The sequence below is a fragment of the Tubulanus polymorphus genome, chromosome 2 (genome assembly GCF_964204645.1).
Source record: "Tubulanus polymorphus chromosome 2, tnTubPoly1.2, whole genome shotgun sequence".
Taxonomy (NCBI): domain Eukaryota; kingdom Metazoa; phylum Nemertea; class Palaeonemertea; order Tubulaniformes; family Tubulanidae; genus Tubulanus; species Tubulanus polymorphus.
The window spans coordinates 15,734,790-15,878,968 of NC_134026.1; the positions used below are offsets into that span (position 1 = coordinate 15,734,790).

Here is a 144,179-nt window from a genome sequence, read left to right on the forward strand (position 1 = left end):
GTTTGTCTTTCTTTTTACTACTGACTTTAAGTTTCATTTATATTTATACTCACTATTGTTGTTTATAATCACCCCTTAGTTTGCTTCCCTTTAATCTATTTTAGCGTGTAACTGTTTCTACGTTAATTTTCCTTTAGTTTGTATCATCTCTGATTACTTGAATTAGTCTCTTTGTCTCTGGATTGTATATATATCTCATAATTTCTGTAGTATCTCATTATTCCTGAAGATGACTATTAGGATATAGTCGAAACGTTGAAATAAACTACTATCTCGAAGTTTCATCTTCGGACTTTTTATTATCATTGTGGGATTCTCTCCTCATCCTTATAATATTTAATTGCGCGTCAGATATAATATAAATGTGCATTTTGTAATTTAAACCTCCTTTTTTCTTTTTCATGAATAATTGTATCCCATCTCTAGTGTTCCGTAGTTTTTTTCCCAGAACCATGTAATAAGTTATCTTCAGTTGTTCTAAAATCTAACCATAATGCATATTCATTACCGATATAATAATCTATTTGATTAATATTACAATCTTCAGATGATTTTACTTTTTCATTCATAAATTGTTTTCTAATTTCTGGCCACTGATCTATCATTCTCATTCCTTGACAGAATATTTTATTTGCTATACCTTCGATAGTTATTTCTACTTTTGATATTTCCGGATTATAATAATTAACAACATTTATTGCACCATTAGACTATGTAGCAATGGTAAAAAATATTAATATACCTTTAATAGATCTTCTTGGGAAGTTAATATTCTCATTGATTATTTCATCATTTGCATTAATAGTTACAATTTTAAATTTTTCGATATAATCATATAATAATGAAAATCCTTGATTATATTGAGTTTGAATTGTGCTAGCAATATTTTCATCAGTTACTGTATCATATTCAAAACATATATTCGATAATTTATAACCCATACTTTTAACAACGCTTGACAATAAAATTTCATTAACAGGAGCAAATGTTATTTCATATATAATATCTTCTTGTATAACATATTTATATAAAGGCGCATTATTATTTATCAATTCAAAGTCTAATGGAATTTTATATTTACTACCATAAATCTTTTTTTATCAAATTATCTGTAGCATTAGTTACTACTGCATTATTAGCTTCTGATCTTAATTTATTTTGGTTTTCTGATTGGATGCCTTGAAATATCATATCATTTCTATTTTCTTTTGTTAACCATAAATCTTTGTAATGCATAAATAAATTATAATCATCTAATGAGAAAACTGTTTCTGGTCCAATCTTTATAGATAATTTTTTAATCAAATATCTCCCAACATTATCTATAACATAATTATTATTATTGCCAGTTACATTTATATCAGCCGATAAATGAATACTATTTGGAACATAAAAAGTATTTGTATTTAATCTCGGGATTCTAACATATAAAGTTTGATTGGGACTAATATTTGAAGGATTATGAGTAATTATATGATGAGATCTCTCTGCTTTAATAGCATTAGATATTCTAGAACTCTTAGAAGGATTGATATAACTCCCACTCATTTATTTCAGAGAAAAAAAATAATTATTTATTTTTTATCATATTAACTAATCCAAAAATAATAGCACTTACAACTGTAATAAAGAATAAAATAATATGTTCAGCAGCAAAGTTAAGAATATTCCCAGCAGATTTTAAAACAAAACCAACAATTGACGCTATAACTCCGGGTAATGCTGCAGCAGATTATTTAGATAGTTCCCATAGATATTTTGCTAATTTTTCTAAAACTATCTTTATCTTTATACTGTATAGAATTATTATGACTTGGGGGTTTATCTGGTTTATTAGGAGTAGGTGTAGATTTTTATGAATTTTATATAGCTAAACCTATTGTTGTAAATATCATAGTTACCGCTGTTAGAATTGAGAGAATTGTTATACCTTCTAACTTAAACAATTTATTCTATCTTTTAATGATATTTCAGAATTTGGTTTTATCAACAAATATTTAAAAATAACTTTTAATCTATTAATATTATAATCATATGATTTTGATAATAATTTAATTTCTTCTTTCTGTAATTCTATGTTATATTCTAAATCCTCTTTTCCTTTTTTTAAATTCAATTTCTTCAATTACTTTATTATCTCTTTTTATCAGTTCTATTTTTTTCTAAAGTTCTTATTTTAAAATCTCTTATACTTTTATCATGCGCAAATTTGTCAGCTTTATTTCATATACTAATAATTTCTCGAATTGCTTTATCAGAAAATATATTTAAATCTTCTAATTGTTGATCTGTTGCATCTATTAATCCTTTCGGTAAAAGTTTTTCAATTCGAACTTTATTTGATTTAAGTTTACTAGTTTTGGAAGTTATATTCTGTTCAGAGGTTGTTTCTGTTTCTAAATTATTATTGATTATTTCAAATAATTCATTAATTCTTTGTTTAAATACTCTTTTATTTTGATTTATTTCTGTGTCGGTAACATTTTCTATTTCATTACTATTACTTATTCTTTTAATTCTAGATGGTTCTAAATAACTCAAAGTTGATTCTGCTAATATTTTTTTTTGATTCTTATAAGTGATATTAATATAATAATCATCTTTCAAATGATAATAATATTCACCATCTAAAGATTTTAATTCTCTTACTTAATATCTGGCACCTCTATCATTTATATTATATCCAGATCTTTCAAATATAGGTTTGAAATTATAATATATTCATTATATTCTAAATTTTGTTTTACTAAATCTGGATTTTCATTTTCAGCATTTATTCTCGATCTAGTTTTTTTAAAATCAAACTCGTCTGTTGAAGGGGCTTTAGAACCACTACAGTATCTGCTAAATTAGAATTATATGCTGGTCCATCATCATTATCAATATTAGTTTCATTGAAATCAGGTTGCGGTTCATCAGGTATAAATCCTTCATTATTATTTCCCATTTCTCCCATTTCATAAGCTTCTCCACCTTCTACATCCGTTTATATCTTATAAAAATTAGAATTTAAAATATAATATTCCTCCTATTACAATTCCTATACAAGTTATGGCTAATTTAGTATTTTCATGGGATTTATTATCATTATTATTTTTAATTATATCATGTTGGATAATATCAGTTTTATATATTCTAAAGTATTGTAATCTTTTATTTTAGAATCATAAAACAATTTAATAATCTTAGTTTAAGTTTCTGTTGATTGTATATGTTTTTTAATTTTTTCACCTTCCATTAATTAATAAATTGGGTCCTATACAATAATTTAATCTTACATGAGATTTATCTAAATAATTTTGGTACCTGACTATATTTTCTGGAATCGATCTATTTTTATCATTATGAATTGAATCTTCAAATAATACTTTAAATTGTTTTTGTGTATCAAATGATGTATTTAAATTTCCAATTATTGGGGATCTTGTTTCAACCTGTGATCCTAATATACATATCAAATAAGTTCTAATTGATTGATTTATTCTTTGTATACCTGATTTAGTAAAACCTTCACTATTATCTAAAATTAAATAAACCCAACCATTATTGTTTTCTTGTTTTAAATGATCATAAAATTTCGGTAATTTATTAAAATTTAATGTTTCTAAATCCTTAGTTTCTATTTTACCAAAACCTAAATTAATTATTATAGATATTGTAATAACTATTAGATGGTATGGGAAGTGCACAATATTGTAAAATATTTTCAGGACAAGGAATTGATCTTATTGTTCCAATTTTTGTTCTAAAATCAGAATTATTTAGGATACTATTCATATTACCCGAATAGATGAACATACATCTTTAACATATTCATTTTTTAATTCATCATAGAATTGTTCTTTTAATAATTCAGTTATATTGAAATCATTATGCGATTTATAAAAACTATATGGAATTGCTCCTTTATATCTCATTAATTGAAAATCATCATTATTTGGATAGTGCTGTTTTAATATTTTTAATTCATCATCAACTAATGATTTTGATAAATTATCTAATGAACTACTTAAAAATCTATATGAGTCTATAAATCTTAGACACCCAAATTGGAAAGATATATGTGTTTTAGCTAACATTTTGAATTTATAAGTTGTTATTTAATCTTTTGATCTATTTGAATTTAATCTTTCTATTTCATTATTGATTTCTTCTATTTTATGACATAGCTGTTTGATAAATAAATGAGCATCATACCCCGATAAATTATGAAATATAACTGCAACAAAATTAATTTACTTAGCTTGTAAGTTACAATTCTCATGTGCTGCACCTCTAAACTTTCCATTCAAATGATCATGGTCTCTAACTTTTTTATCTTTATAATTAAATAGTAATTCACAATATTAACATTTATCTGAAAACTCAAATTCTTCTTTATCTTCTTCTGTCATTATAATTTCTTTATTTTTATTTAACAATTTATTAAATTTTATTTCATATTCAATTAATAAGTCACAAAAATGATTGATAACATTTTCATTTCTATAATGATAATATTCACTTTCAATTAGTTCTGGATAATCAGATTTTATATATAATCCAAAAGCTGCAGCACTTTGATGAATCTTTTTAATAGTATTTGTTATTAGAGGATCTGAATAATCAATTACATCATTTTCATTAGAATTTAATTTCTTTCTTTTATGATATATTTCTTTTCTATCTTGATCAGTTAATTCCTTATTTAGTGATTCAAAATCACCATATATATTATAAATGGTACTATATTCTTGTAATCATATTTTTGGAATTCTAATACTTTATCCTTTTCATTTGGTAAAACTATTTTACAATAATCATGATTATCACATAATTGTTTATGATTTAATAATGTACTTTCGTTGCTGAATCTATGTAAACATTTTCTACATAGATATATTTTATTGTGGTTATTTTCTGTTCTAAAAAATAAATCGATTTGTTTAATCCACATATAATGATTTATAATATAATATATCTATAACACCATTTGAATCATAAACTTTTGATAGGTATAAAGGCTCTAATGTAAAATGTTCAATTTAATTGCCTTTTGTTTTTGGTAATTTGATTAAATCGAATACATTTATTTTTACATTATTATCTCTTTCTATTTTTGGAATATCTTTAATTCTAACTGGATAATTATCTATCTTATAATTATTTTCAAATTGTTAATCTAAAACTATGTGTTATATCTTCTGTTGGATGTAAGCAACTAATTATTGACCATAGAAAACATTTATCATCAGAATTTTGTACATTTATAACAGCATTAGTTTTAAATGGTAATTTGATATAACTTGATCCATTTATATTACCATCTTTATAATATGATAAATTATTTTCATCTATTGGTTTTGATTTAGTTAACGTATTATATTTTGTGTTATAAACATGTAAAGTCATAAATATTATTTCATCAAATATTAAACCAGATCCTTCAGAATATTTCTCTTCCATTTTATTTTTTATTTCATTATAACATATATCTAATCTATCATCTATATGCTGTTTAGATATAATATGTTGTGAATGGGAATTTATATTATATATTGGTTTATCTTCAGATTTTAAAAATTTAACTTTAGCCGATATACTAATCTTAGGATATTCTACGTCTGTAATCATTTTTATAATATTGTTCATATTTTCTAAATGTTTTTTATTTTCTTCTAATGTTTTGCCTTTATGAAATTTGAATTCAATAGCAGCTGGTCCAATATCACTTTTGAATGCTTCGGTTATTTCTATTTATTTTTTATTATCTAATGAATGAAAATAATTTCTAACATCTTCCATTTATGTTTAATTTATTTCTTATTCTTTTAATTGTCTTCTGTTTCTTATCATTATCAAAATAATCTTCACCTAAAATATCATTATTCATATTTCTAATATGACTTTTAGATTTTAAATGTTGTTCATAATATCTTTTTTCACTGAATGATTGATTACATGTATCACATTTGTATGTTTCTTTTTCATTCTTCAATTCCTCTAATTTATTTTCTAATATATCATCTTTATATTCTAAGTTTAATTTATTTTCTAAATGTGTTTTAGTTTTATTATGTCTTGCTTTTTGAGATTTATCTATATTAGCTTTACATGTTGAACAGTAGTACTTCTTATTTGCTTCCATTTTAATATCAAATTTTTTTTTTAAATTGATTTTAGAAGTTGTTCATATTCATATATATATGAATATCTTAAGAGTAATAGGGATATTAGGGGTTCATAACAAAGGTCGAAAAATAAATTCGAGTGTGCGAGTGTTTTTCGACCCTTCGACCTTTGGTATGAACCCCTATTATCCCTATTACTCGCATCGAGACCCTTCATTGAGGCATCTACTCGTAAGACTGTTTCCTTATGCGGATCAAAGTAAGCTAGGCTCGTTGAGCTGCAAATCGCTTCCTTGATCTTGTTCGTGGCTTGTAATCCACTCGAACTTTGAGTCTTTTTTTAGCAGCTCCCTCAAGGCGGATGTCTGGGCGGACATATTGGCAACGAATGGGCCCATATATGTGACCATGCCAAGAAAGGATTGCAGCTGTTGTACGTCGGTGGGCGACTTCGTGGATTTTATGGCCTTGACCTTTCCTGGGTCTGGGGTTGCACCGTTCTCATCAAAAATGACACCAAAAATATCGATGCTGTCCCTGCCGATATTGCATTTGTCCTAATTGAAAACGAGACCTTCCATGCGTGCGACCTTCATCAGAGTCAGCAGGCTTTTGTCATGCTCTTGCCTGGTTTTCTTAGGACTACGACGACATCTGCGATGCCTTCACATCCGTCGCATCTCTCGAGGATCTGATCCATTCTATGCTGAAAGACATCTTGTGACATCCGTAAGCCGAAGGGCATCCGTTTAAAATTATATCTCCCGAAAGGGCTGTTGAAACTGGACTGCTCATCCATCTTTACGGGCCAGTATCCGTGTTTAGCATCCAGTTTGGAAAAGTATTTGCTCCCTGCCAGTCTAGGCTTGATCTCCTCAATCGTTGGGGTCATATGATGACATCTCTTGACTGCACGGTTGAGGTCCTTCGTGTCAAGGCATATTCGTAACTTCCCATTGGATTTTCTACTGTATGCAAGGGAATTGACCCAATCTGTGGGTTCAGTAACTGAGGTTATGATGTCACTCTGCTCCATGGAGTCTAAGGCATGCTTTATCTCGTCCCTGAGTAGGATTGGCTCTCACCTCGGAGGGTGTATAGTGGGTTGTATGCGCTCATCTAGGACGATGTGATATTCTCCCTTGAATTCTCTGATTCATTCGAACCAGTCCGGAAATAGGACTTTTAGGTCATGCTTCGCCGATGGCCTGTCCATGGGGACTGTCGTCTTCTCGGCCTGACCGCTTGTTGGGGTCAGTGTTGTTTCCTGAATCTCACAGTGCAATGTTACTAGCCGCAATTCTCTGCTCGTCGGTAGCCCTATTATGACTCAGTCACATGGAATATTGTCTTACAGACGTTTCGTCCATACGTACACTCAATCTCGCATATTCTGTGTTGTCCGATCTCTGCTCCACCGTACGCTGTTAATTTTGTGTTACTGTGTTTTGTTACTCCCGGCAACGGGTATCCATCTGGTGACACATTTGTGGGAAACATGTTCCTGTACAGGCGGAGTGGTAGCAGGTTGCCTTGCCGCCAGCGTTGCATTTCACTTTCTACCGATGTCAATATTGACAGTCGCAAAAATTTCGTCTCTACCGTCTTTTGTGCTGACTGTATCAAGGGCCAGTGTCTCGAACTTCAAGGATTCGATCTCTTCATCACTTCGTCATAGGGTTTTACTTCTGACACCATGTAATGGTTTCCTCCACGTTATGATGAACACAAGAAAACGCTGTCTTGATATTATTATCAACTGATATATTTGTGTCTACGTGTCATGTCTACGTGTCGTGTGGTTGCAGCATAAGAGAGCGAAAAAGAAGCTGTACTACATAATATGACACAATAAATATAGGTTACAATAGATGATCCTAATGGGATGACATGAGACAGCTAATGGGAGTGTGCTAATGGGATATGTTACACACGCGGTACTGGAAATGTGCCACCTACGATACCGGAGTTAAAAATAATATCATAATGCTGCAGTACCTCACTTGGATAATGTAATATTTTCTTTAATAATTATTCAACCTACTCAAATGATCCTTTTTATTTTTCACATACGTTAGGGAGGAGCACAAAACAGATTCCTACGTCATGCATACAAAAGGTAGGACATCTAAACTTTTGTCATCTTTGCGTCCCGGACCAACATTACCACCAGGAAGCTTTTTTCAACGCGATTCGCACGTTCGCAGTTCGCAGGCACTGGCGCCAAGTATAATTCTTGGCCGATTTTTGTTGGAGAAAATGGGTATGCAAATACTTACCATTATTACAGTAAAAGACAGAAATTGCTCAACACTCGAAGGCGATATCGATCTTATAAAAAATAATGAGTCGCATCGATCATCTCCGCCTTTAGGTATTGAGACTTATGCTGGAAGTGATGGTTTGATTTGAAGGGTTAAGCTTAAGTTCGACCAGTGAACAAGTGTGTTCATCTTGAATGTATCACTTAGACTTAGTATTTACCGATATCTTGAACATTAATGGAGCTGTTTTACCTATCCGAATATTTGGCTTTCATACTATTATATACTTGTCAAGGTGTTTAACAGTGCAGAGAAATGTTGACGCCACATTTCGGCCTTTACCTATATAGATCGTTTTGTATAGTTCTATCATTTCGAAGTTTATAATTCCATTTACCTTTTCAATCAAAAATTGTGCTGCCACCATCATTCTTGTAATTAACCGGCTTAATTATGTCATTTTGTGGTAGCCATATTGGAACAAAGTTGGTTTTGGTTGGTGCAATATCTTGTAAAAAAGCTCAATTGTTATGTTAGTTTAATCCAAATTAATTCGTATATTTTAACAGTTGCTCATTAGAAATCAGTTATCTGTATACTGTATGACAAATTTGTTGAGGTTAAATTGAGGAACCATGAATAGTTAGTAAGTGTCCTCAAACACTTGCAAGGGTGGACTTAGGGGATGGAACGGGTGGACTGGTCCAACCCTTCAAAAAGTCTGAAAAAAATTTTTGCAAAGAAAATTTAGAAAAAAAATCCAAATAGGTCCCAATAAGGACAAGAAAAGCCCCTCTGATTGTCCTAAATGTTCTGTGGGAGTGCCACCAGAACCCCCCCACCAATTTTTCGCTTGCAGCCCTCGCATTGCCAAATTTGCCCTTTCAAATTAAGTTCCCATGCGAATTTCAAGGTCCACACCTTTCAAGAATCCTAGATCCGCACTTTCTAACACAAGTTTTGACAGATCGATGACACATTCTCAAATAAAGGACCATGGGATCAACTGACTACATTTTCCTCTTGATATTAAGTCTTGGATTTGCAATTTATAAACAGCTGATAATGATGAAATCATGGTGCACTGTGTAGTATGTTCAACTTCGATGATATGCATAGTAATGGGTTTTCCCTCTGACTCACTAGCACGTGCTCAATCAATACTATGTTCTTAATGCATGTTCTTGGTGTCACTAGTGTCGTAGTGTTGATTTTGCCGGAGTCGACATATAACTCCGACTTCCCTGCTGCAGTCATTTTATAGGTCTGGCAAGTGGCGCCACCAAATGGAGTTTGCATCCTTGGAGACCAGTAGCGTCAGTCGTCTTCATAGTAATATGGAATGAAGAACGTTTGTTAATAAACTGTGGCATAATATTCAAATCTATGCGTTGATTGCTCTGCAGGCTCGAACGAGGATTCCTTTTACTTCCTGGCTTGAGGAAAAGACTCGGAGCAGAAAGTTGCGGCAGCATCCTGCTGAACCGGAACGTAGATGAGGAGTTGAGTGCAGAATTTGTTTCGTCGGCTCTCCCTATTATTGATTAGAGGATAATTTCGAAATAATATCAATTTCAACACCTATTTCCCTCCTAATGCCAAAATATCTGCTGTGTATATCCAGTGGTTACAATCTGTGCCACTAAGAGCTCTCTCAGGACCATTCTATAAGGATCAATGCAGTTGATACGAAAATAACATATTACGATTGTACACCTTTGTGATATATATGTTACTTTGCAACTAGTATCATTTCAGGAGCATTACTTCACAGCAGACTAACAAATAAAGAAAATACTAAGATATAAAACGTAGTGTACAAACTATCGTTTAATTCGTAAAGTATAGTTCATTATTAAGAATGTTGATAAGGATAACTTAATGATGAAATATTAGTGTAACAAACATTGATACGCTTTTTCAACACCATCATTAAGTGGCCTATCAGGCATATCAGGTAAAAAATAAACATACCTTCTTTCTCATTCCCAAGTCTTCTGAGATAGAATAATGGTAAAATCATAAAAATAAAATCCTGACAGCCAGATCTAGGGTTAGTTATCACATTTTCAATGTTTCAATTAAAAGACATTAATTCTTTTCGTAACGTGGTACACGTTCCCCGGTGACTTTCGTACTGCTACTTCAGCTACGTTGTACAAACAGTCATTTCAAAATACATTTAGTGGATCAATATTGATTAATATATTTCTCTAATTGTGCAAACTACCTTGCTACACTGAAACGGCCATATTTTTTTTTATTTTTAATGCAAAGGAAATTTACCATCGAATTCTCAGATTATCATCAAAACATACTTCAGAATCGAAAAGCCGATTTTGTTTAGCAATTGGTCGGATATCCGAATTTTATTTGACATTTTTCTTAAGAACTATTTAGATTATTAGGTCACGTGATGCACATAATAAGAATAAAAATTAATTATTTATCACCAAAATGTTTAGCCACTACGTTGCCCTCTGTGGGTACAGTACCCCTTTCATAACACTTACGGTATCATTATACACTGGGTTTTAGTATAATCACCACAAATTTCGATTTCTGTCTCAGTACAGTGGGTGGGTATATGGCCAGTACTGAAAGGGTTAAGTAACGGAAAATGTGGCTATATTTGTACTAAGTTCTTCATGCGTCGATAACTGTAACTGTAGGAAAAGAAGCAATTGAAAGTAAAGGTTGACTACGGTTATCCTTCTAGACCATCAGATCCACTAACCTTTGGTTACAACAGTGTTAATTAAAAGCAGGCCAGCCTGATGAGAAGATTTACACTTTGAATAGAAATAAAAAAGACAAAAAATAAAACCTGTCTGCCTGTTCACATTTTGAACCTAAAATCTAGTCAAAACATGAGGAACCTGGTATCTTTTTGCCATACCTTCTTATTCCAAAAGTGTCTACAGAACATCAACATTTATGACAAATATTCTGTACCTACAATACCAACGATATGTGATATTTATGCATATATGACTTAAGGCTTATTTTAGGCCTTATTTTTATTAGTTGGAGTATGGATTTTTTTTTGGGGGGGGGGGTAAGTGGAGGGGCAAGGGGGGAAAAATTATTTTAATTGACAACCCAGTGCCAGGATCTTGACGGGCAAAGGACAAAAAAATAAGAAATAAAATTCTTTATTTTTGTCATGTTTTTGCATTAATTTTCTGAAAGATTAGAAATAAAAAAATAATTTTCTTACATTTCAAGCGCCTATTGATTTTCCTATATAAAGGATTGTTTGAAAGAAATTAAGTTATTAAAGAAATAATTTAAACAGAATATTCTATAGGCCTATAGGTGGCATTGAAGACAGATGTCTAAGTAAAAAGAGAGATATATATCTAATAAAGGACCATGGGTCCAGTAGGATCAACTGAGTACGTTTAAGTTTTGAGCACAAAAATCAATTTTTTCTTGGATTTACAATGACGTATAAACTGCTGATAAAGACGAAATCATCATGGTGCACTGTGAAGTAAGTAACTTAGTTGATATACGTGGTAATGGGTTTCCCTATGAGTCACAAGTACGTGGTAGAACAGTTCTCTATAATGATGTCACTGGGAAAGCCTTTCTAGAGGGATTTCCAAGTGATGCCCTTCTGAAGGGCTTTCCCTGTGACGTCATAAAACTAGGTCAAGCATCGATTCGTAGAATGGGAAAAGATTCATTGAAATTTTGCACATTTTCTCCCAGAACTTCCAAGGGCTTCCTAGGGCTGATGGATCCATCTATTTTCTATTTTCCACCTATTGGCAAAATATCAGCTGTGTATATCCAGTGGTTACAATTTGTGCCACCAAGAGCTAACAGAAAGTTACTCTCAGGACCATTCTATAAGGATCAACGCAGTTGATCCTAAAAACTCTTTATTTGTAGTTTCAAACACAAGAAATCATTTTCAGAAATCAGACACATTTTAATTTTTTTCCAAGCCGGACAACAGGCAGACCGTCTTCCAGGCAGACCATACAATCTCAATTTTTACCACCTCCTCCTCGCCACATATCATTGACGGAACCTGCGATATCGGAAGATGAAGTGAAAGCTTCGCTAATCGCCGTTCGGTCTCACAAGAACCCTTTTTGGTTATTAACAAAAAGGACGCCGCTGGCGGAGTAGGCGGCGCCATCTTGACTGTTGTAATAAGTACCGAGAACTACCAACATGAAACATACGCAAACTGTTATTTTTCTATAATGTAACTTCTTTTGTACAACGGCTGCCAAGAAAATAAACTTTTATTTCTTTTTAATAGCAAGTTCGTTTTAAACGGGCGGGCGCAGAAATAAGAAATTTGTTTTTTCATCTTATGATATCTTTTTGGTGATGGCCCTTATTCAAGAAATTAAGATATCATTCAAAAATTGGAAAGGCTGTTAACTGCCGTTTTTGAATTGTCAAAAGTCAAAAAAGTCAACAATGGAAGTATAAAACTAAAATATTTAAAAAAAGCAGGGATAAGTGGAGAATAATGCGCAGGTTAAAATTCAAATCATCTTTTATATCCTTAAATCATCAATTGATTTTATTTATTCATGGATTAAGTCATTTTTATGAAACTGGGCATGAACATATACTGCATTTACTTAAAATGGCAACTTAAAAAGGCATATTTTAGCTTAGAAAGAATATATTTGAATGGACATGCGGCAGCTGAATCTACATAATTCTTACTCCAATTTATACTCCAATGCAAATGGTGGTCCACCAGAGTCTACGAGACAGATGGCTATTAATATCAGTACCTTTGTCGATCATATCAATTCAATATTTGCAGAACCTATTTTAAGAGTGAAAATATAAAATGATAGTTAAAATGTAAATATAATACAAATAATGATGATAATAATAGAGTGAATAACAATAGGGAATAAAAGACCCTTATTACAGGCATCTTAACAAAAATAACAATTATATAAATTATAAACCTGTAAGGGATTCATAATATTTGAAGTATATTCACTTAAAATACGTAGACAAAATGCAGCAAGTCAAGCGTACATTACAACAAAAATCTTTTTAAGGTTTGGCAACCTAAAACTAGGGGTCCGGGGACGACATGCCCACTTTGGAAGTGGTTTCAAATGCTCAACAATTTAACAATATTCAATGCCCCTGGTGACCATATACAAAAACCAATGACCTTGAAACTCACCACAATCATAGAACATGTCAGCAGCTACGATTTTGTAATCGATTATGACAACAAAATACGCCTCGTTATCTATTTAATATGGAAATACTAAGTTATTCAACTATTCAACGCCCCCTGGCGACCATATTCTAAACCCAATGACCTTGATACTCACCACAATCATAGAACATGTCATGAGCTACAACTTTGCAATTGTCCATGGTAACAAAATATGGCTAGGTATCAGTATGATAAGGAAATACTAAGTTATTCTACTATTCAACACCCCTGGTGACCATATTGAATAACCTATGACCTTGAAACTCACCACAATCATCGACTCATATCTCATGAGCTACACCTTTGCAATCGATTGTGGTAACAAAACATGGGTAGGTAAAAATATATAATATAGAAATACAAAATCATTGTATTATTCAATGCCCCCTGGTGGCCATATATACGAAAACCAATGACCTTGAAACTCACCACAATCATAGAACACGTTATGCGCTGCAACTTTCCAATTGATTGTGGTAACAAAATATGGTTAGGTATCAATATAATGTGGAAAAACTTTTTTCAACCCACAAATGAGTACACCACCTACTGATGACACCACGATGGTTGCCAGTTGCATTATAATTGGCTGATCAAAAATACCTGTCTGAGGTATTAAAGATCTCTTTCCATAGAATATCCACCAAAAATTTCAATGAAAAATGGCACACCAGTAAGCAGCTACAGGACACAGAATTCGGGCCAAAATTGACATTTGTGGGCACAAAAAAGGCCATCTTGAGTCTTATCAACCCAATTTTCTTATGCTGATGGGCCCTTGGGGATTCAAATATATACGAAATATATACGAAAGATCAAGGTAATTGATCGAAAATTTCCCTTCAAAAATGTGTAAAAGGTGCTGATCTTGGCCAACAACAATTCTGCCAGTCGGTCATCCTGATGCTGACAGGGGCCAGCTTTTGGGCTGAAGATGTGTCTAGGGTAGATACATGTGTAACCCAAATATCAAGACATTACAGAAGTGTCTTTAAATCTTCCCAAGAAACTGGATTCCGTCTGGATTCCGAAAAGTCCCAAGTGGGCTAAAAACAGTAGCTCTGAAAGTGTTTTATACAGTCAATTCCTTTTACTTCCCTCGTCCAGTCAAATCTTTTACTTTAATTGGAAGGGGACTGGTAGATTTAACTAACTAGTGGTCCTGTGACACCGACACCATGCCCATCACTTGGAGAAATGCTTAACAATCTGAAAATTTCAATATTTGTTTAAGTTTCTTAAACTTAGTTTCAATTTCTTTACTTGAAATTTAAAACTTGACCTTTAAATTTAGTAAAAATGAGATAAACAACCTTATCAATTACTATCGTATCTGGTAAGTTAGTCAAAAGAGTTGTACCTTTTGAATCAATGTCCTTAAACTATTCACATTATAAATACATTTTTTCCATGAGAATATGGATTTCTCTCCCTCCCAGTCTGTTGTTATGTTTCTATGAACAGAGTCGGCACTTATGTGAAGCTAAAAATCCGGATTTTGAAAATTTTTGAAATTAGAACGCCAGGAGATGCGTTCTGGCGCGATACGCGTTATAGGCCTCACTTTCTTTACCGGAAGTGTGTATCAATTTTCACGTCTGTCAATTACAATCCAATGAAAATCTGTCGCTTCAAACTTTCAGTAAGCATTTTCTCAAAGGTTATACACTCACTCACTCCAAGATATGTCAATAATGTGTATAGATCATTTTTCCAAATAGCGATTGGTTCCTTCAAATACACCTCATATATAAACCAGAGCCAAAAACAAACGAAGCGTCACTCGATTTCGATCGTCACGTCATCTTGGTTTAATCGTGTTCTGCGGGGTTGTTGCCACCATGTGGCAGCACAATACGGCTTTTTCGAACCCTACGGAGCCGTTACGTTTTGATGTTTAGGGTCAAATCCCGAATTGATTCTATTTTTTTCGCAATGTTTTCTTTTTTGGTTATTTGACTTCTCCCGAAAATCCGGAAATGAAATTGGATTTTTTTTAAATCCGGAATTCTGGAGAAGTGGCAACTCTGTATGAAATATTATTCCGTACAAACATATTGCTCTTTAAAGGAGCAATACATAATATAGGATATACTTTTGGGCAGGAGCAAGGAGGCAGCCTTTAATGCAAATTCTATGCCTATCGATAGGTTTGAAAAAATCCTGGGCGTATTACATGTCATGGTGCAGACAATAGGCCGATGAAAGAATTTAAATGAGCCTGGTCATGACTGGCATCATAAAGCCTGTCCTGATCATTGTAAATAAAATTTTCCTAGAAAGTGCAGAATTTGAGAAAAGTTTCTACTTTGAATAGGAAATTGTTCTTTGCAAGGATCTCTGTAGTTTGAAAATTAACAATGATAAAAAAAGTGGCGCTGGAAATGCAGCGAGCACAGCCGCTAAATTAACTGAAATTTACTGGCAATAATTCAATGACTGTTTTATTCTTTGAAATTCGCCATGGAAACCACATGTACAAAATCAGCAATTGGCCATGGCATTCGAAAATTGTTCAAAATGCACCTGAAAAAGCCTAACATATGGAGCTATAATATGGGGGCTCCAAAAATCGAAGTATTCATATCACTAATCAGTTAATGATTTGCAATGAAATTGGATTCCAGTGCCATGCCCACTTGGGAAGTGGTTTGAAATGCTCAACAAACTGAAAATTCCCATACTCAACACCCCTGGTGAACATATTAAGATAGCAATGACCTTGAAACTCATCACATTCATAGACCATGTTCACATTCATAGACCATGTCACTAGATATAGCTACAATTTAGCACTTCATTGTGGTTACAAAATATGCGTAGAGTCCATAACAATATGAAAATACTAAGTTATGCAGCTATTAAACGTGACCTTTGAACTCACCACAATAATAGAAAATGTCACTAGCTATAATTAGCAATTGATTGTGGTTACGAAATATGCCTAGCGACCAATACAATATACAAATACCAAGTTATTCAGCTATTCAACGCCCCCTGGTGACCATATACAACAATTGGTGACCCCGAAACTCTTCACAAGCAGAAAACATGTCATGAGCTACAATTTTGCAATATTTTGTGGTAGCAAAATATGTATAGGTACCAAAAGTATATGAGAAGAAACAAAATTCTTAATATGGACTTTCCTAAATATACATGATGGTGTATGTTTAATCCTGTATCAAAATTAAACATCAGTAAATATGGAGTTAAACCCTTTTGCTACGTATGACGTTTTAGAAACGTCATATGAGTAACACCTGCTGTGCGTATGAAGTAATGAAAAGTCATTTACCTATCGACTATTGCATGAATGCGCATGAGAGCAAACATTATAAAGTCTATCCCAGTCGATATGATCGTGGTATTTCACTCTCAAAGAGCCAGTATCAATATCAATTTAATTGATACTGACAGCTGTAAGTGGTCAAACTGACCATGAGCATCACTGGCTCGCAGGCCCCAGCTGCTTGTTACTATGGTTACAAGCAAGAGTGAATAAAGAGCAAAACTTTTCCAAACTTACCCGAAGAATATGAAGAAATAACCAATGAAAATCAGTTATGAAGTCTTGTTGCATTCAAGAGTGAATATTTTCAAAGGCTACTGAAGTCAACATTTACATTACTAAGTGTCTGAACTAATTTCCAAGTTGAAACATATATGATATTTAGAGGGATTTTCAAGCAAAATAACGGGACACGACTCGTGAGAGATATTTATACGCCGATCAAATCTATGTTTGACACATGATCATTCTTAAAATGACATTAAAAATTCAAGAATGGATAAGAATAAGATAATATTGGTTTTTTTAAATATGGACTCGTATGGAGGAGTATGGCTTTATCCCTTCATGAATGACCATGCAGTTGATGGGATATTATGCACCCATGAATTCAGTAGTCGCCTGACCTCAGTTAAATGTAGAGTTGAGTGGTAGAAACCACAGGGATCCAGATGTGTAGTGATAACAACTGATACACCGCGATCATATCCCATGGTTCCTACAGTTATATGAATTCAAAATTCCAAAGTATTTCCCAAGTATTTCATGGGTGAGTTTTCAATTTTCCCAAATGGAAATCATCAGATATCGTCATGCTACAGTGAACATTTAAGCGGTGACTGGTTGATAAATAGGATTTTCAAGGGGAATTGCTGAAAAAAGTTGCCTTTGGCAAATGCAATATGTGAAATGTAATGAATTTCCAGATATTTCCCTGATTTGAGGAAAATTTTTCAAATTCCCAAATATTTCCAAACTGGGAATTATAATTTCAAAATTCCCAAGTTTTTCCCAATTTCCCTGTTCTGTGGGAACCATGATATCCACTGGGATAGACTTTAGAAATGCATGCGAGACTGTTTAGAGCTATTTTATTTCCTTTATAAATGGCAGATGGCGTCTGTGGCTGGTAGTTGTTGCTGTCTTGTATGGCCTCCTTGTTTTTCAGTAAATAGATTTTAGTTTGTTCTACACTGCATGACCCCCCTTCCCCAACACAGACCTCACACAGTGGTTGGAGGGTCAGTATCGGTGAACACATAAGTTATACTCAAATTACATCACATTCATCCAAATGGTGACATTCATTGTAAATGAATGGAAGAACAACGCCCACCCTTCCCCCTACTTAATCCAGCCCCATGGACAATGTGAAGGCTTTTTGACGAAAAATTGTTCTGGTATTCATGTTAAAATATCATACTCTTTGATAAGAATGTGAATAATCACAAAATATTGATACAGTAGATCTGGTGTAAATTGCCTAAATTCCAAGGTCTCGATATTTTCAGTTCATTTTCCTATCAGAATCTGTCTCGAAGTCGGACTCTAAAAGTCGGAAAGTCAGCTAAAATATACGTCCCGAAAGTTTCAAAACAATGAATTTTTCAATCGCTAAGTCAGTCAGCTAATTTCAGTTCTTTTTAAAATGATTGTTATTTGCACACAGCATCTATTATTAATCTTTTTTTCTTTCGACGCACACATGTTAAGCACATGCATACAATTACAGTGCAGTCAACTCCACCTAATCCGGATCCCATTAACCCTTTCGTTACGTGGTACATGGTCACCAGTGACTTTCGTAACACAGCTTCGCTATGTGGTACACGGTCAGCAGTGACTCACATTTTCATAGTGGATATTCATAATACCAATGCGCCATCTATCGCATAGTATAGTATTTCAGCTATTTTGTACAAACAGCCGCAGATCGGTATTTATCAATATGTCTAATAATATTTAATTTTGCGAACTACCTTGCTGCACTAAAACAGCCATAATTTTTCATCCATGGGAATTTTACCATTAAATTCTCAGATAATCATCAGTACATACTGCAGAATAGAAAAGCAGACATTGTATAGCAATTGGTGATGCACATATTAGTATAAAAATAAATTTCTTTATCACCAAAATGTTTGGCCACTATGTTGCCCTCTGTGGGTACAGAACCCTTTTCATGACACTTACAGTATTTTTATACCAGAGGTTGTAGTAAAATAACCGAAAATTTCTAGTACAGTGGGTGGGTATATGGCCAGTACTGAAAGAGTTAATCCGGATTGCTAATTATTCAGTGGTTTTCTCAAAGTCCCGTTTTTTCTTGTTCAAATCCTTGATAAATATTTCAGTTAATCCGTATTTTCAATTTATCCGTACAAACATTCTGGTCCATTCATGCATAATCAATGGTTGCCTTGTTTCTTTATCCGTATTGCAAAAAAGGTTGAAATTATACTACTTTGAGGCCTAGTTCTTATCTAAAACTTCGTTTTGCTAACTTTTTATTCTTTGGGAATTCCCCATTTCTCCAACCAATCATTATACCAATTATACCAACCAATCATTCTGTCAGGCCTACGCGCATGCGTAGATCCTACATATGTAGATTTTATTTTTCATTTTAAAGCTGTTAGCATTCGTCTGAGCAGGCAGCTTTATAAACCAGAGTTTTCATTTGAGTTTTTCCATCATTAATGAAACTGGAATTTTATTTTAAATCCTGATGACTTTAGTTACTACGGAGCCCAAGATGAAAAAGATCCTTTCTTCGTTTGAACATCTTTTCTGTCAAACAAATGTTTTTCGTTCGAACCAAAAACATTTTGTTCGCAGAACAAAATTGATTTCGTTCGAACAAACCTTTTTTTCAATTCATTGGAACGAAATTGTTTTTGCTCATAATTTCTTTGTCAGAACAAAAAGTTTTTCTATCGTACAAAGAGTATATTGCTCGATCGAACAGAATTGTTTTCATTCGAACTAAATTTTCTTTCGGGAACATAAGATTTTCATTCGAACAAGTATGTTGTTCGATTGAAGTGGAACTGAATAGTCTTTTCATAGTAAGGGGTAATCTTCATTCGAACATGTTCTACCATGTTTCTGATCATGTACGGAACACAGCTTGTTAAGGTCGTTTCTGAAATTCACTGGTCCTGTATATTTTGGATTATTCTGTATATCATGTGATAGTGAAGAGAATGCGACTTAGGATACTACCTTGCGTTACTCCACTGGTTATAGATCTTATTTCCTCCAAGATGAAACAGTTCCGTTGATTTCCTTTCTAAAGACATTATAGTGTTTTTGCTTATTTCAATGTAACAATCTGTTTCAATAATAAAATGCTTGGCTGAATGTAGTGTAATATAGTATAGTGCATAGGCCATATCTACCTTCCCTACAAAGCATAGTGTATTTATGGAAATTCATTTTGTTATCACATATGAGACTTTCTTCCTTTGGTACAAAATAACTTCCGAGCAAGGCTTAGTTTCTCTTTGGAACTTTCAAATCCTTCAATGCGGTTATAAAATCTCTAACCCCATTGAATTTCATCAGAATGTGTTGCTTATTTATTGATTTAGTTATTTATTTTTTGTTGGAACTACTTTTTATTTCAGAAGAATGCATGCGCTGTCACCTATATTCAGCCGTATATTCATGCTTTGTACACTCTCTGCTATGTGGTGAATTGATCTGTGCATATATGTGAAAGGCGCGCTTTGCGTGTGGCCTAGTTAAGTTTTCCAGGAAACTACAAGGGGCAGTCAATTTTGGAAATTGTTCAATTTACAAAAATAAATTGTTTTTCAAACTTCATACCATTTCGGTGTTCAGTATAACCTCTCTATAGTGAATGCGTGGAGTTCCGGAAAAATGTTCACTATAGAGGTGTTCACTAAATGCAAGTAGCACATATCTGTGCAGGGGCGTAGCCACCTAAAATTCAATGGTGCGACAATCCGGAGCGCACATCCAAACGAGCGTCGAAGGTGCGATGTCTAGAAGGGGGGCTTGGGGGCCCTCCCCCAAGTAAATTTTGAACATTAAATTGTCTGTGAGATGCGTTCTGATGGCTATGAGAGCTCATATTTGAATAACTTTTCTGTAGATAACATAATGCCTCAAGGTTATCTTTGGTCTAGGGACAGATCTTGATGTTTCACCATCCCAGAGCGGTTTCTGAGTCCTGCTGAACTGGAAGGGAAACTATATCATAGCACAAAACGGGGGACCTGGGGGCACTCCCCCAGAAAATTTTGATTTTTCAAGGCTCTGAGATGCCATCTTTAAGCATATTTTGGGCATAAAATCTATCCCCCTTGAAGTTAATTATTTTAGTTTAGATTCATTTAGACCATTTTCTATACTACTTCCAGAATACTTGCCCGGAATAAAACATTCATGTTAGTAAAGAGCCTGTCAAAATCACGAACTAGAAAAATAGAAGGGCAAACCTGAGTACCCCTCGATACAAGTGGTAGGCTGGATCTGCCCTTGACCATTTATTGATGAATACGTAAACTAATGTTAGCTTATTGTACATCAATACCGGTACTCTTCGATTTTCTCGGTTTCCATGTGTCGGCACTTGAGCAGAGTTTTTTTTGGTCAAATCCCTTATTTTTGTCCATTTTTCATGAACAAAAAACACCTACAGGATAAGTGAAATATAACCAGAAGAATACCGGTTTGAGTCGCTCTGAAGTAATATGAAATAGTCTTCTGAATTCGGCAACTTTGATACTGTGAGATCATGTGCATGGTCCAGATATGATACCGTAAACACTATATACAAAACTCGCTGGAGTCACTGGGTTGGATGTGGCCCAAAACACTGAAAATCTCAAGTGCTTAACCAACTCCTCCGTATTAGCACCACTGACATCTTCAAAAGAACTTGATACCCCCCCGATGTAAATACAGAATAACGTTTATACGTTTATTATGACGTTTTAGCATAATGGGTTTTTCAATTATTGTGTGACATATGTCGCAGTTGTCGCACCGGTGGCTACGCCCCTGCTGTGTCATGCCACCTACCTTCAGTTTGATTAACTACTCCCTGAGCTATTCACTCAGAAAAATTTATCAATACATAGCTAATTCTAAATGATCAAAGATTAGTGATTACTTAATTTAGCTTAAATTGAAATTTTGTAAATCCTCCCGATTTAAGAAAATTTAGTCAATGCATTGCATTTCTACTTCAATATGATCCAAGGATTATTATCATGATTCAGATAAACAAACATTCAGATTAAAGTATTCATTGAACGATAACAACTGTTCATTCATAATCATAGTCGCCAATTAACCTAATTAGTACTGCCTAAGGACTTTTCAAGACAATTAGCCATTGAATGCCCATGAGTTATATTCATATGGTATATGAAGAACACCTGTACTGATAACAAACAAATATTTAATAGCAAATGTTTACTGTCTAGACATTCTGGGATTGGACCATTGTTCACTACAGAGGGGTAAAATGCTCATTTGGTACCAGAATGTGTTCACTATAGAGAGGTTTTCACGAAATGGAGGTTCTGTTTACTTGAAAATTAGTAGGGAAAATTTGGTTCCGGCCAAAAAGTGTTCACTAAATAGAGGTGTTCACTAAATATAGGTGTTTACTAAGAGAGGTTTACTGTACTTATGAAATCATTCAGCATCCAAGGTTCACACCACGAACGGGGAAAATGTCTATTTGAACCATTAGGGGGAAACCCTGTACCATGTGTATTCATGATGAATCATCATTATGCAGTTGTGTGTGATTACTACGGAGTCTCATAAAAATTTTTGATTCAACAAAGAGTAGACATGTTAGGCTTTTTTAATTACTTTGAGCATGGATCCTCTGAAATTCTGCCAAAAACCTCATGCTGGAGATAGGTATACGTTACCATTCATAATTTGAAGAAAACAACAAATTGTTTTCTTTTGTATTTGCTGTTCTTATTTTTGATCTAATTATCTGCAAAAAGTCAAAGAGGTTCAATTTTGGTACTGTATTAAACATACATCATCATATAAATTTAGGAAAGTCCATATTAAAGATTGTGTTTCTTGCTCATAATGGTATAGTTCACATGATAGCCAATGAAACTGTATATAGGCAGTGTTCTCTGTGTTTGCTGCTTCAATGAATGAATGAAGTTCATGTGACAGGCACTATACTCCACGGCAAAGACCACATGAGATAACATTAGAAAGCACTTAAAATGGCTCCAAAATCCTCAAAACTTCCTCCTTTGGGCTACACGCCTGATCTGAATCGGCCTGTGTTTACACGAGGCGGGATGCAGCTACTTATCTGGCTGTGTGTAAACAGCACTGCTGTCTCGAGTCTACTACAGAGCTGCCAACCCCTGAAAATTGTTTTGAGGGACAGTGATCCCCATTTTTGGGACAGCCATCAATTTTCAGGGACATCCAAAAATTTTAGCATCTCAGCTTTTTAACTTAAAATCAAGCACTTATCTTGTGCCCTGGTGAGGAGAGCTACATCATGAATGAATGCTTCTTAAAATTCAAGGACAGGAAATCTAACTCAATGCGTGGGAAAGTTACTTACTGACTGCTAGCTTCAGTGTTCACTTGCCATATTAACCCATTCCTGAGTACCATCTGCTAGCGCCACAATGTTCACTTTCCATATTATATCATACCGAGAACAATGACTGCTAGTGCCTAAGTGAACACTTGCCTTAAATTATATACATTCGCGATGTATACCGATTACTTAGTCGTGTACTAATGAAAAATAATTTTATTGTAAACTTGAAATTAATAAAATCCACAACATTTTCCGTGACAACAGTTAATTGTTTAAAATCCGTGATATTTAATGCTTCCCGGGACAGCAGGACAAACAATGAAATTCTGTGACTGTCCCCCAAAATGCGGGATGGTTGGCAGCTCTGCAACTACATGTATTAACTCATTGTGGGTATTTCCCGACAGTACTGCATCTTCAAATGGAGTAGTTTGCGTATAAACAAACGTATGTGATACCAGCTGGCATTACTGTTAATTTTCCATGAAGAAAATACCTCTCTCAGTGCTTTCTAGATTACATAAAATCCCGGCTAGCGACTGATAAACCCTGCAGGGACAACCCTACCGATCCTCTCCCAGTCAGTGTAAACCACGAACTGCGCAGTTTCTATGAACTACCTACCAATGTATCAGTGCGCAAGCAAATGTGATGATAGCGATGGGGATAACACTTCCTTGCCGGGAAAAACCAATGTTTACAATTCACTGACAGGTAGGCCCTCAAAACTTTCCATAATTCATTATGATTTTGGGAACCTAAAAACAACAGGCTATAATAGTCGTAGCTAGGTTCATGGATACAGGCAAATGACGGACATTTTTTCATCGGATTATCAGTTCTATATGATACAGCATTTTGGGACTATATCAATGGCAGTAGAGATATTACGGGTGTTGTTTGGTGAATGGCAGGATTTTTAATAGACGATGCCTATATGGTCTTTGACCATAAAAAATTCTTTCTACAGATGAGGACTGGTTACACTAAGATGACTACTGACGTCATCACGCTGGACTGATCAAAGAATATGTCTGATATTATTAAGAGCCCTTCTCAAAGAATAATCATCACAAATTTCAATTATAAATGGCCAACCATTTGGGAGCTACAGGTCTAGAAATTCAGGGCAAAAATAACCTTCTTTGGCACAAAAAAGGCCATGTGTTTGATCTACCCGATTTTTGTAAAGCTGTGCACACCATTTGGAGACACAAACATATGTGAAAGATCAAGATAATTGATCAAAGCGTTTTCAAAATTTCCCTAGAAAACTTAACAAATGTATACTAAGTGCTGTTTTGGGGAATAACAGTGGCTGCCAGTCAACCATCATTATTATGATTGGGCAGAAGATGTATCTAGGTTAGATATGCGTATAGACCAAAAATCAAGACACTCCATTGAAGCATCTTCAGAACTTTCCAAAATAACTGATTCCAGCTGTGGAAAGTGAACGCAATAGCCTGCTTAGTCTCAAGTGGGCTAGATAAGTACTACATTAATCTAATTCTCCAAGGCCAGGGAAAGCGGCTGGCTTGCGGCACGTTCCACTTGAGCTCATTGGATTATTTTGCATCTGTCGTTGGAAATCAGTTTGTTGATGACAATATGGTCTTTACGAATATGTTAAAAAACGTAACATGTGTTTTACAGAATATCTACAGTCCTTGATGCTTCCATAGGTGGCCACCAGTCATTTATCTTGAATCTGATTGGGCCAGTTATTGAGATGTAGGTATGTCTAGGGTAAATACATAAAAAACCAAATATCAAGAGAACTCATTTTCCAAACTTACCAAAATAAATGGATTCCATCTGCTTAAGGTTATGCAAATGAATGAAGAATGAAAAGACAGAAGTAAAGCGAAAACAATAGCCCGCTGGGACTTAAGAAGTTCCAAATGGGCTGAAAATGAAATGCAAAATAACTGATACTGGCAAAATAGTCATACAAAATTCCTAGTAAATCCACCACCTAGTTATTTGAATATTTTATCACCCAGGAAGAGATTGATGATTTGAGATGAAACTAAGTATTTCTCTAACAGCTATATATCAGATGGCACCTTTCAAATTTGTAAAACCTAATAACCATCAGTTATCAGTACAAATCAACTAACTTCTGGAAATAATTTGACACTTCATAAGTGGAATAAAAGCATAATTAAGTGAAAATGAATTTTGTCTAATGGAAACAATTCAAAATGAACAAAATATGTGTGCACTTTTGAAAGTATAAGGCAACACCATATAACACGTCATCTGTGGCATTAGGCAAAATAACAGGAGTCTGGTTACTTTTGGCTATTAAGACTCCAGATAACAAAAAATTTCAAGCACATGTACATTAAAGACACTGTATGAATAACTAGTAATAGCTCACTAGTCCTCTTTATTATCCCATATGGCTCCATGACTATGAATGTTTTGAGAAGAGAAATAAAAATCAGCTAATGAAGCTTTTCAAATCAATCACTCACATCTAATGTGGAGTCACTGCACTGAATAACTTGGTGGTCATACACCAAAATGTCTTTTTTTCAGAATCCAATGTATCCAAATTTCCATTGTGTAATAGTCAACCTAGGATTTCGACGCTTTTGTTTATGTACTGTAAGTTTATATGCTACGTTACTTCTGTTTTCTGTTCATTCCACCTGATGATGGCTGTTAGTCAACAGCCGAAACGTTGTGGTTTCGTTTCAATAAATTATTTCATATAAAATTGGAATTGTGAGACTTCTTCGATTATCTACAGTGTACACGGATTAGAGTGTTACATTTGATTACTAGATCATAGATAACAAAGTCAAAAAGTCAAGAAAATGTCACTGAACAGATCCGGTTGGCCAGATTTTATTTTCATTTTATGCCAATTGATATTGCTTCATTATTCATTAATTAAAGGACCTGGCTGGCTATGAGAAACAAGGTACCTTTTTGAGCCTCAATCAGTCACCTTCACTTGCCATATGAGACTGATGACTCATACACCGAATGGGATGGACAGCCACTAGATACACAAAACTATAATAACCCTAACACATTGCGATGGGTAACAACAAAGTGTAAATAACTGAATGAAGCGATTCCAATATTTTGCATGATGAATATAATGGTATCATCATATGATATATGGTAACATACTTCATGATCTATAAATTCATGCATATCTCAAGGGAATTGGTTGTTTCATTCAAATTGCACTTGAAAGTGTAGATAAAATGTCCCAAAGTTTTCTAAAAAACTAACACTATTAAAGTGTCAAAAGAATTTTACAGAAGATTCTGTACTGACATGAGGCTCTTCTTCTTCACTGTCATTCGTAACCATATAGTGATTAATGATTCTCTCCGCTTCACGCTGCCCACTCAATAACGCACCATGTGTAGTAGAATAGAAAGATGTATGAGTTGCTTCCCCAGCAAATAATAGAAGTGGCTGTAAGATAAAGAGAAAATTTCAAAGTAATGAATGACATTCAAACAAACAATGATCGCATCAAATTATTACAAAAACTATAGAGTAAACTGAACGCGTTTGACACTCGTTAGGGATGAATATCCGTTTCAGAATCACACGTTTCGCTACACGCTTATGAGTGCAACGAAACTTCTAACGCTCCCATTAGACGTTTATAATGTAACTGCATGTATTTTACCATGTAGTCATCCAAATACAAGAAGTTGCACTCGAAAAGAAGGGAGCTGCTATTACTACATATGTGCATTTGATGTACGCGCGCCAGACGTGTTGAATTTGAACTGAGGTAGTAACTAGTTGATTCGCGTTTCTATTTCGCTTTATCAAAAACCAAAACGCAACGATCTCCAACGATCGCCGGACGCGTTATGAGTTATGTTACTTCTAGGCTGTATTGTAAGGCCCATAATCAAGCAGCTGATAAGTTATGATATCCAAGTGTTCGAAGATGTTTAAAGATCTGAATTTTCAGCTTTCCACTGAAAACAAGTTTTAATGACCAAAATACAAAGTATCACAGAAAGAACTCAATATACGATTGCACACATTACTTGGTGACATTGACAAGAGAAGAAATGAACAGGGACAAGAGCTGATAATGGAAACCTAGGTTTTCATTGAGAAAAGAATTGATGCTTGAAGGCCAATTCAACAATGTGGCATTGTGGTGTTGGAAGGAAAAATTATATTTTTTCGCTAATGCGAACTTTAATAAAATGACTTCAATTAATGATGATAAAACAAGTATTCCAGTCGTGTAAATATCAGACTCATCTCTAAAAAAATTCGATGCTGTCAGTGAATCAGCCATGTGGCGAACACAGAAGTAAAATTCCGCATTTTGAAACCACATTTTTTCATTTGAAACCACATTTCACAATAAATCGTTATATCATACGCCTTGAATATCAGTATTCGCGCTAGAAATGATGAATATCAACCTAATCAATCGTGCCGCCATTTTGTTTGTGAAATAAGGCGCACCAGCTGATCCACCTCGTTTGATGTTATGACGTAATGATGAATGTCAAAACCAGGTCAACACAAATTTTATAGAACCAAGATTTTGAGGGGTTTCGAAATCGGTTTGAAAGCCCATAACTACCGAAACCAAGCCTCGGATGTTGGCGATGTAAAGTTCTTCCGACGCAAATAGCATTGAATTTTCACATGTGTTATTTTGGACAATTAAAGATGCTGCATTAAAAAACATGCTCAAATAAATCCAATTTTTGAAACTTTTTGGTAAATTTAAAAAAAAAATGAAACCCATGGCTTTCTACTTTGCAGGGTTCATAGCCTCCAGGCCCAACTTAATTCAAGTACTTTCAAGGACCTATTTCAGCAAAATTCAAGTACTATTTTCTGAAAAATACCATATAAACACTAGTATTTAAGGCGAATTTATTGCAATGAAAATTCCTTTATTGCAGAAATTTAAAAGAAGTACAAACGCAAATCATCATAAAGAAACATCCACGCGTAGCAGAGCACTTGATAACTTTGGAATCTTTCAGCTTTATTTTAAGAAAGATTTACTACATGTATCAGAAATAAATAACTTTAAAACAAGAAATCTGTGAGCCTTTCAACGGAACTACAGGTAGACCTCGCCATCAAAAAGCCATACTATCGAATGCAAAAATAACAAAATTATACAAAATTAAATTACAGCTCATCGACCTATTTACAATCGATTAATTTGCTCCTTTTGAGTTTCGATGGCTGAAATTACATCGGCCAACTCATGTGACTTGTCTTTAGCCAAATTTCTCATGGTCACAGATTTTAAAATGAGCTCACGAGTTTCACTTTGTTTGCGAGATTTCACCTAGCTTCTGTTGAAATTGGTCTGCGTTGAATCCAACTTTTGTATGATTCATGCACCAACCAGGCGTCAGAGAAATGGCACTTTCCCATACTGGCCTATCTAATTTTGAATCCAACAAATTTCGATGACCGGCTTAAACGTCTAAATGATAACAGCTTAACGCTTAATCATGATCAGCTCGGGATACCCTGACATAAAAAATCACTTTTCGATAGTAAATGCTCCAAAGATCGTCAAAATCAAGAACGGTCTTTATATTAATTTGAGGTCATTATCTACTACCAATAATCTATTAAGAATTATTTTTAAGTATTTTGTTTGTTTATTTCATCACAACGGCATTTGTATATACGCGGCGCGCGGTAGCGGTAGTGCCGCCACGTGTCTACTAATAGATTTGTATACGCATTGTCAGCAGTGAGCCACGTGCCTAATACATTTGTACTGTATATATACACAAGTCAGCAGTGTATACGAGTCTATAGCACGCTGACAGTACAGAGTCACAGCACTCTCACACGTGGTTGGCAGTGCGCAATAACGAAATATAATTTTGCATAATCCGTTCAATTCGCCCATTAATAGTGAAATTAGAGGCTAATGAAATTGTGTTTGAGTGTGCTAAAAATAGCTTCGAGCATAGTGTATTCAGCATACGAATGATCATCGATCGGCCAGACCTTTGACATAGGCTCGCGATAAAAATTGCTTCAAAAGGCGGAACTCCTCCAAACGACGGAAAATTACCATCCCTGAGTTAATTTTGAACCATTTCCAAACTTTTAAGAAACTATTTCATCAACATTCTAAATTCTAATTGGTATACGAGCGTAGCCTAACACAAATCAATATTTCATTTCATCATGGCAACCTTGAACTCTTTAACATCGTCAGAAAGTGTATTCTGTGTATAAGTTGACCTACATTTTTTGGACATGATTTTTGGTCTCAAAAACTCGCCTTATCCACCGGAAAATACGGTAGTGCAAAGTAAGAAATTCATCATCTAACAAGCAGGCAATTTTGAAAAGTAGCAAAATATTGAAGTTAAATCCTAGATTGGATGCTGAAGGAATTTTACGGGTTGATGGATGATTGCAATTTGCCAACGAAATAGCTTCGAGCGTAGTGTAATGAGCATACGAATGATTAATGATCGAAACTTGCTGTCCCATAATTCTAGCTTGAAGTAACCACGTCACCCGACTAGTAATCGAAAGGTAGGACAATGAAGGACACCACGCCATCGAAGAAAATCACCTGCTGAATAATATCAGAGCCAGATTCTTGATACCTAGTTGCAGAGAAGCAGTCAAGGGTTACAAGCACAAATGCTTTGGCTGTAAAAGGCGACGATCAAAAGCTTCCGAACAGATTATGGCACCACTGCCAAATTATCATTTAGATATACCACTGTGGACTACGAAGGGCCATTCATAACTAAACAAGGAAGAGGGCGCTTTAGGCTAAAGAGATATCTTTGTTTATTTACATGTCTGTCGTTGAGAGCTGTACATCTAGAAATAGCTTCTGATATGGAAACAGACACCTTTCTACCAGCGTTCTTTCGATTTTGTCATCGTCACGACAAGCCTGAATTAGTGATATCTGACAACGGTACGAATTTTGTCGGCGCTGATAGGGAATTAAGAGAATTATTTGATCGTCTACAAAAAACGAAAATTATCGACACAGCTGCGACAAAAGGCATCGAATGGAAATTCAACGCTCCACAGGCCCCACACTTAAGTGGAGTTTTTGAGTCGATGGTGAAAGCAGCAAAGCAAGCTATAAAATCTGTGTTGACCAATGCCTAGATAACAGTTGAAGAATTACTAACCGCCACGACATGTGCAGAAGGAATTCTGAATTCTCGGCCATTACCAGAACTTAAAGCCAATTCAGATAACATAAATGTTCTAACTCCGAATCATTTCATAATTGGTCAGTGTGGGGGTCAAATTTCCCCTGTATTTCCAATCTGTAGTAAATAATCCGAGAGATGGAGAAGCGTTAAAGAACTAGTTTTACATTTTTGGCGCCGTTGGCAAACGATGTAGTTATTATCGATGGCGATTTGTCACGTAGAAATTGGCTCTAGGTCTTGTTACAGAAGTATATATCGGGAAAGATGGTAATATACGCGTCGCTCAGGTGAAGGTCAACGGTAAATTGTAAAAACGATCAATCAGTAGACTATACCCATGGTTCCCACACTTCCTTGTTAATAAAATTCCCACATTTTTCCCAAATCATTTCTCATTACTCCCAAATGCAAATGTCAGGAGATCCTAGGTGGACTCGGCATTTTGCAATTGACGTTATGCAGGGAGAGCTAGATCTTCAGTGTGCTATTCACCAAAACAGGATTTCCTCCATGACCTGGGGCAAGTCCTTCTTGTTACCTTTGTTGTAGAAAAAAGTTAACAATGAGGTAGGTCGGACAGCAAGATTTTAAAGAAACTTTCATGGAAAAGAATTCAAAAACAGCCTATTGGAATTCTGATCTATCATGTACTTGACTAGAGAATAGATTTATGATTATCATTTTTTATTACAAAAAATAGAAAAACCAAAATTGAATTAATTTTTGCTCATTCCAGCTGATGTAGTCTTACAGACTTTGCATTTAGCAAAACTTTTGTCAGCTTGATCTTCTTGCAATCAGTCCTTGAAATCATCGATTGTTTGCCATGTCAGCTGAAACGTGCAAGGCATTGTCGCTGAAATTAGAAAAAATATGGAACAATGTTGAGCAAATGTATGAGAATGCGATCCACTGGATACAGTCTACTCTCAAAGTTGCAGAGAACCCACATGATAAATAAATGGGGAGCACCATAACAAATCCAATTAAAACTAACCAAATGACCTAGAAAGGGCAATGTGATTAATTATAACTAGTTTGAAAGAGTTCACAGACTGATCATAAAAGCCAACTGCTAGCTGTACCAAAATCTGGGCCTGGGCTAGTCTGACGGATGGCCAAGTGGAACAGCGAAAAGATTTAGCCGCCTGTTATCCATTCTGAAACTGTATAAAACATATAATCTAAGAAAGCAAGAATTCAACTATTTTGAAATGAACTATACTTTTAATTGAGAAGAAAGGCAGCTGAGACACAAATTTGCAAGATCGATTTCAACAGGTTTTCAAAAATGCGATTTACACAGTTATGTTTCAATATCATTAGTAAAAATGAAATGACAATTATGGGCCACCGTACTTTGCGGTTAATTCAATATTTTACCGCCAAACCATCAACATGTGTTATTTGTGTCAAGCACCTCCACTGAATATTTAGGCAGAAAAAATATATAATTTCCCTGGAAATATTGGGTTTGAGCAATGCCTAAGTGTCTGCAACTAGCTGGTTTCAAATAAGCTGGGCCCTGCCTAATTGGTGTCGAGAAATGTTACCAGTGACAACAATAAAAAAATGAAACTAAATTGTAGGCCAGGAATTTTCTTGTTTGGAATATTAATACACATGTTAATATGGACGCAGCATGTATATCAGTTATCAGTTATATCAGCATGTATATCAGTGTGAAGACGTAGTCTATATCTTCACACAAAAAATCAATACTGTGCCATTCATTCATCATTACACTCGCAGTACAGGGATTGTATTCACAGGCGCACGACGATGTTTCTTATGAACGAACGCATTTTTGAAAATGCCTACAAGTGGAGAGAAGTGCTTGATTGAAACTTCAATCTTTCATCATAATATTACTATTGGAATGTAAATAAATTTGATCATCTATTTTGAATGAGAAGATTGTATTTACCACTAACTTGACGCTGTTTTCCTTCTATTTTCACCTGGATATCTTTCAACTTCTCTCGCCGATGAACAGACACGCACACAGTACAGAGGTGAACAAAAGCACGTGGAACATCGTTAGTTCAAGCCGCAAAACATATACTCGTGAAAATACAAACCCTGGCTGGAATCGGTCTCTTGGAATCATTGAATATCTTTTCATTTTTAAACGACTGGCCATTTTTCCCAACTTTTCCCTAATTTGGTGGGATTTTAAAAAATTCCCTTTTATTTCCCAACCGGGAAATCTGATTAGAAAATTCCCAAGTTTTTCCTGTTTTCCCGGTAGTGTATGAACCATGTATACCAACTGGTAGAAGCTTAATAGTATGTGTTCGGTTGGTAGTGGCTTGAGTCCAGTTTACCGCACTCAGGAAAAGAATAGTAAGACTCTCCTTCCCTCCACTGGTCTTGGGGTCACAGTTTAGGCAACCGGGAGTAACCCCTGTAGCCTACCATATGTATGGGTTACTACAGTGCTGGCCTGGCGACCAGGGTGAAGAAAGTTAATGGTTGTGCTGGCCCGGCGACCGGGGCGAAGTGGATCTCTACTCGAACTATAATTTATAATTAATGAAATTCATTATATTACAAGGTTAAAGGCCTTTTTATGAACCAGCAAAATCGAAATAGATTAGCTATTTAGATTATATAGCCGATTAGTGTCAATTAGCATAACCGGGTATGTTGGTTGATAAAAACGCCAGGTAGAAATTATTCAATTATGGCCTACTCAGCAGCGACTTCTACCGAGAACACCATATCGGTTGGATTAGATAATCGGCATACTTGCTCGCCGAGCGAGTATGCTGAGTATGCTAATCGATTATGATAACCAATGTTCATAAAAATGACGGATTATGACATAATCCATGCTCATAAAAACATTTTGCATACTCGAATATACTAATCGAGTGTTCATAAAAAGGCCTTAAGTTGAGTTAAATTTAGTTTAGGCGTTAAAGGACATTTTAGTTCCAAGATATATAATTTAGTAGTTAATTTAGTAGTTTCTATCGTGCTCAGCTTAAATTTCAATGTAATGTACTTGTTTATTCTTTTTCTGATTTAGCGCTCGTAAATCATTGAAGTAAGTGTAATCAAGTTAGCTTTCATTTTGTTTACTATGCATCTCGTTGCAAATTTATTTCATAGTAAACAATTACTTGCGATAGATGCATTTTAGGCAGCTAGTGCAGAAATACAGATAATGTGTTAGTTCATGAATGACTCACTGCTGATTTTACATTCATATATTAGTAGTACAATGTACTTATAGACATAGTAGTACATTTGCTTAATAATTTATTATCATATAGATCGGATACTTTATTTAATACCCTTCTTTAAATTTGTCCATTGCCAGTTATTACAGCAATTTTCATTAATTAGATTGATTTAATTTCTGATATTCCCTCTGGATATATCAGGGAGGGAGGTGTTCCCAAGATTATTCACATATTTTGCACATTACGGCTCTGCGGCCTTCTGACCCATATAGTTTTTCTTGTTAGTCACGTGTTATAAAAAGAGTCATCATCGTAGCATCGGACAAAACACATCGTTTTCTTTCGTTATTTGTCTTTTGTATCTAATTCAATCCTATCGGATAGGATATCGTTGTGGTGGACAATCGCCCCCACACAACACCATAGCTTAATTTTCTTTTATCCAAATTCGAACTATGGACAAACAGATGAACAGATGGACACATATAGGCCTAGAATGCATATGACCAGTCCCTTATCCATATCACATCGCATAATTTTCTTTGAACAACGTCATTCATTTTATTCTGTGGACATTCGAACTGGAAAACCAATATGTCAGGACATTTGATGAATGAAAGCACCGATTACCTTGCCACTTGAAGTACAAATAGGTTCCTGCAAAGCTTCAATATCATCTATGCTAGATCCAACAGGTATATATGTATAAGCCCCACGGGAATAAGGATGATGGTACCAAGCAGTTCTGGAATAGAAAATATTTTTTAAATTGAGACACCCTACAGTTATAGATCAAGTGTAGTGTATTCATCAAAATTGTAATTATGATCTCATTCAATTGATAACCAACCCATATACCAATAATAAATGTTATTCTTTCAATTAAAACTGAACTTGAATAAATACACACGTTTGAAAAATGAATTACAGGTGCGCAAATTTTCTGAACACGCAGCATCGACTATTTGCTATACATATGACGTCAAACGAGCTATAAAGTGAATACAATGTGCACTGTTCACACATAGCAGTTTTAGTTTTATTGATTTTTTCCTACTCGATGCCAACTGAATTCATGATTAAGCATTGGTACCAGTGGTATTATCATTATTTACATCAGAACTGTAATTCAAATATAATCAAAATATGACACAATTCTCTTACCTTCAATCGGCACAGTAGCGCCGACAAAGTAAACACAACTACTAAGACGCTCATTAGTGTTTCCTATGCCTCTAAAGAGACATACCCAATGCTGATGAATTTTCTACCCAATAAAGCCGGTCATATAAGACAAATGGGGATAACTAGGTTCCAAATTCCATGAATATTAACCCTTTCAGCTCTGGCCATATAGCAACACACTGTACTGAGACAGAAATCGAAATTGTTGGTGATTTTACTAGAACCCCTGGTATAAAGATACCGTTAGTGTTATGAAAGGTGTAGTGCACCCACAGAGGGCAAACATTTTGGTGATTAAAAAAAATTAAGTTTTATACTAATCAAGTGCGTCACGTAACCTAATAGAGCATAACCTAGCATAAGTTTATTCATACTGTTATAAATTCATACTGTTATATTTTTATAGAAATTTATTGTATGAAATTAAGGACCATGATGGTCTATTTCAATAACTTAAACTTAAACTTATAAAAAGCAGTTCCTTTTAAACATTCTATGATAATATTTGTTTTGTTCGCGGATATCAATACCACGAAAATTCAACAGGGCTTATTTATTTATTGTACCGGTACACATTTTTTTATATTGTATTGAATTGGTCCGGTCCATTAGGCCACATCGGCGGTCATACAAGTTAGCGTCAGAAGGTGTCAGCGTCGGTGTTATCTAGTTGTCGCCGATATCAAACGGTCTCAAGTGCAGTTTGTACATCACATACATTACAAATTGGAGGTCCCTTGTACATCACATCGTGACGGAGCAGCGTTGGTGATGTCATAGAAGAAGACAGTCAGTTGAAAATACCTACCCACTGCACCGATAAAAATTGTCAGCAGCAGTGACAGTAAGGGGGAGTGATGGTACCGTCGCAATTATGTTTTATAATGGTTATTAGATGTCAATTTCATATGTGAATTGTAGTCCCCATCTGATCTCATGACTCGCCAGACAGATTTGTCACTCCTCTACTAGGCCTTCCCTCCTGCACAGTTAACCCTATAGGCCTAGGCCTAACTTGTGTATTGGTTATTTCACGGAGATGCCATCTTGAATCGGTCGAGCACCTTGGGCCTTATACGGTTTTTGTATCTAGTCGACTACTTGTCGGAACTGATAATAACCGAATGCGCTTAAACTGCCAATAGGGAATGGTAAAAACACTGTATCTTCGTTATTCTCGATGTTATTTCGACAAAAACTTGGCACATTAGTACTTTGCACGTAGTAACACATGTGGGTCAACATATTCATGTTGTGAGTTGATTTCAGGTGAAATCTTTGCACACATTCCTTGTACGACATTCTATCCAGAAAGGCAGAAACCCGTTACCGCTGGTTGCAGCTATATTAAGGGTTTCTGACACTTTTGCAGAGACCTTATTGTAATTGTACTGATTATCATTAGGGTTTCTGCTGCCTTCGCAGAAACCGTATAGTAATTGAACTGCTTATTAGGGTTTTCTGACTTTCGTCGAAAACCCTCTTGTAATTCTGTTGATTATTATAATTATTTACATATTTTCCACTATTTTTCATGACATAAAATTCATCTTCTCTCGCATTCGACAACTAACAGCTACTAAGCAGAATGTAGAATATCACTGATAGAAATATCACGCTCCGAATCTGCACGTGGATTCTATGTATATACTGTACATCATATTTTAAACTTCAAATTGCTTACTGCAAGGCAACACCGGTTGTTTTGTACGCGGATATTAATATTACATATATTCAATAGGTTTTTATCTATTATTGTTTATCTATTATTTATTTATTGTATGCATTTTTATATTGAATTGAATTGGTCCGGTCCATTAGGCCGTAGATATTCCACTTATGTTCCGCATTTGTAGTCTTCAGCTTTCTGATTAGCGTCAGAAAATATCAGCGTTGTGTTACCTTGTTGTCACCTATATTAACAGGCTTTAAGTCAGTTGTAAATACCTACCCACTGCACCGATAAAGACGATTGCATTATAGCAGCAGTGATAGTAAGTGATGGTATCCTTCGTGATTTTATTTTTACGATAGTTATTGGACGTCAAATTCATTGAATTGGAATGAAGTTTCCATTTCGACTTGTCACTCATTGGCCTTCTTTCCTCCTGCATAGTTAGCGCTGTTAGTTCGGATTGTTTATTTCACGGAGATGCCATTCTGAATCTGTTGATTCCCAACAGCGCCTTAACTGTTTTTGAATGCCTACCCCACCCGGAATTCTGTTCTGACTCAAATTAGACTAATAAGATATACGTAGATTCAAATACGATAGCCAAATTATGCTGTCATTGTAAAATTTTTTCGCTCACTTGTGCACTGTTCCCTAAATTAAAGCATGCTTGCTTGCAGGAGTTAAATCGCCTCCTGCCGAAGCTCACACCAACACAAACCCTGCTGCAGACCTTATTGCTGTATTACTCCGGTCTAAGATTTCCTGGGTGGACATGTTGCCACTATAGCCTTTATCTAGTGAATCAGATGTTTAGTATTGATAGAGCGAACCTGCCAGCGAAAAACAACGCATCTGATGTGATTGGCTTAATACATAGACAGGTAGCTTCTCAGCGGCAAACTGTCCACTAAAGAAATCTTGGGAAGTGTAATAATAGACTAATGAAGGGTCTGCGGCCAGGCTTTGTTTAGGCGTGAGCTTCAGCAGGAGGCAATAAAACCCGGGCAAGCCAGGATGTTCAAGACAATTCAAATTTAAATAAAAAATACCTTTATTGCTCCTTCATGACTTTAAACATTGTTGAACAATAAAAAATGAGATATAAATGATAAATATGAAATATAGCTGCAAAGCAGCGATAACGGGTTTTCTGCACAGTCTTTGAATCCTGTTCAATGGTTAACACAGTTTTATAAGAGGAAGCTCGACAAACAGTCAATTAGACCTTCTTGAAACCATGGACAACTGGACTTAAGTGTCCCGGCAAAAAATTTGGTTGAGCGAAAACAATTTTTTCGAACGAATGTTTGAATGAAAACAATTCTGTTCGATTGAACAAAATACTTAATACTTTTGGTTCGGAGAAAAAACTTTTTACAATATACTTGTTCGAACGAAAAACTTAATGTTCTGACAAGAAAATTCTGTTCAAATTTAAACGATTCTGTTAGATCGGACGATTGTTCGAACGAAAAAACCTTTTGTTTCAACAGAAAAGTTTGTTCAACTTTGTTCTAACGATTTTTTCAAATTGGTTCAATCGAACAGAATATTATTGCTTCGAACGAAATAAATTTTGTTCCGTAGAAACAATTTACAAGCGAAAGGTCTTTTCAACGAGAAAAAAGATATTTCTGGGGCTCCGCAGTAACTCAAAGCCGGACGTAGGTTGGCCTTGTGACGCGATGCGATCCTCGCGTTGCATCGCAAGTTTCGGTGCAAATCAGTTGCGATACGATTGTCAGCGACTGTGTGCGACTAGTTTCTGCCAGTCGCAAGAGCACGTAGGTCGGTTGTGACAGTCGTGTCGCATTGCAGAAAGTAGAACACGTGCGACTCCTTGTCACTGGCGTTGCTGACAGTCACAACCTGTCGCAAGGGAGCGTAGGTCGATGAGTCGTTGCGACACAATCATCGCTGGCGGTCACAGTGAGTCACAAGCCATCGCAAGGCCGACCCACCCCCAGCTTAAGTCATAGGAATTAAAGAAATACCAGTTTCATTTATGACGAAAAGTCTGGCTTATAAAGCTGTCTGCTCAGACGAAATTTTCAAAAAAATCTTCATTTTTGTCAATAAAATTGATAATTGTGATTGATCGTTACAAGTCAGAACCAGTAAGTCACTAATTAACATGCACTTTAAAAAATCTGATTCCTCCTTAACAGTGAACTTAGCTTTAACCTAGTAAAGGCTACAAGCCTATGTAGGCCTATGTATATGCGTAGGCCTAACATCCGGACAGATTGGTCGTGGGCCTATTGAATAACAACCCTCCTAAATGTCGAAAATTTTGTTTTGAAGTTCAATCCAATGAGTCCGTTAATAAACGCAACAATTATACTGTGTTTGTTTGAGACAGTAAAGCTCAATACCGGTAGGCCTAAAGCCACGTAAAACTCGATAAACACTTCAAGCGACAAAGCGAACGATCTCCTTTCCCCCACAGCGAACGCTTACTCCAAATTTCAAGTGTGACTCCAGCATACGGAAGGGAGTGTTATATACTTGTATTTAGTAAATAACTTGTGCATTTGACAATGATCGGTATGTACTGTAGGAAATTTAGAGTATTGATGGTATTGATATAGAGGTTGAAGCCCGCGGCCGAATAAAGAAATATATTATTTTATTTTGATACCTCGTCGACATAACAGCTTTTCTCCGCTATATCTCTTCGGCGTGTTTACTTTAGGCCTACGACTCCCCGGTACACTCATGATTTATCTTAGTAAATACACGGTTAATTTGGTAAAGAAAAATAGGTATTGCTAAATTAACTGCTTAACGCCCGCAGCCAAATCACTGGTAGTAATAAATTAATTTGTACTCGATTTGATTCTCAGCCCCGGAACGACGATGTAGTGACACACGTCGATTTGTCGATGTTTACGGCTCGACAGTGCTTTTAAAATCTAAAGTAGTAAATTTCCTGTGTATCAGTAATATAATTTGATGAGGAAAATGGGTTACTGTTAAAATTAGTTTTTAAAAACCGCGACAGAATGTGCAATCTTTCGGTAATAAATTTGTTAATTTATGCTTGAATTGATAATCGATGTGACAAGAAACGTGCGGTAGATTTCGGAAAGACGACTTAGAAAAACATGTCGGCTCTTTGAATGGGGCTCAATTTTCGATGTTTACGGCCCGACAGTGCTTTTGTAATGTTGATTCTTCAAAATTTGCATGGAGTATTTGTAGATCGAACTGAGCTGAATGATATCAGACGGATTGTATCGGCAACAGCGGTAATGTAAAAAAGCCTATGTACTTTTGACAAAAAATGTGTGGAAAAAAATAATAATAATAATTTGACATGATAATTAAACTTCTGATACCCTATTTAGAATTACAAAGTATTTCCTGTTCCTATCACTTGCGCAGTATCACAAATTAAGCCTGTGTTCTTCGACGGATTCAATATGGTGTCTCTATGGGCAACAATCCCCACCAAAAAGATGATGTTTTGTTTCACGTAGCAAAATAAGACAATTCCATGCCTCAAAGACCTTTTCGTACCACGGCTCATGCGCCCAAATGTCGGTAGATGTGCCACGAATGTTTAAATTGTCATCCTGGTTACCCAGAAATAATTCTTTCAGCGTTATCATTTTAGCTGTTTCGCCCGCAGTTTCGGCGTTTCGACTACCAGTTTGTGCGATCTTCTTAAAATGACGGATATTTGGGAAACCCGGAAATAGTTTGCCTTTTAACTGCTGGGAGATCATTGTTTTCTATCGGCCACAGCAGGTCTCAGAGCGCACGCATAGCGGAAGTAAACAAACACACGTGTCTGCTGTGGTGGATAGAAAACATGAGGTGGTGTCGATTTTCTATCCACCAGAGCAGGATCGTTCAATGTTGAGATGGATAGGAATTTGATTTCCTTTCGATTATTTAACCGTCCAGAGCAGGAACTAATGCAGCCGGTTGGTTTTCGTTCCACAAACATATTCCAATTATTTCAAGATTATTTTTTGTGCGTATTAACAGGCAAAACTCATTTATTTTCTTTTGAAGGATTTTAAGCCGTCCGTTCGTTCGTCCATTGGTAGACGGAATCCAGTTATTTTGGAAAGTTTTAAAGACGCTTCAATGAAATGTCTTGATATTTGGGTTACACATGTATCTACCCTACACACATCTTCAGGCCAAAAACTGGCCCTGTCAGTATCAAGATGGCCGACTGGCAGCCATTGTTGTTCACCAAAATCAGCACTTTTTACACATTTTTGAAGTTTTAGAGGGAAATTATGAAGATGCTTTGATCAATTACCTTGAACTTTGATATATATTTGATTCCCCTAAGGGCCAATCAGTATAATAAAAATAAGGTCGATCAAACTCAAGATGGCCGCCCTATGACCTTTTTTGTACCCAATTTTGGCCGAATTCTGAGTCTTGTAGCTTCCTACTGGTTTGCTATTTTTCATTGCAATTTGTAGTGGCTATTCTATGGAAATGGATCTTTAATACCTGAGACAGGTATTTTTGATCAGCCAATTATCACGCGATTGGCGACCATCTTGGTGTACTCAGCACTCATTAGGTGGAAAAAAGTTTTTCCACATTATATTGATACTAAGCATATTTTGTGACCACAATCAATTGAAAAGTTGTAGCTCATACCATGATCTATGATTGTGGTGAGTTTCAAGGTTGTTGGTGTTTGTACATGGCCACCAAGGGGCATTGAATTGTGTAATAACTTAGCATTTACTAATTATATTGGTACCTAGGCATATTTTGTTACCATGATCAATTGCAAAGTAGCTCATGACATGTTCTATGATTGAAGTGAGTTTCAAGGTCATTGGGTTTTGCATATGGTCACCAGGGGGCTTTGAATAGAAGAATAACTGTATTATTTCCATATTATATTGGTATCTTGGCATATTCTATATTTTGTTATCACAATCAATAACAGAATTGTAGCTGCTGACATGTTCTATAGTTGTGGTCAGTTTCAAGGTCATTTGTCTTTGTATTTGGTCACCAGGGGGCGTTTATTTCTGGGCATGACTTCATGGCGCAGATTTGTCTTTATCACAGCTTTATTACTATGTCTAACTAAACACAGTCTTTTTGGCTGGGATTGTCACCAATACTCTCCATATGATTGTGCGACAAAACTATGTTCAGCCACTGATCTACGCTAGTACATCCTCAGGCACCGATGCCAACCTTATGGCATCAAGACTCGCCACGGTACGAAACCCTGCCACATAAAACCGAATGCTGGCTTACATAATGGCATCATGAATCCATTTATAGTTCTTCCGTGAAATCTACCTCAGCACTTATACAATGAGCAATCTGATTGGTGCCGCTAGTTTTCGTGCAGCAAAGCTGCGCATGTACCTGCGCATCCGGTCTACTGTGGCAGGGGTTCGTGTTGTGGCTGAGTAAAGCGATGCCATCAGGTTCGAATCCCTGCCGAGGGAGGATGATGGTAGTAGGAATGCAGTAACAGCTCAGAAAACCCGTCATCGCTGCTTTGCAGCTATATTTAGGGTTTTCGGTTACTTCACAGAAAACTCTATTGAGATTCGCAAGTTTCTTATTATTATTATTTTATGTCACTTTTTTCACTAAAAGAACATAGGCTTTGTTACCTTGCCACTGTTGCCGATACAATCCGTATGATATCCTTCAGCTCACTTCCATCTACAAATACTCCTTGCGTATTTTGATAAATCAACGTAACAAAAGCACTGTCTGGCCGTAAACATCAAAAATTGTGTCCCATTCAATGAGGCGACATGTTTTTCTGAGTCATCATCCGAAATCCACAGGATGTTGCTCATCACTTCGATTATCAATTCAAGTGTAAACAAACATATTTATTGCCGCAAGACTTCACAGTCAGCCGCAGTTTTCAAACAGTAATTTCTAACTCATACCCATTTTCCTCATCAAATCATATTACCGATACACAGGAAATTTAGTGCTCTAGATTTTAAAAGCACTGTCGAGCCGTAAACATCGACGAATCGAAGTGTGTCTCTTCATCGTCATTCCGGGGATCAGATGTGAATTTCTTCCTCATCATGACAATGAAATAAGGTACAAATAAATGTATTACTACCAGTGATATGGCCACGGGCTTCAAACAGTTAGTTTAACAATACCTAATTTTCTTTACCAAATTTACCATGCATTTACTAGGATAAATCATTAGAGTTCCGGTGAGTCGTAGGCCTAAACTAAACATGCTGAAGAGATGTAGCGGAGAAAAGCGGGCTTCAACCCAATCAATGCTCTATATTTCCTACAGTACATACCGATCATTGTCAAATACACAAGGTATTTACTAAATACAAGTATAAAACATACTCTTATCCGTACGCTGGACTCATGCTTGATATTCGGAGTAGGTGTTCGCCGCAGGGGAAAGGAGATCGTTCGCTGTGTCGCATGAAGTGTTTATCGAGTTGTACGCGACCTTTGGGCCTACCGGTACTAAGCTTTACTGTCTCAAACAAACGCAGTATAATTCCTGCGTTTATTAACGGACTCATTGCATTGAACTTCAAAACAAAATGGAAATAAAAATCCGGCAACATTGCTATGATTTACAAAAGATTTCTTTCTTCATAATCGGAAAATGAAATCGATTTTACGAATTGAATACGGTACCCCAGAGACCTATCCCTGTTGAATAAGGTGTAGGATTACGATGGTAAGGAAGGTTGAAATTCAATGGCCTAAGACCAATCTGTACGGATGCTAGGCCTACGCATATGCATAGGCCTACATAGGTAAGTAGCCTCTACTAGATTAAAGCTAAGTTCCCTGTTAAGGAGGAATCATATTATTTAGAAGGCATGTATTAGTTATTAACTGGTTCTGACTTCCAATGATCAATGTATCAACGATATTTTATTGGCAAAAATGAAGATTTTCATTGAAATTGCATTTTGTCGACCTTCCTTTTATAAAACTGTGTTGACTATTGAAAATGATTTTAAGACTATGCAGAAAACCCATTATCGCTGCTTTGCAGCTATATCTATTATTATCCTATATATTTTTCACCTTTTCACACTGGATCTTACTGAAAACTAGGGGTCCAGGGACGCCATGCCCACTTGGGAAGTGGTTTCAAATGCTCAACAATCTAACAATTTCAACATTCAACGCCCCCTGGTGACCATTTACAAAAACCAATGACCTTGAAACTCACCACAATCATAGAACATGTCAGCAGCTACGATTTTGTAATTGATTGTGATAACAAAATATGCCTCGTTACCAATTCAATATGGAAATACTAAGTCATTCTACTATTCAACGCCACCTGGTGACCATATTCAAAACCCAATGACTCGAAACTCACCACACTCATAGAACATGTCATGAACTACAACTTTGCAATTGATCATGGTAACAAAATATGCCTAGGTACCAATATAATAAGGAAATACTAAGTTATTCTACTATTCAACGCCCCCTGGTGACTATATAGAAAAACTTATGTCCTTCAAACTCGCAACAATCATAGATGATGTCATGAGCTACAACTTTCCAATTGATTGTGGTTACAAAATATGCATAGGTAAGAATATAATAAAGAAATGCTAAGATATTGTATTATTCAACGCCCCCTGGTGGCCATATATGAAATCCAATTACCTTGAAACTCACCACAATCATAGAACACGTTATGAGCTACAACTTTCTAATTGATTGTGGTACCAAAATACGCTTAGGTATCAATATAATGTGGAAAAACTTTTTCCCACTTACGAATGAGTACTGGTGACACCAAGATGGCCGCCAATTGCGTCATAATTGGCTGATGGAAAATACCTGTCTCAGGTATAAAACATCCCTTTCCAAAGAATACCCATCACAAATTGTAATGAGAAATGGCAAACCAGTAGGAAGCTACAGGACTCAGAATTCGGGCCAAAATTAACATTTTTGGGCACTAAAAAGGTCATAGTACGGCCATCTTGAGTCCGACCGACCCAATTTTTGATATGCTGATGGGCCCTGGAGGGATTCACATATAACCGAAAGATCAAGGTAATTGATCAAAGTGTCTTCAAAATTTCCCTCAAAAAGTTCAAAAACGTGTAAAAAGTGCTGATTTTGGCGAACAACAATGGCTGCCAGTCGGCCATCTTGATTCTGACAGGGCCAGTTTTTGGGCTGAAGATGTGTCTAGGGTAGATACATGTGTAACCCAAATATCAAGACGTTACCTTGAAGCGTAACGGACGGACGGATGAACGGACGGACGACGGACGAAAAGTGAACGCAATAGCCCGCTGGGACTAAAGTCCCAAGTGGGCTAAAAACATAGTGCAGTTTGAGTAGATAATGTGATACAGGCATTACTGGTTATTTCTACAGAGAAAATCGCTCACTCGCACTGTCAAGAAATAAAATCTGGGCTAGTGGTGAATCCGCATTAGAGACAATAATCTACCGATTCTTTCCCAGCAGTATAAACCAGTAGCGCAGTTCCTTATCAACTACTTTTGAATGTATCAGTGCACGAGCACCTGCGAGGATAGTGATGGGGATAACGATTCATTGCTGAATAAAACAGATAGAAACGATTCACTGGCATGTAATTCATTGTGTCACTGCTGACAAAAATTCACAGCAAATCACTGCCAATGATAAGTCAAATTCACTGCCAATGTGCTACCTAGTAAAGACATGATACCAAAAGACTACGGATAGAGCCAAAAACATCAAACACCTGCTGAAGAACCAAAAAGCACCAACTAGGTATATCAATACTTCATATTAATAATTAATATGAATTAATATTTTAATTCATTTATTAAATATGAACTGCTTCTCATCATAAGACTTAAAAAGCCTATTAAAATCTAAAGGCCCATCTACACTACAAACTAATGCCTTATTATCTGTCTACACTATTGACAAAATACCGCATTAACGATACCGCCTTATCTAACGACGGTATCGCCACCCATGTTACGATAAACCGCCTTATAATAATGCGGCATTAAGCGTAGTTTAGAGGCGATGCCGCATTAGAATAAGTCAGTAATTGTATATATCTTGTTTCAAGCCAAAGGTCGGGAGGTCGGGTGAGTAGAAAAACAAATTCAAGTCGGTGCAAGATGTCGCCCCGGTGTTTTACTAAATAAAGTAAATTTTGATTTGAATTTACCAACATCCGGTTGGCCGTCCGGAATCTTCGTTTTGCTTTCTATTTTTATCAATAAAAGCTTTGTAACGACTATGTGCAGAGCCAAAACTTGATATGAGTTCAGTATTAATTTCAACATTCCTTACACCATCAACACTTTTCACATAATCACAAATGAATTGCAAAGCACGGTATGACAGTTCAGATAAGTTATCTTCCTCAATTTGGCGGTTAACAGAAAAGCCTAGTTCAACAGCAGCTTGGCCATGACATAAGTTATAAGATAACATAAGTAAGTTATTCACTACCGGCTACAAATTACTAAAGTCACCAGAACCCATCTCATAATACAGACAATCAAGTCTGTCCTTTTTCCAATCAAAATCCATTATATTGTGGTACTTTCATATCTACAAATTTTTCAAATTCATTTCTCAAATCATTGCAATCTTTATCGGAAACAATTCTACAGTGATTTAGTGATGCAAGCATTATTTTGAATTTTGATTTACAAATGTCTGGATGGGTAGCTAGGTATACAGGGTCTAAACACTTCATATTTTGCACTACAGATCTCACTCGCATTCTTAAGTCCATTGCCATTCTTTCTGAAATCTTCTTCAAAGCAAGTAATTCTTTCAGTTTTTTCTCTGCAATGTGCCCTACATCTATAACAGTATGGATACGTTAATTGTTAGAGCTCTCAACATCAATTGCCAAAAGCATTGACAGATTATCAGAGTCTTTCATTAGATCACCTTAAATAAACCCTTTTCATTAAACTTCTTAATATAACTAGGGGTCCAGGGACACCATGCCCACTTGGGAAGTGGTTTCAAATGCTCAACAATCTAACAATTCAATATTCATTGCCCCCTGGTGATCATATACAAAAACCAATGACCTTGAAACTCATCACAATCATAGAACATGTCAGCAGCTATGATTTTGTAATTGATTGTGATCACAAAATATGCCTCGTTGCCAATTTAATATGGAAATACTAAGTTATTCTACAATCCAATGCCCCCTGGTGACCATATTAAATAAATTGCCCATGGGCAGTGTGGTTTACCTTGAAAGCTAGAGCTAAAAACAAACTTTTCACCTTTGGGCTTTTTTACATGGAAACAATATCGCAAAAAAATCATCTACGTTGTGCACGGGAAATTTGTCAGCGTAGATTTCAAGAATTATTCTAAAATTTTAACTTCGTCCAGAGCGTCATCTCTGTGTTAAAATTGAAACAGTACATTGAATATGTGCGCGCTTTTACGTCATCAGCTTTAATACAGTCACTATTAGAATGAATGGCAGCTTATTGGAACACTGCCAGTTTCTTGGAAACTTAAACTAGGCCACATGTCAAGGCATGTTTTCACACGATGCACACTAGAATTCAAACGTAGGTAGCTCATAGTCGGTCGGCCGTTTTTATCAAAAATAAAATTTATTTCAATGAATCCCAGAAAAAAGTTTTCACTCGGTACCTCTGAAGTCGGGTTGGTCGGGTTACGACAAACAGACGATTATTTTGGGATGGCCTAAAATTCATATGATGTCACATATCAGAGGGTGGCTTACCGTATTTTCCAGCCAATAAGCCGACTCGGCCAATAAGCCGAGGGCAGTTTTTTAGCCTAAAATACATGGATTTCATAAAGCTTGGCCCAATAAGCCGAGGCCCTTCATCAGAGATTTTAATTCACTGATTTGTCAATTAGTTCGTCTTAATTGACGATTTAAGAGGCTGACAGTAGCGCCCGCCGATGTGTAAGAGTGCTGTGTATACTATCATCGCCGAGTGACTGTGCTATATATAGACTCACTCAGCTGATTACTATACACACAGCCATACACGCAGTACGCGGCTCACTGCTGATTTGCATATATACTAATGTATGAACTGACACGTGGTAGTACGATGAACTCGCGCGTTATATAAATGTATACCATTGCCGCTGTGCGGTGATGGAACAATCAAAGTAAAAATAAAATCGTTCAAAATAGATTACAATTGGTAGTAAATAATGACCTCAAATAAATATCGACCACTTTTCTTGATTTTGACGATCATTGAGAGCATTAGAGTGGCATAGATCAGGAAGTGATTTTTTATGTCAGATCGTATCCGCCCAATAAGCCGATCACGATATTTTGGGTAAAAATCTGAGGCTAGAAAATCGGCTTATTGGCCGGAAAATACGGTAATATTGGGTCTTGGAAACCTCTTCCAATGTTGGCCACGGAAGCTAAAATACCGGTACAGAAGAAATCGGCTATTAGATCGTTTTAAATCCTGGAATTTACCACTGCAATATTCAGACCTCGACAGACCTTATAGTTTGCTGCTTAGTATTTTCAGGTCACAAGAAATAACAATTTGATTACAAATTCTATCGAACAGGAAACACAGTGCTCATCTTCTGCTACGATTATTCAGCCTATTTTCAAGTCAAACGTTCACGCGTTACAGCATCACCGGTAGTGTACTGAACGAGCTTGTGTGTGTGTGGTGTAGCACTCCGCGTGCATGTGGAGGCCTAGTGTAAGTGAATATCGCTTACACCTCAATGTCAATCAAAACAATCACCGGGTATTAAAATGAAACAATACCTATGGCAGATGAGTGAAATAATTACATCCTCACCAGCAATGAGCATTTGAAATCGGCACGTATACGGCACCTAGTACAATGAAACGTACGCCATTCTATAGCTTTCCCATAATTATTTTAGTAGCGCCGGAATTCCCTGTATATCCCAAAAACAGCCTCCCATTCGCTCGTAGAGACGACGCCCCCCAATCGAGGTCATTACAATTTTATACGCTAGAGCTAAGAATTTTCCCGCCAAAAACAGTTTTTCGTAGAATTTTAACTCAGTTGACCATGTCATCAACGAAGGTTCGCCATGTCTTCAATAGCATCGATTATACGTCGTTTAAGCTGAGAACCAATGAAACAAATGCTCACATAAAAAATCGTACCGTGATTTTACATGAATTGGCTCAATGCCAACATCATATCGCTGACAAAGGTAAACCAAAAACCCAATAACCTTGTAACTCAACACAATCATAGAACATGTCATGAACTACAACTTTGCAATTGATCATGGTAACAAAATATGCCTAGGTACCAATATAATAAGGAAATACTAAGTTAGTCTACCATTCAACGCCCCCTGGTGACCATATAGAATAACTTATTTCCTTAAAACTCACCACAATCATAGACGATGTTATGAGCTACAACTTTGCAATTGATTGTGGTAACAAAATATGTATTGGTACAAATATAATATAGAAATACTAAGATATTGCATTATTCAACGCCCCCTGGTGGCCATACACAAAAACCAATGAACTTGAAACTCACCACAATCATAGAACACGTTATAAGCTGTCTTTTATACCTGTCTCAGGTATAAAACATCCCTTTCCAAAGAATACCCATCAGCAATTGCAATGAGAAATGGCAAACCAGTAGGAAGCTACAGAACTCAGAATTCGGGCCAACATTGACACTTTTGGGCACTTAAAAGGTCCTACGACGACCATCTTGAGTCCGATCGACCCAATTTTTTTCAAATATACACGAAAGATCAAGGTAATTGATCAAGGTGTGTTCAAAATTTCCCTCAAAAACTTCCAAAAATAACTGGATTCCGTCTACGGACAGACGGACGGACGGGCAAACGGACGAAAAGTGAACTCAATGGCCCGCTGGGACTAAAGTCCCAAGTGGGCTAATAAAGAACTGAGATGCCATAAAATGCATGAGAGGTCAATCACTTGAAAATTCAACTAGAAAGCTATTAATAAGAATGCATAAAAACGTGGAATCGCAACATAGGATCATGGATACAGGCAAATGAAGCTTTATCAGCATTTATCTATCGGAGTATCATATTATGATACAGCGTTATGACCATATATCCAAGGCAGTAGAAATACTACAAGTGTTGTTCGTTTAATGGCAGGATTTTTACTAGCAACGATGCTTACATGGTCTTCCACCATAAAAATCATTTCATCTGGGAACCATGGCATTTAAATTCACTCCATTTAATTAGTATTAGGCTCAGTCTACAGCTGGCCTAAAAACTAGCTGGAAACTTCAGTCCGAAAGAACTTTTACTAACTCCAATTCAAGGTCAATAGTTCAGGGAAAGACTGCTTATAACAAGTCAAAATTCTTCATGCCATTCAGACGAGTATTTAACTTACTTAGTGACTTTCACAGGGAGTGGAATATCAGATCTTTTGAGGAATTTCCGTAGCGCTTCAACGCAAGCACGTCCCACCTCTTCTTCTGACAATGATTCCATGTACATTGCTTCTTTACCAGAAAGCCAACCTGAAAATGGAAAGAACAATTTGGTAAAATTGTGATGATCTTAGAAACTGGAAGCAACCTTTCTATGATGAATATCTGCAGTGAAGCCATAACACAAATCACAATTGAACTAGGGGTCTCCGGGTACGCATGCCATGGCCACTTGCAATGTTGTTGGTAAGAACAATACACTACGCAGACCCACATTCAGGGATGAAAATAAGGCGTTGAAAAATGCTGTAATATTAGAAGTAAAATTATTAGGCAAACTATTGCTGGCCACTAAAATTTTCAAATTTATAGGGGTTATTGAGATGTGAGGCCCATTTTCCAGCGATGATCCATGACAAAATAAGACTGGTACCCGGGGATCGTTTGTTGTTTATGTTTTGAGCCAATGAAAAGCCAAATCTCCAGGACATGTTCATACTTCAATACACTTGTCAATAAATAAACTAGAGTCCAAAGAGAAGCCCCTATCTACAATTATCCTATGTATCACTCAAAACAAGTGAACGGTGCCTGATAAAACAATGACTTACTTTTTTGAGCCATAGGCTATGCTTTTCATCACGAATTTAAATGAAAATTGTCCAACCATTTGGAAGCTACAGGTATCGAAATTCATGGCAAAAATGACCTTTCTGGGAACAAGAAAAAGGTCACATGAAGGCTATTTTGTGTTTTTTAAAACTGATATTTTTGCATTCAGATTTTTGCAAAAAGCTCATGTTAATGTATGAGCCCTTTTTCAAAATTCAGCTTCCTAGGATTTGGAGAATGAATAATACTTCAGTGGATGATTTGTATGAATACATGCTCAGTTGCAGTCAAAGGGCAATTCCTCTGTAAACCACGTCTTTTAAATTCACTCCATTCGTATAGTAATAGGCTCAGCCTACTGCTATGTGCGATAAGTGCTACCGGTATATAAAACTACCATTCGCAGATATAAAGGGAGAAGGGAATTCTGTGAAAATTTCCAGTTACATCGTAATGTTTGGTATATTTTCATGAAAATTTCTTCCATTCGGAAAACGCCTGAATTCGGCGGCGCCTATTAGGCTAAACAAAAGTTCTATCTGGTTTCTCCTAGTTATTTGGATCAGTTGTAGCTAATTAGCTAGAAAATGTACAGTATAAAAGACGTGTATCTATACTAGGCGGAGCTACACCAGGGTATCACAGGGGATGCCACCTACATAGCTGCAGCTGCAGCTGCAGAGCTGGCGGTAATGTGGCCGCAAGCCATGAATTTCAGGAAACCAAAGCGTCATGACAAAATGCAAGCAAACCGCACATTTACTACACGATGCCCATGCGATGACGTGATCACTGCGGACAAGCCGCTTCCACGAAGCGAACGACGATTCATTACATCCTAAACAATACTTAAACACCTGTTCGGTGTTTTCTATATGCGAATAAGTATTGCATAAAATTCATAATAAGGCCTAGTACAATCTAGCTTCCAAATTCATATGCGAAATATTTTCAAATCAATATTTCTATTCATACATTATAGATTTAGAATACAAGTTTCGGCAAAGGAAAATGTGTTACTAAACGGTCTACCGACAGCACTCCGTAGAAGGTGCCTGTAGCTCTGATTGGTTGTTAATGAGGAATCTCTCGTCAAAATGTCATAAATGTAGGTCATCAAATGACATCTATGCCATGAAACCGACGATTGGAAGATCAGTGGGAAAAATCTGCCGTAAAAAAAATTTTTTTTGGCATAAATCTCAAATGAATCGATAACTACGATCTTGGTTCTTTGCATGCGGCTGGGCGCTCATTACATGAACCGTTTGTCCTCATAAAAATCAACACCATTATTGGCATCAAATTTTGTGTCAAGAAAGAGCGGATGCACTCACTCAAAGGTAACGGCATCTGTAAACCAAAAACTAATCCTGCATTAAGGTTCGATGAACAAACCTATGGCTGTGTCTCAATTCCCAGGACCTGACATAAAAGGATCTCTTGGCACCATATAATCCAACGGTTACAGGGCACAAATTTAATTAGCTAGAAAATAGACCAACCAAAAGGAACGCCCTAACTTATAATAAAGCCTAGTAGTACAATCAAGCTTCCAAACTCATTCTTAAAATCAAAGTAAGCCTTTCATCCCCAGATTAGAGTAGTTCTGTTCGGATGGCAACGTACATCACAACGAAACAATGGATTTAAGCAGTCAAAACATATGTTGCATCTTCCACGTGCCATAGAAATAAGATGATCGGTGTAGGTGGCTCCATCCGTACTGATGGCTGGCTTACTCTGTAAGTCATTTATGGCAGGTGCCATTTGGCTAAAGCAATCTGGCTATTATGTCAGTACAGGGTACCTTTTTGGACGGGAATACAGAATGGTATGCGAATTTGAAGCCGTTGTTCATCGAAATCGGTGAAGAAATTTATGTTGCACTTAACATGTCCAAATCAGCAAAAACTGGCTGCATAGCATTTTTGGTCCAGGTGATTTTCAGCCATAAATTTGTGTTTAAAGACAAATAATTCATGAACTATTCATTGGAAGTCAGCAGGATTAGGTTAGCCATGGAAGATAGGGAGGAATAACGATAGCGTAGTTAAACACATAAGATTACAATTGGCCAAAATGGCCATCAGTCAGCCATTTGGGATTCTTTTGTAAAATATACATGACAGGTGTGCAACGACATACCATGCTCAATATGTGCTGTAAGTTTACACACGCACAAACAGCAGATAATTTGTAGTAGCCGTGTTAACCGAGATGAGTAGTACTATAGGCCTATAAGTTAACTATTTATTTGACGCAGAAGCTTTTTCAGCGCTGCTAAGACGTACGCCTAAAACGATTTACAATCTAAAGTTGACGAATGTCCAATTGCAACTCGCAAACTAGGCCACAGATCAACATGGAATTGTCAATAATGTAAAATATACTTATTACCTTTCTTTGGAAGTTTATTTTAACGGTTAATTTTCAGTATTCCATGCCAATCCTAATAAGCAGTTTAGACTTGTTTTAGGTCTAAAATGGATTAGACGCTTGTCTTATTGCAAGGGCCAGCAAGATGGGAAGAGGAAAATCGATATACATATTGACTTTCAAACCTTCAAAGGAGCAATCAAAATCAAACGGCAACTCTGTTTCAATAATCATATTTATCATCAGATAATAATATACATATATTAAAAGATAGGATAGGAGCTAGGCCTAATCATATCAGAAGTTTGTCTTAGAATATTTATAGACCTAGTTGAAACGTGTTTTTCTAAAAAATCGATAATTCCTGCTTCAATGAGTCATTCTGTGGGTTAAATTTGTCCAAATACACGGCCCAGCTCATAGACTAGTCAATCCCAGGCTAATAATTTACACAATTCAATCGTGTTTTCATAAGTAGCACAGACAGCGACTGGAGCTGGCAGGAACAAATACCTCAGATAAATATTTTCCCTTGGTCTTATTGATTTGAGTGCGGAATAGAATTTTTTCTGAAATTTGCTCAATAAAACAAAATTGAAAAGATTTGCTGTTTTACCTTGTTCAATAAAGAAACATTGATTTCTTGCAGAATAAAATTTGATTGAATTCGCAGTTTGAGCACATGGCTAATTAGCATATCAAGGTCATCCATCCGATTTGAGAAAAAGCTATTTTTCCCGGAGCACAATTGTCAATGTTATTTTCTGTCGTGCAAATAAAGATATTCCTCCCAAAAACCAAATCAACTAAAGATTTTCACACAAATCGATATTGAAATACAATTTCAGATCTTAGAATAAAACCCGGAAGTAAAACGGTAGACGATACCGCGGGTTCACGTGAACACATGCTGATCTCTGCGGCTAAGATAATCATAGAGGAGTCTTTGCTTTCTGATTGGCTTTTTAAAACAGATATTTTTGCGATCAGAATTTCGCAAAAAAGCTCATATAAACTTTTACGAGGCCCTCTTTCAAAATTCAACTTCATAGGGGTTGGAGAATTGATAATGCTCTAATGAATGATTTGTATGAATATATGCTCAGTTGCACAGTCAATGAGCCTTAGCTCTGCAAACCATGTCATATAAATTCGCTCCATTTGTTCAGCTTACGGCTGGCCTAAAAATGTGTAAAAAGTGCTGAATTTGGCGAACAACAATGGCAGCCAGTCGGCCATCTTGAATCTGAGAGGGCCAGTTTTTGGGCTGAAGAAGTGTCTGGGGTAGATACATGTATAAACCTGATATCAAGACATTACCTTGAAGTGTCTTCAAAACTTCCCAAAATAACTGGATTCCGTCTACGGACGGACAACGGATGAAAAGTTAATGCAATAGCCCCCTGGGACTAAAGTCCCACGAGGGCTGAAAAAAGAGTTTTATAATTTGACAATTCCTGAAGATGATATTTTATTAAGCACACTCATATGAATAACACTCACCAACTAGAACATTGTCGTGGACAACTTCAAATGAATAGATTTTTCTATACCATGTGTGCTTCATATCGCCATCGGGAACTTGTGAGCGATCCCAAAGCAGCTGAATCATTCGCAAATCAGAGTCTATAATAGGTGATTTGAATTCTAATATAATTTTGTCCACAACGCCAAATTCCAATCTTTGAATGGCTAAGATTTTATTGGGTGGAAGTGAAGGAGCAAATAATCTCTGTGAGTTATCTTTGAGGCAACCTAGGGATATAGATACTATCACATGGTCTGCATAAAACTTTTCACCATTCATACATTCTGCACATACTTGTTCTTTTTCCCAGAAAATTGTTCGAACCGGATGATTAAGTAAAACGTTTTCAGATGGAATAGATTCTTTGAGAACATCTATAACTCTCTCAAATCCTGGAGGAATTGTATAATGAATACCTGGCAGCTCCTCATAACTTCCAATTTCAGCTAATGACAAATCTTGAAGATCATGACATCCACTTATACATGTTTCCAAGGATTTTCTCTGTTCATAAAGTAATTCTCTATGCTTTTTCTCAGTACCTTTATATCGTTTAAATAGTGGTAGCATATGAGAGTCAAGGAATTCACCTACAGATTCATTTTCATGAGGCGCCGGCTCACCATTGTTAAAGAAGTCCTCACACTTTTGCATAAGTTTACCATATTCCCAATCTATTTCCTTAACTATAGTTTGATTGATAATTTCTCCATCTTCAGTTAATGGCAATATTCGATTTCGGAGATTACATCGCTGACGTAGTTGTAAGAGATCATGTTCATCTGCTATACGATATATAGGATTATTCTCAACGCCATGAATCCAGTTCGCACCCAATTCCACTTTTTCAATTGCCAAATCTAAAAAAGAAGAAATTTCATTTCTTAAATTATTTGTGAAAGAATATCAAGGTTGCCAGGACAAGGTCAAAATCATTTCATCCCTCAAGATCTAAAAGCATATGGCAGATTTCATTTTAATGTGTGCCACCCTGTGAGATAAAAATCTTCAATCTCTTTAATGCATTAAATTTATTGGTGTATGCTAAAGATCTATTAATCCTCTTTTGATTAAAACATGTTTCATGATAAGTTATGGCTGTTTTCACACAGAATTATTTATTTCAGTTAGACAGTAGTAGAGTCCAATTATCTGGCGTATGATCTTTGACAGGGCTTCTGTCCGAAAATGAACCTCACACAATAAGATTTTTCACTGCATATGGAAAGAATTATCATATACTACGTGAAAATAATAATCATTTTTGACACTCCATTGCCTGAAAACAGCAGCAGATGACTAAAGTAACGAACCTCAGGTGACGGATTATCAACCAAAATAAGTTGAAACTAGAAAGAAACTTTTTAATAGAACGACGACGGAGAATAGAAATAAAAACTCAAACTCAGGGTGAAGATGAGTTAGGTTGGTTGGTATGGCTTACATACTGTCGTGTTTTTCAAACATGTTTGCAAACAGGGGCGGATTTAGACCGTGTCGACCGTGTGGCCCAACACGGTCGGAATTTTAAAGTGCCTTTTTATTTTTTCTCTGTATCAAAATATGCCGTTGTAACCACCTGAGATAAACAATAGATATTTTTCCTAAATATATAGGCTAACCCATATGTTTCTTCGCTAAATGCCTCTCAGAGATGCTCAGAAAGCTCTAAAATGATAGTAAAATTTTTTTTTAAAGTTGTCCTTCATGGCAGCCATATCGGTGGAATTATCAAGTGCGAAAGTAAATTTCTGATAGACTTTATCTGTGGAACTACCCCATTATAGCCCCAATTTTCAAGTCACACGTTATTTCAAGTGTGTAGAACGCTTACAATAAATTTAAGATGTCCACCATGGCTGCCATATATTGGAAGAGCGAAAAGACTAATTTTTGATGTTTCATCCATGAGTCAACCTAATTACACAAACTAAGTTTTTAAAGAAATCGCACATCATTTGATGTGTGTAGAGCGCTAACAAGAAATTCAAGATTACCACTGTGGCAGAAATATTTGAATAGCAAGAAAGCTTATTTTCAAAATGAATGGATAGAAAATAGATGGATAGTAGAGAGTTAGATCTACTGGTTCAGTGAGATTTATATTTCTGTTATAATTGAACATTACATTTACATGCTGTTACCAATTGGGTCTGATAGAAGCAAGATTTTTTTACATTTGCTGTCTGAAAAGGGGAAAAGTAATAACAATCAACATACAATAAGAGTTTCCTGACCGTCCAGAGAAAATCTGTATAATTATTCTGATTTTCCCAGAAAACCCTAATCATTAATTTTTGGAAACAGAAAAAAAATTGATTGCACTCACCCTCAAGACCAACTGGACGTTCCAATTCTTGCCCTTGAACATCAATAGTCCATATTCTGCCTCCAGTTCTGCTAGTTGCTTCCAAAATTTTCACGTCAGTGCAACCTTGCCTTATTAATAAGTCTGCAGCTGCCAGCCCAGCGATACCTCCCCCAATGATAATTACTTTTGGAGAAAAGTCAGTTGCCATGACAGGAATGCTACTGAACTGTCGCTTACAGTTCTTATGATCTCTAAAATGGATAAAAAGAAATAAGATTAAATGAACTAGGGTCCAGGGACACCATGCCCACTTGGGAAGCGGTTCCAAATGCTCAACAATCTAACAATTTCAATATTCAACGCCCCCTGGTGACCATATACAAAAACCAATGACCTTGAAACTCACTACAATCATAGAACATGTCATGAACTACAACTTTGCAATCGATCATGGTAACAAAATATGCCTAGGTACCAATATAATAAGGAAATACTAAGTTAGTCTACTATTCAACGCCCCCTGGTGACCATATACAAAAACCAATGACCTTGAAACTCACCACAATCATAGAACATGTCATGAACTACAACTTTGCAATCGATCATGGTAACAAAATATGCCTAGGTACCAATATAATAAGGAAATACTAAGTTAGTCTACTATTCAACGCCCCCTGGTGACCATATAGGAAAAACAAATGTCCTTAAAACTCGCAACAATCATATGATGTCATGAGCTACAACTTTCCAATTCATTGTGGTTACAAAATATGCATAGGTACGAATATAATAAAGAAATGCGAAGATATTGTATTATTCAACGCCCCCTGGTGGCCATATACGAAATCCAATTACCTTGAAACTCACCACAGTCATAGAACACATTATGAGCTACAACTTTCTAATTGATTGTGGTAGCAAAATACGTTTAGGTATCAGTATAATGTGGAAAAACTTTTTCCCACTTATGAATGAGTACTGGTGACACCAAGATGGCTGCCAATTGCGTCATAATTGGCTGATGAAAAATACCTGTCTCAGGTATAAAACATCCCTTTCCAAAGAATACCCATCACAAATTGCAATGAGAAATGGCATACCAGTAGGAAGCTACAGGACTCAGAGTTCGGGCCAAAATTAACATTTTTGGGCACTAAAAAGGTCATAGGACGGCCATCTTGAATCCGATCGACCCAACTTTTGTTATGCTGATGGGCCCTAGGGGGATTCACATACATCCGAAAGATTAAGGTAATTGATTAAAGCGTCTTCAAAATTTCCCTCAAAAAGTTAAAAAATGTATAAAAAGTGCTGATTTTGGTGAACAACAATGGCTGCCAGTCGGCCATCTTGATTCTGACAGGGCCAGTTTTTGGGTTGAAGATGTGTCTAGGGTAGATACATGTGTAACCCAAATATCAAGACGTAACCTTGAAGCGTCTTCAAAACTTCCCAAAATAACTGGATTCCGTCTACGCACGGACGACGGACGAAAAGTGAACGCAATAGATCGCTAGGACTAAAGTCCCAAGTGGGGCTCAAAATCGTGGTACATCTTTGAGGACAAATCGACCTGTATATAATCAGGGATGAGAACGCCGCAGTAAAATCTGCGGGTTTTTTTTCTTGAGTTGCACACGCGAACCAGCTGACGGCAAAATTAAATTAGAAATTAAATGCGTTTTCCGAGCACTTAGAGCGATCTTGAACCCATGAATGACTATTCTATTTTGGAAGGTAATGGCTAGTTCCAATGTGGTACATCCTCATTCGATGACATTCAGCATCTCATGCATTACGGGTCAAGCCCTGAATTATTGCAGTAAAAATGCGCCCATGAATGCTCACTAAAAATCATCACCCAGTAGTGTATAATCTCTGAAGGCGTTCGCCACACACGCACAGCAACAGTAAGTAGGCCTATGTACATTACTACTGTTGCCGCACGCGCGTGTCTGCAACCGATCGATAAAATACATACATACTCATCGTAGTACATATGTAGATACAAAATCACTGCGTTGCAGTGAATATGCATTGAAATGCGATACTTTTACGTAACGATAAGTAAAACAGGCTCTGAACGCTTTTACGGTTTACCTGATTACCGATCGCGCCAGACCAATTGAATGAGATGATCACCACCACCCCCATACTTTTACATCATTTTTGGACAATTTGGAAAATTGATATTTTTCAATACCGAAATCCGCGGATCCGCGGGGAATTCTCATCCCTGATATAATAGAAATTGCCTGAAGTCAGTTGCTTTTTGTTTCGCAGAATAAACATTAACGCGCGCCTGCTGAAAGTCACGCGGAACCTCATTAACATATTGAACTTTCTAGTTGTGTGCACGGCTGCGAGATGGCGTATCTGACAGGCAAAGGCAGTCTTCTAGGTTATATGGACATATAAATACGGACGATCTGGCAGGTTTTGACAAAGTGAGGACTTAGTGTATAATCACATTTCAGATAATTTACATTACATTAGAGGACTTGAAAACTGAGGACCCAGTCCATGTCCTCTGTATTACTACAGGTCCTCTATTTGTTGGTGTCCATAACAATCAAGTGCTCAGTACGTAATGAAGACAGACAGACGGACGGACGAAAAGTGAACGCAATAGCCCGCTGGGACTAAAGTCCCAAGTGGGCTAAAAAGGACTTAAATAGGAATACAATGGGCTCTTTAAAGTTTGCAAGTAGATATTGGTACCCATTAATACTGTGAAATCAGCCTAATATATAAGTGCTGTATATTAAGTTTCACTCAAACTGGTATTGTATGACAGACAGGCCTTTCATCATGGGACATACGAAATTCTCAATCTAACCCTGACTGTTTTTTATTTGAAAAGTTAATTAAAACAGATAGGGCCTATATATTCCCCGAAATTGAAATGTATATTGTTGTATTCGTATTCGTTTTGCTATATATTTCCATGTTAAAACGAATTCATCAATTACCATCACTGATAATGTGAAGGTGCCAGCCACAGTAGTCAGTAACCTGTCTGTGGTTTAGCCGATTTCGATAATCCAGGCATGATATGAAAGCTTATAGCTTCCTGCTTCTAACGAAACTAATCCCGTTAACTTCCAATGAATAGTTCGTGAATTATATGTCTTTGAACGTGAAATTAGGGCCGAAATCGCCTGGACTGAAAATGCTATGACGCCGGTTTCGAAATTTAAAACGATTTTGATGATCGAGGGCTTCAAATGCGCAAAACATTCTATATTTTCTAAATATTGCGGTTGTTTCGTTACGATCTTCCAACTTCGAAAACGCGAATTTTCCGATTTTACGTCAATTCATGCACTCGACACGTGATCTCAATATGGCGTACTTGAACTAGCAATAGGTCCGCAATGAATTTTATTTCGTAACAATTAAATCAAATTATGTTTTATCTTATTTAAGTTAGAATAAACAAAATCAGGTTATAATAGATTCTGAATTTCATGTAAATATACACAGAAAATAAATTGGAAATAATCGGTTCGGCATTGCGCTAAGCATTGTGAGAGATGACAGGCGCCATTTTGAGATTGCGCATGGAGTTCGTGAATTGTTTGAAAAGCTGGAAGATCGTATGGATTAACAAAACAACCGCAATACTCAGAAAATATCAAATGTTTACCGCATTTGAAGCCCTCGATAAATCGACGAAAACTGGCGTCATAGCATTTTTCGGTCCAGGCAATTTCGGTCCAAATTTCGCGCTCAAAGACATATAATTCACATATAGCTTTCATATCATGCCTGGATTATCAAAATCGGATGAGAAATAACGAAAATAGTAAGTGACTGAAGTTGAGTAGTTTGTGAGCGTCGTTAGCCCACTTGTTATTCTATATATACCATAGATATTGGATTAACAGATTATCGTTTTTACATTACCTACTCTCTGATACGAGCCCCTGTGAGGCTACCCTGTGACAGGCTGTGGACGTGGTCTCACTCACCACATTGCTTCCTTTCCTTTCCTCGATTTCAGACTTTTTTTAACTGACTTCGTGGCGAGACAGCCGTCACTTAGATTTTATTTCTTCATCAATTGCATAGGCCGGTAAAAGTGCAGATCCGAACCTCTCATGATTGACGCACTCTATCTATTGTTAAGCTATCTTTCTAGACAGAAAATCCTCCAAGGATTCCGATGGTCCACTTTATTTTATGATTTGACCATTGAAAAGTTGTTTTATAGGCAATTTTTCCGCCAAAAACCCTTCCTTTTTTCATCGGACCCCACTTTAAATCCGGTAATTCTAAAATCAAAACTCCTCCGCAATACTTGCTCAAACGATGTTTTGCGAGCAACAAAGACTGAAGAAAGTAAACCACTAAAATATGAAATAAAATTTTAATCATCACTAATAGAATATGTACATAATTACAATCAATAAGTAAATTAACAGTTATGATGATGACTATTTAATCTGAATAACCGCCCGGTGGTGTCGCTGCACAAAATCATCAACAATAACATGGCAGCAGACATGAACTTATTGGAAATTCTACAAGAACGCGCCTGATTTCGCTATTGTGGAACTGTGGAGAATCAACGAATTAACGCAATTGCATTTTCGAATGCATTTTCCCTCGTCCAACGTCTCCGAATTATAAATTCTGTAAAGTACAAACTTAGAAGGGTCGACGAAGTACCCACATTCTTTTCAGTTTCCTCTTCGCATTTACCCACAGATTTTCTGCGTGATTAGTTGTTATTCCTGTATTGGGGTCCACGAAATGCAGATTATGGTTGACACAGCCATATTGGGTAGTTGTTGATATGCGTGCCAGCCAGTCTGTGTAAATTGTTGACCCATTGGCGACATCGGCCTCGATGATGGGGAGGAGGGTAGCCGCATACCTCCTTCACCCCGGACATTCAACAAGAAACAATCTCCGGTTTCGTTACACACGCCACCAATCACCCATCTCTGAGGAACCTGTCGCACTTGGTGATTGGCGGCATGTCGCGCTCTGGCGATGTCTCGTCCAGATCAACATGGAGAACTGGTCCACCAATTACTGGAGGAATCCGCTCCAAAGCAGTTACGCATAGGTCTCTCAAAAAATTGTTCCAGTTGATGACCGTATGTTTAGAGATCCCGATCATTGATTCTCATTGATTCTGTTGTTGCATTGCTCACATGACAATAAGTTTCTCAAGGGGCAGATGTGTCCCCTGAAAGAAGCTGCCATCTTAAAAACTCTTGGTTGAATGGTTCCGGTAGGCTGGGCAACGCCAGACATAACCACAGCTGCCTAGTCTCGATTTTGCACCCGAGTCACCGTTCGAGCACCGCACTGATGACATCTCATTTCGCTTGCCAGCAGACCGTGGTTGTGGCACCACTGGAAACACCAGTGATACCATGTACAGGGTTCATTGTGTCACTGCTGACAAAAATTCACTGCTATTCACTGCCAATGAAAAGTCAAATTCACTGCCATTTGGCTACCTAGTAAAGACATGTTATCAAAAGACTACGGATAGAGCCAAAACAATCAAACACCCGCTGAAGAACCAAAAAGCACCAACTATATTCGCATAATACTTCATTTATTAAACATGAACTGCTTTTGATTGTCTTCTCATTATAAGGCTTAAAAAGCCAATTAAAATCTAAATGACAAAGCCATAAAAAGCAATAACAACCACTTTTCAGCAGTAAAATAATACATGTTCAATATACAAGAGAAATCCAACAATAAATGAGCCAAAGATGAAAAGTTCTTGAATAGACGAGTATATGTCGAGGCATCAAGCGTACTAATGATGGCTAAAGTCTTAATGTTGCTCAATATGTACTAGTCTAATCAAGAACTTTTCATCTTATGCTCATAAAAACAACCAAAAAAAAACAATTGGATGTACATTTGCGATACTGGGACAACAACATGGTAGTGACAAGGTACTATGATTCAACTTAGAAAAAAATTAGAAATTAGAAATTAAATTAATAGCTAATTTAAACAAATCACGCACGTCCTCACAAGATTTGAAAGAAAAATTTCTTGTTACAGTCTTCAGAGTCCAAAGAATTTCAGCTTTTCTGACCGAGTCTTTTGAAACAAAATCATCAATAATGGTGCTGCTACTCCCGGTACTGGTTGTAGGCCTGTTATCGACAACAGACTGTACTCTAAAAAATAAAATAGAAAAATTATAACCAGTGATAAATAAATGGTCCTAAATAAATCAATTTTTGTTCATTGACATTGTATTATAATTATCAATCAGCCTACCCGTACGTGACTGACAGTGATCTCCACAGGTTAGCCATGTAGTGAGTAGGTTACCACATGCACAATACTTATTATAAAATTCTGACTTATTGCCGGATTGGGATTCGAAACCAAATAAAAAAATATATGGCAGTAGTCCATAGAAAACAGCAGGGTCAATGAAAGTTGATTTATATATAGCCTCACCTAACCCTAACCCTATTCTTTCACGCATGATGTGCGTATGTAGTCACATATGGGTAGCCACTTTAGTATAATTGAACGCAAATGAAAACATTAATCATTATTTAGAAGAAACGGTCATTTCAAAAGCACACACTTACTTCCCACAGCGATTGTTGTTGAGATCGTTTTTGCCAAACATATCATCTAATTTAACTGTTTGAGAGACTATCGAACCAACAGATAGGTGTAGGGTACTTTTCATGTGAGACTTCAAAGCTCCCAAACCACCGGCTGCAAGTTCGTTTGATTTCATGCAAATTCTACATCTAAACTTATGAATACAATTCGGAACACGTTCAATCCAGCTACGGTTCTCCGGATGATGAAGCCACGAATCTTGAAATGTACATTTTCCCATGTTTCCACAGTGTAAAGGGTCAGAGATTTTTAAAAAATCCGAACGCAAACAACCGCCATTTGCAATTTTGTGAAACAGGTGCCTGGATCTGGTAGCCATGGCAACCATAAAAATGAAAACTCGTGAATAAAATTGAATTGAATTGGTTGGCACGTCGATGGTCACAACACCAATGAATAAAATGAAATTAAATTGCCTTCGGCATGACATTGTCGGTATATTTTTTTTTGTTCGAAACTCAACGAAATTTCTCGTGACATTTTAAAATTGCCAATCTCAGACAAAATTGAACACATTTCCGAATTCACTGCCCCCTTTCCCATTTCCACTGCCTTTCTAAAAAATTCACTGCTATTAACAGCCGTGAATAGATTGTTTTCAATTCGCTGCTATTCACTGCTTTCACTACCCGCGACGAACCCTGCATGTATGAATCAGCTTCGGATCAGGTGTATCGGTGGTCACATGACTTTGACAGCTGTCAAAGTCATCTGAAAAGGGGCGTGTTTCAATTTCAAGTGACCTGGTTACCTTCCAAATATTGTTCAATAAAATTGTATTGAATTGATTGATATAGTCGTTTCAGCAAAGATAGCGGAGGAGCTTTCATTTAAGAATAACCTAATTCAAAATTATGTCCGATTAAAAAACCGAAGGATTTTGGCCGAAAAATTGCTTATAAAACAACTTTCCGATGGTCAAATCATAAAATAAAGTGGACCGATGGATTCCTTGGAGGATTTTCTGTCTACCGTCTGTCACACCTGCTCTCCGTGCGACATTTTGGTCTTTAATTTCGTTAATAATCAGTTTGTCTGTAAATATCATGCATCAATTTGTTCAGAAAGGAATTAGCATTCAGAAATAAATCATGAACTGGCATAGATTTGTTCGTGTTTTCATCTATCGGCGATAGTTTACCTAGCATACGCTCGCGTAATGCTGGAAAACAGTTTTTATGGCCCGTCACGTAGCGCCACCTACTGTATTTTGATATGCTTATGAGCGGGTGATGACGTCACTGTAACGTTTCGGACAACCGCGGAGGGGATTTTTCAGCATTACGCGAGCGTATGCCGAGTAAACTTCATCCTCCCTCAGGCAGGGATTCGAACCTGATGGCATCGCTACACTCAGCCACGGCACGACCCCCTGCCACACTAGACCGTGTGCGCAGGTAGGCCTACATGCGCAGCTTTGCCGCACGAAAACTTGCGGCACCAATCAGATTGCTCGTTGTATAATCGCTGAGGTAAATTTCAAAGAAGAACTATAAATGGGATAACCCGGGCTAAAATAAAACGGAACATCTGATTGGCTGATAATGACATCATCTTAGCTGCGCGTGTAGCTGCGCACTCGGTCTAGTGTGGCAGGGTTTCGTACCGTGGCATTCTCCATGCCATCAGGTTCAAATCCCTGCCAGGGAGGATGAGTAGACTATCGCTCATTAATGAAAACAAAAACAACTTTAGTAGGTATGTTCATGTCCGCGCGGGGCGCCACTATCGTTTGTGACGACCATTATTGATTAGGAAAAGTGTGATGCGCGTTTTTACTACGCGTTTTGACATCGCATAGTAAAATCATTCATTAAACCTGTCTATCAATGCAAATGAGCCAAAAACTTTTGGAATCAACCAATAATATCATCTCTTTCACTTGGGGGTTGGTTTAGTGTATAAATCCACATTTTAGTCGAAGAAAACAGAAATAAAAAAATACCCTTTTTCAAGAGCAAAATTCGTCAGCTTAGGACCCGGAATAAGCGAAGAATCATCAGGAATCAGAAGGTTTAGGATCTTAGAATTCAAATAGGCGTTTTAGGCTTAAACTATTTCGTGAAACTAGGCCAAAGTCGTTGCTGGAATCTATTTTCTGAAGACCGCATGATTTTATTTCGTGTCGGGGCTGAGCGATCACTGCCGGAAAAGTCGATGACTCAGTTTTGCATTAAAGCGAGCAATACAAAATGGCGGCCGGCACTTGTTATTGAATGACTACGCGCTGCGCTGCTCGTGATGAGATCAATATTTAACAATTATTCATCGGTCTAGCGGTGAATTATTGTATTTATTTTCCGATTCATAACTATTCATCACTATATTTCTGAATATTAGGACAGATTTAGCGAAATGATCGGTAAAAAAATCTTGTGATGGGCAAAAATAGAGGCGCGTGATGGGACAGTGAGGCTCCCGAGGGGATTTTCCAAATGCAGCAAAATTGAAATATATAGGCCTATAAAATATTGTTGAAATTTAGCTCAAAACAAAACAAATGGATTATTATTTAGTTATTATTAGTAGTATTATTACTATTGCTTGGTTTATGTTTCTTAACTGATTGATTTTATTATGAATATCATGAATATATTTCAAATTTCCGCATTCTGAGAAAATAGAGCCAAGCCTGATTTTCTGCTATTCTTTACTTAAATTCATTTAGCAAATAATATATATAATTGGTACATTTAAATCAATTTGCAATAGGAGCCTATAGACATGACTGACAGGCCTTGACAATCATGTCTGATTCATTTAAAAAATTATCTAGTGAAAAAAATAATTTCACCTGAAATCATATCAATATTTCTCAATATTTCACAATTTTTCTTACCATGGAAACCAAATAATAATCGATATGATAATAGATATTCCTAGATAAACTTAGGGCAAACATATACTATTGATAACTAATTATTCTATCCCCTTTATACATCATAACTTTTGATCTAACATCGATATTTTCATTCTTTTACCATTTTTCGGCTGGTTTCCATGGAAACCATAGGCATTTGGGATCGGATAAAAATTTTGGGTCTTTCAACTGTCACCTGAAAGTGCTATGAGTCTATTGCTATTGAAATTTCTAGTCTATCTCTTTTAGTTTAAGAGATATTGAAGTTTGTTTACATGAAATATTGCCTTCTTAGATCACAGTTTTTGCGTATTGAAACATGAAGACACTTTTCGCTCAAATTTTCAAACTTCAATTTGCGATATCTAGAAAAACCACTGAAGATATTTCAAAAATTTCAAAAGCATTTGTTATTTGAGCCCTCCCCATTCCAAAAAGCTTTTTTTCAGTAAGATTGGAGCTATTTGAATTTTTTATGGATATAGCTAACTTTAGTAAAAATTGTTGTTTATTTCCGAATGCAAATTCCTCACTGAACAAATTGATGCGTAATAAAGGTAGATAAACCGATTATTAACGAAATTACGGACCAAAACGTCGCACGGAGAGCAGGTGTGAAGGTAATAATATTTAATAGTGTGACGGGACAGTAGTCTGAATACCACCAGTCGTTGTTACAGTTCCGTACAACGTCTGACGCTAAAGTATCATATAGAGGTTAACTCCTGTTTAATTGCAATGCAACAACTGATTTTAGTGTCAAATCAAACCTTTGTACTAAAATAAATAAATTAGTTACCTTGTTGACTTTGAAAATGTGTTTTATAATAAAAATTTTTATGATTTAAATCGCGAACCGGAGAATTTATTGATTTGATTTGAATTGAATTGATTGCCACTATCGGGATTTCCAATACGGACTGAATTAATAAAATGTGAAAATTCAATATGTCTCTCTAAAATTACTCTAAATATTATTTTTTGTTGATAAAATGCATAAATTTCGGTCAATTTTAACCTTAATAATTTGAAACAAGAATAATATCTGCATTGGCACCAAGTTTAAGTTCGAATCCATAATTTACACTCCCATCATGCATCACGAAAAGCCGCCATATTTGTTATGTTGCTTCACTTCAACTGTTTTTTGAGGCGACTAGTCAAAAGTTTTGAGCTACTACGATCGTCAAAAGCTACTTAGGATTACAAATTTATGCACATACAATAGTTAACTTCCATCTGATTACAGAACAGTCAGTTTGAGGTAAGTTGATGGTGTTTTAAGGGGTGAAATAGACGCTCAAAGCCTCGTCCCTCAAAATGAGGGACGAAAATTAACCTTATATGAGCACTTTCGCCCTAGACGTTGTTTCAGGAACAACGGCTAGGTACTAGACTAGACAGTCAGGAACACTTTCCAAAAACGGCTTATTCTGCCAATTTCGGCGTTTTCCGCCAATAACGGCGGAATCAGCCATTTATGGATTACTCAGTTTTAAACTGCTTCTAAAAGAATTAAAATTAAATAAAGAAAGAATTAAATATATATGTACGGGTTTCCGATGGCAAATGTATTTGAATTCTGTTCTTTCTGTATACCTGTATTCTATGTAATAAATGTATACATACATGTATCCCAACTTGTTTCGAAAATGTTTGTTTTATTTTGAAATGAATCTAGATACAGCTGTATTGATTTTGAGTGTTGTAACGTCATCGGCCACCAATTCATTCAATCACTACCCATCACAAGTCCAATTAGCTGGGAGGCATCGAAGATGTTAATTACCTTCAATTAACCAACATCATATGCAGTCCAATATATCCCTCAACCATTCTATGCTTTATTAGGCAAGATAAGACCATGGGCAAAACTTAAAACTAGATTTTTGATACACTAGTTTATACATCCATGATTGATTTGTCTTATGAGAATGATAATTATAATAATAATTTTATTTTTATTTTTAACATATAATATTTACACATCCGTTCACCTCAGCAAATTAATTATTTTATTCCGAAAAAAAGTACCGTGTAGACACTAGGGAAAACGTCTAAGCAGGTGGGGGAATCCTCATATATAACAAGTGGACTGCCAATAATGGCTTAATAGTTTATGATTATAAAACTAGCTACGCCAAAAACGGCGGAATACGCCAGAAATGGCGAATGTTTTTATGTGTACCCATGGCAACGTTTAATTGAAAACTTTATAATAGTTTTTAAAACTAGTTCCCAAATTTATTTTTAACAAAAATCATGATTAATAAACTTGTTTCATGCTGTAGTTAGTTTTGAGAGTTTTCCCGGAGTTTTTGGGCTGCATATGACGTAATCATTTAAAAAAACGTGAATTTGACCACTTTACCTAGCTCAAAAATTTCCATCCTAGCGTCATATGAAAGCTTATCGTCTGCTCGAGATTATGACGTAATCGGCAAATGCGCTAATTTGACCGGAAGTGCGCAAAAAATTTTAAAGCATAACTCGAAACTTAGTGAGCTGAAACTGGCTGATTAAGCCATAAACGACTGTAAAAGTTTCAAAACTGAGTGATCCATAAATGGCTGATTCTGCCGTTATTGGCGGAAAACGCCGAAATTGGCAGAATAAGCCGTTTTTGGAAAGTGTTCCTGACTGCTAGACGGGACAGCAGACAGTAGAAAGATAGCTTAATAGATATAAAGCGTCAATCACGAGAGGTGCGGATCTGCACTTTTATCCACAAGGCCTTATTGACTGTGGACATACCAATTAATCAAGCCGTGACGAGGCGTCCGTCGCTACGATTTCAACTGGGTCTATAGGGTCGACATTGATTGGATACGTACTTCGTGTCAATAGTCCATCTGCCAACAACCAAACCCGGAAGTGTCAACAGAGGAGAGGCAGGCTCCGATAATATCGGAATTAGTAAGAAGCGCGTTGTTTTCTATCGACGGCCCAAGTCCGATATACGTCGAAAATAGTAAGAAATTAATGCGCAAAGACGCCTTTAAGGGGTTGACGGTATATCCAGGACTGAAAAGTCACCTAGTGACCTTCACCTTAATATTCGGTTGCAATGAATTCTTATTTCCAAGGCCGTTTGACTGCACCAGTTTTGGCGGGACATTTTATGCAAAAGGTAGAAAGTTTCTTTTGTCCAATGTCGTATAGCGCCGCCGCGGTCGAAAATCGAAGTAATCTGTCAAGTCGATAATTTTCTAAGTGAGAATTAAGACGCCGCGTTCAGTTCGCAGTACACTGTACGTACAGTTTTTCGATACACTGCTGTTCAACAAATTTGTTTTGAAGTTGAAGTTCACAGCGCGCTATTCAGTTTTCAGGTAGAGGGCTAAAATAACATCATTCGTAAGATCTCAGATTGAATATTTTCACCAGATTCAGAGCTCAGTTCATTGTATAAAATGTGTTATTTCATGTATTAGACAGTTACTTCTATTACTCTGACAGGAGTTTTTATGTCATAATTTTTTTACCTCATGTGTAACTCAATTATAGCAGAGTTGATAGTTTAATTATCAATTATTAATTTATAAATAAATTAGTATTATTAATTTAATTATTGGATTGATTATTATTAAGAGATATGACATTGTAAACATATATATAATGCACAGATATGGATGTTATATATAATGCAAAGATATGGATGTTATAATGATAATGTATTTCTACTCGCATAGAAATGAGACTAAAGTTTTCCTGTTTGGATATTATAAAAGCCTATGAGTCCTTTGCCAAGGCCGATATGAATGGTTTGTGATGATATTATGTTAACTAAATTCATTTGTTGGTTGAACGATTTCAATTAATATCGCAATATTTAGCATTCATGATATAATTAAGATAGAGATATGGCCATTTGTCTATTGTTTATGTTAGCAAAAGATTGCATTTGATATAGAAGGCTTTAAAATGTTTTGATGTATGGTTGAGATTTTCAAAATAAATGTTATGCTTACATGAGATAATTGGAACTAGATGTTTTATTTCATTTTTATCAAGTATCGATGGATGAGAAGTCTTTCGACGATGTGCAGTTAGCCCATTAGAGTTTGCCTTGAAATACCAGTCTAAGCTGAATCTAATTCATACCGCCGTTACAGTACCATAAAATTCACACAAAATCTTTAGCGTCATTGGAATAGGACGTCCCCTGTTTCACATCCGGCAGGTGTGTTGACGGTGGGTAAGTTTAATAAGGTACACCAAATCTATTAAAACGATCGCTATTTTAAAATCAAATCATCCCGAAGAAATTGGGGATTCGAACCTATCGGATATATACTGGTACTCGGCGTCTTTCCACTTAACAAAACATCGTCAATAACATTAGTTCTTATTATTGCTAAGTAGCGGCGCTACCGGTACTGTCGATATTAGAAACTTTCTACCTTTGCCATTTTATGATTAGCCTAAGACATTATTTACTTAATGTACCTCCATACTGAATATATATGACGAAGTATAATTAATACTGCATTATAATGAACTAGACCAATTATTAAGAACATATTTTCTGGTCCTCTGAAGTTTGTTGTAAAAAGGTTCCACTGTACTCACTGTGTTTGAATGACTTGATAATTACAGCAATTTGGTTCGATTGAAATTGGAGGTGGGTGCAGGTGCCCCTACAAGGATGGCGTCAGAATGCATAATTTGTAAGCTTGCAATGAAATAATCAGCTGTAGCCTATGCTTTAATTTGTATTCAATATATACGAAGTAACAATGTAAGAATGGGGACAAGAAAAGCATTGCTGTTTTTCAATTCAAGTGATTGTCTGAAATAAAGGATTTAAATTAAAGAAACTAGTATTGTGTTTTTCTTCCGGATTTTTTTCTCTATCCTCGTATAACGGACCAAACTTCAGCGCAGGAAAGCCAGTAATCTCTCCCATAACTCCAATGATAAACAAGAAGGACATCGCTTTCTCATTTGTTTAAAATAGGAGCCGTGCAACCCGTCAAAAAGTCGTCTGCTCCAGTCCATACGTTTGTTGTCAAAATATATTGTCTGTGGGATCATTCATTTATTACGTACGCATTAAATTTGAATTTTTCAACCCCCCTCCCCCTCTGTAAGCAAAATCGGCCATTTTTTCATATACATTAAGCATTACAGTACGCAATTGCACTGACCCCTCCCCCCTCCCCTAATGCGTACGTAATAAATGAATGACCCAAATTGCGCACACCTATTATACACTGTGTTTCATCAACCAGTTGATGTTGACAGATATCGGAAGAAGAAGAAGAATATCCCCCTAGCACGTGTATTTGTTTACAATGATATCTCGGAAGCGAGAAATACGTGTTGTAACCTGCGCAGATACATGCGCAATGTGAGGTGACTTTTCAGTCCTGGATAGTAATAGGGGTTTAGTTGTTTTAGATCAAAGGTCGAGAGGTCGAGAAATTTTCCAAATGTGAAAATAACAATAATTTCTAGTTGAATTAGTCGCGCACACTCCTAATTCAACTAGAAATTATTGTTATTTTCACATTTGGAAAATTTCTCAACCTTTAACCTAGAACAACTAAACCCCTATTACTCTTAAAATATTTATATACATGAATAAAATATATATGAATAACATATAAATTGATAGATTATTCAATATAAAAGTGTTAGTAAAAAAGTAACGAGTAATTAACGAGCTCTTATAGAATAGATATATAGATATATTTTAAACATTATTTCAATATTTATATTTGCATGAGTAAGATTTTTAAACATTAAAAGTGTTAGTAAAGTGTGATTGAAATAATTCATATTCAAATCATTGAATATTTATATTCATATACGTTAAATTCTTATTTTCAATATAAAAAGTAACGAGTAATTAACGAGTGAAATAATTCATGTTTAAATCATTGAATATTTATATTTGAATGAGTTTTAATAAAAATTTTGTTATAAAAATGAAGAAAGAAGAAGAACCCAACTTTAAAATCGAAATCAATGAAACCAATAAATCATTTTCACAGTTTAACATTAGAAATTATATTTCAGCAACAAATTTAGTGTCCGCCAGACATTATAAAATTGATAACATTACTATGATTAATCAAATATCATCAAATGAAACATATTTAATTACTGAACTAATTGATACTTTTGATAATGGTGTTAAAAATCCTAAATTGTTCAATACAGTTTTAAATTTTAAAGGAACCTTAGATGAAAACATAATTAATATTCTTAAAACTCCTTTCAATGAAAGAAAAAGTGATATAATACTTTCTAAAGATTACAATGATTTGATTAACTTAAGAATTGAAAAAAGACAATTATATTATTTCAATTTTGATAATAAACAAATTATCTATAATGAAAATTCATCAAATATTGGTATTCAATTTGAATTAGATAATGAAAAATCATTTAAAGATATTGCAGTTCAATGTAATTTAGATGATGAAATTGTTGCGCCTAAATATAATCCTAATGAAAGCGTTTTATGTAATTGTGGAAAATATTATACTCGAAGCAATAAATCACACCATCTTAAATCAAAATATCATAACACATAATAAAGATAAAAACTAATAACATAACTGATGATTTAAAAACATTAAAACATCATTTTGATTTCAGTAACTATCCTAAAGATCATGGATTGTTTAGCATGAAATGATAAATTGTTTGACAGTTGAAATGATAAATTGTTTGGGCAGTTGAAATGATAAATTGTTTGACAGTTGAAATGATAAATTGTTTGACAGTTGAAATGATAAATTGTCTCAAGTTCATCAACACCGGTTGAATTATATGGGTACCATCGTTTCACCTGCTGCCACCATGTTTCAAATCCTCAAAGAATAATATTTGTTTCTAGTAATCCGTAGTAATCCGTAGCCATCCTGGCCTACGCATTTATTCAAACTAAACTACTCTAGGTTACAAAGTCACATGATAAGCTGGATGATAAGTGTCGACATCTGTACATACATATTGGTACTCAAGTTAATGATGATAAGCAATATTGAGATATTGTAGCAATTCCAACTGATAAACGATGAACTCATCAAACTTCGAATGTGGTTTCAAGTTAACAAATTGTCTCTTAACCTTGAAAAATGTTATTTTATGATTTTCGGAAATTTCAAGGGTACCCCTTGTGCTATAAAAATTGGAAATGTCCCAATAAAGCAAGTTCATTCCACAAAATTTCTTGGTTTATATATTGATAGTAAACTGACGTGGTCTGACCACACATCGTTTGTCTGTAAAAAGATCTCTCGTAGTATTGGTGTTTCAAATAGAGTTAAAAGACGATTGGCAGTTTTAGTGATGAAAACCTTATACTATAGTTTTGTTTACCCGTATATCCAATACTGCAATTTTATCTGGGGCAATAACTACGAATCGAGAATCAGGCCAATAATCCTACTTCAAAAGGGTGCGATCAGGGTAATATCGAAGGTTACCTTCTTTGATCATACAGCCCCCATCTTCAAAAACTTAGGTATCCTTACTTTTCGAGCAATGACGAAATTTCAATTGTGCTTTTTCATATTTGAATATAATGATTCACTACTGCCTAACTCGTTTTCAGATTATTTTTCATTAAATTCCGACTTTCACCATCAACATACTCGAAACCGTCATGCATTCAAAGTAGAACAATTTAGAACCAATCGAAAGAAATTTTCATTAAAACTATCAGCCCCTTTAAGTTGGAATAACTTACCTTACTCACTGAAGATCATTGGATCAGTATCCCTTCCAGTTTCTAAACGTGCTCGCAAACAGTATCTTCACAATTAATGTTTCGATAACTTTGCCAGTCTCTGCCATCTGGCACTTAAATATTTTCTGTGTGAATGTGGTGTGAAAGAGAGTGTGATTGGGTGTACGAGGGTGGCATGAATATCATATAAACCTTAACAGGTTTCTTCATGTTTCCCACCAGCTTTAATTTTTGTATTTATACGATTATTATAATTCAAAATGGAAAAACAAATTATTATTATTATTATGTTTTACACTAAAAATTTGTTCCTAGTAGTACAACGCGTTGCATGGGTTCGGAATTAATGGAACAACGGCATTTCAAATACGGATTATAGCGTATACGAATTTTACTCGACACAGAAAAGGGGAATTCGTTTGAAAAGACACATAAATATAAGATATGTTAAAAAACGCACGGCATTTTACTCCAGGGATTGGCAAAATTTTAAGTTATTTATTCAGTACTTGTGTAGCGGTACGGTCTTTTTGTAACACGCGGACCGCGAGCGCGCCTTATTCTCCGGGACTCGACCCTTAGTGATGCTGCAAAACCGGCGCGATTGTTATTCTAAAAAATCCAGTCTTCCAATCGGTTTCTACGGAGAAATACGAACTAAAAATAACATTTTTTGACATTATTTTGTGAATATTCTGAAAATTACGCAAAATCATTTTGTAATCCTTCATTCACGTATTTAAACTACCCGCGCGACGCGGCCCGCAAGTTTCGACGAAAGTCCGTCCGTGACCGTCATTTTCGTTGCCGCGATTTGGCCAATGCCATGTGTCCCGGATGTAAACCACACTTTTTGAGAAGGACGGTATGGAGAAACATAGAAAATTTGAATTTGCCTCACATGCGCGATTAACTTAAGGAGCTTCCAGCTCGCACCTTCGGCGCTTGTTGTGCGCGTATGAATGACCTGTAGCCCTACACATACAGTTTTTGACATTCTATCATATCATTTAATGATAATTACTGAAGTACTCGAGGAAGGCCCCGACGAAATATTTTGAAGCATGAATTTATTTGCATTGTTTCAATCATAACATGACATGTAATGCATTCACATCATGACGTTACTTAGGCTTATGTTTAAAATAGTGATTAAGATGAGCACAACATACATAGCATCAAAATTTTAAAGTTCAGCCATCCATTAAACATTGACTCGTTGTTTAGTGGAGTAGCCCAAACACATTTTTTGAAATCATTTTCAGTGCCGTATCCGAATCTGTAAGGAGAGATGAAATGGGGTTTCTTCCGAGTTCCTGAGCTAATAATAACTAGTTTTAAAATTGAAAAGTGATTTCGACGGTTTATTCGAAGTCTAAAAGCCTTGCGTAAGTCGAATCTTTTGGGACCAAGACAAATCCTTCGGCTTGGCAAAAATTCCGATTTCCAACCTTTTCCAAAAACTACGACTTCCAATTAATTTCTGTAAACGGACAAAGTAAATCCATATCTACAAGAAATGATTAAAAACACTAAAATATTTCGGTTTTATTTTTTCCAATATACACTCTCACAACTAGAATAACGACTGTTGACATGTATCATCGATTTACAGCCAGAAAAAAAGGGTCGAAACAGGAAATAAAAAAGAAGAAAAAATTCTTGACCATCAGTATTCATGTGATATTGTGATAAGCGACTGTCTAACGTAAATTCCTAGTTTCTGAGCCGAAATGATCGTCCTTTTAATTTCGCAAGTGACTTTTTAGGTAAATTCCTAGTTTCTGACCCGAAATGATTGCCTTTTTAATTTGTAAATAACTTTTTAGGTAAATTCCGAGTTTCTGAGCCGAAATTATCGCCCTTTATTATTATTTCGCAAGTGTCAGAGACAGACGACCCTAGTCGATCTTTAGCACTGTAACATTTCATGAGAACAATAATGAGTCAGTTGTAGTACAGAATTCACAGCGTTCGGTTCTGTATTCGTCAAGCAGTCTCACACAGCTCCGGGTTTGGGCCCGTAAAATCCCACATGGTGCCTTGATCAGGATAACACAACGCAATGGAAGACTTAAATAAACTCAAAACGAAACGGACAATTAGGCAATCAACAAGATTATGAAGAAAAAAACGCATTCAATGGAAGATTTCTCCGAGCTCGAGGCGAGAATGGAGGAAATGAGAAGTACATACGAGACATGTCTGGATTTAAGCGACAAAATCGAAGCTCTATCTATAAAAGAACCGGATTATGCTAACGAAATATCAACATCTAAAAAATCGCGAACTGAACAGAGGGTGACGCCGATGCGCATAAAAGCATTCCTAGATTCGAACACAACGAAAACGGAATCAAACAACAATGATAGTGACCAACAAAAAAACAGCGCAATTACCGAAAATCAAGCTGCCAACATTCGATGGAACACCAACAAAATGGGCATCGTTTTAGCAAACAATGCAAGCCGACGACATGAACGGTGATTATTGCGATCGCGACATCACAAAATTTAATTACATCACCAGACAGCTTCGTGGAACAGCGGCAGATGCTATGGTTGGAATCCACGCATCAGGAGAGAATTTGTCAACAATCGTATCAATTGTAAAGGACAGATTCGGACAACCGAGAAAAGTAATTCGCGCCCACATCAACGAAATTTTGGACCTCACCCCACCAGCTACCAATTATACAGCCTTGCACCAATTTCTATTTACCGTGAAGGGACACATTCGATCTCTTGAGAATTTGGAAGTAGAAAGTGCAAAATGTTCGGCGTTACTTGTACCAATTTTGGAACGGAAAATTCCTAAGCCAATCCTAGATCGTATGGGGATCTGTGACCAAACGACAAAATTCAACATCGAAAAATTCACGAATGCGTTTACGGAGGAATTAGATAATATGGGTTAGAGAGGCAATCAGGAACAGAACCAGAATACAGAATACATCAACAATCAAATATCAGACCGAGAACCGGAATCGCGACGGGGCTGGTACCCTACACACGGGATACCAGTTGTAGAATCTGTTTAGGGAACCACAAGACATAGAATGTCCTCTATCCCCAGCGGAAAGAGGCAAGAGGGTTAGTGAAGAACAAAAATGCTTCAATTGGTTAGGAACTTAAAGGGTAACTGACACTTTTTTTTTTATTTCAAAATATGATGTATTCTATTGATCTATACACTCATCTTCAACCGTTCTGTTCCAAAATGTTTAGTTAACGCGCAATTTGTGATTTTGTAACAAGATTTTTGACCTCATTTCGTTGTTTACATCGCTTACTGTTCAGCGTCGGCTAAATCAGCAGGTGCGCGCTGCAACGTCATTACAGGCAGAGCTGAGAAATAGCGTCTATAGAAATGTGTTGAATTTTGAGGAAACTGCGTGTATTTTCTGTTATATCTCAATGCCAGATTGTTTTACAGCTTTGAAACTGGCCAGGGAGTTAAAAGGATCTATTGTCTATTGCATAAACCTATTTCAAAGAATCAATGAGTAATTTGAATAGGCTAAATCGATCAAATTGAAGATGCAGATTTCAATCCGCTGCTATGAAGCTATTTTAAAGTACACTATGCTAAGCTCTCAGCACTGTTACTGCTGCTCCATAGTTCACCTATAGTTCAGCACCACAAGCATACTACAGTGTCTTATGTAATCACAGATTTCGATCTCGCTAAAGAATAAATAGATTCATATTCGTTTACTATTTTTCAAAGTCATTTAAGACTAAGTAGGCCTAGTTTTAAAACTAACACTTCAAAACTCTACAAAAACTTTCATAAATTTCTACAGCTTTACAACAAATATTCAAAGGAATAATGTTTTTCGATTAAAGTTTCACGCTGCAGAAGAGTTTTGATAGATTACATCACAAATCTTTCACAAATGTTATTTCTAAGTTTTAAAATAGGATGGATGAGGAAATATTCTTATTTTGTGACCAAAGCCGCTACCAATACGAGGTATATTTCAAGAAAAGAATTGAAATTATTCTTGCGGCTAATTCTGTCTAAGTTTCATCATCAGTTCATTAGTCAAAATATTCTTAGATCTAACTATGATCTTACTTACTATCACTAAATGATATTACAAAACGATGATATAAACATCCGTGTTCCCTGCTGTCTACTAGAAAATGCCATGGATTGCTATTCAAATCCTATTTTTGCGCTTAGTTGGAACGGATATGGTCCATTCAACAGTTAAGTATAATCATTAATATGTAGACTTTCAAAATCAAGAGGCATTTTGTCTCAATTCGAATGCCAAATAGGTATAAAATTAAGTTGAATTGCTCTTGTAGCTTATTTCCTATTCATTTCTATAGACATCATTTCCGAGCCGTTACTTTAGTGACGTAGTTCTATTAATAGACACAGTACCACGCGTTCAGCAGAAGCAATGTATACACTGAACAGGTGCGCGAACATCAAAATCATCAATTCTGACTAGATTGAAAAGATTTGTCCAATTATGAAATCACCTAGCCTTATTGTATACTATAATATATCGTTTAGTGTAAAAAGTAGAAAATCTTTTAAAAAGTGTCAGTTACCCTTTAACCATCGTAGAGAACAGAATGTCGTAATACGAAAACATGCCGAGAATGCAAACGAAGGCATCATACCAGTCTGCACGAAAACTTTCGTTCGTTGGACAATAACAGAGGAGAAAATCAGAATCAGAATCGCTATCAAACAAAACAGCAAATGTTAACCATATCTGAAAGGAGCGTGCCAGTTGTGCTATTAGGCAACAGGGGACAGTCTGAAGTGTCGTCCGTCACACCGGAAGTGACCAGCGCAGATTCAACAGACACGGATGACATCGTGTTATTGCAAACTGCACGTGTTACTTTTGGGTAATATCGACAACAATAAACAGTTACATAATCAGGGACTGTTGCTGGATCGAGGTAGTCATGATACCTACTTGACCCGTAAAGTAGTCGACAGTTTGATTATCGGCAAAAAGTTAAGAGAAAAAAAAACTTCAGTCGTCGTGGAATACAGACGTGTTTTCGGCGCTCTCCGTGAATACAATACCAGCACAGTAAACAATGGATCTCCAACAAGCTAGAACCTTCCAATACTACAGCATGATGGCAAAAGACTTTAAAAACTTCTTGCTCGTACCGAAAATTCGAGTGCAATACAGCAAGTTGGACATAAGATTTGTGAAATTCTGCACAACGACCGAACATCGAATGAGTGCATCGAAAAAGTCATTGATTTTAACCCGTACAATGTCGGTGTATTCTGTGGTTCATCCGACAAATACCATATTTTGAAGAAACACACAATCAGTCACAGAGGAGCAACAATAAGATTTAGATCAGCGCTTGAAACTTCAACAATTGTAAGAATAGAAGGTGTCCCGATCGATTGCTCACATGATGTAGTTGACAGCATCATAAAACGATATGGAGACATTCTAACAGGGTCTTATCACCCAACACTTGGCAAAACAAACTTCCGTAACGGCGAGAAGCGAGTCCTGGATCGCCGATCCCGAGGAACATTGCTTTAGATTCAAAACTTTATGGACTTCTGCTCATCCGAGTATATTCCAACGGTCAGCCAGATCACTGCGCGATTTGCGGAGAATTCAACCACACGTGGGTTGAATGCCAGGTTACGTGTTCGCATCCGACACACAACCCAGATCGCTGCAGACAAATCCGGAATCCACCCATTTAGTCTTCTGACATTTAGTCTCCCGGACATTTAGTCTTTTCCACTTGGTCTTCTGACAATTAGTCCTCTTTGATATCACAAACCCAAGACAATTAGTCTCCCTGATATAACTAATCACCTGCTCATAGGACTCAGTCTATGGGTTAAGATTGTTTAATGTATGGTATTGTACTAAGTGTTGATATGGTTGTATGGTATAGTACTAACTTTGATTGAAAAACTATAAATTAAATTCACTTCACTTTTAAATGTTTTTATTTAGTTGCATATCTACAAGAACCAATATTTACAAGATATTTACAATATATATTATATATATACTATATATTAATCTAGCCTCTTTTAACAATAACCCTACATGTGAACTGAAATCATTAGTACTCATTGGCCTGTTTAGGCTATATGTATTGTTTCCTTAGATCAAAGAATAACTAATTAATTAATTAATTAGTTCCCTTTAATCTAGCCTCTTTTAACAATAACCTACACGTGAACTGAAATCATTAGTACTCATTGGCCTGCTTAGGCTATATGTATTGTTTCATTAGATTAAAGAACAACAAATTAATTAATTAATTAGTTCCCTTTAATCTAGCCTCTTTTAACAATAACCCTACATGTGAACTGATTTAGCAACACTAATCTGACAGCTAAGCTCTAAAATAGATATTGAAAAATGGGTATCAAAATAATCGACGGAATCTTGCGATTCTGAATTTTGTATTTATATTCAAGTATTATAAGTTTTATAAATCAATATGTTTGTGTTTTTTTTTATTAACTAAAATATTGTCTGAACCTATTGGAGTATTAACATGTTCATGCAAGCTGTTACCTTCCTGGCAGGTATGACCAGTCAAGGGTATCGCAAACAAGCGAACTTGTCATTTCTTGAGATCGACAATCTGTCGTTCTGAGTAATTATTCATAATTTATAACAATGTGTAATTAACAAGTTTGTACCAACAATTAGCAGGTTTGGCATTGGTTACCACCAACAAGGGTGATCCAAACCTTAGTTACCGTGGGCAAAGTCACGGAACAGACCAATCAGGGTTATGGTATTTTTGAGGTATAAATAGTGGACGAAGGGCAGCTGAGGTCACTTTATGATGAACCTCGCTTTAAGGAATAAATCTGTGTATATTTTAATCGTCTGCTCTTCGTCAAATTACAGGTATGTGTAATAAGTTTTATAATATTTTATTAAGTCATATTCTATGGAAATATTGACTAGGCCTAGGATGTACTTTATTTAATAATATTACTTATTAAGTATGGCCGAATACATGGTGTTTTAATATAATAGTTGAAATAATATTAATCAATTATACTAGAGCAATAGTATGTGTTCAAATAGGTTAGATGTTCTTGAGCAGTTATGTTCTATTTTAATTAACTTGGCCGCCATTTTTGGCAAGTAATCAATGAGAATTACGGCCAGAATATGCTCGATATCAGAGAACATTAGTTTCGTATTTAAGTATTATGAAATAAGTCGACAGTATACTAATCATTAAGATAAACACGTTTTATATTTAATCTGTATCATTTATACTCATATATCATCACATATCTATTAATGTCACTTTATGATGAACCTTGCTTTAAGGAATAAATCTGTGTATATTTTAATCGTCTGCTCTTCGTCAAATTACAGGGTCTTGCGTTTGTAGTTGTCTTAGCTAGAACTACCGAAAGTTACTGAGGAATACATCTATCCAAACTTTCTATTATTAAACTGAAATCATTAGTACTCATTGGCCTGTTTAGGCTATATGTATTGTTTCCTTAGATTAAAGAATAACTAATCAATTGATTAAACAGTTCCCTTTAATCTAGCATCATTTAACAATAACCCTACATGATTGTGAACTGAAATCATTAGTTCCCGCTAGCTTATCAAATTATTCAGTTCCTAAAGAGCAACTAATCTATTGTTGTCCTCAGATATATTTTTGGTAACAAGAAAATTTTGAAGAGAATTCAGCCATATTATCAGTATTTTAAGATAATAAACCCCAGTACTAACTACAGTACTAACTGTACCTCCCTAGAAGGAAGACTAAATGTCCCAATTTGGAAGACTTATTGTCAGAAGACTAATTGGATGGAAACTAAATGTACAAAGACTAAATGTCGGAAGACTAAATGTACCAAATTCCTCGGTAGGAGAGGACGGTCTCTTCCTGCTTTCGTCAGGTTTCGAGTTGGTTTCGGCCGCGACAGTTTCCACAACCCTGGTATCTGGATATTTACTGGTAGTGCTTGCTGCTTCTGCTGGTGTTGGATTGTTCTTCCGTATACTTTGCGAAGCCATATTCTGTCGATGAATAATAATCGTGCATAAATATAACTTTAATAATAATTCCTCAACTGGGCCGTTCAAACTTCAATAGCGGGACAAACCGGATCTCGAAACCAGCTAAACGGATTGCTCCCACCAAAATATGGTACAAACAAGATATAGATTATCATCTCAAAATATCCCCATGGAAAATGTGAAGAAATCGAATCGCATTTAAATATTTCTTTTCGCAAATCTCAATGTTCAGTGAAACGGCGGTGTGCAGTGGGAGACCCCTTTTGCGCGTAATCTCAAACTCAAGCGGGTACAGATCAGTCGTCAGGAAAGATATTCAAACGATTTTAACTCAGGTTTAAACTGCAAATAACTCTCTTTAACCTCTGTGCAAATTGAAAATATAGCTTCAAGCGATACTTAGATATTTCAAAATTTATAAATATTGCGATTTCTTTTACGCACGGTTAAGATATGCGGTCCTTGGTTTCACATCGTCACTGTTCTCAATTGTTGCGTTCAAAGATTCCAAGAATCGCCAGCAATTATCTGCATTTCATTTCCTTTAAAATGCTGTATAACTTAAGTTCATCGAGCAAGGGGCTGCAGAACTATATGATATTCAATCTAAACTTATGTTTTAAAGATGAGCGCAAATCATCGCAACAATCGGGACCTCGAGGGACCGCCACAAAATGGCGCATAGAAACTGGAAACTTCTTTATTAGAACGATCCAACTGAACTATCAGTTGCTAACACGAAAATTCTACAGAGCAGGATAGGCCAGCATCCAACGAACCGTGTGCAACGTGTGCACCGACAACAACAGCAACGTCTAAAAAATCTTTGTGAAAGATACCGGGATGGAGAGATTGCTATGCCTGACTTCCTCACAGGCATAGGTCACAATATTCATCTTGGATGAATAATTAGTGATAACTGCTGTGGTATATAAACTGTATAGTGATGAATAAACTGTGCCTAATGTGTTGAACCGTGCTGAAAAACTGCTTTAATTACAATTTCTAGATTTAATAATTCTCCATCTATGATATTTAATTTAGCAACCGTGCATTCGATTGGATTGTAAAATCTTCTTAAATTTGGCGTTCTCTGAGTTGGGTTATTTCACTAAGATATCCACTAATCGTTCCCTTTGATTATCAGGATTACCCTGAAGTTTCTCTCATGAAATAATGGTTTTGATTTTTTACTGAGTTGACACGTTCTCAATAAGCAAACTGAGTTGATGGGACATTTTTTCCTACCCTACAAATGGGACATTTTTTCCGGGGACATTTTTTCCCTGGGACATTTTTTCCTGGGACATTTTTTCCGGGGACATTTTTTCCGGGACATTTTTTCCCGGGACATTTTTACCTACATTCGGCAAACCAGTAGGAAGCTACAGGACCTAGCATTCTGGCCAAAATTGACATTTTTGGGCACTAACTAGGTCATAGGACGGCCATCTTGAGTGTGAAAGATACCGGGATGGAGAGATTGCTATGCCTGACTTCCTCACAGGCATAGGTCACAATATTCATCTTGGATGAATAATTAGTGATAACTGCTGTGGTATATAAACTGTATAGTGATGAATAAACTGTGCCTAATGTGTTGAACCGTGCTGAAAAACTGCTTTAATTACAATTTCTAGATTTAATAATTCTCCATCTATGATATTTAATTTAGCAACCGTGCATTCGATTGAATTTATAAAATCTTAAATTTGGCGTTCTCTGAGTTGGGTTATTTCACTAAGATATCCACTAATCGTTCCTTTTGATTATCAGGATTACCCTGAAGTTTCTCTCATGAAATAATGGTTTTGATTTTTTACTGAGTTGACACGTTCTCAATAAGCAAAATGAGTTGATGGGACATTTTTTCCTACCCTACAAATGGGACATTTTTTCCGGGGACATTTTTTCCCTGAGACATTTTTTCCTGGGACATTTTTTCCGGGGACATTTTTACCTACATTCGGCAAACCAGTAGGAAGCTACAGGACCTAGCATTCTGGCCAAAATTGACATTTTTGGGCACTAACTAGGTCATAGGACGGCCATCTTGAGTCAGATCGACCCAATTTTTCTTATGCTGATGGGCCCTTGGTAGATTCATATATAATCGAAAGATCAAGGTAATTGATCAAAGCGTCTTCAAAATTTCCCTCGTAAACTTAGAAAATGTGTAAAAAGTGCTGATTTTGGCGAACAACAATGGCTGCCAGTCGGCCAACTTGAATCTGACAGGGCAAACAAACACAGGCAGTTAAGACGATAATAAACCACGCTCTAAAACCCACACACTTGAAACCACTTATCAACTACAATCTGCAAACATATCTAGGCCCAGGCTGGAATATTTCAAACATCATTCACAATGAAATATCCAAAAGAGTCATTACAAATGACTACTACAGACATTTGTTAAAATCATGGACAGTTTTTCAACAACCTCTAGTTACAACTGAGACCATTACCGAAATTCTGCAAAACCCTATTTTTGGCAATCAAAAAATTAAGCTCAACAAGAATGCTCAACAACCAATTTCACAGAATACATACATCACGGTATAATCAATCTACGGCATCTATTCGATAATCGTGGAAACTACAAAGCATTTAACGAAACTCCATTAACAAATAAATCTAAACACACGTGTATATACAATGCGATACCGCAACATTGTAAACTTATTCTATCTGACCAAAATTTAGATCATGATGAATTACCAAAAATCTATGTACAATTTGGTGATATACGTAGTGTGTACTATATAGAAAACTATAGGAAAACTTTTATCATCTCAAATTTATGGAATTATATTATTAAAAAATCTCCATCAAATCACACCGATAGGGCAAACTAAAATTCCTGAAATGTTAAATACCGATCTGAACTGGCCGGAAATTTGGAATGAAGTTTATGATAAACATATTGATAGACGATTTAGTGATATTGATTGGAAATTACTACATAATACTCTTGCAACAGCTTCAAAACTAGTACTTTGGAAAACAAAAACTGATCCAAATTGTAAAATTTGTGGACGCGCGGCAACGAATGACCAAGTAGTATACTCATGCATAGAAGCACAGCAATTATATTCATCTATACAACCAATCATTCAACGCATACTAGACACACCTATAAATATCACTCAAGACATCGTTTACACAGGAATTACTAAAACAATAGAAAGCGATTTCTTCAAACGCACACTCGCGAACTACCTTTTGTTTCTCGCACAATCCATTTTGTACAAAAATCATTACAATCTAGATCAAGGCTCTGGCCGCATCAACACTATAATTTATTTCAATAACTCACTAATAGATAGCCTAAACCAAGAAATCATGCTTCAACGAAGCCTTCTTATTTGGACTCTTAACAATGTACTCATACACCTGGACGCAAGCGGACTGAACGCAGTAAACAGAATCATAATCGACACCATTAGATAGCGTAGTCTATTAATTAAACCCAAAGCCTTTTTTTATTACTTACACCTACATATCCCGACTTTGACACTTGAGGTATGTTCTGATTTAGATCGAACAGGGATGACGGTCTATCAATACGCATAGAACTGTCTGACCACTTTTGCTCTATATCATCACATACGCATTATTTTACTGTTTCTGATGTTTTGACTGTAAACTCAGTCTCATTGTCGCGATAGCTGGAACGCTGCTTCCGTTTTTGGCCTTAGGATAGCAAGCTCAGTCTATCTACGCGCAATGGTGACTGGAAAGTTGCCTCTTGAAATCAGTCTCATTAAAAACTACCAAAAACATAATTGTGACAATGTAAATAAAACCCGATCAAGACTGTATATATGTAAGTACAAATATGTATTCAATATTCACGGGTTTGTGCCGCTTTCTTACTGACGGTCTATCAATGCGCATAGCAATGTCAGTTTGATTGCGATACATTCACGGACCTAACTATGCACTGTATATTAGAAACACAAAACTGCTCCCAGTGTAAAACTTTTACTTTTAGGCAAATTCAGCACCAGATGTGGAGTACCAACTGCGCACCTCTTGACGGAGAACCCATCCTCATCGGAGCTGCACCGTCGATGTCATACAACTACACTTCGGATACCCCAGGGCCATACTCTCATCTGGAAAATTTGCGTTTCGAAATGTGCTTTCTTCCTATCTAGTCAACACGCGGGATCATCAACTTAGAGGACTTCTACACCAACATCTACCCGAGAAAAAACCACAATAAACTATCGGACTATTTACACGTAGAAAACGACCAAAAAATATAAAAAGTTGAGAGAAGTTATCGGAGGTCATGTGACACAAGCTCAATGGAACGACGTAGTAGAACTTAAAGTCAGAACCAAAATAGGTTGGATTGTCATGGACGTTATAGTCAAAGATCGGATTGTTACCGATATCAATCAAAGCGGATGGATCGAAGCTACAAAGCTACCGCATATCGCGAATCTGGAATTAGCGGACAGTTTCAGTGGAGAGGAATTATCAGTAGAAATCCCGCTAGGTCGTTTTGCTCATTTGTTCTAGGAGGGAGAACTTAATAAGCCTTTTTACAGTTTCCAGGCGCCATTTTTTTGGGTACCCGCCGGGTCCGCATTGTTGAATTTTTTGTCCCTATTTTTCTCCGGTTTAGTTTTTTTATTTCGTTCATATCTCTGGATTTGATTAAGATAGAAACAAAGTAAAAATATTGATGAACTCGGCTGATAATAAACTTTTTTATGATATCACTCATTTATAAAGTTAATGCAACAATGTGCGCTGGTGAAGTTATAAACATTGATATCGTCTTCCCGATAATTCAACTTGAATTAATGCTCATCTCATTCAAAAGTTCGTAATTCTTACAAATATTAATCTACATTTTTGAAATTTTCAGGACCAATAGCCATCTATATTTGGTCTTATATACCTTTTACCGTTTTCAATTATCCTTATTAGTTTTTAAGTAATTGCGAGTCAAACTTCCAAAACACGTTTTCTAGAGTATCATGTGTGCATATTTATATCAAGAAATTTGCCAATTTAACCGGTCCTACATTGTTAAAATCAAAATTTTCAGTAACTATGGAAACAAGGGCACCTAGTTATTTGAAAAAAATGGTAAATAGAGATATATTTCTAGTAACACAGGGACAGACTACGGGTTTGGAGGGTCGGTAGTCCGGACCCCTGCAACTTCCCATTAAGATTACCATCTTTGTCAAGACAGTGATCGCATAAAACTTACAAATCTATCACTCATCCTCTTGCAAATTAAATTGTTTTGGATGTATTTGTTTCAACACCGAGGGGCACCCTACTCACAGCCTTAAACCACGGAAAATGTCCATATTTTTGGACCCCTCTCCCAATCATCTAAGATAGTCAAAAAAGTCGAAATAAGTCTTAGCGTCAGGCATTTAAGTTTCATTGATCTCCCGTCTATATTATATCGTTTCACAGTATATTGCATCAATGAAATATGGCCGTTGGCAGGTGATTCTGGAGCCAGTTGCTCAAAAGTTAACCATCAGAAATACCATGGTGTAATGGCGAGCACTCGGTCTTCAGTTAAATACCGGTACCCGATTTACATTTTTGAATTTTCAGCAGCAGCTCCACACAAATGGAGGCAGCCACGGCTGTGTCAAACTTGACGCTTGCAAACCGTTGGATCGGCTTTGCTTTTTTGAGAATGTTCGATGTTCGATCTTTATTACTGATCGTGACAAGAGCTGGAAGGTGTTTCAAATTGAATTTGAATATATTTGGCTTAGTCGATTGTGTTGAAAAGATTGGAACTTTGGAATATATTAGTAAGGAACATAACTTTCGTTTACTTTCTGTCAAAATTGATCTCGTGTGTTTGATAGTTGTTTTGAGATTTGGCACGAATTCTAAGTTAGTTTTGATCACACAAGGTCTGTATTAGCCCACTTCACGTAAGTAGCCATGCAAATTTGCGACGGCAATGCGACGCAGCATTGAGACTTTGGTCCTCATACATGTGCCACATAATGTCTGACTTTCACATTTGCAATCGTATACCCCGTACGTGCAGTTTTGGAATCGAATGAAACACGTTGGACAAAATGATCTGTTGTGAACCTAGGTAGCTGGTTAAAGCAACACCTGGTTTATTTTGTTTATTTTGACAAATCCTAGAGAATATATATCTTTAATAACCACTTTTCAAAAACCTAGGTGCCCTTATTTCCATGGTTACTTAATAAATTGATTTTCAACAAAGTAGGGACCGGTGAAATTGTGAAATTTCCTGATATAAAGATGCACCCAGGGGACCCGGGAAAACGAGTTTTGGAAGTTTGACTCGCAATTACTTAAAAACTAATAAGGATAATTGAAAACAGTAAAAGGTATATAAGACCACATATAGATGGCTATTGATCCTGAAAACTTCAAAAATGTAGATTAAAATTTGTAAGAATTACGAACTTTTGAATGAGATGAACAATAATTCAAGTTGAATTATCGGGAAGACGATATCAATGTTTATAACTTCACCAGCGCACATTGTTGCATTAACTTTATAAATGAGTGATATCATAAAAAAGTTTATTATCAGCCGAGTTCATCGATATTTTTACTTTGTTTCTATCTTAATCAAATCCAGAGATATGAACGAAATAAAAAAATTAAACCGGAGAAAAATAAGGACAAAAAATTCAACAATGTGGACCCGGCGGGTACCCAAAAAAATGGCGCCTGGAAACTGTAAAAAGGCTTATTGTGATACAACGCCGATTGTTCAGCACTCTGTGTTAGGATGCATTATCTCAGGACCTCTCGAACCGAAGGTCTGGAACGTTCTCAACTCAGTAACAGTAGAGTCGGATCTTATCGAGTCATATAATACGCGTGAAACGGAGAGTATTCAACAGGAATACACAGAGTTTGTCAGGAAAAATGTCTTTACTATACCGTGCGGAAACGATCAAGGGGAACGTGAGTACAATGAAATTTTTCTCAAAGATTATGCAGATAAAATCGAATTCAAAGATGGCCGGCACGCCGTTCCATTGCCATGGAAACCGGACCACCCGGTCTTAAGAAATAATATCGAATTATGTCAGTCTCGTATGAAACAAGTGGTCAACCGATTGCATCGATTGAATCTCGCTCACGCATATTGTGCGGTAATGGACGAAAGCATTCGGAAAGGTTACGTTTCAGAAACTGGAAAATCAATCAATGAATCGAAACATGATAGTTATTTCATGATAGCGAAACAACCCCAGTCAGAATCGTGATGGATGCGAGTTCAGGGGAACCGTCGCTAAATTCTTGTCTCTTTGAGGGTCTGAACCTCATTTCGGACTTGTGTGAATTGTTGCTACTGTTCAGATCGCGGAAGATTGAACTAGTCGCAGATATCGCTCGAGCATTCCTGTCCATTTCGCTGTTAGAGGAGGACAGAAAATTCGTTCAGTTCCTGTGGTACGAAAATAACGATATAACGAAACGAATCGTACCATACCGTTGCAATACGGTGATATTCGGCAATGTTGCAGTCCCTTTGCACTCGGAATTACATTGAAGAAACACTTGGATCCGTACGGCGATTGTGCAGTAGCGAGAGATTTGGCGGGAAAATTGTACGTTGACAATCTGATAACGGCGATAACAGCGAACACGCCATTAACTACTACCAAAAAACGCTGGAGATAATGCATAACGGTGCATTTCTAATGCGACAATTGGCCTCAAACGAACCCGAGATAAATCAACGTTTTCAGGATGAGAACAATGGTACCAAGTCGGAGATCGTGTCACTCTTGGGGCTCAAATGGAACTCCACGACTAACATTATATCATTGGCGAACAAGAATGTTCAGACCGGAGACTACTCAATAACCAAAAGATCAGTTTTATCGAAATCATCGGCGATTTATGACCCACTCGGTCTGGTGGGTCCTCTAGGATCGAAATCGAAAGCCTTCTTACAGAAATTATGGATACTAAACAAAGATTGGGATGAAGAGCTAACATCGGATGAACAATTGGAATGGGCGGAGATAAGCAGAAATCTCTCACAGTCCCATGGATTCGGGGTACCGCGCTGGTTAGGGTTTGACGAAATGTACCCATCACTATCGTCGGGTTCGCGAGGCGTGGCAAAAATTCAAGAAACAATCGGATCCACCCGCTCGTAATGAATGATTTGGCTTCCGTATATAATTCTTAATCTTCTACGTCATATGAACTTCTTCTTTTCCCGGCCAGTAATACAGAGAGACGATTTGTTTGCGGGCCGCGTCATCGTCCATCGTGCCACCTTTGAAATCTTCAATTTATAATAGTTTGAATACGAGGTGATTGCCACTTGGGTTGTGACAGCCACAGCAGATTTCTTCTGCGCATCATTATGAGAATGCCGGTTTGCTAGCGTATCTATTTAACACCCGTATTGCTCGGGTGACTTTTACTACCAACGGGTGGCGCTGTGTGTAAATTTCACATAAATCAACGACTTTCGGCTATTAGCGGTACATAAGACCACTTGAAAACATCATAGTCAATTACGGTAGTAGTGAAAATAAAAAGTTACAGTTCGGTGTACAGCACCATAGCACCCATATAATACCACATACATTTCATTCAGACTAAGGACTTAGTTAACACTGATCTTCATTTCCATTAATTAATGATCTGTTGAATTAATTAGTAATTCAGTCTTTCGGTGGTTCGAGATAAAATGCCTGCAAAATAAGAACTAACGAACCAGGGCTGACCACAAATTGCCCAACAGATAAATTTTCCGAAACGACACAATAATGTTTAGTATCAAATAACTCGTGGCGTGGACCTTGGTCTATCAACTGACCAATGCATGACCAGTACTGGCTATATAGTAAATTATCTGTTTTGCAAACAATTAAGTTATTTGGTGTCAAATAACTAGATATAATGTGGACATTAAACTAAAAATTGTTTAACTGACCAATGCTTGACCAGTACTGACCAGTTACCACTAACTAGAACCCACCATATGTAATATATATGTTTAGTAAAGCAATAAAATCGCGTTTGGGCGTCGAGCTACTAGATACGGTGCGGGCTATGATCTAACAACTATTTAACTGACCAATATTTTACCAATACTGACCTTAAAGTAATTTGTTTATTCTAGAAGCAACACAGTCGTGTTTGGTGTCTAATAATTAGAAATGGTGTGGGCTTTCATCTTACAACTATTCAAGTGACCAAATATTGACCAATACTGACCACATAGCTATATTTATCTGTTTCGGACACAACTTAGTCGTGTCTCGTATCAAATAATTTCATTCGGTCTGAACGTAAATATAACAACTCTTTTACCTGTACAAGCTACACCAGTACTGTCTAATTACCGGTTAAATGTTTTTAGAAATAACACGGGGTATTGCCTGAATCCTTCGTCAGTACTACTCTTATTAAATGTGTCGTTTTAAAAGTCTTGTCCAATTTTTATTGTAGGAAGCGAGCTAACTTTGAAATTTCCCACTAAATGCAAAAGATTTTCACATCGGGTTTTGAACGAACAACGTTTCGATTTGTAATTGTAACGTGCGCATTTTTGCCTGTAACGTGCACATTTCACTAGTGTAAACGTGCGTATCGGTACCATTATGCGAAACTTGTCAAACTTTTGCGTTCAAGACGTTTAAACTGAACACTAAAGGAGATATTATATCATATCATATCATATCATATATATGAATAATGAATAGATGGAAGATAATGTAGTAGTTTTGAATGTTTCGTAACTGCTGTCCACTGACCGCAGATCATCAAAGTTAATCGCCTCATATGAAATATATATTCGTTATAAGGGATGTAGTAGTTCAGTGAGAATTCAAACTTATGGGTAATTTTAAGTGATCACAACGCTGACCAATAGAGAAAGCTGTATCACAACAAAAGTGCGACTTACGTATCTTATTGAAACATTGTAAAATACCGGAGAGTAAATGGGAGAACCCTGAATTCGAAACAATTCCACACTCGGATCGTTTACTTCGAAAACACAATTTGCAATTTGTGGACATCCATTATTTCTGCACCAAAAGCATGAAGTATATTATCTTTGCTCGTAAAAATTTGAAATTTTGAGGAAGATTTTTGGCCTCGTTAACCTGTGAACACGTCCTTCATATATTTTCTAAGACCGATCTTGATATAATGCTGAGAGTTTAGAGAAAATTATGGTAGGATGTAAACTTAGGCTGCTTCGTATCCGTGGAGGGTTGCTAATTATTGATCTTATACACAATAATCATAAGTACGTAACACGAGACTCCATAGAATATCGTTTTTCAATCATACGTACACAAATTATTGCGATATAAAGATAAATAGTACTTTAATATACTTTTTACTTCTTATACTGAATATTTCTTTAGTAGTATTAATAAAGAGTGGATCAGCAGGCTACCTGAGCCCATTCCACGATTTGAGGTCAGTTGCCAAAAGTTAGTAAGTTTACATACCAGTGGATAGTTAACATTTAAAATGACAATTAAAACTTCATTGCTAAAAATAACTTTGTATTCGTAGAATAGTCACACTCAAATGCGGAGAATTGATAATACCATAATACGATACGAAAATTCACTGTGTACAAATTCAAAAAGATGATCTCTAGTGAACGATCGAACGTTGTGTCGTTATTTTCTAATGATAAAACTTGGCTTGTGATTTGAAATGTGTACATATTGGATCTTTTTCATATTAACAGTGTATTTGGTCATGTATCATATTGTATAATGGTTAATTTAAACTAACTGGTTTCAGAGTTGTATCCTTAAATCCTGTAATAGAGGATGCAATCTTTTTGCGGCAAACAGTACAAATAGCTAGAAAAAGCAACGATAGTGCATTGGTAAACTTAAAGCAAGCGTACATTGGTTGTTTAGGTTTTTCGTTGGGAAAATTAATGTTTAATCATTATTGAAATATCCGAGGCGAGCTTTTCCAGGAATTTACAAAGTTGAGCTTTACACAAGGAATTTTTTTGTAGTCCGATATCAGTGATTACCTCTGGCTTGGAGAGATACAATCTAAAACCAACCGTCGAGTCAAATATTTTTCCACAATTTTCTATGATTAGTAAAAAGATTAAGTAATAGACATAGGCATGCAAACAGTAATATCTGAAGTCCACTCCATTTCAAACTCATTCATCTTTACACAAACTCCAACTTGTTGAACAGTTCAAAATCGCGTGGCTTGAATTATTACGATAGCTAAAATCAGGGACCACGATACTTGCTCATCTACACTGGCTTCCAATTTAACAAAGGATTGAATTTGAGTGTTTGATGTTGTAACAATAGGCCTACCATACTGAATTATGGATTCGGTTTCTACTTTTTGATTGAACATTTATATCACATATTGGGTCATTTCATTTTTACCAGTATAGGCCAAATTGGAAGAACCTATCCGTATATCATGTTTAATTTTATATAATCTGACTTTTGAGATGTCATTCAATCAATGCATTCATATGCGGTCGTCGCTTTCAATAGCCACCACGGACTGACTCCTTAGCGATACCTTGGCGGACGATCCCACACGTTTCTTGCTCCAGCCCTAGAATGCTCAATTATAAGGCGCTTTTACGAAATTGAATCTGATTCGGTTTAGCTAAATCCGATTCGATGTTGGAAAACGTAAGGATTAGTAAATCGAATCGTTTTTCGTAAATGAGTCGAATCAATTTATCAATCTAAAGGTCGCGATTCGAAAGAAAATGGGCGTCAATGGTGACCGAATTATTGATAGATGATGGTCTGCAATAGATGTCTTTAGCCCGCGGTCGAAGAGGACGCCATGTTGGATTTCACTGACTAAATCGCCACTAACTTGTTCGCCGAGCAAGTTAGTCGATTTAATAAATCAATTTACTTAACCGCGTCCATAAACGAGTTGATTTACCAAATCGGATTCACTAAACCGCGTGCCGTAAACGTGAAACTTAAATCGATTTACAAAGATTCAGTTTCGTAAAAGCTCCTATAGTCGTCATGAACACCCGATTTGAATTCAAATTCAAAAGACTCCTAAAAACGCACCTGTTTACTCGATTACTGTAAAGCGCCTTTGAGCATTTATATGCAAGAATCAGTGAAATTGGCGCTTTATCAGTTGTATTCATCATTCAAACCATTATTCTCCTTATCCTATGAATTTGGAGACCCATCCTCGCATGAGAATGAATATAATGTGATTTCAATTAAAGATGACACATGGCCTCACATCATTACGTTATGTTTTTTAACGGGTGGGCGAGATTATATTCTTATGTTTTTGTTTCTCTGAATGTCGCTATTTTAGAGTTCAATAATAATTTCAGTCAACCAAACAAAGGATTTTTCTGTATGTTTCGTGTCCTGTTTTTCCATAACCCTAGGACTGCATTTTAGGTATTTTTCGTGGATGACCGAACGCTGCTGTCCCTTTCTAGTAATTTGATGATATCTGTCGAAATCTAAATTTTAAAAAGGAATCAGGCATATCTCCTTGTTTGACTAAGTAAGAACTCAACTTTAAGGGACACTCCCTTAAAGGCGCCGAAGTAAAATCATGTGTCGAGTGGAGATGATATTGTGTCAGAATTTCTTCAAAAGCGGAGAAAATTGAATATTTTGAAAATAATGATTTCACATGTATGTTTGAATCCGTTATAACTGGAGCAATTTTCATAAAAACATATCTATGGAATCAACGAAATGTAATTAAGAAGAATACTATGTTTAAGATGTTATCAAAGGCATTTGAAAAAAGTTTTCTGATTTCGTCAACTGTGAAACTCGTGTCAACCAGATGTGTTCCCATTAAACGAACCGACTGCGAGCCGAGTCGATGTGAGATGTGACCTACACTGAAAATCTCAAGCGCTACCACTGGTTTTTAGGTGCTTCTGAATGTCGGCCGTTAAAAAACTAAACAATTGCCATTTGGAAAGGGCCTAGTTAGAGAAAATGCTAGATGTGTATATTGTGTGATATTTCATGTGCGTTTGGAATTTAACCTTGTTTATAACGAAACACACATGTTCTTTTCTATTTTAGAAGAGCGCATGATAGTGCAATAAAGAACTGACAATGAAAAAGGGGTAACAGGTGACTGATATCACACCGAATTTCAATTCCTATGAACACTTTTCAAATAGTGAATTCTGTACAAGAGTAAAAAAAACTTGAAATATTAACGAAACAGTTTTTTGACGGACAAATCGTTACCATCGAATTTTCAAAACTTTTTTAATGCCTTGGTGACCACTGGTCTAGTACGCGGTTTTCTGAAACAAAAGTGGCCAAGTTTAAAGAACGACAAATGATCACAAATATTAGGAGCCTAATGCGTTTAATGATTTAATTAATTGGCATCGCGCTGATTGGTTGAAAGACGGTTGTTAGTCATATTGCCTGTGATTTAATTGTTTTTTTAAGCATCGATTAACCATAGATTTAATCTTATCATAACTTATTTGCAGGTGCTTCTCGCAAACATTTTCTATTCGTTTTCAAACGCAGTACTGTTCAGATGATTCGCGTCAAGCTTTGAGTCAAGTAGTAAAAAAGTTTATGTATTAGCATTACTATGCAGTGAAAATAACGCACTGCGGCAAGTGAGGTGCTGCGATCCAGATGTGTAACCTATTTAGGAGTAATATATTTCCATAATGTCAACGCCATTCAGAAACAGTAGCAAAACATACTGCTGGTCTCTAGAAATAACAATACGACGACAACCACTTTCGAATTCGACGATATTCGAGAAGTTTCACTTGGGCAGTGGTGGTCAGTGATGGTCAATTTATGAATTCTAATGGGGAATGCTTTCTAGTTTCACACCAAATGCGGTACCGGTATATCTTTCTTACATTCGAGAAGTTTCAATTGGTCAGTGGTGGTCAGTGATGGTCAATTCATGAATTTTCAATGGCGAATCCTTTCTAGTTTGACACCATAACGCGGTATATCGTTCTCATATTCGAGAAGTTTGAATTGGTCAGTGGTGGTCAGTGATGGTCAATTTATGAATTATCAATATTTATGGCGAATCCTTTCTAGTTTGACACCATAACGCGGTATATCGTTCTCATATTCGAGAAGTTTGAATTGGTCAGTGGTGGTCAGTGATGGTCAATTTATGAATTCTCAATATCTATGGCGAATCCTTTCTAGTTTGACACCATAACGCGGTATATCGAACTCATATTCGAGAAGTTTGAATTGGTCAGTGGTGGTCAGTGATGGTCAATTTATGAATTTGCAATGATGATACCTGGGTAGTTTGAAAACAAACATGACTTGATAAATTTCCGAAATTCGCAGTCAGGTGTTCAGACTCGGGAATATCTCAATTGGTCAGTTTCTGACCATCATGGTGTCACCATGTGGTCTATAGCTCAAATGAAACACGTGGGACCGACGAAAGGGCCCAAAAGCGTAAGTCATTTCCTGAGTGATGTGATCCAAAAATGCCCTAACTGGAAAAGGCAGTCTTTCAATTGGACGAAACCAAATCGGACAGAACAATTAAAATTTGGGAAGGCCACAGGCAGTGGTCTTTCTACGAAGCCCACGCGGTAGGCCTATACTTTGAGCGTATCATTATGAAATCTTTTTTAAACCACCATGTAGGCCTACCACATTAAGTAATAAGCATCGTTGTAAGCACTTGAAACACCCATTAACCACTTGAAACTGTCAGATCAAACATCATACCGCATCCCCGCAAAGAGGGGTAGTTCAGCAAACCGGAGCTTTCATTTGCCTATCTAGACTACCCCGCCAGTACGGGTAGCCGAGCAAACCGGAAAACTCATAATGTTCAAAAAGGGCGTCCCGTATTGAAAACGTATTTGAAGTCAAATTTTTTTTAACAAAATATCCGGAAAAATATGTAAAATATGACTCTCGAAGGTATTCATTACTGATATAACATGATTTCAAGTGTAAAAATCGATAAGGAATAAATAAATATGTTATATTTCATGTCATCTCGGTTGATCTCGGTAAATTTCGTCCTCGGTAATAAGGAGGACCCTACTATGGAGCCCTCCGTAATGAGACACACAAACATTATATATCGTCAATCGACACATAGAGCATATACGCCTCTTGAACACCTCGTTATTTTCTAAATATTTTCTGTTCACTGGACGATCGATGGCTTCAAATTTAGCACCGAAAGCGGTTTCACCTTTTTTAAGGGTAAGTTTACTCATGAACTGAGTATAGTGCAGATTCGCACCTTTTGTAGAATTATAATCTTTTGAATTTCAAATAACTCTGTTTGTAGCCGCGTAGGTGTAATTAGTAGGTAGGGTTTTCAAGTGAAAATTTTCCAAACACTTACACAAACAATTTAAAAAGGCCTAGATGAAAGAAGGGTTTAAGGTATGACTGCAGTTTAGGTGTCCCTAATGGTTATGTACCTAACCTTACCATAACACTATTCTTTAATAATACTAGCGCCACCCAGTGGATAGGTGACCCAAACTGCAGTTAGACCGGGTTTAATATAAGGTCATAGCAATTTACAGAACTAAGTCGGTCAAGCCGTTCAAAAGTTATGAAGGAATTTGTCGGCTGAAAATCACACTTCTCGGCCATAGAGAGAGTCTTCATTAGGAAATGAACTAAAGGTCACAAGGTCAAATGGTGACCAAATGATCAATTTCTTAGTTTTTAAGTAATAATTGAAAGTAGAAAAGAAACTTGTATATCTTTGGGAATTGTCATCCGATTTCAATCAAACTTTGGGAAAATTCAGAATAATAGTTTCCCTATTGATTGTAAAACTTAAACTAATTATTAATTAAGCCAATTATGGGTAATTAGCTTAATTAATTGGCTCATTGCCAGTTCCAGGTATTTATCAGCTGAAAACAAAGGATAAAATATGTTTACTTATTTGTGTTACAACTTTACAGGGATAAATATATCCAACTATAATTTACCGCAGACATCGAATCACATAAAAATTGGTTGCCATGGTAACCACAATAGCAACAATAGATTTTTGGGATTATAATGGTTGCCGGTGCTCAGAAAGTATATCAAACCCAAAAATGCATCATGATTGGTATCAAACTGATCGTATTTAGTTAAAATCTTTTAAGTGTCGCAAAATCGGTCAAATTGTTGGTACAAACACGTAGGGCATACCTGGATGTCAATCAAGAACTTTTGAAAACACCTGTGAAGGTTTGGTGATCCCCAGTCCCGCCCCTTTTCTGCAGGATCGCCTAGAAGATGGGCATCTCAAAACTGCGTTTTTCGAAATCCGCGGTGAAGAGTACACGCGCACCTGTCAATCAACAATCTAAAGTTGGCTGGAGTCAACAGCTTGTAACTCACGAACTACGCCACGCACCAACATGGAATTTTCAACACAGTACAAGATGCTTATTATCTTTCCTCGAAAATTTAGTTCAAGTAAATCGGATGACAATTATAAGATTTATCGAGTTCATAACTTTTGTAGTGGGTTTTGGTCACGTGATCTGAAAACCCTAGTGTCGGTAGCGAAGGTTACATCAAGTCTATTTTTACCTTCATGACGTAGTCATGAAAGTTATAAGGTGGTAGCGAGTCGATGACTTCATTTTCATGTTGCCACTTATAACTTATTGGTCACAGGGGTTTAGCGATGCCGAAGGCTTGGATTTTAGGTAAAAGTGCAGATCCGCACCTCCCGTGATTGACACACTCTATTTATTGTTAAGCTATCTTTCTAGACAGAAAATCAAGGAATCCAATGGTTCACTTTATTTTATGATTTGACCATCGGAAAGTTGAGTTACAATAAATTTTACAATTACATTTTTATTTATAGGTTACATGTACCGGTACATCAAACAATGCAAAAATAAAGAAATTAATTCCAAAAATATTGAGTCTTAATATATTAAGAACCATTCCCGCACACACCTGTGGCTGTGGAGGATGGAATGAGGTCATAACAGTTTTCCCAGGAAAGAATTTTAGGAGTCTCTTTTGATGTTACTTTTTCCCATGCATAGCTGTCAAATTTGCCACACCTGACCATCATGCAGACGCACCTTCACCACTTACTTAAAAGTATAAATATATCAAACCCGCAATGTTTCCTCACAGTCTTCAAAATGGCACAAGCCCAGTTACAAAGACAGTTTCCTGATGTAATCTCGATGACAATCATTGAGTTGATTCACGCTGTATCAACAAACAAGTTGGAGTGTTTCCAGTGGTGCCAGAACCACGGTCTGCTGGCAAGTGAAATGATATGTCATCAGTGCGGTGCTCTAATGGTGACTCGGGTGCAAAATCGAGACAGCTGTGGCTATGTCTGGCGTTGCCCAGCCAACCGGAACCATTCAACCAAGAGTAATAAGGACAGCAGCTTCTTTCAGGGGGCACATGTGCCCCTAGAGAAACTTATTCTCATCATTTATTTTTGGGCTCACAACGATGTGAGCAATGCGACAACAGAATCAATGATCAGTCTCCAAACATACGGTCATCGACTAGAACAATTTTTTGGGAGACCCATGCGTAACTGCTTTGGAGCGGAATCCTCCAGTAATTGGTGGACCAGGTCTCCATGTTGAACTGGACGAGACACTCATCGCCAGAGCGCGACATGCCGCCAATCACCAAGTGCGACAGGTACCTCAGAGATGGGGGGTGATTGGTGGCGTGTGTAATGAAACCGGAGATGCGTTTCTTGTTGAATGTCCGGGTGGAAGGAGGGATGCGGCTACCCTCCTCCCCATCATCGAGGCCCATGTCGCGAATGGTTCAACAATTTACACAGATGGCTGGCGCGCTTATCAACAACTACCCAATTTGGGCCATGGCTACGCACATGGCTTGGTCAACCATAATCTGCATTTCGTGGACCCCAATACAGGAATAACAACTAATCACGCAGAAAATCTGTGGGTAAACGCGAAGAGGTAACTGAAAAGAATGTCGGGTACTTCGTCGGCCCTTCTTAGTTTGTACTTTGCGGAATTTACAATTGGGAGACGCTTGACGAGGGACAATGCATTCGAAAATGCAATTGCGTTAATTCGTCGATTCTACGCAGTTCCGTAATAGCGAAATCAGGCGCGTTCTCGTAGAATTTCCAATGTCTGCCACCATTTTATTGTTGATGATGATATTGTGCAGCGACACCACCTGCACCGGGCGGTTATTCAGATTAAATAGTCATCATCATAGCTTAATTTACTTATTGATTGTAATTATGTATATATTCTATAAGTGTTAATTAAGATTTAATTTCATATCTCAATGGTTTACTTTCTTCAGTCGTTGTTGCTCGCAAATATCGTTTCAGCAAGGATACTGGACGAGTTTTCATTTTAGAATTACCCGATTCAAAATGGCGTCCGACGAAAAAACGGAAGGATTTTTGGCCGAAAAATAGCCTATAAAACAACTTTCCGATGGTCAAATCTTAAAATAAAGTGAACCATTGGATTCCTTGGAGGTTTTTCTGTCTAGGAAGATAGCTTATCAATAGATAGAGCGCGTCAATCGCGGGAGGTGCGGATCTGCACTTTTACCGGATTTTATTTCCCGGTTGTTGATAATCTCGTGAGAATGGCGCTAAATATGAACTGCAAATAAATTCAAAATATCACGGAAAATACTTTTTGTTTATATTGTTTATTTATCCGCTATAAAGTTCCGATAAACAATTGGTCGTTAAGGATCATTATCAGACGGTCGGGACGCTCTATATAAAATCACAAGGGATGAAACGCAGTTCAAGTCGTGCCAGCCAGAAAGTTGGGACAGTCACGTGACTTAACGCTTCTTATTTGACTGAATGCAAACCTGAAGCATCTAAGATGGAAACTATGATACGAAAAATATTCGGGTTTTATATGTCAACTCTATGAATTATATATTTGATCATAATTTATTCTTTATAAGTTATTAATTTCATATGAATCATAATCTGACAATTGATATCGGTCGGTGAATATGTTAACTTTTCATGTTGAAGTTTTAAATGTGATGACATCATGAGAATGTTACGTGAATGTCCCAACTTTCTGGTCGAAAATTTAAGTACAGCGGAGGCTAGTCAGTAACCTGTCTGTGGTTTAGTTTCACGATCGGCTATTTTCACATACCACAATCAGGAATGGGAAGGTCATTTTTGTATATGCAATCTTCGTCAGCCAATTTGACTGACGAGTAATTTGCCTGGCATTTCATTGTCTCTTAAGATATCCGTCTAATTTCTGTTGTAATCAACGCACAACAGATTGGTAGTTTGTTTGATACCTATAACACCTCACAGATGATCTTAATCCATGTGCAAATCGGCCGTAAAGTGAGAGTATATTTCTGTCAATTCAACGGCGGCCATTTTGAAAACTTGTGGAGGGTGCTGGCACCTGTGGACTGAGGCCAGGACAACAGCACAAACTAACAAAGCGAAACGACGAAATTGAAAAAATTAAGAAATCAACACTAATTCACATTTTCTTCATCCATAATTTATTATTTCATTATTTATCATGGAAAGCACGAAGATTTGAAATAGATGTTGGAAAACCATCAAAAATAGAAAGTGTCGTTTCGTCTTGGAAGTTTTATATAAATCCTTGTAGGTCACCTTGTCTATCATGCCACATGTATGCAATACACAGAAATGGTGGCCAATGGCGAAATTTGTGGAGAAATTAATTAATTTCTCAAAATAATGTTGATTAATCACTCGAAACATGGATAGAATTGGATTATTTCGAAAGGTACTTGTGTTAGTTTGTGAATTAAGCCATTAATTGTGGAATGAAGTGAATAGAAAGTTTATTTTTGAAGCGTTACATTTTTCAACCGTGTTTTGGCCCTTGTCATCCCTAACGTTGGTAGGCCTATAAGCCCATCCGATTATAAAAAGCTTACCACCAACGATTAGGTAACTAACTAAGCGGAGGCCTGGCGTTTCATCCCTTGTGATTTTATATGGAGCGTCACGACCATCTGATAATGATCCTTAATGACCAATTTTTTATCGTAACTTTATAGCGGATAAATAAACAATATGAACACAAGGTATTTCCGTGATATTTTTAATTTATTCGCTGTTCATGTTTAGCGCCATTCTCGCGAGATTATCAACAACCCGGAAATAAAATCCAAACCCCTGTGTTGGTGGTGGGAGTTCAGAGGAAGATTTGTCAAACGAATAATCATATTAATGCAGAGTGTGAAATTTCGCTTTTTTAAGATATTTCCCTAGATTAGGCCTATTAGAAAATGCCGATACACTATTGGCTGATTTTGGACGTCGGAAAATGAGCGGTTCTCTAATTCGGGTATTGAGTGGTTTTCCGGTGGTAAATCGTCAGTAAATGCAGGTAAACACAGTAATTCGCCTGTAATTTGCGATGAATCTTTTTGAAAATAAGCATGAAGATTGGGTCTATTGTAAAAAAATCTCATCGGTGATCAAATATGGCTGCCATTGGGATGGCGATTTTGAATTTCTTGTTTGCACGATGCAGCCTGCAATTCTTATTGGATTATCACAAAATTTGGTGTGAGGATCAGGGTAGGTATGCTATCCATGCCTTTAGTATTTGGAGGTCATCGGCTGTCAAATAAGGCCGCCAGGTCGGCCATCTTGAAATTCTAGCACGAAACAGCCTGCAATTCTTGATGCATTTTCATGATACTAGGTGTAAGAATTTTGGTAGGTGAAATGTCTACCCCTTATTGAAAATTGAGTTCAAGTATGGCCACCAGGGTTGCCATCCATCTTGGATTTCTTTTCAGCCTACACCAATTCTTGATGCATTTTCATGGGCTTGCATGCTTGCAAGCCCATATTGCTATCACACGGATTGATAACTTGCTTGGGGAGTCGATAACTTTCGTTAGAAACTTTCTTGGGCTCTGATATTTACACACATTTAATGCAGTAATAAAATCTAGGTTCCTTTCATATATTGGCTATATCGGTTGTCGTTTTCATTGTTTTATGATTTTGTTTGATCGTTTTTCAGCAACGCATACTGACCTTGGTTGAGTGTGCGTGATCAGTCTTGAAATTGGTATTCATGTGCATCGTAGTGCTGCCGACAATTCAATTCATTCTTTATTGACGCAATAAAAATTTCACAATAAAACATTTTCTTTCACGTTTAGAAAAATTCTTTTAATTTTCTTTTACTTTCATTGGGTGCTTGCGTTAGCGGCCACTTGAAAAATCTCTGTATGAACATTTATATTTTTCAGTTTAAATATCTAAAACTTAAATACCGCTTTTCTGTAAAATAAATTCTGAATTGAATTGAAGACTGGTTCTCTGTCTCTTCAAAGAGCCTGGGGGCGGTGGCAATAAACTATATCGGATGATCGTAGTGGATTGTCATTTAAAGGAAATGTAACTTAATCCTGCTTAATGTCTTTCTTATTTTAGAAAAAAAATCGTGGCTCTTATCTATTTTCGTGTTCGCTACTCGCGTTTCACTCGAGTTAGTCACGTTTTTTCATTCAGCTGTAAATTTTTCGATACAGCAAAATTATTGCAACACAATCCGATTAGTAATCTAGCAATTATCAACATGTTAAGGCACCACAATATTCAAATAACAACCATCCAAAAGCTTGCACTAACTTCGTCCACGTCTACTATAAAACCATTCCGATTCCCAGTCCCCGTGTGTAACATTTCATGTAGTGATGTAAGACCACACCGATCACCTAGCTCTTTAAAAAGTAATCATTTCAAAGTTCGATTAATTCTACTACAGAAATAACCACCAAGCAAGCTTTCAGTACAATCATGTCAGCAAGCCCATTTTTAGAATTTCTTTCTTGTGTCATGTTGTGTGATCTTTGGGGCATCTAAAATGGGCTTGTCTTTTCATGTAAGGGGTCATTCATTTATTACGTATGCATTAGGGGAGGGGGAGGGGGTCAGTGCAATTGCGTACTGTAATGCTTAATGTATATGAAAAAATGGCCGATTTTGCATACAGAGGGGGAGGGGGGTTGGAAATTTCAAATTTTATGCGGACGTAATAAATGAATGATCCCTAAGGATATATTAACTGAAAATGAACATTATCACCACATAGCCTATATACTATACTATATCTATGGCTACTATCTTAACTATTTTAAAACTTGTTACATCGTTACAATGTCAATCTTTCTGTAAAACTTTGAATACTGAATCTTCTTCTACTGCGTCATGAAGGTATAAGGCCCGTGGGCCTCTTGTTGATTGTCCACGATCTTTTCGGGATATTTTGCTTATTTTTCGAAGTACATACCTAGAATAGATCTTAATCCAATCAGCAGAGTTGTGCAGTCCAGATAAATCATCGTTGAAGGATTGGTGAATATTCTCGAAAATCGAGCTTTAAATCTGCGACAACGACCGGTCATCCTTGACCTTATTACCGAGATCAACGGAGATCAACCAAGATGACATGAAATATAACATTTTTATTTATTCCTTATCGATTTTAACACTTGAAATCATATATTATATCAGCAATAAATACCTGCTGGAGTCATATTTTATAAAATTAGTGGGATATTTATGTAGAAAAATAACTTTTAACCTTACCGAGATGAGATCGTCGATCAATCTAATTCAATGAAATTTATTGCTAACCGAGATGACATATTTGAAGTCAATATGTTGCTTTTGGACACACAAAATTTACATTGAAATGCATTTTTTGCATTTTCAACTGTCCACAATCTTTTTGGGATATTTCGCTTGATTTTTGGTGTGTGTATCTCAAGTAGGTCTGAATCGAATCAGTAGGGTTGTGCAGTCCAGATAAATCATGGTAACAAATATGCCTAGGTACCAATATAATTAGGAAATGCTAAGTTATTCCACTATTCAATGCCCCCTGGTGGCCACGTACAAACACCAACAACCTTGAAACCCACCAAAATCATAGAACATGGTATGAGCTACAACTTTTCAATTGATTGTGGTCACAAAATATGCTTAGATATCAATATAATGTGGAAAAACTTTTTTCCACCTAATGAGTACTGATTACACCACGATGGTCGTCAATCGCGTGATAATTGGCTGATCAAAAATACCTTTCTCAGGTATTAAAGATCCATTTCCATAGAACAGCCACCTCAAATTGCAATGAAAAATAGCAACCAGTAGGAAGGTACAAGACTCAGAATTCGGCCAAAATTGTCATGTTTGGCTATGTCGCAGCCGAAACACTCCAATCCCTCCTATGAGACCGGCGGCTGCTGTTCAGGGTCGTTCTGCTTTTGCCCGGTACTTGCTGCCAAGACGTCCCCTTCTACTTCCACACTCGGTAACAGTAGAACGGTCAATGTCAGTCGACGTCGGTCCTCGCTTTGAGAACGGACAACAGTGTTTAATTCAGTGAACTTCCCACACAAACGTTATCGGTCGTTGTCGGCCCTCGCGTTGAGGACATTAGACTCGTCTTTCCTACACGAACGATGTCGAGAGACGTCGGTTCCCGCGTTGAGAACCGAACAGCGGCGTTCTCTTCAGCGAACGTGAACGGTAGACACGTCTCACTCGCACGATTTATGTCGGGCGATTTGGTCAATGTCGGTTCTCTTATCGAGAATGGAACAGCAACGACTCCTTAGCGACTTTCTCGCACGATCGACGTCGGTCGTTGTAGGCCCTCATGTCAAGGGCGAACCGTGGCGTCTCCGTTAGTGGACTTGAACGGTAGACACGTCCCTCTCGCACAAACGATGTCGAGCGATGTCGGTTCTTTCATTGAGGATCGAACAGCGGTGTCGCCTTAACGAGCTTCCCGCACGATCAATGTAGAGCGATGTCTGTCCTCTTGATGAGGATCGAACAGCGGCGTCTCCTTAACGAGCTTCTCGCACGATCGATGTTGAGCGATGTCGGTCCTTTCGTTGAGGATCGAACAACAGCGACTACTTCAGCTGACGTGGACGGTGGACTCGTCGGCACACTCCCTCTAGGAAGACTCCAACTCCTGTTCCTGAGAACAAGAGATTAAAAAATAAAAAGCATAGACCGATAATATGCCAGTAGTTTTATTAGGCCAGCCGTAGGCTGAGCCTATTACTATACAAATGGAGCGAATTTAAATGACATGGTTTCCACACAAAAGGCTCTTTTGCTTGCCAAGTGAGGGCATATTCGAACAAATCACGTATTTAAGCGTAATCCATTCTCGGAATCGTAGCGAGCAGAATTTTGAAATAGGCTTTCATAAAAATGTTTTCTGCATTTTTCACGAAAATAAAATCGGGAAAATTTCAATTTTTATCAGCCAATCAGGAAGTTGTGTCTTCCCTGTGATTGGTTTATCTAAAAATATCAGCAGCTGTTCACGTGAATTATCGTGATTTCATTACTGGCGCTTTTGCGCATGACGTCATGTATCAACACGCGACAATACTTCCGCGTTCGCTACGTGTTCGCTGATTGCCCCATTTACTGGGAAATTCCACAGAAGCCTAATGTGGTTTGTTACAAGCGCTGTGATTGGCCCGACCTGATTCTGGCACGGCTTTAGCTTAGTGGGTTCGAATCCCTTGACGGGAGAAGATGATGGATCCTATCGATGCTATCAACAAATAAGTTTCCCGGTTGGGCAGCTGCGGATATCTACCGAAAGTGTTGCGGTTCGATATTTCGAGGTTTCTTTGAATTTTGGAGTGATATTGAAATCCGGTAAACACCGGCGGTAGATTGTGGTGAAAACCCATTGCTTGATATTTGTACTACTTAATCAACGAAAAGCGTCGGGGCCGCGCCAGGAGTTTTCGCGATTCAAGTAGCTCAATAGCCTACTTCTTCGTGTTCGTCCACCTCCGCAATTTTCACTCCGCCGATCTCTGACACGGCTCTGTCGCCGTCGGCGCTGTGATTGCACTATTCGTACCACCAAAATTTTTTATTTCTATAGGGAGGTCTGGAGAATAAAAAAGTCAAAATTTGGATATCACATAGGCCTGATTTCATCGAATAAGTCGACCATGGTTGTTACGTTTCCGTACTAATTACCACCTAAAACCGTCTGAACAATTTTGTCACAACCAACATTTCGTTTACAGAAATCAGGTGTTCACGTGAACCCGCGGTATCGTCTATTGTTTTACTTCCGGGTTTTATTTTAAGATTTAAAATCGTATTTCAAGATCGATTTCTATGAAATCTTTAGTTGATTTGGTGTTTGGGAGGAATTTTTATTTGCTCTACAGAAAATTCATCCTTGACAATTGCGCAAGGTTCGCAAAAAATTGCTTTTCCCAAATCGAGTGTATGAACTTGATATGCTAATTAGCCATGTGCTCGAATTGCAAATTCAATCAAATTTTATTCTGCCAAAAAAAATGTTAAATCCAATTCGCTTTCCGAGAGTTAATGGTATGCTGCATGGAACAAAGTTGTTCTGAGATGGGTCTTGAAGCTATTGAGTCGAGAGATAACCATCTAGATAGTTCGTGAGAGTTCCAAAGTTTTGAAGACGCTTCAAGGTAATGTCTTGATATTTGGTGTATACGTGTATCTACCCTAGACACATCTTCAGGCCAAAAACTGGCCCTGTCAGATTCAAGATGGCCGACTGGCAGCCATTGTTGTTCGCCAAAATCAGCACTTTTTACACATTTTAGAAGTTTTCGAGGGAAATTTTGAAGACACTTTTATCAATAACCTTGATCATTCGTATATATTTGTATCCCCCAAGGGCCCATCGGCATGAGAAAAATTGGGTCGAGCGGACTCAAGATGGCCGTCCTGTGACCTTTTTTGTTCCCAAAAATGTTAATTTTGGCCTGAATTCTGAGTCCTGTAGCTTTCTAATGGTGTGCCATTTTTCATTGCAATTTGTAATGGGTATTCTTTGGAAAAGGATCTTTTATATCCGAGAGGGTATTTTTGACCAGGCAATTATGACGCAATTGGCGGCCATCTTGGGGTCATCAGTACTCATTCGTATGTGGAAAAAAGTTTAGCCACATCATTTTGATACTTAAGCATATTTTGCTACCATAATGAATTGGAAAGTTGTAGCTCATGACATGTTCTATGATTGAGGTGAGTTTCAAGCTCATTGGTTTTTGTTTATGGCCACCAGGGGGCGTTGAACAATACAATAACTTATTACAGTATTTCTATATTACATTCGTACCTATGCATATTTTGCTACCACAATCAATTGGAAAGTTGTAGCTCATGACATGGTCTATGATCTTGGTGAGTTTCAAGCTCATTGGTTTTTGTATATGGCCACCAGGGGCGTTGAACAATACAATAACTTAGTATTTCTATATTACATTCGCTCCTGCTGTCTGTGTTAACACACGATTGTACTATGTAAATGACATTGAGCAAGGAGTGTATATTGATAAATATAACCCACAGATTACATCATTTATAAAAAGCAAATCTGACAGGCTGGCCATTGTGCCCCTTGGGGCTCTTGTTACGACCGTCTCCCCGAACAACCAGTTTTCGACTCCTAAACAACCCCCCAATAATATTAAATAATTTCATTTCATACATATTTCATTACCTTCCCCCCTCATACAAGTACAAATAAATATAATTAACACAAATAACACTCATCAGATAATACTACAAACCATGCTTCTCTTACCGAACATTTGTATACATACCCGCTCCTATGAGAGCAAACCAGTACTAATTACAAATGGACGCACGGAAGTAGCCTCAAGAAAACCCCGGGAAATATAATCGCATCCGAAACGCTAAATAAACCGCCCCAGCCCCTAACAACATACCCCGGCTGAACCGCGACGCACCATAGCAAATAACGGAATATCTTAAGAAAACAGGGACTCACCTAGAGTTTAAAATAAAAAGCATAGACTGATAGAATATGCCAGTAGTTTTATTACGACCGTCTGCCCGAACAACCAGTTCAAAAATGTGTAAAAAGTGCTGATTTTGGTGAACAACGATGGCTGCCAGTCGGCCATCTTGATACTGACAGGGCCAGTTTTGAAATACTTTTGAAATAATTGGAATATGTTTGTGGAACGAAAACCAACCGACTCTGCATTCGATGCTGCTCTGGACGGTTAAATATTCGAAAGGAAATCTAATTTCTATCCATCACAACATTGAACAATCCTTCTCTGGTGGATAGAAAATCGACACCACCTAATGTTTTCTATCCACCACAGCAGACACGTGTATTTGTTTATTTCCGCTATGCGTGTGCTGTGAGATCTACTGTGGCCGATAGAAAACAACGATCTCCCAGCAGTTAAAAGGCAAACTATTTCTGGGTTACCCAAATATCCGTCATTTTAAGAAGATCGCACAAACTGCTAGTCGAAACGCTGAAACTGCGGGCAAAACGGCTAAAATAATAATGCTGAAAGAATTAATTTGTGATATTGCGGAAATATGATGGGAACAGGAAATACTTTGTTATTCTAAATAGGGTATCAGAAATTCAATCATCATGTCAAATTACTTCCAAATACTTGATTCTTGGCTCAAATAATATCCTACATAATTGAGTTAGAGCTGTTTTGCACTGTTAATACATAAATTCGTGTTTGATTCAATGTACTGTTTACTAATAATTTTCATATTTATCCTTTATATTTCATATTTTATTGTTCACAATGTTTAAAGTCATTAAGGAGCAATAAAGGTATTTTTGACATGAGTTTGAATTGTTTTAGAACATCCTCGCTTGCCCGGGCTTTATTGCCTCCTGCTGAAGCTCATGCCTATACAAAGCCTAGCCGCAGACCCTTCATTAGTCTATTATTACACTTCCCATGATTTCTTTAGTGGACAGTTTGCCGCTGAGCAGCAACCAGTCTATGTATTAAGCCAATCATATCAGATGCGTTGTTTTTCGCTGGCAGGTTCGCTCTATCAATACTAAACATCCGATTCACTTAATATAGGCTATAGTGTCAACCTGTCCACCCAGGAAATCTTAGACCGGAGTATTACAGCAATAACGTCTGCGGCAGGGTTTGTGTTGATGTGAGCTTCGGCAGCAGGCAATTAAACCCCTGCATGCGAGCATGCATATAGCAGGGTATAGTGCTCTAGTTAGTGAACAAATTTTACAATGACAGCGTTATTTGGCTATCGTATTTGAATCTACGTATATCTTATTAGTCTAATCTGAGTGAGAACAAAATTCCGGGTGGGGTAGGCGTTCAAAAACAGTTAAGGTGCTGTTGGGAAGCGACAGATTCAGAACGGCATCTCCATGAAATAACCAATCCAAACTAATAGCTATGCTATTAACTATGCAGGAGGGAAGAAGGCCAATCGTATCGTATCATTCTTGCAAACCAGTGTTTGTCGAGGTGCGATTAGAAACAGTTTGTACTTCTTGCCGATACTATTTCTTCTGTAAAATTGTTCCATTGGTTGACCACTCTTTGGCTAAAGAAGTGTTTCCTCAAATTCTTTCTTGATCTGGCCTTTGAAAGTTTCATTGAGTGGCCTCTGGTTCTTCCGCCGTTATTCCGTGGGAGTAGATTTTCTGTTTCGAATCTATATTGCCCATTTAAGTGATTATACACAGTGATCATATCGCCACGTACTCTGCGATAACTGAGAGATGGTATTTTCAGGACCTTCAACCTTTCTGTCTATGGTAGTTCCCTAATTGCAGGAACAATTTTCGTCGCTCTTCTCTGAACTTTTTCAATGAGTGACAAGTCAGTCTGTGAGTCACGAAATGGAAACTTCATTTCAATTCAATGAATTTGACGTCTAATAACTATCATAAAAACAAAATCACGAAGGGTACCATCCCTGCTACTGCTGCAATCAGTCTTTATCGGTGCAGTGGGTAGGTATTTACAACTGACTTAGGCCTGTTAATATAGGCGACGACAAGGTAACACGACGCTGACATTTTCTGACGCTAATCAGTAAGCTGAAGACCGCAAATGCGGAACATAAGCGGAACATCCACGGCCTAATGGACCGGACCAATTCAATTCAACATAAAAATGCGTCCAATAAATAGATAAAACCTATTGAATATTTGTAATATTAATATCTGCGAACAAAACAACGAACTGAAGCTATTTGAAATGCATGTATCTAGCGTTTTTCACAGCCACGTGCATGCCTACTGTTGATTGGCTGTTTTTGGGATATCCGGGGAATTCCAGCGCAACTAAAATAACTATGGGAAAGCCATTAATGGGGAACGTTTCATTGGACTGGTGCCGTGTGCGAATTTTAAATGCTCATTGCTGGTGAGAATGTAATTATTTCACATATCGCCATAGGTATTGTTTCATTTTAATACCCGGTGATTGAGATTGAAGTGAAGCGAACGTTCACTACATAAGGCCTCCACTTGCGCAAGAGTGCTAAATATTAGATTGTTGCACACACAAACACACGCTTGCTCATACAGACTACTATATGGTGATGCTCAGCGCATGCACGTTTGGTATGATAACAGGCTGAAAAATCGTCGTAGTAGAAGATGAGCGCTGTGTTTTCTGTTTGATAGAATTTGTAATAAATTGTAATTTCTTGTGACCTGAAAAAACTAAGCAGCAAACTATAGGTATAGGTCGAGGTCTGAATAATGTAGTGGTAAATTCCAGGATTTAAAACGATCTAATACTACGCCCCTGTGTTTTAGCTTCCGCGGCCATACATTGGAAGAGGTTTCGTTCCCAAGACTCAATATTCAGCCACCCTCTGATATGAAACATCATATGAATTTTATTCGAATATTTTTCATATTGTGAAAAATATTGTTTTGAAAATATGAAATAGTTTCCAATGCCCCGCCTACCTGTACCCTATGAAATTTTGGACGTAGACCATAAACAAATGTTTATCTTTGGTCTTATTTGACTACAAAATAATACTGTAAGAAAGATAAAATACAATATAAACTTCTAGAACTTTGAAGTCACGAATTAATAAGATTTTTCAAGCAATGCCCTTACTCCAAACAACCTCTAGCTTTCAAGGTAAACCACACTTTGCCCATGGGCAATTTATTTATGATATTCGGTACAAATTACTTTTTGACGCAGCGCCAACTGCACCCTCGTGTGCGGGCAACTCAGCGCTATTTGAGTTTCATTTGTTGTCAATGCGCATGCGTCATTTCTCAAAAACTGATGATAGCGGCTAGTATATTGATTTCTGATTAGAAAAACACTGATTTATGACATGAATATCACTCTTTATGATATGGGATTATCAAAATTATAAAAATCACAATTTTCCCCTTGCAAGACTTATAATCCTGATGTACATGTAATAAGAACAGAAAAATCTCTTTATATTCAAATAGATTTGACAAGGGCAATAAAAAGTCGCGAGTAAATGGTGCAGATATGCAGTAAATATTGTTGTATAATGCATACGTGCTTGCCACAGCTCCTTTTGCTGAGCGCAGTTTTCGGCTTGTGTGCTGGGCCCTATATTCTAAATGCGTGCGGGGCCTTTAGTGCCTATGTTGCAGTTAAGCTGCGATTTCAGTAATTTACAGAAATTTTCATCAAAAGTCCCGCTTTTTTCATAATCCCTGGTTCTCATCCCTGATAAACTGCGAGTTCATGCACTTGCTAATGCGCAGCAAATCTGATGTTTCACATGTGTTTGAATAAAAGAAGTTTATTTTGTGAATGATTGCATTTATTTATGAGTTATCAATTAAAATATAGCGGTGATAGAAGACACGCAAAAGTATTACAGTATTGTCTATTCATTTCGTGGTGTGATAAAACTTCGTCAACCAAAATTTCTTTTGACCTGAAAATATATACTAAGTAGAAAACTGTACTCGGCACCGATATTTTGTCTAGAAATAACCGTTGCTGCACGTGGCTTTACTATACAATGCGCGTCAACGCGGTAGAAAAAATGGCCAGAGAAATAACTTTAACCCATTTTGCTTTCCCCACAGACATCACAACCGATTCGGCGGACTTGTCTGCGGTGAAATTCGAGCCCTGACTAGGGATCTCGGGTCACGCGATCAAAATGTGTCATAATTAGCATTTTCTTCGCCGTAAATTTTTATTCACTTTTATCACATTTTATATCCAATTGAAACCAAACTTGTTTGTATGCTATGTTCAATTGACCGGTTATTTGTTGTGTAAATTTCATGAATTGTGTTAAGCCTTCGTAGTCACGGAGAAATAAATCTTTGTTTTGCGCGTGTCAGCTGATTTCGGTTCAACTCTAGAATTATAGGTCAATATAATTCCATTGGGTGGATTTCTTTGCAGACCTGCTTATCCCCATGGAATTTCCATTTTTGCTACGGATTTTAAACGCTAAATGCGGAAGTACGGATGCTCCGTAAAAACTACGTTTTTTAATCTGTTCTTTTCAAAATACGGATTTGTTTTATCTTCCTGTATGAAAATACGGCTAAAGTATATCATCACATCTGTGAATATGGTTGTGAACTTGCTTATACATCGGGTCAGAGTATTGATTATATGGCAGGGTGTGCTATTCTTTCACTGCAGTAGTAAACAAGTATGAATAAATGTTGAGATAAATATTTCTTCAGCTGGTAAAACCTGGGGTAAAGACTCATTGATTTAACAGTGGTTTCTACTGTATTTCGTGTTGCCAGCCTTTTTTATTTTGAAAGTAGGTTTAATGTAGGAAGGCGAAATAAAAATGAAATTGTTTTTTTGTATTTTCTTTTTAAACAATTATTTTCCTGACTTTATAATAGATATTTTCATCCTTGGGGAAAGCCCACTACTCAGCCTTTCATCACAGTGGCAGCACCTGCCTGATACCTTTTCAATAATACTAAGTAGATTCACTCCCGGGAAAAGATCGGTATTGCTGAATCAAATGCCAATAAATAATTTGGGACATACTCTAGGCTATGTATGTTAATTTGCGAACGCTTGAGGTTTTTTGTCCTTCCGATTCTCAGATTTTGGTTCTCATTGACCAGAGGAACAATGAAAAATTAAGAATAAAGAATATTCAATTCTATTTTTTTTATTAATTCTGTTTTCTGATACTTCTGATAATCTAAAAGGAAACTACTGGTTTTATGATATAAAACTATTGATGCTTTATTGGAAACTATTGACAGATAAATATTCATTAAAACTACTGTTTTTTTTTTTTAATGAAATAAAAATGCAATACTACTGATGTTGAAATTTTGGGGTAAGCAGGTCTGTCTTTGATGAAGTCAGTCATTTGACAGGCCTATGAAATTGTCGGAATTGTCGACAAGTGAAATTGGTCCGAATTTACTCATCGACAATGCCTACTATCCTGATTGTTGACCGATTTTACTTATCGACGATGTCTACAATCCTGATGGGCGACCGGTTCTACTCGTCGAAAATGTCTACAATCCTGATTGTTGACCATTTCCACTCGTCGACAATGTCCACAATCCTGATCGTAAACCGATTTTACTCATCGACAATGTCTACAATCCTGATTGTCGACCGATTCACCTCATCGGCATTGTCTACAATCCAATTTACGCCCCAGGATCCCAGACAACTCTACAGGGAGGAATATTTGAAACAGTTTACGCCCCACTATCCCAGTTGATTTTCAAAATCAGGATTTTAGGATTGTAGACATGGGGCTCTTGTTATGTACAGAGATCGTCGTTAGTTTGCTTGAGGCACTTTTCTGCTGTATATTGGTAGGCTTACGTGCATTAAAATGTTTCATGTTCTTCTCATATCTATTCATATTATTCCAATTTATCATTGAAGCTTAGCAAGCCCTTATTTATTTCGATTTCCAAAATGTTTCGGTAACTTTGATAAGTTTAACTTATGATGATTAAGTTTTTCATCATGATAGCAGACAAAAAAATTGAGGCCGCCAGTTCTTCTAGTCAGTGCGCGCTGAGCGCAGCAGTGTGAACTTTGATATGATATAAATTCATGTTAACATAATATTTACTTTTTTTGTTTTAGTTTTGTCGGTATGCTGCACTTTTTACTGGTATTGGCTATGGATCATACAGATTAAGTAAGTTTTTATCTCCTTCACTGCTTTTAGTTTCATACTTTGAACATGAATATCACAACTTCAAAAATACCAATTAGTGTGACATGTTTGTTTTGACATAGGCCTACTCAGAATTCGTGAAAAAGCAAGACAATTCTACGCTATATTTGAATTTATAGTTTTTTTATCTTAAAATAGGGATTGTCCCTGTTATTTATTTGGTTGGTAGATTTCGTTTGATTTTTTGCTTTTTTTAAGTGTCCCTTACAGACCCACCACACCTGCCGGGAGGGAAACGGGGTTTGATTTTGAAATCGGAAATCGAAGTACAGATACAGTTGTGCGATCGGCGGTCGAGTTTACAGATTTTTCTTTTTGTTTAAATCAAAGTACATAATTGGGAAATTCGGAATTTATAGCTTTTAGATTAAACAGACTTACCTGTAAGTGAAGTTTGATAAGACCTATAATTCTGTAGAATTGTAAACCACGATAAAGTGGGATTACATATCAGTAAATACGCACAGAAGCTCGGCAGTCAGTATTTAACACTTCAGAGTTGTCAAGTTGGTTCACAGGGTTTGGAATTCAAAGAATATGTGAGCTTAAAGGACATTAGTTATCTTGGCATTGGTACCTAGGCATATTTTGCTACCATGATCAATTGGAAAGTTGTAGTTCATGACATGTTCTATGATTGTGGTGAGTTTCAAGGTCATTAGGCCTATATTTTGTGTATGGTCACCAGGGGCATTGAATAGTAGAATAACTTAGTATTTCCAAATTAAATTGGTAACGAGGCATATTTTGTTATCACAATCGATTACACAATTGTAGCTGCTGACATGTTCCATGATTGTGGTGAGTTTCAAGGTCATTGGTTATTCAATGAGATTTTCTCTGTGTTGTACAGGACTTATACAAACTTTTCAGCTGAAAAAGTGCAAGGCATAGTTTTATTTCAATTAGTTTTGGCTCTTTCGTACTCAGGGATGTTATCTATCATCAGGCTGCAAAAAGAACCTCAGGCAGCAAATAGATTCTGTTACCTTTTATACCAGAAGAAAATATTCTCATTCAAAAATAGAATACAGGACAGTGATGAACCAAGCTCACAAAGGGTACTTATTTACTGGAGATTTTCATTTTAAAGATTGGAAAATTGATGTTTGGATGAGGTGAGGATGATATATAGCTTACATGACACTTAATAAACTGAAACAAGTGAATTTTTTGACGATAGAAATTTTGTCCTGTACAACACTGTCCTGTACATTACGATGGCTATCATTATTTGATTAGGTCCAGTTTCAATTCGTATCACAGAATTGCTCCAATACTCTGGGATGTGATAGTTTACATCCATAGGTATCTGCACAAGGCTAATTGCCTTCATATCTATCCAGACAGATTTTTACTTCACACCAGTATGGCGAGCCACTGGACCATTGGTCCTTTATTTGCTTACATGCCCGATACACAAGTCACTGTGGGGTCAGAAGTCAATGTTGATAGCTTAATTGCCTACGTAGGTTCTCCATTTTCTCATTGGGAAATATCGTTAATTTGTTGGGTGACGATAGTAATAAGTTATCATAAAGGTGATATGACAACTACACTACTTCATTGACATCTATCCTGCCCTGGGGCCCTTGTGTCGTGAATAAGATTTTCAGTTATAGTGTATTATATTGTTATATTAAATTGTAGAACTTCACACAATTGTCGAACTGCGTGAACTATTAGACTGTACTGAGCCTTAAACTGTAACTGTAACTATTCAACTGTATCTGTGCATTCCTCTATAAATACGGAAAAGAATTCTATAGTATGTGTCACATTAACAGAAAACCACGTAGTCGTTTGGTCGTTCGTTCTCTATCTCTCTCTGCTTACCGGTCGGACCTACCCCTCTCGAGGACACCTTGTTCATTTTCCCAATTATTCTGCGGTTGCTCTAAAATTGGAAGAAATGTGTATCTATCTACCGACCCATGGGAAATATATGAATGATCATTTATTAGAATGACTGAGCACATAATTTTGACATAATTCATTTGAATGGATATGAAAATTCCCCGCACACCAAGGCATTTGTAGTACATCTCTTTTCGAATACATATTGGTATCCGCATAATCTGTATTGTGGACTGGAATCACTACTGCTAACTTTCTTGTTCGATTTTGTAGGGATTAGCTTTCTTTATTGCAGGTTATCTTTCTAAGAAGGAAATCGTCATCCAAGAATATGAAAACAAAATCAGATCGGCGAGGGCATTGAAACTTGCTAAGGAAAATGAAGAAAATGTTAGAAGTATGTGTTCCTTATGCTTAGCCTATCACTTTGGTAATTTGCCATTTAGGCCCTTCTGAAAGTGGCTTAATGCTCAACAGTTTTGTTTGTATTGGTTGAAATATCACGATGATTATTCAAGCTCAAAATCGAACAAATATACGAAAAAGTCACCTCGCACTATCGCGCTGGCGGCCATTAATCACGTGACGTGCATTTTCATAATACGGATATTTTATTAATTAACAGAACTTTTAATAAATTTTGTAATGTATTTCGAAAAGCCAATCAATGCGCGTGAAATATTTAGCCCGTTACTACGATATCACGTGATTAATGGCCGCCCAGTTGATGACAAGTTGAACGCCGTGTTCGTCCTCATTTTCGATTTTGAGCTTGTGAGCTCACCCATCGCGTGGATTATACAAATAAATGAGATAAGCGTACAGGTATGACCGCGTAGTTTAAAAAAATGTATGGTTTGTTGGGGTTTTCTCTAAGATCTCACATAGAAATCATCGTTTGAAGTGAAAAAAAAGGCCATTTTGCTGTCCACCATAGAATCGGTAGACCTCCATTTTGAGCTATCTCTCGTCAAAAAAAGGTGATTTCGTTGAGATATTTGTCGGAGAGTGGTGGTTGAAGGCTCGTTCGAAGCAGAAAGTCTTCGAGGTTGTATTAAAGCTTATTTCATGTGAATCGGTTGAGAATTTTTGGAATTACAGTCGAAGTGGAGAAGTCATTGTCAGATTGAAAATTTGTTGCCACCCTTGTTATTTTATTATACAGTTGCAGGGATACTGGTACCCCCATCATTGGTCTCATCCATTATCAATCGTGACAAGTCCCTGTGATTTTTGTAATGGGGTAGGCCCAAATAAAAAATAAGCCTTCTCAACTGATATGACTGGTACTGCGAGCATCTTAAATTTCTAGTGTGCGCTACATTGCACGCGTTACCTACCTACCTACCTACCTACCTACCTACCTACGGGTACCTACCACCTACATAAAACTATTGGTTCAAATTACCCACATCGCCCACATACCTATACAGTGAGAGTCCCTTTCCTTTATAACAATATTTTTTTTAACCAATTTAAAACATGGCGTTAAAACGGATTTGGCAGAGTTACAGAGGATGGTATTTTCATAGAAATTGAGTTAGATTTGGCAAATTTGTTCTCTGAAAAATGTTAGTGTTTAATGAGTCTCCAGTCTGTGAGTCTCCTCGTTTCTCTCTATTGGACAAACAGTGGAACCTCATTCTAACGACCTCGGAACTAACAAACCATCGGTTGTTACGTACAAAAGAAAAAATCCTTGGCCAAATCCTCATTTACAGTTAAATTTCATTGGAAACAAGTATGTATCTGCCCTAGACACGTCTTCAGCCCAAAAACTGGCCCTGTCAGAATCAAGATGGCTGACTGGCAGCCATTGTCGATCGCCAAAATCAGCCCTTTTTACACATTTTTTAAACTTTTTGAGGGAAATTTTGAAGACGCTTTGATTAATTGCCTTGATCTTTTGTATATATTCGAATTCCCCAAGGGCCCATCGGCATAAGAAAATTTGGGTTGATCGGACACAAGATGGCCATCCTAAGGCACCGCGACCTAGTCAATGTCATTGAACATTACAAATTTGGTATAAGGCCATCCAAAAAATAAAGGTCTGTTTGCCGTCACCCGACCGACCCGACTTCAAAGGTACCGAGTGGAAACTTTTTTCTTGGATTCATTGAAATAAATTTTATTTTTGATACAAATGGCCGACCCACTGCCGATGTATGAGCAACGTATGTTTGAAGTTAAGTGTGCATCGTGTGAAAACATGCCTCGACTATAGTTGAAGTTTTCCAGGAAACTGGCAGTGTTCCAATAAGCTGCCATTCATTCTTAGTGACGATATTAAAGCCGGTTATGTTATAGCGTGCATATATTCAATCTACTGTTTCATTTTGAACGCAGATTTGGGATATTGTTTCCACTAAAAGAGGTGATGATAAATTTGTCGTTTTTTTTGCCCCAAAATTTTGCAAAAAAATGATTCTACCTTCCTACTGACTTATCCCAAAAATTTTAGTAGGTGTAACGGCAAAACAGACAATTAATTTGGGATGGCCTAATATCCAAATCTTGATTGATATGAATATTTAAGCTAGGAAATGCTGAAAATCATTGTGATAAACGGGTTTCATCTCTAACAGAATCGTATCAACTCGGAGGTTCCACTGGAATCAAAATTTTACCTCTTTTAACATTTTTATACGAACCTGTTAAAAATAGGCAAATTGGCTGCGACTATCGAAAATTGCTTCCAACGTGCCTTAAAAAATAGCTTGAAAATGGTATAAATCTAGCTTGAAATGGCTTGAATTTCACCTGAGCTTGAGACAATGAACCCTGGCGCTGTGTTTTCTGTTTGATAGAATTTGTCATAAATTGTAATTTCTGTTTCCCTGAAAACACTAAGCAGCAAGCTATAGGTATAGGTCGAGGTCTGAATGATTTTTCATGTTGTGGAAAATATTTTTTGAAAATATAAAATAGTTTCCCAGCTGCGCCTACCTGTACCCTACGAAATTTTGGACTTCGACCATAAACAAATGTTGATCTTTGGTCTTAGTTGACTATAAAATAATTCTGTAAGAAAGATAAAATACAATATAAACTTCTAGAACTTTGAAGTGAACTTGTATACCAGAAATCATTGTAGGCCCGTACATTTTGCTGTACGTAGGTTTCGTATACCGATTTCTCCAATCTTGACTGATAAGTGTACGGTACAGCTGTACGCATTATACAATTGTACCAATGGGAATAGGGCCTATTGATTGGGCTTATTATTTCCAGCTTTAGAATACTAAAATAAGCCTAACGTTCATTGAAATATCCAATATCGGTGAAAGTTTGTACTTACTTTGTACGTACTGTAGGTTTTCATGTTGTATGAATATTTTGCGGTTCAAATGGGTATTCTCACGATTGATAAAACACTATATCCGTGTCGACGCGATGAAGAGAGAATCCCACAATGATAACGAAAAAGTCAGAAAATGTTACTTTGAGCTTAGTAGTTTATTCAACGTTTCAACTATATCCTAAGTAGTCATCTTCAGGAATAATGAATACTACAGAAATTATGAGATACTAGCTGAATACCCGTCCAATGGACGGCGCATAAATGCAGAATCCTGTTATTTTTTGCTAACGAAAATCATTCATTAATTGGCCGGGAAATAAATCTAAATGCTTCACATGTTCAGAGTTCTCGGAACCAACCCCACACCTCCGCTACCCCGTCTGACCTGTCAGTGGTACAAACCCTTTCATTCAAATAACTAACAGTATATTCTGCCCCAGCCGTTTTTAGGCCCCTCCTCGTTCGATCTTTGTACTTTCTATATTTACCACACCACCCGTACGTTTATTTGAAAAGCCCCTCCATTCAACCAATGAATTGCATGATTATGCTTAAATTGAGGGACTATTACTTGAAAATTGCCGAGATAATCGCTCGACGATGATATTAGGATTCTGTATTTTGTATTACTTTTTGACAATTTTTTTTATATCTCTCATATATACATACATTTTCTTAAGAGAGCTCCTGCCAGAATAGTACGTACATTTTGCTTTGACCCACTCCCCGTACAGTTTTACATTATTTGTTTACCCTTCCCCAAAAACCGTATGTATTATTTGAAAGCTCTCTTATAAAATTTACCACGAACGCATGCATCGGCAGCCCCAAGAGCCATTCCGAGAGGCTGCGTTTGGGCCTCCCTATCTGCCAGTAACCTATCTATGGTATGGAACCATTCTGAAAAACTGCGCAATGGGCCTGTCCCCCTCCAAGAACCATTCTGAGACGCTGCGTATGGGCCGGCAACACGGTCAGAACATATCGCTAAGTCCAATCATATTAATTTTGATTTGAAGATAATGTGTGATGAATGTCTTAACCAATGCTTTAAACAACTGAGGCACAAATCAGTGTTGAGAGAACTGTGTCATGTACTGTTCTGATGCTGCGGTGTGTATCTTAAGTCGGTCAGGTCAGTAAATTACTATAGTACTACTGCAGAAGCATAGTACGGTACTTTACTGTTAGATGGCGAACACATCTTTTTTAACCGAATTTTAGCCCGGGCTTAGAACGAATATTGTGACTCCCTTGGACCACCAATCTGTTTGAAACATGTAACTTGATGACGGGAAAAAATGGTATTAAGCATCAGTAAAAGGACGTTTCAATACATGCATTAATTTCGCCGCAATGCGTCGCGGTAAATACCGTCCGTTCTGCTTTATAGTATAGATATATACAATCCAGAGACAAAGAGACTAATTCAAGTAATCAGAGATGATACAAACTAAAGGAAAGTTAACGTAGAAACAGTTACACGCTAAAGAAGATTAAAGAGAAGCAAACCTTGGAGTAATGTATGAAACAAAAGTGAATATAGAATATAAATTGTAAATTAAAATAAGTAGTTAAGAGGCAATCCTCATCACTGTCTTTCTCGAAAAAGATTCATTGTTGGTCACTATGTGCTATTACTGATTATGATGATTATGTTTGTTATTACCATTGATATGACAATTATTATTGTCATCACTCTTATTCTGATTATTCTTATTCTTCTCATTATCAATATTATTATTATTATTATTATTATTATTTTTATTATCATTACTTCATTAATAGTTATAGTTACAAGGCATCTCCCCTTATGGTACAGCTGCCCCCCCCCCCCCCCCGGTTTGGAGATGTCCCTTTCTCGAATTGTATTTATGTGATTATACTAATTATTTGTAATTGGAGAGAATAAAGCATTCATTCATTTATTCATTCAAACTAGGGGGTACTTAAATCAGAACAATGCTGAATACAAGTTGAGAGACTAGAATTGATGAGTGATAAATATCAAAAGGATCAAGGGGAAATCAAGTGTTGAGTTTATCCAGGGTATGATGCTGATTCCAATGTCAAACACATGAAGTTAAATGGTCAAGGAGAGTAAACACCAAGATATCTCCCTTCGACCGATGTTGCACCATAGAAGATCTGATTCTTTCAACCCAAGCAAAGTGATTCAACACGATCGACATAACACTGGAATAGGTTTGCAGTGGCTAACAGTTCATTTCATTTAGTCCTATGTACTTAGCTGATTTGGATTTGATTGTAATTGAAACTGTGGAACTGTTAACAAGCCAGAGACGAGTCATATCCAAATTTAATTCAAATTTATGTTATTACATCATATTTACAAAGCATATCATTGGTTCATACAGTAATAAAAAATAGGACAGAACAAATATTAGTACAGAATTTTCAAAATGGTAATGAATTTCTATAACTGAATGAACATTATTTTTCTATAACTAAGATCAAGAGTGACTCTCCCGTTTATTAGGAAACGCTCGCAACTTGTGGAGTAGGTTACATATTTTCACACATGTTGCAGGTATGTAATCCATAAAAGCCGAAATCAACATCGGCCCGAAACCCAGACCAAATCAATTCATGATTTATTAATTGAATCTACACTACAATATATGGGATCATTCATTTAGTACGTATGCATGAAATTTGACTTTTTCAACACCCTCCCTCCCCCTCCCCCTGTACTCAAAATCGGCCATTTTTCATATACATTTTGCATTACAGCACGCAATTGCACTTACCCAGGGATGAGAATTCCCCGCGGATTTCGGTATTGAAAAAGTCAATTTGATCTCACTCAATTGTCCGGCGCGATCAGAAATCAGGTGAACCGTAAAAGCCTTCAGTGCCTGTTTTACTTATCGTCGCGTAAAAGTATCGCATTTCAATGCATATTCATTGCAACACTGATTTTGTATTACATTTGTACTACGATGAGCGTGTATGAGTGCGCGCGGCAACAGTAGTAATGTTTATATGCCTACTTACTGTTGCCGCGCGTGTGTGGCGAACGCCTTCAGATGTTATACACTACTGGGTGATGATTTTTTAGTGTGCATTCATTGGCGCATTTTAACTGCAATAATTCAGGGCTCGACCCGTAATGCATGAGATGCTGAATGTCATCGAATGAGGATGTACCACATTGGTACTAGCCAATACCTTCCAAAATATAATCGTCGTTCATGGGTTCAAGATCGCTCTAAGTGCTCTAAATGCTCTTTAATCTCTAAAATTTTCTTGGGGGAGGCCCCCAAACCCCCCGAAATAGCTTCCCTCCTTCGGCGCTCGCGAGTATTTATTCAAATATTTCAATAAAAAGATTAACTTCTTAAATCTATTCCAAATCATAATATGTTCTTCTCCGTAAATTTACTCAATCTATCGACTCAGCAGGTGCTTAAGATGAGTTCTTATTAGGCCAGATCCATTTTTTAAGCGTGGTGATCATACAGTATCATGATGTTTGAATGCCAAAATAAATGCCTGGTCAAATAAATTCATATTTGTTGATTGTACGTCCGTGTATGTTTGGTTTCAAAGCTGATTCACATTTGACGTGTACACGGTGGTTGCATATTACGTTTGAAACTGTCAATGCATTTTATTCTATGTATCGGTATTTCAATTTACTACGATTCCCATCATCCTGAATGGCTTTGCAGAAAACCGTCATCGCTGCTTTGCAACTATATTTTATCTTAGATTTTTAGTGATACAGATTAACGACGTGTTGCTGGCTGCTACAATTTGTAGTACGGTAGTTGGTCGTTGTTAAAATTTCAGCCTGTTAACAATATCTGGAAGTTTCAAAACGCACCTCGATAGCTAAAGTTAAAAAACATCCCACCTTCGTAGAGGCTGGCACTCTTCCACTGAGAGGGCCTTCTATGAAATCCTGGATCCGCGCCTGTTGTCGGATTAATATAAATGGATTTATGTAATGCTTTGATTTTCTTTTCTATTTCAGAGGAAATGGAGGCTTTGGCAAGAGAAGCTGGGGTTCTTCCATCATGATTCATCAATAAATAAAACTTGCTTCATTGTTGGATTTTGATGCGTACATTGTATGATCTTAGTTAATAAATTAGATGTATCTTAGTTATTCAATGATGTTCTTTAATTACCTCACATATTATTTACTGTGTACAGGGTATCTGGAAAAGATTTTCGTGGCTAGAGAGCTGACAGCAATTCATTACATAATACAAGTCCTATAGAAAGGGAGGCTGGTAAGAGAGACATGAGAGATCTTTCCAACAAACCACCTTAGGCTAAGGGTGGAATAATGGGGTTGTCTCGGAGTCTAGACCCCTGCCTTCCCAGGGTCCTGCTAAAGTACGAAACTCCGAAATATGAAACGAAATTGCGAAATGGGAATTTTTTTGCCAGTAGTGCTAAAATACGAACCGAAATACGAAACGAAATGGTCACATTTCAAACACACGCCCACACTATGGTCAAAGCTCGTTATTACGCTACGGGACTGTAAAAATCTCGGCGGTGCATGTAAATGATCTTTTGAAAGTACCATATTCAAGAATTTATTTTCTTAAACTGGAGGGTTTTAAGAACGTCTACAATTAGTAGAAACTTGTAGGATGTTCTCAAAAACAAATAATGAATACGCTGCGCCATTTCCAAGAACTCAGACGCGGTAAAGCATATTGAAATGATAGGCCCTACACTGTTAGAATGTGATCTTATTGTGTAGGTACACTAGATTAGTACGAGACCTAGAGTATATGTACTGTACTAAAAGTTTATGTATGCATGCACAGTTGATTAATAAAGTTAGTTATTCAGTAGTGTTCATAGAAGATACGTCGTTATTGTTTATCCTCTGCTGATAGTCCGAAATGGCTAATCAAAGTCAATCAGTGACCCAGGCTCATTCATCTAACATAGTACCGTCAACATACACATGGACTACATGACGATCTTTTTACCGCTTAACAGCGTAGCGACGAGCAATTTGAAAAAAATTCCGGCCGTGAATTTTCTTTTCGAATCCGCATCCCTTGCAAAATCCAGACTTTTAAGCTCCTCAGCAGAGGAGAAACGAGGTATCAATTTTTAAGCCTAAACACTGCAGGATATATTTTAAGGCACACTTCGTTCTCTAACCCGTAATTTATTAATCGCTGCCTTCCAGTTGTATATGAGCATGCGCAGATCATTCTCCCTGATGGCATCGCTAAACTCAGTCGCGGCACGGAACCCTGCCACACTAGACCGGGTGCGCATGTTTGAGCCAGCTCCACGAGTCCGCTGCTATAGCGCAAAAAATTACAAAATTTTCGTTTCGTATTTCATTTTATACTTTAGCAGGACCCGCGAAAAAATTTTTTCGTAATTTCGTTGCATATTTCTTAATTTCGTAGTTTCGTACTTTAGAAGTACCCGCCTTCCCACTGGGGTGGCACTTTTCAAAGACAATGACAACTCTATACACTCTAGACACTCAGGGGCAAAAAAAGGAAAAAAGGTTTCCTTCAATAATTAATCTGAAAACAAAGCTAACAATAAACATTAGAAATTTGAAATGTTGATAATGCAGTTCATCAGTCCCACTAATTTGGTCGTCCTCTAGTTTCTCGATTTGAACAAACGTAATGAACACACAGCAAGCGCAATTAATAACCACGGAACGATTAAATTAGAGGGAGTTCATTTAATCCTGCATGATGAGGTTAAATTGAGTGAAATCGATTGTGTTCTGAAATATATTAACTATTTTTCCTGGATACTTTTTGTTTATTATAGCGATTCTATGCGGTTTTATACATTAATCTGCTTTAACATATTGACCGTTTTCAAGAACCAAAAATTTAAATTTTCTCGGAATCTGTTTTTTTCCAAAAACAACCCAAACCAAAAACCCGAAATTGTGTGCAGTTAGTACGCAGCGTGTATACTGTCGGATGAGATTTAGTACGCAGCATGTATACTGTCGGATGAGAAAATTGAAAATAAATTTGGTCTAATCGTAAAAGAAAACGTTCAGTGAAAGAAAATAAGCTCAGCAGTGACTAATTGTTATTTTGTGCCCTTTCTTTGGATTAATCCCCTTCCCTGATTAATTGGTGGCAAAATATGTTCGGTTGTAGGTAAAAATCCCCTAGGTAAATATCCCCAAGTATGGGAAGTAGGTAAAAATCCCCACTCGGTGATTTTCAAGAACATTTCAAAGCAAAATGTTTCTCTAATTTTATTCATTTGCGATGAGACTGGAATATGTTTGAACTGCGCAATGAAATCCTTTGTTGTTAGAATTAGTAAGAATAGTAAATAGAGATCTTAGAATTAATAAGAATAATGATTTTTTCATTCGTTATATCTCAAAATTCGAACTGGAATATTTTTGAACTGTGACCTTTTGTTAACTGGTGGTATATTTGAGCTTTGCGATGCCATGAATTATTAGAAATGATGAACTTTTAATTTGAAATATTTTAGATTCAAGCTAATGTAATATATTTTAAAACTTTAAGTACGGTACTAATTTAGTATCAATGAACCGTTCATTTGTAGTATGTTTTAATTCAATTAGCACATACTATAGTTTGTATACTCATCATATCTTTATTGTGTTCTACAGTAAAATATGAATAAATTTGATGTATATATCAATAATAGGAATTAATTGACCTTAACATTGTATCTACTTACACTTCATTCAGAAGGAGGGGGATTTTCACCTACTTAAAAGAAGATTTTTACCAAGGGGAATTTTACCCCTAACCAATATGTTCTACCGTGAAAACTCAGCATTTGGCATAAAATGGATTTTTGTATATCTCAGAATGTATGCTCTTCTAAAAGGTAGCCTATTAGGAAAAAAGTTACCCGGAAAAATGTCCTAATCTAATATGTCCTAAAAGGTGTTTCAACTATTATTTTGTAAATTATCCAACTATTATCACTAACTGGGTAAGTTAGTTGAATTCACATAGAGATATTTCAGAAGGGACAGATTTTAAATGGTTGTAGGTAAAAATTCCCTAGGTAAAATCCTCGAATGTTGGAAAAAATGGCCACGGAATAAAAGGCCAAGCGCAGCAAAATTTATGAGAACTACTGACGATGTAAATAAACATTAAGCTTTCAATTTGATGACATCACCTATTTTTCATGGGGCTAAAAACAATTAAAATCGGTATAATGAGTTCAGGTATTGTAGGTAAAAATGTAAAATGTAAAAAAGCCACCAAATTATGCAACATGGGAAAAAATGCCACCGGTAAAAAATCCCACTTTTTGAAAAGTAGGAAAAAATGTCACCAGGAAAAAATTATTTACATACATAGATTTAAGTTGACTGTAATTATCTGAAGTTTATCCATCAATGTCATAGTCTCACGCCTCTCTAGATATTCAGTACAGATGCTATTATTCGTCAATAAGCAAAAGTCCTGAATAGCCCTTAAGTACATGGCATGTGAGTTATCTGTACTAGACACACGATGGCTTCAAATTGTCCGTCTCTACTGAAACTGTGTTTCATCACACCAGGGGGTGTTTTATTTTCATGTATACTGATTTATAAATGATATCAAATGGATCTAATGAACCATAAGATACTATGAACGTTTTATGATACTATGAACGTTTTATCCCTCCCCCTGGCAGAAAGCCGTCATCCATGGCTTGAGAGATAACTAAATCAACTAAACCACCTATCATATAGATCGCGCACTTCAATCATAGTTGATATGGGTAGTTTATTCGTATCAATTACGAATTATCTGTTATCCGTATATCACTTAATCCGTACTTAAAAGCTCAGTCCCTAGTGATACGGATTAACCGATGTTGACTGTATACAACGCCCCCTGGTGACCATATGCAAAACCCGATGACTTTGAAACTAATCATAATCATAGAGCATGCCATGAGTTACAACTTATCAATTGATCATGGTAACAAAATATGCTTAGGTGCCAATATAATAAGGGAATACTGTGTGTTATTGTATTTATTGTTCAACGTCCCCTGGTGGCCATATACAAAAATCAATGACCTTGAATCTCACAATAATAGACCATGTCATGAGCTAGGACTTTCCAATTGATTGTGGTAACAAAATATGCATAGGTACGAATGTAATATGGAAATACTAAGTTATTGAATTGTTCAACGCCCCATGGTGGCCATTTACAAAACCAATGACCTTGAAACTCACCACAATCATTGAACATGTTTGCAGCTAGGATTTTGTAATTTATTGCGGTAACAAACTATGCCTAGTTACCAATATAATATGGAAATACTAAGTTATTCTAGTTATTCAATGCCCCCTGGTGACCACATGCAAAGCCCAATAGCCGCGAAACTTACATAATTCATAGAACATGTTATGAGCTACTACTTTGCAATTGATCATGGTAACAAAATATGTCTAGGTACCAATGTGATAAGGAAATACTAAGCTATTCTACTTTTCAACGCCCCCTGGTGACTATATGGAATAACTAATGACCTTGAAACTCACTACAATCTTAGAACACGTTATGAGCTACAACTTTCCAATTGATTGTGGTAACAAAATATGCTTTGGTATCAATATAATGTGGACACTTTTTTCCACCTACGAATGAGTACTGATGACACCAAGATGGCCGCCAATTGCGTCATAATTGGCAGATCAAAAATACCTGTCTCAGGTATAAAAGATCTCTTCTCAAAGAATACCCATCACAAATTGCAATGAAAAATGGCAAACCATTAGGAAGTTACAGGACTCGGAATTCAGGCCAACATTTTTGGGCACAAAAAATGTCACAGGACGGCCATCTTAAGTCCGATCGACCCAATTTCAAAGTGTTCTAACAAAATGGTACTGTAGTGTTGCGTATATTACCACAAAAACTACGATATAGCGATCCTGAAATTTGATTGAAGACAAACTAATGAATATGTAGTTGATATCTTTATTTAACGAGAGCATGAGCAGGAATGACCAAGCCAGGCCTGAGCTGGACCCCAAACAAGCTCGGGGTCGGGGGCACAAATCATTGGTTGATTAGCCATCAGACTCACAAATCTGACAGCTGACCTAGGTAAATAACACTAAACAAACAGGGAGCGAGGGGTTTAATTATTGATTGTCTTCAAAGTTAGGCTTGGTTAATCTTTAGATTTTAGAGACGAACGGCATGTAAACATCCTGACACTAAACCCATAACAAAGGCGTGTCTGCTATATTGCATAAAGATATTAATAGAAATCGGAATAAAACTATATTTGGAGACTAAAAAAATGAATTTGATTTGTGAATGAATATGATATTTGTAATCTTTAGATTTTGCAGAATATTTCTATATCCATTGTGACACTATTTCGATAAAGATGAATTTTGAAAACAAGCAGAACACTATAGTACTTATGATATCAGTATTTATGTGACTGGAGAGTTATGCGACCTAAAAAATTATGTGACTTAGTACGATGGTACAAATAACATCATGTTTAAACATGTGACAATTTCATTTAATGCTGAATACAAATTGGAAAAGCCTAAAATGTACTAAGAACAGCTACAAGATTAAAGTATTTGGATAACGAGTCATCCAACCGAAAAGTGCAGCGGAAAATTCAAATTGCTCCTCAATACAGTAAAACCTCCCTCAGTGAACACCTTAGTTAATGAACATAATTTTCCCAGTCCCAAAATCCATAGTCAACACTTGGGGGCCCACTGTAGAGGTTTTCCTGTATCTCCTTTTACAATGACAGGGAAATCAGACAGTGTGCGCGCAAGTTTGAATTAAAACATCCACCAGACCATTGAGAAAGAAATTATGTGTACATTGATTGATTGATTTTATTTTCATAGAACATAGTTTAGGCTAAAAAAAATTGATACCTTGTTTCTCCGCTCTACTGAGCTTAAATGTTGACCCGGCCGGCCGCCTATCTACGCTATACATTACTTTTTTTTAAATCGTGATCAATTTTACCATAACAGACCCGGCCGCTATAGAAATGAACTGTTTATAAATTTTATCATATTTTACAAAAATGACCCGGCCGCTGCGGAGAAACAAGGTATCATTTTTGTTTAGCCTTAGTATAATAATTTATCTTACAAAATACCACTATGAACTATGAAGGACTCGTCCAGAGCCTGAAGGCTGTAGCTCTGAACAGAGTGGACGAGCCCCGTGACTATGAAATGGATGATGATGACAAAGATACAAATGTCAATATTATAAGGTTTATCTATGGTAAGCTATTTTCAAAACAACATACAACATACAATGGTAATTATACTACAATAACTATTATATAACATAAACATACCATGATAGAATATTTTAGGGGGACGGGATGAATATTCAATATCTATTGATGAGCTGTTTTTTGTAGAGCCTGGTGAATGAATGAATTGATGGAGATTTTCTGATTGTGTTATCGATTGTTTGCCAAATGACTGGAACTTTGTTAAGAAACGATTTATTGAACATATTCGTTTTGTGACGGGCAGATTGTGGATAATTTCTTGATCTTGTGTTATGTGTGTGGTTTACTTGGTTATGTTGGAACAATGCTCTTATCGGGGTGGGCAATTTTCCTTCGAAGTATTTGTAGCCAATTTTTGCGAGGTCTAAATTTATTATGTCTTCAAATTTTAGGATATCATATTTTCTAAATAAGTGTGATGTGGGGGCATTATAGCGGCTGTTATCGATATATCTGATTGCCCTTTTCTGCAATTTGAAAATGGTGTCTATTTGCTTTTTTGAGAGAAGAGTGCCCCACGATGTCACTGCATAAGATAAATGTGTATGTATATAGCCATAATACAGCATTTCTTACTCCAAGAAGGTATACATTTTTTTATTCTTCTTAATAAATACAAGTTTCTATTGATTTTTGAACAGATTTGTTTGAATTATTGTTCACAAGATAGATTTTCATCAATAAGTACTCCTAAAAATGTACACTGTTTTACTGATCTTATTTTCTCAATACCAAATATGAGATCTATATCCGTTTGGAAACTTTTACTTCTGGGCCTAAAAATCATGTAATTAGTTTTCTTGAAATTGACTGTTAATTTGTTAGCATGGAACCAATCGATCAGTGCAGATAGGTCATCTTTCATAAGATCTAAAATAGTGTTAAGATTCTTTCCGGTAATATATATGCTAGTGTCGTCTGCGAATGATATACTTTTACAGGATTTTAAAACTTGATGGGCATCGTTAACATATATAAGAAAAAGCAGTGGTCCGAGTATAGAGCCTTGAGGAATTCCGTATTCGACTTTAGTTAGATTTGATTTGATTCCGTTGACCTTAACATACATTCTCCTTTCACTGAGGTAACTTTTCAACCATTGCAATGGAATTCCTCTTATTCCATACTTATCTAATTTGTATATCAACGTTGGGATATCGAGCGAGTCAAACGCTTTAGACAGATCAAGGAAGACTCCAATTGTGTTATTACCATTGTCGAAGCTACTAATTATATTTCCGGTTAATTCAAGTATTGCTTGCGCAGTTGAATGATTTTCTCTGTACCCATATTGGCTGCTGTAGAGTAAGTTGTTCGTAATAAAAAAGTTATACAGCCTGTTGTGAACTATTTTTTCTAGTATTTTAGATATTACGGGTAAAAGTGAGATAGGCCTGTAGTTAGTTGCTTGGGATTTATCATCACCTTTGTGGATAGGAATAACTTATGCAATTTTCATTAATTTGGGTACTACGCCATCTCTTAATGAATTGTTAAATATTGTACATAACGGATCACATATAGTATAAATTACTTGTTTTAGGAGATTATTGCTAATGTTATCGAAACCAGTACTACTTTTATTTGGAAATGATTTCACTAAAGAAATGATCTCATTAGTGTCAGTGGGTCTAAAGAAAATGTTAATATTGTTATGGATATTGAGGTATTCTTGAAATGAATGCTTAGAAGTTGGGACTTTAGTGGCATACTCTTTTCCTATATTACTAAAAAACAAAGACAGTGAGTCACTAATTTTTTTGTGGTCTTTTTCAATTTTTTAGATTTTCAATAGTATATGATTTGTCATTATGTTTGCCTATGGTGGTCTGTAGTAAATCCCATAACTTTCTACTGTTATTTCTAAAACTAAGTATCTTATTCGCATAATAACTATGCTTTGCTCTTCTTCTTAAATAATTCAACTGATTTCGATAATTAAGATATCTTACGTATTTTGGATCACTTTTTGGAGCACCAAGTACCTTACGATATAAACGATCACACTTTTTTGACGATGTTAGTAGACCATGTGTCATCCATGGTTCGTCTATCTTTATATGCCCAATTTTCCTTTCAGTCGGGGTGCATGTCTATCTAAAGATTGAGTGAGCTTTTCAATTAAAAAGCTAAACCCATCATCGCTGTTCATGTTTTCAATTACAGCCCAATCAATTTCAGAGAGTTCATTATTAATATTGGTTAAGTTGCTTCGATTGAATCTTCGAAATAATTTAGTTTCCTTTGTTTTCATTTTGTAGTTCCTATCTTTGATTGATATATAACAGGGCAGATGGTCTGATAGGTCAGTTGTGATAATGCATGATCTATAATGGTCAGTTAATTTTGAGCTTATATATATATATTATCAATGAGGGTGGCTGTATTATGTGTGATTCTAGTTGGACGTAGTATTGTTGGTATTACTTCATAGGAGAGATTCAAATCAAGAAATCTAGCAGTTTCTGTGGGTTTCAGATTTGATGAGGTCCTAGTTTTGGTCCATCCCAATGATTATATCTTTTCTTTCATGATTTATTTTTTCTAGTATGCCTTGATAATCTAACAAAAAATCAGATTCGCTAGTTCCCGGTATTCTATATAGCTCTCCAACAATAATATTTCTAGCGTTTTTCCCGGTTTTCGAAATTATTTCTATAAAACAGGTTTTCGAATTTACCCTCTTTAAATACGCTTATGTCATTTCTGATCTTATAGGAAAGTCGCTTGCTTGCATAAATCGCCACCCCACCTTTCATTGAGTTAATTCTGTGTTTTTCTATTAAGTTATAGCCTGGAATTTCACAAAGGTTACGGTTAATATCAGTAATAAAAGTTTCACATAATAAAATTAAGTCTAAAGCAGACTTCCTATTGTCGAATTTTGTTATCAAAGTTTTAAGTTCATCTAGTTTACTAGGAATGCTGTGTATATTCAAATGAAGAATGTTTAATTTCGATTGACAATCACGATAATCCAGTTCATTAATTTCAACATAAGGAGAGTCATTGTTGGCTATTGGTTGATCGCCGAATACATTTAATAATAGATTGGGATTGTTTCTTATGTTTTTAATGCGGCTCTCTGGGTCTGTATTACCTAAACACATTCAAAAATAGAACTTTAGCTAAGATCCCCAGGTACCAATATAATTCATATTCATGTACAGAACAAGTTGTAATATTGCTTGTATTGAGTTTAATTGACCTTTCATATGAGTTGAGAATAGATGATATATAGCGAAAGCATTTAGCAAAAAAATAATAATTTAGTCTGGTTACCCAGAAAAGCATTTTGGTTATTATTTAAACCAAACTTATACTCTATATTAGGATTGGTAATTTGATATGTACATATCAATAATTTGGTAATTCAGAAAGTTTGACCAAATATTTGAATTATTGGTAAGATCCATTTAGAGATACCTGTATTGCTAACAATGTGTAACGCATAAACGAATGAAGAAAGGAAAAAAGTTAGTTATTCACAATTAGCTAATTACCGGTACTGCTATTACTTCGGCAGTGGTTTGAAAATGTTAATTCTTTTTTTCTCACCATTCTCAGTGCAACCGAATACTTCTCCATTGATTGTCCACACTTTGTTATATAGTCTCGAGTTAACCGCGTGATTAACTAGTTTCGCAATTTCAGGGCAAAGATCTTCGCGTATAATCCCTGACTCTTATATGATTTCGTCGCGAATATTGATTATTTTTTATTGCTAGCGTTTTGCTCTCGGAGAGCTGGGCACGTAGTTCGCCGATTTCACTTTTTAGCGCGGATATATCTTCGGAATGTTGAGATTTAATTTCAGCGATTTCGGTTGTCTTCGTATTGTTCGATTGTTCAATATCGTATAATCTCTCTTCGGTTCTGTAGACAAGGTTGTCAATTTTCTTAGTATGGTTCTCTAATTTACGATCAATGGTATCTAGTATTTCTGTTTTCATTCCAGCTAGTGAATCAATTTTTTTATTCATTTCTTCTATAGATTTTGTAAGCTTCATTATGCCCTCTTCAACGGACATTTCAGAATCCACCATCGAACTTCTTTCCTTCCTTTTTTTATTTGGTGGGCCTTGTTAACGACCCTCTTTAGTTTTACGTTTCTGAGTAGTCTTCAGAATCCGATTGCTCTGAGTCGCTTATGTTTATATTTTCGCCGCCCCCTGCCATATCTGTTGAACTCTTTGTTTACTGACAACTGAGTGAGCTTTTGACAGTTGACACTGAACTGATCGCTGATCACTGCTATATTATACTGAATATCAAACGAGATTTCACCGAATATTCCTTCATTTACCGTTTTAAAATCACATTTAAGGCTTCAAACTTTCAGGAAATGTCAGCTAAACATATATCAATTTCCAGTTTCTGCATTCAACATTGAGTATCGTACATATCAGCCCCAATCCTAATATTTCCAGGAGCGCTTTCGACGTACCAGCCTGTCGTCGGCCATATTCTCGATCTGTTGTCATGTACATGTATTTGAAAATATTAATTTGACATATATACATACCACACTGACCGGGTGCGCAGGTACATGCGCAGGTTTACCACATGAAAACTTGCGGCACCAATCAGATTGCTCGTTGTATAATCGCTGAGACAAAATTCAGAGAATAACTTTATGGGAAAACCCAAGTTAAAATAAAACGGGATTTCTGATTGGCTAATAATGACATCATCTAAGCTGCGCATGTACCTGCGCACTTGGTCTAGTGTGGCAGGGTTTTGTACCGTGTACTTCAAACTCACACATTCATCAACTAATAACAAGTAGTAAGTAAAAGTGAAGTAAAGCTCACTAAATACAACTGATTCACTAACACATTCTTTGGTGTTGTTTTTTGACGCCTTATAAAACGTTACCATTATGAAACCTAAACAATGTTAACCATTCAGCATCATTTTACAAACGACAGCCGTAAATCGATGTGCAAAACGTCACAGGTCTATGTGTACACAAACAAGCTATTTGGCAAAATATTATCGACATAGATGTAGAATGGCTTCCTGTGATTATATAATGACCTATATTTGAACGTCGAAATGTTATATTGCATTGAATATCATTAGAAGACGTATTGTAATTGTAAAGGATGTATGATTATATCAGAAGCGGCAGGCATAAATCGAAATGATAAGTAAATCGGATTATTCGGTTAAATGGCGGATGTATACACGATGCGGAAGTCTGATTTTAAAGTGAGCAAAGACCCTGACGTGGGAATGCCAGTGGAAGGACGAAGCTATCATTTCATCAGCGGCTACAAGCGGTCAATATGAAAATGTGTAAACATATAATTTCAATATTCAAATGTTTTAGAAAATATATTCGATATTAGGAGTTTGCAGGTTTCGTGAGATCAGCAATTTATAATAGCATAGCTGTCATATACGGCTCCGCGTCCTCTGATGGCATGTATATTAGGTGACAATTCAATTCTTTATTGATCCTTATTACATTGAAATTCCGGGTTAAAATTCCCAAATTCAATAAATACAAATTTTAAAATAAGAAAATACAACATACATGACACACGGGTAATTCATACAGGACAACATAAGCATGTTATTTTAAATGACAATGTCTACTTCAACCCAGACTCAAGACTCTAGGATATCGAGTGACAACCAAACCCGTGGCCCGGGACCGGGCCGGCCGGTTCCTGAACTTCGCTGAAAAAGCTGAATCACTGAAACGCTGAAATAAAAACGCTGAAATTTCAGGGAATTTCCGAAAAACGCCGAAATTTCAGGGAATTCCCGAAAAACGCTGAAATCGTGCTAGGTACCAACAATACACGTTTTGAAATATTTTCCGGGCCGGTGTCCGCTGCCGAGTCCTGAACCGTGTTTTAGTCTCTACCTTCGGTTACAGAGACATGCATGGACAGTATGTGTGGAGTATACTTCTAGAGGGCTACTTGTTGGACAAATTAATTCGCTTGAAATCCGGATTTTTAATGCATACAGGCAGCATAATGAGGAAAACCCATTCACAAACCGTGCAAGCCAACTTAACACTATGCTCAATATTCCCTGCAAGACGCAAAATAACGTTCATGTATAAAACATGGAGCAACTTTTCTTTTGTCAACACGTTGATGGGCGACGGACTATGTCACTATGGTATTCTCTGAAGGAGGTAAATTAAATTTGACAGCTAGTTATATAAATGATGCAGCTTTAGAATTGGACAAAAGGGATCTAACTAAATTTCTTTTTAATTCACTGTGGAATGGAATGGAATGGATTGACGCCAATGGCATGCAGTAGGCCCCTACGTATGGGTCATACTGATTAGCGTCAACCAATTAATCTAAATCGGGCTAACCATTCAACAACTGTGAATAATTTGCTGTGGCGTGATAATAATTAGTTTTTTTGAAGAAATGACATACCAACTGTTAGAAAAATGTACCGATTCTTATTTTTAGACTACTACTGAATCTATAAAAGGAGGAGTCATAGACAAAGTTGATTTGCTTAGCTGGTGACACTTCTTGTCAAGTAGGCTACATCATCTCAAGTACTGGGTGTTTTGTAAGTTTAATTTCAGTATTTATTTACTAAGTGCTGTTCTCTCGGACCTCAGTGCTTTCAAACTAGGCCCACCCCATAGGCTATATAGTCCAGGGTGCATTAGCCACTATTCTTTTATATCCGACTAAAATGCACCTTTTTCTATTTTTAGATTCAGGCTTAGAATGTGCAAATTTTTTGAGATACTGAGAAATCAGATGGCACCAGTAAACTTCAACTGCGAAATTTGCAGCAGGATAGCTGAACGACACAATTTTTAAAAATAAAATGGCTATTCGAATGCTATTTCAATGATAACTTGATTCAACCAGAGAGAAATAAGTCAATTGCGGATGTACAGTACACCCACTTTTCTTCCCTGTTTCCTGGTACCAAATTTTTAGTCTTAAGCTAAGCGATATTCTAAGGTATACTAGTGGATTTCATTAGAATATGAAGCAATGGAACCAGAATTCTAGCCAGAGTTAAGCGAACTATTGATTCTGATATAATGTAAGAACTGATTTCCTTTGTATACTCTTGCAGAATGTGTTGTTTTATTTCAAGCTGTTAAATAATATAGTTAGACAAATGTCCAATTATTGGATCTTTCTTGTTGACTCGTTTAATTTTGTGAGTTAAGAGTTCCAGTCAATCCACAATGTGCAGTGCCTAGCCTTCATCTACACTAAAGCCAAGCCTGTGTATGGGAAAAAAATATCGTTCGACTCCTATAGGCCAGACACATCAAAGCATGCAATACATTGCAGATAGTAGTCTCCGGCAAGTCGAAAGAGAAAGTAACCCAGGTTTTACCCCGTACCCTACCCGGGAACAAAGACACTTAAAGATTCCTTCCTCCTTGTAGAAATTGTAGCAATATGGCACCCAATTGTAGCAATGCTAAGTACAGTATACTATGACGGTTGAACCTTTATTAACGAATTTCAATGACACCGAAAATAGAATCAAAATAATCATTAGTTCCATGCTAGCACTTAATTCGGGTTATCAGGTTCAGCCTAACTGTACTTTCATTCAGCTACTACTTGTATGAGACTTGGCAATGATAAGTTGCAAGAAATCACCAAACATAAGAAAAAATATTGTGAATTAATATTACTGTGATTAAGAATTTATTCAAATGAAGTGATAACTTCATTGTTAGATCGTACCGGTATATGCACATAAAACTATGGCAAAAAACACATCTAACAATCCACGCAATCCGCAATCGATCAAGTCGATCATGACGACGACCTTAAGGCATGTCTCTGTAACCGAAGGTAGAGCATAAAACACGGTTCAGGACTCGTCAGCGGACACCGGCCCGGAAAAAATTTCAAAACGTGTATTGTCGGTACCTAGCACGATTTCAGCGTTTTTCAGGGGAATTCCCTGAAATTTCGGCGTTTTCCGGAAATTCCCTGAAATTTCAGCGTTTTTATTTCAGCGTTTCAGCTTTTCAGTGTTTCAGCTTTTTCAACGAAGTTCAGGAACCGCCGGGCCGGCTGGCTAGGCCACACGATATGCTCGAAGTCATGATGAAGCAGACATCAGAAGAGCTCTTTCTTCAACCATGGAGGCAATGAAGTTGCAGACCAGCTTAGAGGCATAAGTAAATGAAGTCGGTCGCAAGTTCGCGATCAATTATTGAGAATTTTCAATAAAAGAAATTAAACCACTACTAGAGTCGAATACCTGTATCATCTACCCAATCGCCAAATCTCATCATTCCCCAAATTTCTTAAAACTGCTATTTCAAATTTGCAATTCCACATTAGCTTATCCTAGAAATTCTACATTTTTTTCGCAGGCGTCAAATAATTTTTTTAAATTTATTTTCTTGTTGTATTACAGTAAAACGACGTTATAACGCCATTATCAGGACCAGGCTAATATTGGCTTTATAATGAGAATGGCGGTTATAAGAGGGGCGTTATAATGAGGTTTGACTGTAGTAGTAAAAAGATTACAATCAATAAACTGTAAACAAACTAAGCCTTTATATCTTCTTATGGTTCATAGCACTAATTTTCTTAATTATGAGGTGATTTGGCGCCGATGAATTTGTCCCTTGTGTTTTAGACTCTTTCGCTTAGCTTTCTCACAGTCTGTTCCTCTCTGAACAGTTCCCGCTTTCAAAAATTCTTTAAAATATCTAGAAATTTCATTAGTTTCCACATCAGACCACCTTTGGCGATTAACTTTAGGCTTTCGATCGTTTTTATCATCATTTCTATCATGATCTAACTCATCGTTTCTATCATGATCTACATCGTCATCAGTATCTTCATCATCAATTTCTTGGAAACAGATTTCTGGATCAACATTCATGTCCTGAGTCCTAAAAGCAAAAATGAATGAAAAATTAGTAAATATATTACAGAGAATCAATATCACTATTGAAAAAATGTTGCATGATTTTGCTTAAAAAAGCACAAAATCTGTAATTATTAAGTCGTTTCAGTAATATAAAATAACAATATATAAATTCCCTTTTTAAGCAAGACTATTCGAAATTAAATTTTCTATTTCTTTTTATGAAACCTGAATAAAAATTTGGTTTCTTCTGACTTTTGAGATTAAAAAAAGATACATGTGTATTCAACCAACCAGATGATTGTTATGTGTGCAAATATTGATATATAAAAAATAAGCCTGCTATGCGTACTCTATATCTCTCAGGTCACCAAAATCACCATCCTCAGCTATCTCACCATATGTTGACTCATCTGCTTCAGAACAAACAGCTTCTGTTAAATATAACAAGAAAACTAAATTGAAAGTATGTTGACGCTAATATTTGTGACGTAGTGTATCGAAAAACATTTTTGTAAACAGTTTCTACTGCAAAGCACAAGAATGAAAAATGAATTGCTAAATTAAAAAGTAAGAATAAATATGTCTTTCAAAACATCAATAAATATCTCTTCACAAATATACAATTTCACTACCTCTTATATCAAGATTTTCGATGTTACGCCCTGCATACTTCTTTGTAAGGTTCATGTCTTGGATAACTAGTAACTTTGACACATGCACGCTTTCATTGAAACCTGACATCTGTCTGTAGTGGTCAAGATGTACTGACTTTTTGTGTCCAAGGTGGTTACACACCCAAGACATTTGATTCTCATCCAGATTCATCATCAGAAAAATTAATGTCCATCATGTAGATAATTTAGATAGATACCTGTACATGTAGAGGAAATTTGATGTGAGGTAGTGACTAAGACATTATGTCCATAGCTCATATCATTCACTCTGAATAATTCTGATATCAGAACTAAATAAATAAAAGACTTAGCAGAAAATTAGGCGGGTATTTGATTTGAAACAAATAGTGAAACCTTATCATAATGGATACCGATACAAAAAATTGAATGAAATGAACCAAGATTTTTCTACTGCATATATGTTTACAAACTCAATTTACGAGGATACAGCTTACAATATTATGTTATCATGTCAACAAGCAATTAATAATACACCTCTACTGACTGTTGATTACTGATTGATATTACAAGTTTTCTGTCATATTTCAATGAGATGTTCTTTGCATTAAAATTCCATTAATAGTTTCTGTTAGGACCTTTTTATGGGCGACAATTCCTTCACAATGACAATGCTTTATTTCATGTTGTGTCAAAGCCAAAACCGAGATAATTCATTGCTGCGTTGTGGTCTTCTTGTAGCGACGTCATACCCAGAAATATCAGCAGATGACGTCACCTATATGACAAAATTCGTATTCGTAAAGCCCATGCTCCAAATACTTTAGGGCTTCTCGATATTTTACTTTTGGTTGCGTTTATTTGAATTACCTTACATTGTACTATATTTTCTTTGGTTTTATTATTGGGCTGCCCTGACCTTAGTATATATATATACCCAAAGAGTTCTATACACAAGTATTTCTCTTAACTTTTTCGTAATTTTCTTTTATGTCGATAAAATGGAAATAATTGTACCGACTCCCTGAAAAAATGTTGATGGATTATTTATTTCAAATTAGTTAATTTTCATATTTTGATTTTTTGACAGATGAGTTGGATTCAAACAGTGATGATGACCTATCTAAACCACCAACCAAAAATGCCCGATTGAGTAAGCATGGTATCAAATTTCAAGGCCAAAAATGATACCTTGTCTCTCCATTCATGGAGCTTAATGTTTGCCGGACCTACTTTTTTAAAATGATGACCAGGCTAACGATAACAAACCCGGCAGCAGAATGAGCTGATTACAAATTTTATGGCTGCAGTTTAACCGCTGCGGAGAAACAAGGTGTCACTTCTTTTAGCTTAATGTCATACTAATAATTTTGAAATTATATTTAATTTCCCGGGTTATTGATGTTAGTTAAATCATTCAACGCAACTCGCATTCAGAATGCTAGTCACATAGTTTAAGCAATTCTTCCTTGGATAGCAAAAATGAATTGTGAGACCTTTTGAAAATCGAACTAAGCAACTGAGATTGAAAATCGAACTAAGCAAATTTATCATTAAATTCGAAATATCGTAATAACCAGCAGGAACTGGCTGCTCAGAAGTTGGGTAAAGATGATAAAAACATAAGTTACATTGAACATATAATTGTCAGTATGTCAATTATCCACTGGTTACCCTCAAATTCTGAGTTGACTGAGCCATAGGAACCCTGACACAAAAAAATTATGAAATGCATCCCAATCATTAAATATAAGATTCAAATTCAGTGTTTGAATAGTGTTCCTGTAAAACTTTCATATTTTCATTGTTTACTCGTAGATGAGGTGGATTCGAACAGTGATGATGACCATGTAACAGATGGTAATTATGCAATTTTCTATAATTTGAGATATTTATTTTGCCCCATTTATTTGTCTTGATATGATAGTATGCTCTAGCTCTTTGATGGGAATTGTTGAGTGTACATGTATTTCAAAATGTTTTGGGTCAATTATCAACTTATTAACTTTATCTTTTCTAGACATACCGCTACCCAAACCACCAGCCAAGATTGCCAGTTTGTGTAAGTATGGTATCAAATTTTAATGTCAATGTTTATCTTGGGTAATTGATTTCAGTGATGTTAGATGGCCTCAATTTTTTTCAAGCAGCCTCTCAAGTTTCAAATGTAAATACACGTAACATTGAGTTATCATGTAGCAGTGTAGAAGACACAGGATTCACCCAAGTGACCAAAAGTAAGGTATCGCATCCATGCAGCCTAAAAGTTAAACAAGTCAACAGTTCAACATCGACCCAGTTGAATCCTATTAGCAGTCCACCGATGAAAGGTAATAATTTTATCCTTAACGCTATTGCGTTCAATTTTCGCCCGTCCATTTGTGTCTGTAGACAGAATCCAGTTATTTTAGGAAGTTTTGAAGGCGCTTCAATGGATTGTCTACCAGGGGTTGTTGAATACTTGAGCATTTAGTTAAGTTATAAAAAACACAGGCTGCTTGGCGTGAAGTTTTTGTATAACTTCACAATGTCACAAAAAATTCAAGGTCTATAGATCTATTGTATTTTATATTTTGTTTTTCAGTTTCATCGGAAATATTCCGATCCAGAATTCCGATGGAAACACTCCGATCGCCAGTTCCGCTAGAAACTTTACGATCCCCGTCGCCATGTTCAAGTGGAGCAGAATCTTTAAAATCAGATCCATTTCCGATAAACCAAGGAAGTAAGAATCGCAATTTGACAAAAACTTACTAAAATTTATTACCATGTAGATAGTTTCTTGCCTGATGAATTTGATATGGAATTCAATTTGATCTCAGAGTTTCAGCGTAAGGTACTACACTTGCTTACCGAAATCCGAGCTGATGTGAGGAGGTGCCTAGCTGATAGAGAGGATAATGAATCGGACATTCATATCAACGCAGTATCGGACATAGAGGAGTTCCAGCTTCTCGAATCGGAATTAAGAGACCCTGAGAAACATGTAACACTGGTATGTTGTTTAAGCTGATTAAAATTATTTTTTACGCACGTCAAGATTTTATTTGCAATCTGCATGAACAAAATATATTTGTAGTTAAAAAGAATTCGAAAAGTAGGTGGTGACACGTATAAGGATGCAATATCGAATATTATGAAGAGGTAAATATTATTCAAGCTGCTTCTTTTATAGATTTCATTTTGGACCAACAGTACTAACAGCAAATGCTGTCGCTGCTGTCATTCAAAACCGTGTACCATTTACTGACAATTTAGGTGCCTTTCACTCAGGATCATTACTGGAGGTTGTCCATGGTGAATATGTTTTTTAAAATTATTTGGAATTTACCTAGAACACGTAGTCACCAGGACCCGGTTACACACTTCCCGAGTTAAAATTTGACTTGGAGTTAGCTTATTGAAAATAAGCTAATTTTCACTCTAGTTAGCTAGTTAACTATAAATCACAACTTTCAAACTGGACCCAAAATCATTGAAATTACCAATTTAGTACTCAGAAAAAAATATTAAATAGTTCGCCTAGTATTAAAGTGATTTTGGGCGCATGCATTCACTTTTTAGCCCACTTATATAATTCCCAGTGAGCTGGCTATTGCGTTCACTCTCCATTCATCTGTAGACGAAATAAAGTTATTTTGGGAAAATTTTAAGATGCTCCAATGGATTGTCATGATATTTACTTCACGGAAATATCCTAGAAAGATCTTCAGCCCAAAAAATGTTTACTATTTATTACATTTGTAGAGTGCTATCCAATAATGTTATGTCAAAATTTAACCTGAAAGGCAATAGAGGAAAGTTTGCCTTTGAAGAAACTCGACTTTGTCGTCTGATAGTTGGTATGTATAATTGTCTTATGTCAGTATATGTGTTTTTGACTGGAATGTTAATATTTTTATTCTCATTTAATCTAGATGCTGTTATCCAAACCTACCGTGCAAATGAAACTGAAGTGATAAAGGCCATTGGTTCGCAATTGAAGTACGCCCCAGATCGAAAAGGTGGAAGTGGACGTGTCGTTGATAAGTTAGAGTAATGTGAATGTATTTTTGGCAATACATAATGA

At 36.5% G+C, this 144,179-nt stretch overlaps 1 protein-coding gene across 7 annotated transcripts; it reads right to left on the reverse strand.

The window, feature by feature from the left end:
* Nucleotides 1-10,186: 10,186 nt before the first annotated feature.
* On the reverse strand, nucleotides 10,187-69,274 carry LOC141899431 (spermine oxidase-like). Of its 7 annotated transcripts, none has more exons than XM_074785730.1 (8): nucleotides 69,171-69,267; nucleotides 60,843-60,986; nucleotides 56,948-57,180; nucleotides 54,594-55,478; nucleotides 50,060-50,189; nucleotides 34,461-34,575; nucleotides 25,939-26,899; nucleotides 10,187-13,178 (listed from the first exon to the last, which is right to left on the reverse strand). In XM_074785730.1, the coding sequence occupies exons 3-7, from the start codon at nucleotides 57,135-57,137 to the stop codon at nucleotides 26,723-26,725; spliced, it is 1,497 nt and encodes a 498-aa protein (XP_074641831.1). In that variant the 5' UTR covers nucleotides 57,138-57,180; nucleotides 60,843-60,986; nucleotides 69,171-69,267; the 3' UTR covers nucleotides 10,187-13,178; nucleotides 25,939-26,722. The 7 variants fall into 7 exon arrangements, with proteins under 7 accessions (XP_074641831.1, XP_074641836.1, XP_074641829.1 ...); XM_074785735.1 differs by having other exon boundaries at nucleotides 26,756-26,899; nucleotides 60,839-60,986; XM_074785728.1 differs by having other exon boundaries at nucleotides 60,839-60,986.
* Between the last annotated feature and the right edge of the window lie 74,905 nt (nucleotides 69,275-144,179).

What these genes read in the sequence shown, in the direction of transcription:
- LOC141899431 (XM_074785732.1), bottom strand. Translation starts at nt 57,137, where the DNA reads ATGGCAACTGACTTTTCTCCAAAAGTAATTATCATTGGGGGAGGTATC. An exon ending in CCACGACAATGTTCTAGTTG is followed by an intron (nt 50,190 to 54,593) that starts GTGAGTGTTATT and finishes TTCCATTTTCAG; the next exon opens with GTTGGCTTTCTGGTAAAGAA. An exon ending in TTTGTACTTCAAGTGGCAAG is followed by an intron (nt 26,900 to 34,460) that starts GTAATCGGTGCT and finishes TTTATCTTACAG; the next exon opens with CCACTTCTATTATTTGCTGG.